Consider the following 106,602-nt stretch of genomic DNA (forward strand, 5'->3'; position numbering starts at 1 on the left):
GATAAGGAAAATGCGAATCCCGAGTTTCAAAAATGCGAATGGATTGCCTTCTACCAGACCGCAAAGGTAGATTAACTTGATATAGAAAAATCGATCTTAAATATATTAACGCTACAATGTGACAAAGAAAGCGGTTAAGTTGAAACATCAAATTATTAACATTTAGAGTTACTTATGGAAGTTGTACGGATAGGGTTGTGATACATGTACTCATTTTATTGTGAAAACCTTACGAATTGGCATGGCAACCGATATATACCATGTTATGGATAGAAAAATTATCCAAAAAAGTCATAATCGTATTATACAGATGCCCATTTAGTTTTAACATTTTGACAATTTGCCAATGTAGTCTTGCAAGCCAATTTTGATTGGAAATTCATGACGTAGACGTCGCCATTCTATGTGGCAGCTGGCGCTGACGTGGACAATTTTTATAATTTTAAAATTTTTTTTTTAAAATTACATAATTTTTTTTTATAATTTTGTAATTTTCTTTTATTTTAATTTTTTCTTTTCTTGTTAAAAATTGTAAAAGTTGTTCACGTAGGAGGCCGGCTATGCCATGTAGAATGGCCGGTGGCACACCGGCATCCACGCCATCAATTTCTGGCCAAAATTGGCCAAAAGGAGTTCACTAGCAAATCGTCAAAAGATTTACAACTCAATCAGCATAATTTTTGACAAAAAAACCGGCAAAATTGAAAAATTTTAGGACTTAATTGATATCCATACAATAGGTTTTATGATTTTTTTTTTTGTAATTATCCCTGTTATGAACTATGCGTAGAGTCTCACAAAATTTGTGACCAGGAAAAGCAAAAGGGTCAACCAAGTGAGGATTAAAGGGGGGAGGTGCTTCAATGAATTGATAGAGAGCTTGATGTTGGGAGAGGAATGAACATAGAACAGTACAACTTTTATCCAAAATGTGATTTCCACTGCATCTGCTTGATGGCATGGCCTATGCCAAGTCAATCAGTAAAAGTATCTGGACAAGATGCGAGCCCACGTGCGTGCATGGACTTCTGTCTTTGTGATTCCAGAAGGGTCGAAGGCAGTCAAATGGGTGTCATCCACGGCGAATGTTGAGCGAGGGGACTGCATCGTAACAGGCTTTGACGCGCAGTCTAAAATTAGAGGGTGGTGGCCCACTAAACAAACCACCAACCCTATTTTGGACGTATCGGTTGCAGCAAAACACAGCCACAACAGTTAAGTTAGTTGCTCATATGTTTATTAGCTGGCTCGATGTTCTGTTGCCTTGATTCTTCCTTCATTCGTCAATACCCTCGACATGTTCTCTTGCTAATGTTCTCCATTGTAACATTGATTGCTTGGGGGAGTAGATAAGGGCAGTGTGAAGAGGGAGGCTCTGGAGATATAATGTGCAACAGAGAAGCATTTGCAGAGGAGAATTTGTAGGTTCTTGGGATATGGCGAGAAGGAACAGCAACATGGGAGAACGAAAGAGAGAGGAGACTATAGCAGTGGCCATAGACAAGGACAAGGCGAGCCAGTACGCCCTCAAATGGACGATCGATCACCTCCTCTCCCGCGGCCAAGCTTTGACTCTCCTCCACATCAAAACCAGAGCTTCCTCCATCCCCAATCCAAGTAGTGCCCCCAATTCATCTCTCTCTTTTTTGATCTCCTGCTTTTCCTTTGGTACGAATATGATGGAACGCACATGCAGTGGGTAGCCATGTCGCCATCTCCGATGTGAATGACGAAGTGGCGAGAACGCACAGGCAGCAGGGCGAGAACCATGCCAAGGAAATGTTCCTCCCCTTCCGTTGCTTTTGTACTCGAAAGGAAGTAAGTCGGAAACTCCTGGACCGTAGCGCTTGCATTTGTGGTTTGAGCTTTTTGCGAGCTAAAGCAATAGTATGGTGACATTAGATACAATGCAACGAAATCATTGCGGAGGACACAGACATTGCTAAGGGCATAGTGGACTTCGCCAATGCAACTCCCCTCGACATTTTGGTGCTTGGAGCTCCCTCTAAAAGTGGCCTCTTCAGGTTTCTCTCAATACAAGACTTCCCTATGAATTTTATCTCTTCCTCACCAGCACAAGACTGCAAGTTATCATACTTTTATTGTGTATACGATAGCATTTCAAATCAAAAGACCATGTTAAATGTATACTGATGTCTTTAAAACTATTTAAAGATCATCACTTCTAAGTTTTCATAATATGATTGAGTAATGTATTTTCGTCTGTGTGAATTTCAGGAAATATATCATCTGTATTTGCTACAATTTGTTTAGTTTTCTAATATTAGGGCCGTATTAAAATGAGAACATATCAATTTTTATACCTCAACTTTACATGCATATACCTACATAGGTGAATGTTAATTAAGACTAATGCATAGGGTGTGTCTATAATGTGTCGTTGAGGGTGCATATGCCAGATATCTAACCTTTGGAAGCTTACTTGATTGAAGATTCAAGACCTCAGATGTTCCCACCAGCGTGTGTAAAGCAGTGCCAGACTTTTGTACTGTGTATGTCATCTCCAAAGGAAAGATATCGTCTGTGAAGTCCGCCTCCAGTGCCCCACCATCCAAGCCATTACAACCTGCTAACATGTCCAACAATCCGAACAAGGGTCGTCCCATGCATAACCAAATACCAAAAGGTCCTTTCCATCAACACAATAAAACCACAATTCTGATCTTACCTTCCACAGTTACTAACCAAAACCATTTCTAATTCTTCTATTTGCAGCCGCTGAGAGGACTCCCGTCATACCTCGGAATCCTCAAAATGATTTTGATATCAAGTACGTTCTCTTCTAGCCATCTGACAAATTCATTGGCCTAATCCATGCTCAAGGCACCAATGCATTTCAAAATCAGGACGTATTTTTTAACGACATACAGTCCAAGGAAACAAATTTTTATTCACAGGGACACTAATTGCTCGTGAGAACAAGAGTCCATTACCCCTCTTATGGGCAGAAAAATCAGTGCTTTAATGGGGAAGACTAACTGATTGAGAACTGAAACAGGTCACCATTCACCAGAGGAAGAGCTTTGACCAATAAATCATTTGAGTTGTCCTCACCAGATAGCGACATATCCTACGTAAGCAGTGGGAGACCAAGCACCGATTGCATGTTTTCTTCCCTCTGCGATAACATGGAACCTGGCAGGCTTTCTTCCACCGGTTCGGACTTCAACGACAATGGCTTTGCCTCATCTTTCTCTGGGAACAAGTCTTTCGATATAACTTTGCAACCACTTGACTTCTCATCCTCTTCGCCGGAGGCCGGAAGAATGTCATTATCATCACAGAGCATGGTACTCTATGACCTCATCTACCAGGGACACGGTTTACCTACAAGTCATTTTCAAAACATAGAAAACATTGACTCAGTTATGCCTTGCATTACATACACAAGTCACTGCTCAATCAAGACCACTTCAATCTTTATTTACTCATGCCTACAAAGGAAATTGCTTTCATTGAATTTTTATTCTTGATATTCTGCTAAAGCAAAGCGAAGATTTTGCTATCCCCTACCACATCTTTTTATGAGTTGGGAAATTCATGATAGTTCAATAAAGGAGTCAACATGGTAGCATCTTGCTTATATCATGTCACCCCCAATGTCATGAATCATCTGAAAAGTTAGTGATGAAAGCAGGTACGCTCTCAAATAAGAGTTCAAGTCAAGGATTAATGCTGAATATCATATAGTGGTTTTCCTTCTAACAATGAATTAGAGTGACATTCACGATCTTCAGATCCTTAAGCTGCTTATTGGAACTAAGATTTCTGATTTATGTCCTACACTTCTTTTGTTCATCACTGATCACAAACAACAAAAGCGAATTATAGCAAATGCTTTTGAAATTGTAGGATGATGTGGAAGCAGAGATGAAAAGGCTCAGGCTAGAGCTTAAGCAAACAATTGACATGTATAGTACAGCATGCAAGGAAGCGCTCACAGCAAAACAAAAGGTAACCTACCAGCTAAACCTTGTCTAATTAAAGTGACATCGTATCTCAGATTCTTGGACCCGAGAAGCTCAACATTGATGCAATGCATGTAGACACAAATACGAGTGATGAGCCTCACAACTCTGCCTTAGCCTTTTCACGGCCAGGGTGTATATAAAATCTTCCTACACATTTATGCAAAATCGTGCAAGATATCCTATGAAAAGCACATCTCAGAGAGTCTGTTATCTGGAAAGCAGACACCAAACAAGCACTTGATCTCACAAGAAATGCAATGACACACAACATCCACAGCTCCAAAATGCAAATAGCAGCAAAATACTTGCTCTACTGTATATGTATACGCCACTATATCCATAAAGCTTATGCATAGATATAAGCATGTGGCATGTGCTCGCATAACCCATATAGACAGGAGCACAATGTGGTATTTAGATTTGAGAAAATGATGCTTTGCCTGCAAAAAAGTTTTAATGGCATTTTATCAGGCTAAGGAGCTTCATCGTTGGAAAATGGAAGAGGAACAACGGTTAGAAGAGGCACGACTAGCTGAGGAAGCTGCATTGGCTCTTGCAGAAAAGGAAAAAGCAAAGTGTATGGCAGCAATTCAAGCAGCTGAACAAGCTCAGAGAATTGCAGAGCGGGAAGCGCAAAAGAGAATTTATGCTGAAAAGAAAGCTCTCAAAGAAGCCGAGGAGAGAAAGAAGATTCTAAATTCAATGGCACAGAATGATATTAGGTACAGGAAATATACAATAGAGGAGATCGAAGCAGCTACTGAGGATTTCGTGGAGTCCCGTAAGATTGGGGAAGGAGGATATGGGCCAGTTTACAAGTGTTACTTAGATCATACACCAGTGGCCATTAAAGTTTTGCGTCCAGATGCGGCACAGGGACAAGCACAGTTTCAGCAAGAGGTTTGCAGCCCCATCTTGGCTTTTCATACTCGCAGCTAGAAACTCAGTCAAGTTTGATTGCCATAAATTGATATCTACATAGCAATATAGGGAGAACAGCCAAAGCACCTTATACAAGTTGGCAATCAGGATTTTAAAACTATGCAAGCGGTCAGCAGAGGTTCAACAAAACATAACTAATTAATGTTTGTTTCATGAAATTGCAAATTAAACAATCTCCTGCATACCTAAAATAATGTCTATAAGGATGACTATGTACCTAACTGATATATCTGAAATGTCTAGACTATAGAAAAGTTTCTCGACCAAAAAAAAAAAAAAAGACTAGAGAAAAGTTTGATTTGAATTCTGGCTCATCAAAGAGGACTAAAACCATCGACCAAAAAAAAAAAAAAAGAGGACTAAAACCAGATTTGGTTTCAAGTAATATATCATGATCTATTTCTCAAGTAATATATCATGATCTATTTCTCAAAGGCAAGGACTCAAGAATTATTCCTTATATGGGGAAATTTTTAAGGGAAAAGGCAAAAAAGAAATGGAATTCAACTGTACACATCAGTCTCTGATCCAACCATATATTCATGATCTCATAAAGAGGATAAATAGACATTAAAACTTCCAAACTGTCTGGGATTCCACTGTACATGACCACAAAAGTCATGAATCTTCTAATTCACTTCCTTAATGATGATGCAGGTTGAAGTACTAAGCTGCATTCGACATCCAAACATGGTTCTCCTCCTCGGCGCCTGCCCAGAATATGGTTGCTTGGTTTATGAGTATATGGCCAATGGAAGCTTGGATGACCGTCTCTTCCGACGAGGAAACACCCCAGTACTTCCATGGCAACATAGATTCAGAATAGCCGCAGAGATTGGCACTGGCCTACTTTTTCTCCACCAAACCAAGCCAGAACCACTCGTGCATCGTGACCTAAAACCTGGCAACATTTTGCTTGACCGTAACTACGTCAGCAAGATCAGTGATGTTGGCTTAGCCAGGCTTGTCCCTCCATCAGTAGCCAATGCAGTAACTCAATATCGCATGACATCAACAGCCGGGACTTTCTGTTACATAGATCCGGAATATCAACAAACTGGCATGCTTGGAATAAAATCTGATATTTACTCACTTGGGGTCTTGCTTCTTCAAATAATAACGGCAAAGCCCCCAATGGGTTTGACTCATCTTGTGGAACGGGCTATTGAGAAAGGGAACTTTGCAGAGATGCTTGATCCAGCAATTCCTGATTGGCCAGTTGAACAGGCATTATCATTCGCAAAGTTAGCTCTTAAGTGCGCAGAATTGAGAAGAAAGGACAGACCCGATCTAGGTACCGAAGTTTTACCTGAACTTAATAGACTGAGAGCACTGGCTGAGGATGTCATGCCCAGCATTGTGCAATCAAGCGGTTCAGGAGGGTCATCAAGCAGCAGTCATATTTCAAGCACAAGTCAGGTGAGAAGATGTACATTGTATTCATTCCGCTTACAACATGAGGTTTTAATTTTTGTTCAACCACAATTTCCCGAGTACCCATTCCATTCATTTTTTATTGAATGATGACTAAAGCTTGGACATTTTTATCATCCCAAATTTCCAAAGGATGTGCTGACAGAAACCCAGCTGCCACAGTCTGTATGTGAGAGCTCAAGTACATCATCCTTCCCAGGAAGAATAAGTATGTTCTCAGCAAAGTTTTACAATAACATTCCTTAATGTCATCCAGGAAACAAATCTGAACTGGATATTGTTTTATTTCATGATAGGAGACTGAGGTTTCTTGGAGTATGTCGAAACCAATGCAAGGGGTCAATTTGAAGACCGCCTAAATCATTTGAAGCTGGCTTGTCGGTAAAGTTGTAGTTGCACCAAATTTGTAGTACTCACAGTCTGAACATACCAGACTACATTCCCTGGCCTCTTACGGTGAGTTGTATTGACTAGAAAATACGTCTTGTCAGTCCTAAGTGTTAGAAAGCTGAAAACGCTTATCTATCCAAACACATTCATACAATGTAGAAAACAACAAGTAATTTCAAACTTAACATCTATGGTCGTCAATCGGGAGGTTCTCCAAATGCTCATCACAACAAAGTGAGATTGGCAACAAGATGCTTGCTTATTGCATAATTCCTATTAGAAGTGATAATACATAAGAGACAATGCCAACAAAGAACTTAATAAAATTTGTCCAAAATAAATACCTATGAGACAACGCCAACAAAGTACTTATTGCAGATATTCCTATTAGTATTAATCCTTGGGCAGGATTAGGAATTATCAAGAAATTTTACATCTATACAAAACAACCTCTCGATAACCTCAACCAATATCTACAAATCCTACACTCTCAGCAAACAAATGCCCAAATACTTAAGAGACAATGTCAACAAAGTACACATTTAGTATCATAGAACAAGATACCAAATATAATGTCTTGAAATTCTTTAAATTTTGTGGAACCATCACTAGTTCGTCATAAAACTTAAGTTGTTACAAAAAAATGTGGTTTGCAATCTTGATGCTCAAACACTCTCATAGGTTGGGCTTGGACCTAAACAGAAACAAGGGAATTTATATTTGGGAGATGATTAAGGACCGGGAGAGGTTCGAACACGTACCATGTAAACTTGTGGAACCTACTGCCCATTGATGTAAAAGCTTAAGCTGTTACATGATAACGTGGTTTGATGATTCAATGCTCTACTAATTCTTATGGATGCATCAAATATGAATCCTCTGTTGACTGATCTGCAACCTAAGTAAATACACATACATCTACGGACGTATATTTATCAACTAGATTAATAACGGTGGAAACCAAGGTGCATGTGCGGATATTTTATTCTTTTTCAACATTGATGAACTTAGAGACAGGCTTACTGAGTTGTGGATTGGGTAGAAAAATGAACCGGGTACAAATGAGAATTGAGAAGGCTACAAGATAGTATACGCATGCAGGCAAAACCTTGGGTGTGTGTGCGAGCGCGTGCCTGCGTGCATGCATGAGAGAGAGAGAGAGAGATCAGGCTGAATGATAGAAAATAGACTACGCAAATTACCATAGAAATGTCTGCACACTTAACTTCCACTATTCTGTATGTGTCAGGACCCCAAGGCATTGCCACTTTTGGCAATTCTTCCACTCTCTCCTCCATATATAAACTTGCTCCCCTTGCCAAATTTCTGCTTTGTAAAAGCATTTTGAACCATTGAGAAACTTGTTCTCTCAAAATTGTTCGTGCTCATCAACTCCAAAGTACAACCCACTCCCACCCATGGGGAGAATATAACGATGCAGAGCAGAGGAGTTGGTAAGAAAAATATGTACACCACATGGCATGGCTGCTTATGCAAGCTGCAACTCCATTCTATGAATGCAGTAGCATTTGACATTTGACATTGTTGCAGAAAGGAAAACCATTTTTATGGCCAGTAGCAAAAAAAAATGATCTCCTCCCAGACAACACCTCTTTCCCGATCCTCCGTGTAATGTAACTCATCAAAATAATCCATGCAACTTCCTTTAGTACCTCAGGTCCCCCATACAGATCATAACCAAGCAGCTGGCATTAGGTGCAACAGACATCTTTAAAAACTTGACTTAGCACCCCATACTTCTGGTTGCTCAAAGCTTTCAAGGTGATGAGTATATCACCCTCCATTCATCTCTCAAAGCCATTTCAATGACATATTCATCAACCATAGCTTTTAACAGCTGAAGTGTGTGCTTGTACTAAAACTGACTTGTTTCGCTCCAAACAAGCTATGAATCTTGCTGGAAAGGGTCAAGTTTGAATGGGCAGCTTCTAGTCATCTTGCCATTGTAAACAGGATTTGAGAGATCCCCGACACTGATTCATCTTTCTTTAAAGTATGACTACTTGGAACAGCAACCTCATCCATGCATGTCCCACCTGAATGATGCTGCTTCGAAGCAGATTTTCATTGACTTGCTGAAGATCCAGTATTGGAGTCAATAATTTCAGTAGAGTCTGGTTCTTTCTTTTTTCCCACAGCTTCCATTGTTTTACTTGCACACATCAAGCAAACCTACAACAAAATCCAAGTGCAAACAGTTTCAAAGAAGATATCATTGTCCTCTCTTCAGCAAAAAGAGTCGAGCAATTTAACAATTTCAGACTCTAGGGCGCTGCAAACTTTTTCTAAAGCAAAATAATACTGAAACCACTTTGAGAGTCACCATGATAAAACATCAATGATCAAACAATTAAACCCCACAAAATTTCTGAAAATACTTAAATTATTCAGAAAGAATCTGAAGGCAAAGGTATTAGCTTGCAGATATTTGAACAAATTTATAATCGCTTAGTTTGAAAAATGGCTAGAGAAGAATAACAATGCCATGCTCTTGCAAGAACACAATTTCTCACAATAAAAGCTAGCGATAGTTGCTTGCTCATAACAAGCTAGTTTATTTTTAAAGTTGGTCAAAACTAACTTAAATGCTAAGCAGGCCTCAACGGGAATATCAAGATCAATAGAGCTCATGACTAAGAGAGGCCCTGCTTGCAATTTAGTTAGGGTCTACGCCAGATGGCTCATCAGAGTGCATGCCTTAAATATAGAATGCCAGGCACTTCAATTAGAGGGGAAAATAAATGGGGCGAGATACATCTCACAGATTATAACACAGTGTGCATTGAAGTCTCCATACTTGTGTACTCTTCCTGTAATTTCTATGCCATTAGCAGTAGTGACAATTATTGAGGAAAAGGCCACTGTACTACAATGATTGTCAAGTTGGCATAATTAATGATTAGATTATCCATCAAAGAGCATTCCAAGATAGTATCGAGGCAACTGGAGGAACACCATACACTGCATATGTGCAAAAGGTTCAATTTTGAATTAGTCCCCAATGACTGCTCCCCTGGAATGACTACTCAGTCACTAATAACGATCTTCTTTTTTTAATGTTTTCTTTTTTCTTGTGGATATAGGCTAGTGCAGTACGTTCTTACACGTTCAGTGAATAGTAAGTCATATCTAGCTAAAGCAATATCACAGGAAGAAGCACCCCAACGAAATTATTAAGACCAGCAAAGTAGCCCCACTGGCTTGCATCAGTCGAGGGGGATCAGTTTGCAGGAATCCACAAGGGCAGCTAGAACTCCTGGGAAATCAATCTTAGTAGTTGTCGGAGGAGGCAGAATTGAGGAGTGAGGGCCGCGATATCCGTCAAAATTTTATCATGAGAAGGGTGCACAAGCCCATACGGGAAATATAGATTACCCATCTTACCTTCGACAAACATCAAATAATCAGTTAATAGTAGCCCAACTAAATAGATAAAAATCTTACTGACAGATCTTTCCCTACCTTGGCCATGGTCAAAGACCCAAGAAGACAAGGTTTCCACTACCAGCGCCATGTTGTAAACACTAATTATGAGCTCTAGTGGTGGAACTTGAATCAGAAACTAGAATGTAGCATTCCTCAGTCATGCAAACTTGAGAAGTAGATTAAAGATAGAAAAAGGTAGAATTCTTGTACAGCTAGTTAGTAATTCCAAAAGATCTGGTTCCGATCCGTCCTGTATTGTTTTCGGAGATACGTGGTGACGACTTTCCGGTATGTCCAAGGACTTCTGTTCCTCCGAAACTCCAAAAACGCCTCCGAAGTTGAATGGAAATTGCCTTTGCCAAAAGCTTGAAATACAAATGAGTCTGTCAACACCTCAGGAGCATCGTCCAGGTTCATCTTGTCTAACACAAACCTCAGATTTCTCCCAAGCCTCCTATCCAAGTAGGAATCAACAACACAACCGTAAGTGACGAGGTCGGGAACAATGCCGGTGCGCTTCATGTGCTCGAGGCTGAGATGAAGATCCCAGAACATGGACATCCTCGAAAAGGCGAGGAGGCGGATGTTAAAGGTGGTGACATCGGGACAGAACCCGGCACGAACCATGTTCAAGAACTCCCTCTGCAAGCTCTTCATCTTAAAATTGGCAGCATAAGAGAGCAACAACAGGTTCCACAAAAGATTGCCGAGGTCTTTCCGACCGAGACCCACGTCCCTCAAGAACTGTCCTAACCTGTAGAGCTTGCGATCCCTAACGTAAGCAAGAGCCACGGCCCTGATCCCTACTTGGCTGGGGAGATGCCGAGAGCGCTTGAGCCAGGAATAAGCATTCTCCATGTCGTCCAACGAAGCGAAACTGCTGTAATATCGGAGGAAGGTATCGCCGGTGGCGGAATCAATTGGGAAGCCCCGGGACAGCATGAGGCTCAAGGTGTGCTCCATCAAGCGAAGCTGGGCATGGTCGGCGAAGCAAGAGATGGCGACGGAGTGAGCCTGCCGGAGCAAGCCAGGCGGAACCGCCGCCGAAGAGAGGCGGTCCAGAATCCGGAGGACAAGGTCGAAGCGGCGGGCGTCGCCGCAGGCAGAGATCAGGAGGGAGAGCAGGGGAAGGTCGGGGACGAAAGAAGGGTCGGACAAGAGGCGGAGCCAAAGGGGCCACGCCCGATGTAGGAGGCCGTCGCCTGCGTAGCGGAGCAACAGGGCGGAGGACGGCGAGCGATGAGCGGGGCGAGGCGGAGCTGCGAGAGCGACGAAGCGTGGCGGGATCGGTTTCGCAGCGCCAAAAGCGAGCCAAGAAGTTGAAGGAGGAGGAGGAGGAGGAGGAGGTGGGAAGCGGGAGGTGTGCTGGAGCTGAATGACGAAGTGGGAAGCAGAGCAGCGAGTGTTCATGGTATCACGGAAGAAGATGAGGATGACCCAGAAACGAAAGGAAAGAAATTGGGAGCTATACCAAAGCGAGGGAAGCTCCTCTGCATTCCTCCATCATCGCTCTGCAATGTCTCTGTATCATCATCTCTGTTTCTGTTTCTGTTTCTGTTTCCTGTGGCTCACTCTCTCTCTCTCTCTCTCCCTTACTCTCTGACTACTACTAGTAGTCTAGTAGTACTCCTACTTTAGGCTGATTTTCAAAAGTCAAGATTTTGGAATTTCAGCCTCCTTTTAATAAATTTTCTTAATTTGTCTCATCCAATCAATCATCGCCGTCATCTTATATTGATCCAATTTAAGTAATCACGAGATAGTATAAAAATCCTCTTTGACAAATAATTTTCACATCTCGTGGCATTTTTTCGAAGGGGAGATAAGTCTGTGCTTTTCCTACTAATGTAGCAAATAAATGTGTTTTTTTTTATTATTGATTATTACATAAACGTATGACTACATTCTAAACTAGAACGGTTAACCGAGACGAATAAATCACATATTTTCATTCTTTCCTCGTGCCTTCATGAGTTTGAGTGGGTAATTCGACACGTAATCTCAAGCGAAGTCGAAACCGAGTCAAATTACTCGTGGGTACCTTGGGCTCACCTTACGATGAGCCGACTTTCGGTTCAAGCTACTTGAATACCTTATTGAGTCGAGCTCATGCTCGTTTATATTCAATTCGACAGCCTCGTGAGCCTAATCAAGCATATATTATCTTTTTTATTTAATATTTGATAGTTATAAAAGTAGAAATATTCGAGCTTTCAAAGTCAAATTGTTTGTGATTAAGCCGAGTTGAATTCGAGGCGATTTTGTATACAAGTTGGGAGAGACATAGAGAGAGAGGAACTTGTCCATCATGCTTGAGTGGAGTTTCGGACATCGAATGTGCAAGTTGAATCAAGCTCGAGCTTGGCACTACATTATCATGGCTCGATGGATCCCGGATCGAAATCGATAGATGCGGCGTCAACCAGTTTGGATGATAAATATATAGAAACCACCATACTAGTCAAACCAACTATTGAGCTGGCCACTCATTTGTTCATGCCAGGCCTCCTTTGTTTCCCAGCAAAAAGCTGAATTAAAACTTTGACGTGATCCACGGAAGATTGGAGGCACCAAAAACTGCAAGTTGAGGATGTCCAAAGGAGAAGGTGAAGTGAAGGAACGAATTGCATCACCCACCAACCAACCTACCAAACCCTCCTTTGACCTATGGAAAAACCTGAGGCTTCCTACCTTGATTGCAAGCATAGCCCATGGATTGCCTGTCCAAAACCATTTGACACCATCTCAATATATACCCAATTTTCCCTCCTCTCTCCCTCCCAAGTCCAAAACTTTAAACTTTCTCTCTATCCATCTATCTCGGTGAACATGGCTCGTTTTACCCCTCTCATTTATGCAGCTCTCCTTGGATCAGCACTCGTTACTTTCGCCAACTTTCTGACATCCCTTCTGTCCATTCAACCGCCTTTCTCGTCCTCCTCCCTTTATGTCTCCCTTCCCGTCATCACTTACTTGCTCTACGCCATTTTCGACCGTGGCGCCGGCTTGCCCCCGGGCCCCCTGGCCATCCCGATTTTCGGGAACTGGCTCCAAGTGGGCAATGACCTCACTCACCGCCTTCTGGCCTCCATGTCCAAGACTTACGGCCCTGTTTTCCTGCTTAAACTCGGCGTGAAGAACCTGGTTGTGGTGTCCGACCCCGAGCTGACCACGCACGTCCTCCATACCCAAGGCGTCGAATTTGGATCCCGCCCTAGGAATGTCGTGTTCGACATTTTCACGGGCAATGGGCAAGACATGGTGTTCACAGTCTACGGCGAGCATTGGCGCAAGATGCGTCGCATCATGACGCTCCCGTTCTTTACCAACAAGGTGGTGCACACTTACAGTGATATGTGGGAACAAGAAATGGACCTGGTTGTCAGCGACCTGGCCAAAGATGAGCGAGTGAGAAGCGAAGGGATGGTTATCAGGAGGCGTTTGCAGTTGATGCTCTACAACATCATGTATCGAATGATGTTCGACTGCAAGTTTGAGTCCATACAGGACCCGTTGTTCATTGAAGCCACTAAGTTCAACTCCGAAAGGAGCCGCTTGGCTCAAAGTTTTGACTACAATTACGGGGATTTCATTCCCTTGCTCAGGCCACTCTTGACAGGTTACTTGAACAAGTGCAGGGACTTGCAGCGCAGGCGCCTCGCATTTTTTAACAACTACTATGTCGAGAGAAGAAGGTTCGTCATCAATTCTTAGTTTTCGTGTCAAATACTTCGTGTGAATTCGATCGTCTATTATTTAAATGACCTAAAAGTTAATGTTCTTTGGTCTTAATTATCAGGAAAATCATGGCTGCGAACGGGGACAAGCACCAGATAAGTTGCGCCATAGACTACATCATAGACGCGCAAATGAATGGCGAAATCAGCGAAGCCAATGTGCTCTACATCGTGGAGAACATAAATGTGGCAGCCATAGAAACAACTCTGTGGTCCATGGAATGGGCCATAGCCGAGCTGGTCAATCATCCGACCGTCCAACGCAAAATCAGGGAGGAGATCTCAGCCGTCCTGAAAGGGGAACCGGTCACAGAATCGAACCTGCAGGAGTTACCCTATCTGCAAGCAACAGTGAAGGAAACACTGAGGCTGCACACACCCATACCTCTATTGGTGCCTCACATGAACCTGGAAGAAGCCAAGCTAGGCGGCTACACCATCCCCAGAGAGTCAAAGGTGGTGGTGAATGCGTGGTGGTTGGCCAACAACCCTGAATGGTGGAAGGACCCAGAAAACTTCAGGCCGGAGAGGTTCCTGGAAGAGGAAAGTGGGACAGATGCAGTGGCGGGCGGGAAGGTGGATTTCAGGTACTTGCCATTTGGGGTGGGGAGGAGGAGCTGTCCAGGCATCATCCTCGCCCTTCCGATATTGGGGCTTGTCGTCGCAAAGTTGGTGTCCAACTTCGAGATGAAAGTCCCGCCGGGAATGGACAAGCTCGACATGAGCGAGAAAGGAGGACAATTCAGTTTGCATATCGCCAACCATTCTACTGTTGTCTTCGAGCCCGTCGCTCCAGTGAAGATTTGATTTCATCACATTAAACCAAAATGGCAGGAACTTTGAACACCTTTTTTGGAACTTTGAACTAAAATCAACCCTTTCTTTCTTCTTTGTAATATAGGTTTTTCGAGTCTCTATGCTGACACTATAAAGCGAGTGAATTTGTGATATGTTTAATTTAAGCACGTAATAATAACAATGTGTCTCGTGTTCTCCTTAATGTAGGATTCCTCTTCCGTTTCCCTTTGGTATATATAGACGGACAGAGATCATTGTGCGCCGTTTTAGGAGTCCGCGTAGAATCCAAGGGACTTGTCAATTTATGATTGACCTCGTCCACGACTAACATGTTATACTGCACATTTGTAATCTGAAGATACAATTTTCCTTCTTAGTTAGCTATTAAAACGTAAACCAGAATCAGGACCCCCCACTAAAAAACATAAACCAGCGACTATGAAATGAAAAAAGAGGACGGATTGGGAGAGGAAAAAGATATATTATATGATCAGTAGACCGTATAAATCAAGCTCATTTCAACCGTTAATTAGGGGGGCCTAGATGGTCGAGATGATATTGGTTCACATGAGAGCAAGTAAATAACTTCTCAGGAGAGAGAGCCTCTTTGCAACAGACGGGATAATGTGCGATAGTCATCACTGCTGAAGGCCGAACACCTGCCCAGCAATAGTACATTAAGGTGTGCTTGCTCGACTTAGAGAAGGGCAACACACTCCCAAGTTCAGTATCATTTACTGATCTGTCTCTGCTTCTCTAGAGAACACAATCGTGAAAGTAGCACAGTCCACTATGCCGGATGACGCACCAGATATTCCTTACTTTTCTCCAACAAAAATCCAAAAATATCTGTACAATTAGTTTTACGATCTTTCCTCAACACTACAAAACAATTTCTGTTCAATAAAATGTACAAACTAAAGGTACAAACTCAGAAGAAAATAAAAAATTCAATGTCAATTCCTAATCTGCTGACCTCTCTATAATTAATAACTATATTGGTGCATGGTTTTCAGATGCTTTAGAGGTAGAGGGAATTGGCAAACATTATACCCCGACGGAGACTTTCACTGGCTGCAGCAAATTTGTTTTCGAGATTGGTATCTCCCACCGCATTAGCAGCAGCTCGAAGCTTGACAAAAGAATAACCAAGCAATCAGTAGCACAGTTAACCATCCCACACCCAAACAAAACAAAAAAAGCAAAAAAAGAAAGAAAAGAACAGGTAAAACCACAAGCCAAGAAGAAACACAAGTACTGGAGAGCCAAACACCGCCAGTCATATGTGTAGATCAGTATGCAGACTGAAAAAGTATTATGAACCATCAAATTTTAAAGTTGTGCAGGCATAATTGAAGCAATTCCGCTTATGACACGATAATAGTTGCATTTAATCACCTACATCTCGAACTTTGATATGGGGGATGGAAAAAGGACAAGGCCTTCATTCAAGGAATTAGAGAATTGAATGCCTACAGTCTAAAAGAATTATAAAATGATTGGAAATTGATGCAAATATTCACTGATTTTCCAGATAAAATTAGTTTGACAAGTCCTCTGCAGCATTTAGTCCTCATTTTCACATGGCATATTTCGTAAAGGTTCAAATGTCATACCTGGTTCAAAAACTCGTCAAGCCTTCTGGCACTTCTAATAATGCTACCCTCAAATATATCAGTCATCTGTATAACTTCTGCAAAGCTTGCTCCCTGGAAATCCGAAAACAGGAAAAAGTACTTTCATGTCTATCAGGCATTAACCATAGGTAAAGTGTCCTATGTTTCATGGGCATCCTCTCTTGTTCCATAAAGCAACAAACTGGCTACTCATTTAATTAAAATTATGCGGCAAGCAATATGTATCACACTATGCAGAAGGAGAGCAATGATAATGCAGCATTCAGCAAGTAATGAAGGAGATAGCTTTTAGAGGACATAAATCATAGCTCATTACAAACAGTCTAATTCAGAAGCAGATGATGCGTCAAAAAGTAAAAAACAGTCAACGGAATCTGGGTATATCGGGAAGATGAAAGGCACATCAATCAATATCGACATAACTCCTGTTCCAAGTAGCAACAAACAGGAACTACTTAGATAAGCCATGATTCTAATAAATATCAAACAAGCCTCTCAAATACCCAAAATATTGGAAACACAAGACTAACTTTAGACTCATGATCAACACCATACTTGGGCAAACACTGATAACCATGAATAATCTGGGCATGACCAGCTTGTGAGATCAGATTGTATTCTCTGTCCGCCCTTTGCCATCGCAGGAACAATTCCATATATTTCTTCTCTTCTCCTAGATTTTGCTCAAACATAATACAAACAGATTCGAAGTTCACACTGGACATGAACCTCGAGAAAAGCTGATGAAACCATATATTCAGCCTATGTAACAGAATATGCAAAGCAAATCATGCACACATTACAAACTGTAAGACATGGTACAGATTTCTGTAGCAGTAATTCCACTGAACTGACCTTTGACCAGCAGTAGATCACATCCATTAAGTATGGTCTGACTGTGGATTCCACATATTCATCCACATTTACATCCAACTTGCACTCCCTTTGCACCTAAAAGGACATTGCCAAATGTTTTACACCTCTAACTTGCAAAGTCTATGGAATAAGAAACCTCAATAAAACTACCTCTGCTATTCTCCTTGCACTGTCCTGGAGTTGTTGCAATGGTCTGGCAAGCTCAGTCCTCAAATGAATCTGTTCATTTGATTTATCTCCAGGGATGAAACAACTAGCAAGAGCCGCAATTTGGTGATGATCAAGATCATTGAATGTACCTGGCCAGAAATCCAAATTTATCAACAATTCAGTGACTAAAAGAAAAGGAAAAGGAAACCTTCACACAACGGCCACTAAAGCAGACACAATATTCTTGATGTAACCCATGGACCATTAGTCAGAAAATTAGTCTCAACCTTATAATAGCCCCTTTAAAAAATCCGCCCAAAGTCTTGCCCGTTTAAGGGAAATTCTTACATGGACCTTGTCCCCATGGATCGGGTGATCGACCCCCGTGATCGATGGATGATATTCACTTGGTCCATGGTGGTCTGTGCCGCCTAGGCAAGAAACTTTCCTCATTTGAGACCTTAAGCACCTCAAAACTAACTTTCAAAATTACAAGCAATAGCATATGGAAAGAACAGAATTCAAAACAGAACAAGCCAGACAGCTTCTCCGTGCCAAAGATTAGCTCAAGACCCCACCCCAACAAATATTACCACTATTGTACTAATAGCCAGCTGAATCAGATAAGGTATGAACTGTTTTCTTTTAAAATCTCTCAAAAGTAGCCAACTTGAGTTTTGAAAATTCAACAGAATTCAGTTAAGGATACACCAATAGAACCCTCTGCAATAGTTCATGCAGAGCTCATTCATTCATTATCTCTTTGCCGAGATTGAAAACAATTTCCAACCAAACAGTATAAACAACACAGTGGATAAATATAACTCATTTAGCTGATATAAGGAGATAATTGAGCCTCAAAAATCACCATTAAACATCAGTTCAGTGACAAGTAGTTCGTCCCCTGTGTCAATCAAGCAGGCTGCCCGTCCCTTTAACTGGACAACACCATCAGCATCAATGTGACCAAGCTTTTTTAAGACCCGAGAACGGTTCTTAAGTTCATCACGAAATTTTTGAAGCTGCAAATGGAGAAATAAGAGAAGCTGACTTGCATGATAGCCAGAGAAGCGAGACACAATATACAACTGTCCGCACTGGTGCACTGACACGAGTACATAAGTATGCAAGTCATATAACTATATAAGCACCCCATGGCCCAAGTGACAAAGCATGCTGGATCAAATAAATAAACAACCCAATCCAGTGTAGATAAGTACCTGAGATTCACGCATTTTTGATTTGAGTTCTTGAATTTCATGATTCACTTCTGCTTTTCTTTGAAAACTTCTCATCTGATGTGCATCTTGAGACTGCATTGATACTCAGTAAAGCCATACCATCAACAATGAAGGATGACATGATAAAATTTCACTCAGAAGTTGACCAACCTTGTGCAATGGATGAGACAATAATTTTCGTTCAAGTTCCTCGATCTGATTGACCAACTCAACTATCTCTGGATCCTCAATGCCCATGTCCTGCGAGATGACATTTGCGTAGAAAAGTGGAAAAAAAATGATTATGTTAATTATGCGCTATTCTCTCCAAGAAGAATCATAGGGTAGAAGTCATTATCACCTCATTCTTACATAATTTGGTATAAAACCTACTTTTGTTGAATCAGAGGGAAGTACCTGGGTGAAGAGGTCTTTAAAAACAGAGACACATCACTCAGAACAAAGCAGCAGAGAAAGCGAATAACAACAAAAAGAAAGAGGCTTTTAAAATAGGGTATATTACAAAAACACCCTCAAACTTCCCCTCAAATGTACAGTAACAAATATTTCTTTTGTAAATAATAATAGGGAGTAAACTTCCCTGAGGTCACTTTACTCGATTCCATAGGAAAAGAAATCCTAATCCACGCAACAGTCATCTCGAAGTGGTGATATAAGAATAGAAGAGCAAGTTTGTTGAGCATTTGCTTTACATTGTGTCATTGGCTACAAGGTATATGCTGGTTAAAGTTACTGGCGGTTGTGTTTTCTACCTCAGGAGGAAAAGAGGGACCAATTGTTTTGAGCAAACTTGTACAGAAATTGCACCCAACAACACCATCTTAGAAGTATCTCATATAATTTAAGAACTAGCTTGTAGTGAGCATATACGTAGGTTTCAAGGGCTGGAACTGAGGTAATTAAATATTTCCTACCCAATTTTATTGACACGCACATGATCTTTACATTATATTGTAACACTGCTGATGAGGAAGTAGTCATCAAATGCAAAATTTTGATGCAAAATGTTCAATAAACAAAATTGAGTTCCTAATGCATTATTCTTTGGGATAATGACACAAATGGTCCCTGAACTTTTAATTTGTTCAATGTGGCCCTTGAACTTTAGCCTAATGTGCAATATGGTCCGTGAATTTTTAAACTTTTGATACATGTTCAACTTAGTCCCTGGAATGTATGAAAATATTCAATATTGTCCTTTCATTAATTCAAGTTCAGGGACAATATTGAACATTTTCATATAGTCGATGGACTAAATTGAACATGTACCAAAAGTCCAAGGACCACATTGAACATATTAAAAGTTTAAGGACCCCATTGCACATTGGGCTACAGTTCAAAGACTACATTGCATAAATTAAAAGTTCAGGGATCACATTGCACATTTGGCCAAAGTTCAGGGACCATTTGTGTCATTTTCCATTATTCTTTCCAAACGGATAGATCAAAATTGCTCAATTAAAAAGAATTTCTAATATCTGGTCACAAACACACTACTATTGCAAAGAGCATAGATTTAGCAGAGTCGAAGAAGACTCTCTCATTTGTAGAGTTTGAGATGGGATAGGGATGTACTAAATGGTGCACATGGAGACATCATCAGGGAAAGTGCAAGGGAAGGAGGAACTACTATTTGACCAGAAGATGGTCTTATAGTACAACAATTACTTAATTACGTTCTTATCGCCGGAAAAGAAAAAGGGTAAACAAGAATCTTGATGTCTTCCTACAGAATCGTAGGTAAAATACAATCTTCTGCTTAATTCTTCTTCCTTTAACAAACTATCAAAGAGCTTAACCTCTTCAAGAAGATTGATTGTCTTTGAGAACCTAGGAGAGGAAAGAGCTGTATTGAGAGTAAACACAGCCACTGAAGCCATTGTTAATTGCTGATTTTCCATGTCTAACAATAAGATAGTATAAGGCCAAAATTAATTGAGCATTGTGCTAGACTGCTGTATAATTCACCAATGGAACCTTCTATTAGCTGGGTAATCATTAACCTATTAGTGAGGGAAATGAGACCCAAAGAGCTTATACTTCCTCTTGTCACGTCTCTTTCCTAAGTTTGGAACTAAAGTATGAGAGAAATCCAACCTACTCATTTAAATGGGAAGAAATTATTCTTTAAAAATAAGGATCTGACTAAACAAAGGTTACTACCTAAAACTACATTAAAATTAAACTAAAGCTTAGGGGCACTCCTTATTTACTAAGCTACGTAGTTGCAAGACAACAGTCTAAATTGAATTTGCCAAATCATTTGGTTCCTCTTGCTTAGTTTGAAAACGGAAAGTGCTGCCGGTACGTGATATTTTGCCAAACTACCTTTACAGGATTAAGCTTTGGGAGACCCTGAGGAAAACGACTCCCAAGCTCTTGGACAGCAAGCAATATGCTTTGCCTTGCTTCCAGTGGTCGGAGATCAGCAGGTATTGATATCCTGAGTTTGCTAAGAGCAGAAACTAAGGACAACTGCACAGGGACCTGGAAAACATAAAAGTGGATGTCATAAATCATAACCTCCACGTTATCAACTGAAAAGCTCAATCTGCATGTTAATGGGATGCCACAAAAGATAGTGTCAATAGTTGCTCTCTGCAATGTCAACTTACCACATGCATTTCACCCTTTTCTCCAGGGCAAGGTGGACAAGGTTTGGGCCGTGAACTATTCTCACTTAAACCTGGAGAGCAATGAAGCAAAGTATCCACAATATATCCTCCACCTCGTGATGGCACTGTACCCAAACCAGTTGAGGGCTTTTTCATAACATTAACTACAACTCCCCAACCCCAATCTGTTCCGCCTTCCCTAATCCTCACCTGGGATGAGGAAAAGCACCGGTTACTTCATAAAAGAAGACACCAGATAAAAAACAATAGAAAAGAGGATTGTCAACATGACGGGGCACAAGGGATTGTGATGGCGAAAGGAAACCTGAATATATTAGAAATATTACTCGGTGATTAACTATTTATCATTACAGTGACGGCACAAGGAATTGCGGCTCATTCTTTTTCATCATGGACAGACTGTATGAACTGTCAACGCATGCAAAGTGCCATGAAAAAGATAGAAAAGGCAATGGCAATTCAAAGGCAATTAAAATTAATATGTTCACATACCAACCGCCCTGGCAAAAGAAAAAAGAGAGCTCTCTCAGGCCTGGTTATCTCTGCCATCATTTTCTTCTCCAGTTGAGCAATTTCCAACTTCAGCTTATGATACTCCGCTACTTCAACCTAGAAAGTCATATACCGTTCAAGGTTTGCACTACACATCCTAATCCATCTGGTCTTTTATCTTTTTCATTTTCAGTACCACTAGAGTAAAAAAAAAATTGCAATTACCTCCCCAGAAGCATCGAGACTTGCAGCTTCTTCTTCTAGTTCTTGAACTTTTCTTCCAATGTTGGGCAAGGCCTGGAAGATAACAGCAATCACTGAAATCAGGCATTGAACCACTATTTTGAAGATGCTAACGCAATAAAAGAATGATGGAATAGGGAGACACCTTCTCATACTGAAACTGATGAAATGAGTTCTTTATGACGTGTTCAGCAGTAAATTGTCCTTCAGCACGGCTCATCAGATTCAAAATTGAGTAGTAGCTTAGTCTGAATGTGCTAACTAAAGGAGCTGGTTTCCCCAAAACCATGTCCTTCAGTGTATTCATCTCCATCTGAAATAAAGCGAGTCAATCATAAACCAAGGAGAACATATTCCACAACTCTCCATCAACTATATCCATAAAAAAGCTCCCCAAAATTTTCAAAAGTCGCAGCATCTATGACATCTGAGACTGAAAAGTACAAGTATAAGAAAAACTGCACAGGGCCACCCATAGTGCCCTACCCTACATGCGAGCACAGAGAGAGAGAGTGAGTTAACCATGACTACCTGCTCATCAACCATTATGATACAGATACCACGCTCATCTTTTCCACGACGGCCAGCTCTTCCACTCATCTACAAATTAATTCAAAGTAGTTATTAAGTAAAGCAGATGACTTTGCAGAAGTCAGATATTCAAATAAAGTGATGATTAGAAATTTATTACTTAAGCAATGGCTCTTTTACTCACCTGAATGTACTCACCAGATCCAATGTACCGATGACTATCACCATCCCACTTCTTGACTGCTGTAAAGACCACTGTCTTTGCGGGCATGTTCAAACCCATGGCAAACTGCAGGAAATTACTTATCATACATTATTACCCTAGGTAAAAACATCTAATGAAACCTAATGCCCATGCAGGGTGAGAAACCTTCTCTTTACAAAGGAAAACTCACAGTTTCTGTGGCAAAAAGAGCCTTCACTAAGCCTTCCTGGAAAAGGAGCTCTACCAATTCCTTAAGAACAGGGAGAAGGCCAGAATGATGAACAGCAATTCCACGTTGAAGTAATGGCAGCATCAACTCAATGGCAGGTAAATTTCTATCTTCCTCATTCAAGCACAGGACTGCATTGTGAAAAACTTGCTCCACCACATCCTTTTCCTCTTGTGTGTTAAAATCAAGCTTGGACATTGACATAGCATGTTGTTCACACTCTCGCCTGCTAAAGCTGAAAACTATGACAGGTTGAAACTTACGCTCCATTATCATCTGAAATCATCAAAGATTCTAATTCAATCACTGTGGAATTTAATGCATGAAAAAATGGCTCAATCGAGATAGCTCTGATGTTCATTCATGAATCCAGGAAATAAATGTGCAATAAGAGCAGAACAATGGCCAATGAGGCACAAAGTGAATATCACTCAGCATGAAAACAACAGACCTCTGAAAGGAAGTATGAAAAGAGATGCAGATGCATGATCTGCTTAAGTAAAGTAGAGACATTATAAGAGAGGACATGCTTTCATCAAGTTGTCTCATTTTAAGTAGGTCATTATTCAAACAACATGGTGAGAATCCAACTTTTCAGAACTGTAAGTCACCATTACAGAAAATAAGCTGGCAAGCCACAACAAAAATTGAGCCCTGATGAAACAGAAAAAGAATTCAGCAAAGCGATATCTCAAAATGTCAAGCATCTTATAAGACATTAAGAAAGCAAACCGTAACAATTTAACATTTTCTTCATATTGATATATATGGTACAATATCGTCAAAGACACTTCTAAAAAACGTGCTATCAATGACTAAAGTACGACAAGAAAGGAATCAAAAAACTTACATTTAGGCAAAATAAACTCTCAAAAAACTCTTAACAATATTTACAAATCCTACAAACTCCGCAATCAACTTACCAGCAACTTAAGAGATAGTGCCAAAAAGGTACTTATTACTCTCAACATCATAAAGCATGATACCAAAAATGATGTCTTGACAATTCTTGTAATTAATCTGTACTGACGGCCTTCTAATCTAATAGCTTAAACTGCAATATATGAATGCGGTTTCTCATTCCAATACCCCAACACTCCCCTCAACAAGTAGGCTAGGATTTCACCTAAGACTGAAGCATAGAAATTTATATTGGAGCAGCGAATAAAGGGCATAGGCAGATTTGAACACAAGACCTCCCGCTCTAATAAGAATTACATTTAAAATTATGTGTAACCCACTGCAATTGATTAAAAAGCTTAAGCTAATAGATGAAGGTATGGCTTGTTATCTTAATGCTCTAAAAATTCTCATAACTTCACAAAATTAGAGGCCTCTATTGGCACATATGCACACACAAGAATATAAAGGGTTCAAAAGCTAATGTGCTCATATATATATAATACTCCTTTTGATATTGAAAAACTTACGAGACAAGTATAGTGGTAATTGGATTTAGTAGACAAAATAAAATGTTGAATACGAGAATTGAGAAAGGCTACCAAAAGTATACCCATGGCGGTCGAAACCCAAAGAGAGAGAGAGAGAGAGAGAGGACTGTGCAATAAAATATACACTAAGCAAGTGAGGGTAAAATTGTCTGCAAACTTACCTTCACAATTTTGTTTATGCTAGAACCCCCGGAGGCATTACCGCTTTTGGCAATTCTCCCACTCGCTTTTCCATTAGTAAACTTGCTCCCCTCGCCAACTTTCTGCTTGGTAAATGTATCTTGAAGCTTGAGAAAGTTGTCCTCTCTGAATTCCTCGTGCTCATCAACTACAAGATACAAACCACTCCCACCCATAGGGAAAACATAGTGCTGCAGCGGAGTTGGTCTGAAATCTGTGTATACTACATGGCATGGCTGTTTATGCAAGTTGCAAATCCACTCTGCGAACTCAGTAGCATTTGACATTGTTGCAGAAAGGAAAACCATTTTAATGGCCGGTGGCAAGAATATAATACTCTCCTCCCAAACAACACCTCTTTCTCGATCCCTCATGTAATGTATCTCATCAAAGATAACCCATGCAACTTCCTTTAATACCTCAGAACCCCTATACAGCATTCCTCTAAGAATTTCTGTTGTCATGACCAAGCAGCTAGCATTAGGTGCAATGGTAACATCACCAGTCATCAATCCGACATCTTTAAACTCTTGACTTAGCTCCCTATACTTCTGGTTGCTCAAAGCTTTCAAAGGTGATGTATATATTACCCTTTGTTTATCTCTAAAAGACATTGCAATGGCATATTCAGCAACTGCAGTTTTACCTGCTGAAGTATGTGCTGACACTAAAACTGACTCCTTTCGCTCCAAACATGCTATGGAAATTTGCTGAAAAGGGTCAAGTTTGAATGGGTAACCTTTTGCCATCTCACCACTGTAGACAGGATTTGAGAGAGTCCCAAACACTGATTCATCTTTGTTTGAATTATAACCAGTCGGAACAGCAACCTCATGCACACATGTCCGACTCGAATTATGCCGCTTCGAAGCAGATTCATCATTGCCTTGATCTGAAGATCCAGTATAGCAATCCGCGATTTCAGAAGAGGCTGGTTCTTTCCTTTTCCCCAAAGCTTCCATATTTTACTTGTACAAACGTCAAGCAAACCTAAATCAAAGCCCAAGAGAAAATAGTTTCAAGAAAGATATTGTTGTCCTATCTTCAGCAAAAGAAAAAAAAATTGGAATAATTGCACAGGAAGTCCTAAAACTTGTTGCAAAAGTGCACTTTTGCACTTTCGCGACAAGTTTTAGAACTTGATTGCACTTTTTGAAAGTTTTAGGACTCAATTGCACTTTCATGACAAGTTTTAGGACTTCCTGTGCACTTACACCAAAAAAATTCAAGCAGCTTAACAGTTTCAGGCTCTTGGGCATTGCAGACTTTCCATAAACAAAACAAGACTAAGACCCTATTAAGATTCACCATGAATAAAACATCAAAAAAGTAAAAACCCAAAAAGGGTCCAGAAAACGCTAGAACTTCCAGAAAGAATGCGAATGCAACAGGCATTAGCTTGGAGATATCTTAACTAATCTAGAATCACTTTGCTTGAAGAATGGCCCAAGAAGAAAAACATTGCCATCAGAACACAATTTCTCTTAATGAAAGATTGTGGTTTCTGAAGCTCGTCAAGCCAAATTGAATGCTGAGCATTAATGCTGATGAACAAGAAAGGCCCGTTCACTAGTCCAGATGTCAAGTCAGAGTTCACTCCTTAAACATAGAACTGCAGGTACTTGGATCAGTAGAGTAGGAAAATAAACGGGGAGGGATACATCTCGCGGTTAACACCACGGTATGCATTTGGAATTCTCTACATAAACACCCCGTAGTTTTCTACGCCGTAGGCAAAAGCGCGGCAATCATTAAGGAAAAATGCCACTGTAATCTCATCAGTAGCGACGGAGGAGGAGGCCATCGAGCTGTTAGAATGATGTCTTGTCATTTCCATTCTCTACAAGACGACCAGCTGAAGGAACTCCAATGGGTGCTTCGGTAGAGAGGGATGATGTGCAAGTAAACCAGAAAGGTAGCTACAAATTCCCAAAGAACTATTCCGAGTAGAGATTGGGGGAGGAGGCAGAATCGAGGGGCGAGGGTGCAAAGCATGCCTAGGTTCAAAAAGTTGACAGCGCGACGTCATAGGGGAATTTTGCCGAGCACCTGGCGGCTACACACACACACACACAGAGACAGAGACAGACAGAGAGAGATACCTAGGCGGAGAACTCCAAAGCTGGGGGTGGGAGGCTGCTAATGGTGCTTCGAGGTCTGAAGCGGCACGGCGGGCGGCGAGAGAAAGCGTCAAAGAGGGAGAGGGAGAACAACAAACAACACGACGACGACTGGTTGGTCCAGGGCTTGAGCTGGAGCTCCGACGCAAAGAGAGAGAGAGAGAGAGACAGATGGTGCTTCTCTTCCCCCCCCGACGAGCAACGACAGCAGCGACGGCGTCGGCTCAAGCTTGGAACACTTTTCGGCGGAACCGCAAACGTTTTCGATTTGGGGCTTCCCGTTCATTTCCCGGTATTCCAAAAATATTATTTTTTTTTTAAAGAAAATCGTTTGTATCGATTAAAAAATAATTAATCAAATAAAAATAGCTTCAACAACTCATTTTTCAATATTTTTATGAATAATTAAAATATTTCTCGTTAATTCATTTTCCTTCATTTTTCTTTCATTCGTTTTAAAAGAGAAAATAACACGAATAGTTCCTGAACTTTGGCTCAATGTATAATGTGCTACCTGAATTTTTAATTTATTCTATGTGATCCTTGAATTTTAGTTTAATGTGCAATGCAGTCCATAAAATTTGAAACTACTAAATGTGATCTCTAAATTTTTTATACATGTTCAATTTAATCCTTGGAGTATATAAAAATGTTCAATATTATCCTTCAACTTGAATTCATGGAAGGACAATATTCAACATTTTTATATAGTTTAGGAACTAAATCGAATATATACCAAAAGTCCAAAAATTATATTGAACATATTAAAAGTTCGGAAACCACATTGCATAATGGAATAAAGTGCAGAGACCACATTAGGGACGAATTGTGTCATTATTCCGTTTTAAAAAGTTTTTTCATAAACATTTGCTTCTTCTTCTTTTTTTATATTTCGAGCAAACTTTTAAACGCATCACCAATGTGGATGAGTGCGCCTTTAAAATCACCGAGAAGGTGAATCGGCTCAAAACATCCCCTCGTTCTTTATATTAAAAAAAGAAAAGGAAAAAAGTCACAAAAAACCTCAAACTATGCTTATTGTGACACATTTACCCTTAACTTTTTTTGTAATATAAAAAACTACAGATTATACCCACTCTGAAATATTTACCCAAAACATTTTCTCACGATATAAAATATCCTAAACTTATACCTACACGACATATTGCTTTCTTTACGAAGATAACGAATGGATTGCTCCTAGAGGATCTCATTCTCTTGAAGCACGAAACTGTGGAGTGATTTGCATCTTTGATGATTGTTATAAGGGAAAATACCATCAAAAACCTCAAACTATGCCACATGTGACACATTTACCCCACAATACTTTGGCATATGGACATTTTTGTTTTTTTCCTTTTTCTTTTTTTTTTTCTTTTTTTCTCTCTTCTCTCTGCCGGCCATGGCGGAGGGAAGAGAGAAAAAAAAAAAAAAAAAAAAAAAAAGGAAAAAGACGAAAATGCCGATGGTCCAAAGTATTGTGGGGTAAATGTGTCACAGGTGGCATGATTTGGAATTTTTCGTATCACAAAATAAAGTTCAGGGTAAATTTATCATAAGTGGCACAGTTTGGGGTTTTTCGTATCACAAAAAAAAGTTAAAGCTAAATTTATCACAAGTGGCATAGTTTGGAGTTTTTGGTCATATTTTTCTTTGATATAAATTGTAGGACACCAGATTCATTTACTTTTTTTTGGCTTTAATGTCACGCGCAAGCCATCGCCACGCTAGTATTGGTACGAACGAGGGCATGTTTCTATGGTACAATGACAAATGGTCATGGATCACTCCGCAAGGCAATCTTTGGCGCTAATATCCCCCATTTGTGCAATTTGCAAAGATCACCCGCATCCCACAGAAATGTAAACCCTCTGATTTATTTTATTCTTTCTGAAGAATTTCAGAAGTAGAACACCTTAAACAACAATCTAGCGCAACATTCTTATTGCGAAGATAATTTTCATCCCCATTTTTATCGAAATTTTAATTTTGCATGCCCCTAAACAAAAAAATGCAAAAACAATAAAACGAAGCCTCTAAGCCACCCGTCGCATATCCTTTTAAAAATACGTGGGAAACAATGAACAAAGGTGCAGAATCATAGCTCTAGGCAGTGAGTGATGATTGCATGTTTGGTTAAAGATTTAGGGTGTGTTTGTTCCGTGGAAAATGAATAATTTGTCCACATCATTCATTGCCTTAATGTTCCCGTCTTCCTACCATTAACTAGCATTTCACAATATGGAATCTACGTACTTATAAGGATCATCCTCAACGATCCAACTGCATTAATAGCTCGAGAGCGGCAATATCCTAATTCCTGGAAGGAAAGGAATGCAGGGAGAGCGGTGACGAACATCGTCTGTGTTCTGCTGATATCCGTCAACCAAAGAGAACAAATTGTCAAATTCACATACGGGAAGCAATCGAGATACATAATTAGGTGAATCTGAAAGCTTAAGACTAAATGTATAGGAAAGAGTAGCACCTCAATGACTAGATATCGAGAATCAGGGATATGACTTCGCAGCGCATCCTTGGCCTCCACGAGGAAAAGGAAGTTGAATGAATATCATGCTCCCAAGACAAGTGGGAAAAACAAGGAACGGGCCATGGAAGATACACAAATTGCGTTCTCTTGCTTTGCTGAGATTAATCTCAGATATGATCCCACAAAGTCCCTGGCTAACCAGCAAATGCGCCAAGCATTGTAAAGAGTCCCAGATGTACAAGTTTATCAAATATATGCATTGCCGTCGCTAATTAGGATGCACTCATGGATATCTTACTACAAACCAATACCACCCTAGAGTGCCATCGTACAATGCTCCTTCCTGCTGAGCGGATCAGAAAGACCAGCATTGGAAATATTATCTTGGGCAAAGCGTATCATCCTCAGCTCTGTCACTTCACTTCTCTGCGTAACCGAAGAGGAGCTGTGAACAACGTCCACTTCCTTATCACATTGATGATAAATCAATTGACATCCTGAAACATTCTGCACGCTGTTTACTACAGCAGACCACAAACCATAAGTTGTCTAAGCCAATTCCCGATTTATGTATTACACAACAAAGCTGAAACAAAGAGGTACCACATTGAAATCCCAAAGCGCATGCCCATGATCCTGGAGCTCCCTCTCTTGCCTTGTATCAATGGAACCAGCTCATATTCAATCAAGAAATTTACTAGAAAAGGAAAAAAAAAAAGTAAATGTATATGAGGCAGGATCTTCATGATGCGCTTGCCGTACAGTCTCAGGCATATGCCTTGCCCAAGCTCATGCAGTGTCTAGGGATGGCCTCAGAAAATTGCAATTGTTCAGGAAATCTTTGTTTCTGATATGAACTGATACAAAGGTACACTTTTCCCGATACATATATATAGGCCAATCTCCCCAGACAAAACGATACAACATCCCCTTACCCGACGATCAGGATCGTCCATCTTTCAAAAAGTTACCTGCAAAACTCACCTCTTTCCTCCTATGATTGGACAAAATACAAACATAACTAAAGAGCATCACATCTCATAATTGCTACTTCTGCATTGACTAGGATCCTCTCCACCAAAGTCATGCTGATCGTTCACCGGTTTACTGCTGTACATCTGTTTGTTCAGTGCTTTCTTTGAGCGCTTCTTCGCCGAGGGTGGAACCAGATCCAGATCAGATGTCTCCGAACGAGGAGATGGGAGACCCGGCGTTCGCAGATGCAACTCTGTTAAGTCATCGGGCCCCGCCCATGCCAGTGGTCTTGCTGTGTGGGTATCAAGATGTAACGAGTCATGTGGATATCGAAAAACAACTGTACACTTGGCTAGAAATGCCGCCGCAAGACAGCAGGTGATCACATGTTCTTGTGGATTAATGAATATCACAATCAACAGACTAAACTGGTAGTCTAATGCAATCAGTCCTAGTCTCACGACTCCCGCACACAGCCACAAGAATAAAAATGGCCAAATCAACTAGCCCGCTAAGTGAATCTAGCTGAAGAGGATAAAGTGAAGATACTTAAATTGTCTCTGTGGAAGGAAATTGAAAGATTTGAACTATCCTTAACAATGCAGCAACTATTCACAGGAAATGGTAATCACACCATTTTGCATACTGAATATTTGCCTGAACGTTGACTTTCAACAAGCTGTTTATTTAAAGATTACAGAACATCTGTAAAAGTGTTGAAACCTACTCAAGAGGACAAAGATAATGATCATTATATGAAGTTTTACCAGAAAAATACACCATGGCATGTAAACTTCTCACCAAATAAAAATGTTTACCAAAAACAAAAGGATAACAAAAGGCAAATTGATTAAAGTAAAGGGTGTAAAATCACAAGAATGAGATACAAGATGGATATAACTAGTAGGCTAGTAATCTATGACTATGCTGCCCAGCTAAAGCAAGCATGACTTTACCCAACTTTTCCCTGTACATCAAAGGTCATTTAAACAGTTATAAATTCATCACCCAAGTTAGTGTGAAGCCCATGATTTAGAGAGAAAAATTAATAACAACATAGCATGAACCAAAAGTTGAGAAAACAACTTTAGAACTCTTAAGCAGTACATTAAGAATCTCTTGTACCAACTTTGCATGTGCTCCTAAGAATGTTTTCCGTTAAAGTTTCAAATGCATTGTCAACTTAAACAACAAAGGAATATTCTAATGTGCACATGTCAGGAAGTGCACAAAAATCTCAGACTGGAAGTGACAGAACTTATCGAGTGCTAAAACACAGAAAATTTAACTGCCATTAAAGAAACTCTCTCTGCATACCTTCACGAGGATCAAGAAGCCCGCTACCATCACAAGGGGCAGGAGCACGAGCAGGACGCTTCCTGACATAATTGTCATGTAAAGGCCTAGGTATTTGAAACGAAAATTGGGAGAGAGTCACTCCATCTCTTGTAAACTCCGGGTGTTCCAGCAAGTACCTATTAGGTTGTTAAAGCTGTGAAAGTCTATAGCTTAACTCCAACTATTGTGAAAACAACTGAACTATCATTATAAATCTGGTATTGGATTCGTTACGTAAGAGAACAGGTCGAACGACAAAGGCTTGGAACATACTTTTGTACCTCGACCATTGAACGGAGCCTCTTCCCAGATGGTGCCACATAATACCTGAAAACAGTAAAAAATGCCAGATAATTTCAACAAGTAATAACTACATCCAGAAGTACAGAGGACAACAATCTTGTACCTAAAGCTATAGCGCCACAGTCAACTCCTATGCTCCCAATTGGACTCTCAAGAAACACAAGATAAAAATTGAAGACAAACCTTATGGAGAAAGATCAAGGGCAGACAGCAGTTGCTATCCCATGAGTTAAAATGGAATCAAAAGGATCTAAGTTAAACTTGTTCATTTACTGCTTGTCCCCAGAAAGAGTAAGATGACAAGGTGGAATAGTATAGACTAGATGAGATCCCCCTCACGAACCAATCAATAACACGGTTAAGTAAGAGCTGATTATAATATATGAGCTTAGAATATAACACAACTAATTGGGATTTACAACTCCCACTGGAAAGAGAGGGAAAAGGCATGAATTAGGAACCACTAAGAACAGATAGACCTGGTGGGTTAGACTAACTTGCAACGTCATTTGCTGAATCGCCTCACACAACCCCCAAGGACAAAGAACAGTCACCATCAAGATACGTGTTTCACGGTACTCGGGACAAGAGGATGGTGTCTTGGATATTTCTCTATCAACAGGAATGTCCTTTTATATGGGCCCAATGCAGTGACAGATCAATTTTACTATGAAAAAATCGCCAGGACTCCTCCTGCCCGACTACTCTCAAAACAAAGTGAGATTAAGAGAGCAACTTGAAAGAGACACATACACATCTGCAAACTTGGTGCTTCCTTCACCTCTGATTCGTAGCAACCGCTGCCACCCAGGGGGAGGTTGGGCAATGTTTGGTTTATCAATTGCCCAAAGTCGGCTACCATCTTGAGATATGTCTTCAGGATCATCACATGAAATATCCGGGCGCCACTCACGGGCAGTTTCACAATAAAAAGGATCTTCTAGGATATGTTCGCGAATTTCTTCATACTTCTCTTTAGTGGGTATCAGCCTCCATTTAAAGCAGTTAGCACACTGGACGGTAAACGCTCCCACAGATGGTAAGATTTTGGAAGGTTGATTTGGGCCGGGGGATCTCAACAACGAAGGGCTACGGGACTGAATGGGATCGGGCATAGGTACAATTTCACCTTGACCATTCGCAGCAGGGTCATAAACAACCAACTGTTTTGAAGAGTCGTCATTCGATTGGTCCGCCTCATCCTCTTTCTCCTGAGATTCAACATCCTCCTTTCGAGGCGAAGTATCTATAGTTTCTGGAACAGAGCAATCCACATGATCTGGCGAACCTGAAGATCCTAGCTCTTCCTCTTTCTTTTTTAATTTGAAAATGAACTTAAGGCTGGGTTTTCCAGGCTGCGTCTGCATCTGAATAGATCTCAACTACCTACAGGAAGCACTGTTATGAGCACGTCAAACAAAACGCAAAATTGCAATAACTCGAGAAATTGCGCTAGATGACTCCCCTACATTGCATGAAATCACTCTTCAAGAAATCAAAATGGAAAATTCATAATAATGATGGAAATTGGCAAGAAATTGTGCTATGAATCCACGTGCAAACGCCATAATTAAGGCCTGTATTAAAAAAAATTTCACTAAAATCATCAAAAAAATGTTGTGCAGACACTCCTTTTGGTAGCTCTGACTCTTGGATTGCATGGGACCGTTGCTGATTTTTCTGTAAACTTGAATGGATGGAGAGAGGCATCGTTTAAAAAATAAACACAAAAACACTCCCACAGGGATGGACCCACCGAAGCCCAAACAATGGACCTTAGTTCTAAACAAGGAGACAAATGGAGCATGATTTAACATCTAAACTCTTATAATAAGGAAACTTTCTTGCTAGAAGAAAGAGATCGATTGTAATTGGTTTGACTGCATCCTAATAATACAGTATTTTTAAAGCATCACCTAAAGAGAAGTTTGCGAACAGCATCGCGCCATTCATCGCATTAGCAGGGAACCAAGACGCAGACAATAGAAAAGCCCACTCTCTCTCTCTCTCTCTCGAGAATATTTAACCTCATGAGCTATGAGGATCTATCTTCCTATGCATTCCACCGCAGGCGGAGGAGGGCAGAAGCTCAATTCGCGCTATCCCGTGCTATCATGGCATCGAGAAAATGAACCAGAAAGCAGCAACCGACTTCCACACAAATCATCCATCAGTTGAACATGCACCGGAAAAGCTCGGATCGAGACGGCGGGCGCAACGATGCAGACATTATATCTCCCTGGCGGTAGCGACTTACACACAATTGAACTAACTAGTCGAGCAACCAAAAACCTCCCAACACTAAAGGCACAATGAAACACCCCCCCCCCCCCACCCACACACACACACACACACACGGGCCACTAGCAAACAGCATCCTCAGCCTCGTTCAGCTCGACCCATTTTTACTCTGCTTCCGAGGAGGAAGCAACGACCACGAATGAACAAACACACCTCAAAAATAGTTACCGAGACTCGAAGGCGGAGAAAACCCTCGCGATCCAGGCAGCAAAAACGGAGATCTACCGGCGAAACATCATCACGGCACGGGTATTCCCCAAAGGACGGAGCAATTGAGAGGAAGGGAAGGGAAGAGAGAGAGAGAGAGAGAGAGAGAGAGAAGGAGAGATTACGGGAGGAGTGGAATCGGAGAAGGTGATCGCATGAGGGAGGAATGCCGGAGGGATCGGGAGGCGAGCATGCGATGCGGAGGAGATTCCTAAGATCGAAACGTCGTCCGACGACCTGATCTTTCTCTTTGCTTCTTCCCACCAGCTCTCTCTCTCTCTCTCTCTCTCTCTTTCTTCCTTCCTTCACTCTGCTCCGCTTTGTTCCCCTCGGAAACCGAGAGAAGAACAAATGAGAGAGAGAGAGAAGAGATAGAACGTCATCAATATCGAAATGCCTTTCTTTCTTTCCCTTTAACTCCTCAAAAATCAAAATGATATTATTCGACCCCCCAAAAAAACAAAAAAGATCCAATGATATTATCGAAACGGAATGCGTCTCCCTCCTAATTTTATAAAAATATTGTTAATTCATTTGTTGAGCGCCCCAATAAGGAAAATCGATTATTTCTCAAGCACCCTCATTCTCGTGTTAGTATAATCGGTACATTGAAAATTCAAAGTATTTCTTTATTGGATATAATTAACAAGTGCTTTGGGAATACTCGTTGATTGTACCCTCTAAAAAATTCACCACGATTTTTATTCGCATAATATTTCACGAATTACTCCTCGTGAAAGTTTGTGATTCGCTCTAGCGAAGACTAATATAATAACTTGATAAAAGCTCGTTAGATCTGTTGCGTCTGTTATCTTTTCGAATAGGAATGGTGACATAAATAATTCATAAAACTTTGACTTAATGTGCAATATGATTCATAAATTTTTAATCTGTTCAATGTGGTTCATGAACTTTGGCTCAATATATAATGTGGTATGTGATCTCTAGACTTTTTGTACATGTTCAAGTTAGTTATTGAACTGCATGAAAATGTTCAATATCATCCTTCCATTAAGTCAAGTTCAGGGACAATATTGAAATCCATATACTAAATTGAATAGGGAAAATTGTCAAATCGATCATAACCTATACGGCGCAATTCGGTTCTAAACCTTTTAATTTTGCCAATTCGTCCTAAACCTTTTAAATTCTTGCCAATTGAGTCCTTAGGCCAATTTTGGCCGGGCACGTGCGCGTGCCGGCCAAAATTGGCCTAAGGACTCAATTGGCAAGAATTTAAAAGGTTTAGGGCAATTGGCAAAATTAAAAGGTTTAGAACCGAATTGGCCACCGTACATGATATTTAGCGATTTGACAATTTTCCCAAATTGAATATGTATCGAAAATTTAAGTGCTACATTGAACAAATTGAAAGTTTAGGGATGTCATTGCATATTGTGTTAAAGTTTAGGGAATACATTGAATAAATAAAAAGTTCAGGGATCACATTGCACATTGGGTTAAAATTCGGATACCATTTTCCCTTTCGAATAAACATGTGCACTTATCCCATTCATCTCATCTTTGTTACATTCACCAATAACATTACTCATTATGTTATTCTCACGATATATTTAAGTTGACGTTTACTTTATACATGGCATTCAATTTAAAATTTTGTGACATACGTATTCTGAATTTTTTTAAATTAAAATATTTTGTATTTTCACAAAATGCAAATATTGACATGTAGGTTCATGTAAATTTTGTAATAATTTTTTTAACGTTTAATTATATTCTAAGTCTCAATTGAGAAGTAACCCGTTTTATATTACTTGATGTACTCTTTCTTAAATTACGCATTACATCACAGATTCCGTAGAGTATGCATTTTTAGTCTAGTACAAGTGGACAACTATCATGAAAAAAGATACGGGCTCCGATATGCATATTCCTGGCTTTAAATTATTTCCCGACCGGACATCTTCTAAATAACGATTTGTCATTTTCCTTTAAAATATATACCCCAACAAAATAGGCAATTGGTATTGGTGCATCATAATCGTATTTGTAATTCGTATCAATTCATATTGATATAAAATATCATGGCTTTGATTTTACCAGTGAAATCATTGAATCACGATAAAAGTATTGTATTAATTCATGTCAATATAAAATGAAGTATGTCGTGTCATTGCATATTCGTATTTTATCTCGTGTCGTATTCAGGATGTACAAGCGGATCGTATTAGGTATTACTTATAATAACTTTGCAAACCCATGATCATAGAACCTACCTAACCAAAACTCTAACCAAACTCAAGCTCAGCCTCTCCTCAGTCAAAGCCGCCCACAGCCGCCGCCCTAAGCCAAACCACCACCATGTCGGCGACATCTACCCTGGCCACGCTTGTCTCTCCTTCCATCGCTATCGTTCTGTGTACCGGCCCGTCCTCTGTCTCTGTTTGGTGTCAAGCTCAGCCAAAAAGTCAGGCTCCGCCATGGCGTCAACCTTGCACGCAACGTGAAGCTTGATATTGACCTGGTCGAGCTCAACCTCGATTAGGCCTCAAAGGGCATTGGCTATGACTTACTTGTGGAAACAGAGGCGAGGTGGAGGGAAAGATAGAGATGCAGTGGCCAACTTGTGAAAGGCGACGGCTTCGGTACAAATGAGCGAACATGAGAGAGAGAGAGAGAGAGAGAGAGAGAGAGAGAGAGAGAGAGAGAGAGAGAGAGAGAGAGAGTAGGATTTAGATGATTTGGGAGCATTTTGGTCATTTTAGTTGGGGAACTTTGCCTAAAGATGGAATTTTTGCTTACTTCATTATACAGTAAAATAGTGGATTGCTATGACGAAACCAGTCGAGGCACCTGATACGCATCTCTGTCATTCCAGATCCTGTATAAACCTTGTCATATCTTCCCGATTATCAACCTAGAGATGCTCATACATTGACCAAAGCTTCCTAGTCCAACATCTCGTGTGTATGAACCTTGGGTTTAACTGAGATAGACGGCCGGGCTGTCCTCTGTCCTTTCTATCTTAGTAGAAAGCAAGCATTTCAACTCTTTGTTCTCTTCCACACTTCGAGGAATCGGCTCTCCATTATATCCTTCCAATAACAGATCACAATACAGAGTTTCAAAACAGTGGAAAATGAAAGAAGGGTCGCCTGTTCCCGTTCTAACCCGTTTGGCTAAAGCTGGATAAATTTCATCACTACAATCCAAGTCCCAACTCCCACCAGGGCAGGCGTCGACATCCTGAAGGATGCATTTAAGTTTGATGGGACGGAACGATGAACCGAAGCTCCGTCACCCCCAGCATATCTTTCTTATATTGTGAATCAGTTCTCAGAGGGAAGAACAAGAATAGAGGACACTTTCTGCTATTTCCTACTCTGCCAGACCAACTACTCGAGTGAGCTAACCGACATAATTTGTCAAACACTCTCCATTAAACAAACTCAAGGCAAGTATTAATCCGAGAAGGGTACTTGCAGATCAATTCGACTTCCAACAAAAAACACCGAGTCCTACGATTCCAACTCAGCACGCAGGAACAGCTCATCAATAGTCAAAAGGAAGCATATGCTAAGAAGATACTTTGCCACATCAAAGAATGGCTCTCTTTCAGTCCCATTTCACGCATTCAAAATCTCTAATGTCCCCCCTACATCAGATGCTAACAATTGCTGTCGAGGGCCTGGCTACGAGGGGACCAATCTCCCATTGCACCTTGTCAAAATCAAAGTCACACTTGGTGCGGGAATTTTAACAAAAATTGAACCATGAGGGACCATACAAAAGCTCTTGTAGTCTATTGGTTCATCAAATGCAGAAGAGAGAGAAAAAAAAAAAAATCATATCAGGTAAAATCCACAATATCCATGCCTAATATGCCCAAAGGCTGCTTAAATCAACCATTGGCACCCAATAAATAGTGAAATTGTCATACAAGAACAGAGATCCTAGACCTCAACCTGGCTAAGAGTTGCTAATAAACATATAGGCCTGAGGATATCTTGAATCGACTCCAAGTACGCCCGTCAATTTTTAGAAGTTTGTCAAGTTTATGACCAGTATACAAAGGTCAAACATCTTCCTGGTGTAAGTTTGTCAAACCAAATGACTAGAGAAACATTGATCCATCACTAGATGTGCAGGAATAGTGAGGACGGCGAGCCTAAACAGAGTCACACCGATGAGCAATGTCATCAGAACTACATTCCTGCTTCCGCCAACCAAAACATAACCCCTTCTTAAAACGGGGACACATGAACATAGAGAGAAATACAAGACATGCAAAAAGAAAGCGCACAACAAGTGCACGCCATCATTGCTGAGCATAGCATCGATCATTCCTTTCGAAACCGAGAGTATGAGAATGGCGAGGACAGTACAATAGTCAAGTTCTCATAATTCAGGAATTCGCAATCAAATAGAAGCTGGAGGCAGGAATACAAGAATTGAGCTGGTTTTGCTTGCCAAACAACGATAAACATTAAACGCCACCCACCAGTTGTTGCGCTATAAGGCAAATGGAAAGAGTAACGGCTGTATTTGTTGTATAAGGCATCTGCATAAGACGAGTACCGACAAGTGTTCCAGTCCAAAGAACAATGCTTTAGCGCAACATTCGAGAATCATAACTCTCTTCTGCTATTCTATAATCCTAAGCAGTAGAGTTTGATCTGCAGCGAATCCGTGAAGCACACACAAGACATGGAGAGATTCTCACATATAGTGAAGCCAGTGACGAAACCCGCCTCCTTTCGGAATTCGGCAGACCTAATTAACTCGCTTGTTTTCGCTTTTTCACTCTCTGCTAACACAAGCACAAAATTTCTGAACCGAAACAGCCAAGACACGACACAAGATCGACAACCCACAAGGAGACAACGATCCGATCCACCAAAGCACGGCGGCCATAACGCGAGAGCAACAAAGGAAGAATCGATAGCAGAAGCGAAACCGACAAGCAACTAAAAGATCGATTACATAAAAGCCGCGAATAGTTTGACAGTATCGAGACGTCACTAAAAAAGTAGCAGGTAAGGGGCACAGCTCCTGCTCCAAAGCTCGAACGAGCAGAAACGGAAACTCCAAAAAAAACACGAAGAGAAGGGGAAAGAGTATGAGAGAGAGAGAGAGAGAGAGAGAGAGAGAGAGAGAGAGAGACTACTTAGACGGGAGAGAGGAGCTGCGAGAAGTGGGGCTTGGGCTCGGAGTTCATGCCGATGACGATGACGAGGGGGATGAAGCCGTAGTGGGTGATCACCTTGGCCTTCTTCATCGCCCACGTGCTCCACTCCTTGATCGCCTGAGCCGCCCCCCACCCCTCCTCCTCCACCGCCCGGGCGCCGCCGCCGCCCCCTCCCTTGCCCCCCTTCCCCCTGCCGCCGCCGCCGCCGCCGCCCCCGCTCTTCAGCGAAACCCTCGACGCCATCCTAGATCGTCTCGTCCGTATTCGCTTCTCTTCCGATGCGGCCTTCCTTCTTTATAATCTTCCAAAGCTTTAAAGCAAAATGAATGCATGTTCTGGGCTCAGTACCTTCAAAGGCTTTGTGTGGGCTCAACTCGGCCCATGACAAATGGACGACGAAGAGCGAGCGTTGATTTGATTCGCCTTCTTCTGCTTAAACCCTAACTTCCGACTCCGATTCCGATTTCGCTCCTCCATTGCTTCTTCTTCTTCGAGTTTCAGTCTCGATCTCGCCTTCTTCGATCGCCTGGGGGCGCCGTTGGTGTGGAAGCAGAGAGAGAGGAAGAGGAAGAGTAAGAGGAAGAGGGAGGGAGAAGGGAGAAATGGCGCGTAACGAGGAGAAAGCGCAGTCGATGCTGAACCGGTTCATCGCCCTCAAGGCGGAGGAGAAGAAGAAGCCCAAGGAGCGCCGCCCTTACCTCGCCTCCGAGTGCCGCGACCTCTCGGAGGCCGACAAGTGGCGCCAGCAGATCATGCGCGAGATCGGCCGCAAGGTCGCCGAGATCCAGAACGAAGGCCTCGGCGAGCACCGCCTCCGCGACCTCAACGACGAGATCAACAAGCTCATCCGCGAGAAGTCCCATTGGGAGCGCCGCATCGTTGAGCTCGGCGGCCCCAATTACGCCCGCCACGCCCCTAAGATGACCGATTTGGAGGGCAATATCGTCGACGTCCCCAACCCTAGCGGCCGGGGCCCCGGCTATCGCTACTTCGGTGCTGCTAAAAAGTTGCCTGGTAATCTTCTCTTTCATCCATTTTGCTGGAGTGCCATGGATATATGACCAAGTTAAGCCAGTTCTTGTTTATGTAATCAACTGCCAACTTAGAAATACTAGCTCAGTAGTATACTTCAGTTATCGGATTCTCATTCACATGGCTGCGCTATTCGCGCTGTCGCAAGTTGACCACCGGCCAAGCCAGTTTCAAGATCTTGTGTCGACTGCCGCCACAGCACGATGTGCTTGAATGGATGATGCTTTAGTTCAGGGCAATCTTTCCGCTATTGCTGCATAGTATAGAATGTAGTGTAGAAGCAGGCAATGCGAAAGAGTTCGTAGAGTTCACCTTGTTCGATGCATGCTAAGCTACAGCTTGTTTTATGCCCTGTTCAGAATGTGCGAATGCGGGTTATGTTCAATTCGCCAGTTGTCATGTGATATGGGGATGTATCTTTGCAAGTTTGATTCTGTCGCTTCCCTTGTTTGTTTAGCGTCGAGAATGTAGCTGATCTTTCGTCGAACTGTTTCTAGGTGTGCGGGAATTGTTTGAGAAGCCACCGGAATTGAGGAAGAGGAGGACAAGGTATGACATATACAAGAGGATTGACGCTAGCTATTACGGGTACAGGGACGACGAGGATGGCGTGCTGGAGAGAGTGGAGGGACCGGCAGAAGCAAAGATGAGGGCGGAGGCGGTGGAGGAATGGAAGAGGATGGAGGAAATTAGGCTGGAGGCGAAGAAGGCTGTGAAGAGTGGGGAAGTAGTAAACGTGAAGGAGGTGCTCTTTGAGGAGGAGGAGGATGTGGTCGAGGAAGAAAGAGTGAGGGAGAGGGAGAGGGAGGAGAAGGAAAGAACAGAGAAGGAGAGGGAGTTTGTGGCTCATGTGCCACTGCCGGACGAGAAGGAGATTGAGAAGATGATTGTGGAGAAGAAGAAGATGGAACTACTCAACAAATATGCGAGCGAAGAACTGTTGGTGGAACAGACCGAGGCTAAAGAAATGCTGAACATTCAGCGGTGACTTGGTTTATGATTCTTAGCGTTGAGCCTAAAGTTTTCCTTCTGTAACAGATTGGAACATTTACCAATGTCAATTCTTGATGGTATAGTTCGTGTAAGTATCATCTCTTAGATTGCATCTACTACTTCCTCTTCCTGAGTTTGTGCCTAGGTCATTTTGTTATGGGTTTCTTTTGACACATAACATGATTCCATCATATGGCCTGAGTTGCATGCGACTTTATGTTAGAGACTTCAGATATCCATCGCCAATTTCTCTTGAAATAGTTTGTTGGATATTTACTCTGTCTTGACAAACCTATCGCAGGATACCTGCGAAAGAAGAAACTGGGGTGCTTTTGTTTTACTTTCTCTGGAGTCAATTGATTTGGCTTATATAATTGAGAACAGAAAAAGAAAGTAAAATGTCCTTGGTGTTATGATCTTTCCCCAGGTTCACATTTTCATTTGGTTTTCTATCTAAGGCATTGTGATGGTTTGGGTGGCACCTAGTGGAAGTTTTTGCATAACCTTGCTGCATCACCTCGTATACTGTCTGGTAGTTGGAAGATGCCGATGCTTAATGCTGCAGGGGCATCTCTTACCGAGGGGGACCTCTATGGTACCCGGGTGTCGTCAAACATCACGTGTTGTGTTGTGTTGCTGTCGTAATTAAGTACAAGAACAAGAACGTAGTAATACATCGTATAGTTGTTTTATGATGTTCACCGTGTGTAAAAGTGTCGTGAAAAATGAGATAATAAGGTATATTTGTGTACTTGAGAAATGTTGCTTACCATGGACGTGTAGTGCACAGTGCCATGGGTTACTTCTCGTTACCTCTCACTTTGCATGGCACTCGCGACCACTTCCAGTTTGTGGAAGGATTATATCGTTGCGCAATTGGAAGAAATGATCAATTGTGATTAACTCTGCTGTAGTTTGTTTTGTTACCCCTTCCATGCCCGTCTAGCGAAACATCCGAAAGTTTTCAAAGCCTCCCTGTTGCACGCTTTATTGACTGACGATTTATCATGTCTCTATTATAGGCTAACTATATATATATATATTAGAAATAGCTATCATACTTTGATACAGCGTTCATCGCCTTACTACCCATTACAACTTGCATGTCCCCTATCTTCACTTTTCCTCCATCGAAGGGCTGCGGAACCGACCAGGGCCAACCATCATCGGCGACCCTAATCTTGCCCCATTTTAGTGACCCATGGCGGTGGGCGGGAGTAGAGGCAGAAAAAGTTAGGCATTTGGAATGTCATGTCGCTAATACTAGATCAAGAATCAATTACTCTCCATCCTCCCTTCCAGAGTAATTCCATGGCTATTTGAACTTTAGCTTTGGCTTAGTGTAACTGAGCTTGTCTTCAAATTTTTCGTGAGTCTCACATTACACTTCCCCCTTCATTAATAAACAACTTCAAGATGATTTTTTGCAACCATTACTAACATGATCTACGAATAACCCTATCAGGACAGGACTCTCGATCTTCTGATTTAGGTAAGAGTTATAGTGATGAATTTAGCACGCAACCGAGAACTGGTCCAGTTTAAAATCACCGCCAGTTACACAACGTATATCCATCTCATGACAAGTTGGAGGAATGTCTTGCATCCTAAGTCCGCTCTGTTCTTTGATCCAGCGGATCATTGGAGCGTCATTTGCTAGTGATAAGTTGTTTGCCTAATGCACTGATCCCAGAGAACTTCCCATAATTCATTGTCATGTGCAATTGCCATCAGTAGGTGATAAATAAAACATCATCCTCTGTACATCAAACCCCAAAAGCCAGCCAGATAGAGCCCTACGACAACCCCCACCAAACAGTGCACTCAACACAGTTGGGTATCAAACTTAAGGCTTATACCCATGCTAAAGAGCTCCTGGCACAGCAACTTAGCACCGTAAGGTGCATTTACCTTCACGATGTCATCAGCTGACTCACACATCCGGCAATAAGGACCTCTTATTTTTCGGCCGCCCGGTACCGATCGCTGAATAACATTCGCCATGGTCTTGCATTTCTGGCAGATGTGCATTTGGGATGAATCGCTCAAGGTAAAGAGGCGCTCATGTAGATTGGCAGATGCGCCATGCGCGATGAGGCAATCTCTCTCCATCTCTCCAAACTTTATTCCGCCAAATCGCTTGCGATCGGCAACTGGTTGCCGAGTGAGTGGGTGGACGGGTCCTGTGTTTCTAAATTTAACCTTGTCTTCAGCCATGTGAATCAGCCGCTGGTAAAATGTCGGGCCCATAAATATTAATGATCGGACCATTTCACCAGTCCGACCGTTGTACACTCTTTCGTTCCCCCACCTCGAAAATCCAGCCCTGCAGCATGTAGACAGCATTTAACAATTTAGAAAGTCAAAATTGGAGATCATTGAGGACACGTAATCCACACATACGTCAACACATGATAAACACAACAGGATGCACATATGGTGCAGGTTTCAGTAATCACCTATGCAACTGGTTGGTAATGTCCTCCACGGACGGTGTAGAGAAAGGGGTAGCATATTTCACTGACCCTCCGAGAGCAATCCCCTTTCCTAAAGCAGCCTCCAGTAGCTGGCCAGGTGTTTGCCGTGAGGGAAAAGCGTGCGGGTTTATAACGACATCTGGGACTATGCCCTGCACGGTGAAGGGGAAATTCTCTTGTGACTCGAGAAAGCCAAGGACACCCTTTTGCCCATGCATGCTAGCAAACTTGTCTCCGAGGCATGGGGATCGGACCTACATGGCAGAATGTTATAAGCAAACAGACTATTATAAGCAAAATGATTATGGGAGCAACGTGACATCTATACTGTGGACAGCAGATTTCACCAATAACTAACAGCAAGTGCAAGCTCAAGATGCATGAGGTATGCAAATCAAATTTATCATAACTTGTGATTAAGTGGGAGAAATGCTTGATTACCTGTCTAAGAGAAACCACCGCAAAATTCTTTCCATCGTCATTTGCAGAGAGCACAACCTTCTGTACCATTCCCCTTTCTGTGTGCTTGAGCTTAATACTGTGATCCGTGCCAGATTCTGCACACCTACCAATGACTATGTCGCCACTCTGCAAGTTGGCACCAACAAATGGAAGGCCATCATCGTCGAGGCTGTCAACTCGTCCAATTTTGCTCTGTATCTTTCCAAAATTTACCAAGTCCTCTGACCTACGCTTCTTTTCTAGAGATTCTTTATTCTCAACATCAGCCTTGTAACTCCTGATGTGCTCTGATCGGAACATTCCCCGTTCCATTGAAGCACGGTTCATCACTAAGGAGTCCTCCTGGTTATAGCCGAGATGAACGTTCACTGCTACGATAGCATTCTGGCCATTATAAAACTCCGGCTTTGGTAGCATTCCCTTGTTCCCAAGAGAGTTCCCTTGTTTTCCGAGGCAATCAGATATCATTGTCCGGAAAAGTGGCCTCTGGGGATAGTACAACTGGTGGGAAAGAGTGTCTACCCTGATATTCGGATTTGTTGTGGAGAAACCAATTCCCTGCTGAGAATGTTTCTCAGACTCATAAAGCACTCTTCTTGCGTGATCATGGTTTGCGAAAGGAACGATACCACAGCTTAACCCCAACAGATATGACATGTCAAGTTCACAATGTGTATATCTTACAGAGCGGTTTTGATCATCTTCCTTGAAGAGGTTCTTGACACTCCATGCTGTGCAACAGTCTTCTTCCTCTTCGGCCCCGATAAGTTCAACAATCCCCTTGTTCAACAAAGTTGAGAAATCATATTGGTCCCCTTTCAGTGCTTTGATACGCTTTAGATTGTTGACCACTAAAAGAGGACGGAGAATTCTTCCAGAATCTGAAAATATCCGCACTTCTCCCTGATGTATATCCCTCTTGATCTCCACCTAAAATTCAAAATTAGCGGAATAACTAGAGAAGCAACAAGAAAATTACGATTTGCTGATAAACCAAGATCTGTACTCCACATATGAAGTTGTCAAATAAAAAGAGCAAACAAATCACTTCTTCAGCCCTCGTCCAATAAAGATATCAATGCAATAACTCTGCCATTTTATTTTCTATGCATATTTCAATCAATTCAGTACTACCAACAACATAAGCCCTAGAAATTTCAACTTGCATTGCAGTTGTAATTTTTCCCAGCACAGGCACTCATTCTCTCAGATGAAGACTTCGCCTGGTTAAATTATACACATGTAAAAGTGTTTGGTATGCTCTTACAACTTAATTTGGGAGTCCACAGGGCGTGCATTAAGCCGATAAACGAGGGGAGTAAGGAAACTGAATATTACTGGTTAAGCGGTTAAGATGCAATTGGACTGAGCCATAAATCAGAGATTATAAGATCCTACATAAATTGAACGCCCAACTTTCAGCATGGAGTTTCAAAAAAGAACAGAAAAATTTATTCAAACCTCGAGCATTAGATCAATCAACAACCTGAAATCAGTGCTGAACGTGCTTATACTGACAGCTCCTGTACGTTGTCTACGCTAATGTATAAGCTCCACCCGAGGAATTTATAGGTCAAGCAAGTTGCAATACTTCACAAGCATCTAGTTGAAGGCATCGCATTACTATAATAAATTTTGCAGTTCATGATTTTATCGGCCGCTCTCAACTCGAGTAAAATGAACTGACACAAAAAGGAGTATATTCAGTTTAGGGTTAATTTCAAGGAACCTGGGAAGGCAGCTCCTTCTGGCGCCGCTTGTTTCTTAGATTGCTGACAAATGAAAGAGAGTCCTCACAGATGCCAACCCAATCCCCATTCAAGAAAATCTTGATTTTGCCACGAAGTGAAGTAGAAGAGTCATCTGTGACCTTTTCCATTCCACAGTCATGCAGTATTCCGTCCAGAGGTTCCAATGTATTGGTACTCACAAGCCCTGTCGCAGCTAAATTTTTCACCAGCCCACAATTTTCACCATCAGGCGTAGACAGGAAACACACTTTGCCCCAGTGGGAAGGGTGCCTACATGATTAAGAAAGATGTGAGTGCATTTCCAATGACAAAATATCAACTATGTAAAAAAAAGTAGAATCAATGCCAAAAAAATGTCAATTGTAGCATGAAAATAACTACACAGCGCAAGTGATGATCTGGCCAAACAAAAGCATTTGACCTCAAGGCACCTGTTGGATTTTACCTTAAAAATGAATCACAGACCCTGTTGATATCACATGGCGAGTAGTCTGCTAAATGGGGCAACATCAAGCATTTAACATATGAGGAGAGATTACTATACATGTAATACTTACGGGTATCGGGCATCTCCAACTTTCCCAGTGTAATTGACCTGTTGACGCATTTTTCTCATATCAGAAACTGCTTGCAATGGATTTGTTCGCCGTAGAGTTGCCACAACACCAGATATCCTTTCTGCTTTGAAAGGATGTGACCACGCTCCAGTTGAAAATGCCCTAGAAAGACCATTGGTGATGATGGATGCATCTAGATAGTGTTCGATGTCTTGAATACTACGGTCTGGATAAAGATCTCTCTGGATAGCCCTCATCATGCGCCTTCGGGCATTCAAAATTTGCACTCTCAGCTCTCTCTCAAGAAGCTCCCCAGCCAAGTCCAACCTCTTATTTCTAAAGTCATCCTTGTTGTCGCATTTTCTGCGACCGGTATACGCTTGTAACAGGCATTTCACCATATAAGCAAGATATCTAGCCTTCCGTTTACGGCCAGTCAGACTCGGAAACAAATAGTTGTCCAAGCACTCTTCAATTGATTCTGCAGGTGGAAATTTGCAATTTTTTATGCTTTTCTCCACTTCACTAAGTGCTTTACCCCCTTTGCGGAAACCCTTATATTTCTCATCAGCTTCATGAATGGATGCAAACAGAATGTTCACAACCCTCGAATCATCATGACCAAAATCAATTAGCTCCACAACTTCTTTGTCTGATGACACACCGAGGGCAAAAAATAATATCCATATAGGAATCTCCGTCGACAAAAAGTATACCGTGAGAACCTTTTCTTCCCCTCTGATATAATCAACATCACAATTTCCTGCAAGCTTTATATACAACCTCTTCCTTTTCCACGCCGACCTGTATGCAATTGTCCAACCCTGATTATCAGAAATCCAGAGTTTCTTCAAACTGATCTGCTCTTGTGCTATAAATGTCTGTAGCAAAACAAGATAGAGCGAGCATAAATCACTATAGGCAATTTCAATGCATGGTCAGAATCTCAAATTGACAAACGCATGAACAACGGCGGAAGGGGATGCACCAACATATTTGAACTTTATCTCATTAAGCTTTAACGTGAGATGCCTAAGTTTGGATTTGTTTTTCAAAGGAACAAAAAGAAGCTGTCAAGACAAAATATCATGCACTCTGGATTAATAGAACAAACCAGAAAATCGAAAGTCAAGGACTCTTGCTGTGCACAGTGGCATCTAAAAAAGATCATCTACATTGTTGAGCAAATTTATGAATTAATTGTCAAGTAGAATCTAGAGAATTTTCAACATATGCATAACATATAATGGGATGATCGCACGAAATATAAAAAGACCTTCTTCAGAGATTAACCAAAAACAAAATCACAGTTATATTCCCTAACGTAAAACTTTAAGAGATGAAAGTAAATTAAACCAAAGGTTTGCATAAAATAAGAAGTTTATTTTAACAGGCCAGTGAAATTTCATTCATTTTGGACTAACGAAAACTATTATCATTCATGGAACAATTACCCAAAAAATGTCAAGGTGCCTACTTTTTTCACCTCGATGTTTTCAATACATGTTCAGATACTCCTAGAATGTCTTAAATACTCTGTGTAAAAGTGTCGCCAATAGTAAGGAAGAATAATTTTTTTTAATATCGTAAATAAAGAGACTTGATATTTTTTTAGACTAATGAAATTAAAAAAATAAAAATTCCCCAAGATAGTGAGCTTTTTAGATAGGTGAGACCAAGAGCAGAAAACTTGTTATGAGACAAAGATAAAGAATAAACTAGTTTTAATTTTCTAAACAGCAATAGAGTCTAAATTTGAAGGTAAACCATAGAAGGTAAATACCTGATTTAATGGAAATTGTGCAAATATGGAAACCACAAAAGCCAATTTTATCTATCTAGAGAAAAATGAGTGGATTTAGTCATATAGGAAAGGAAATAGCCCCACCCTTGGGATAATTGAAAGCACACTGTGTACTAGCCTAAGCCAACAAAATTTTGCACGCTCTAAAACCAAGAATAGCATGTGGGAAGGTAATGAAAAGCAAGCTTTGGACTCACCTTTTCTGCACCCTTGACTAGAAAATAACCTCCAAGATCAAAGTCACAATCGCCTTTCTCAGCTTCACTCATCCAGCATAAATTGGATTTCACCATAATGGGAATCCTCCCAACCACAACATCTTTACTCATATCATTTGTCACCTCCTTGTCCACAAGTTGTTCTTTCCCAGTTTTGAATTTGTCACTGCGCACCAGTTTCTGGGTATACACCTAATGAAAAAGACAATAAATAATTTAATCGATGCTAAAGAACCATATACTTGGAGTTTAGGGGTCAAACAGTTTCCAAAACCGACTTCGATGGCGCCACAGAATGCACTGATGTGACAAATTTCTCAGGCATGATCTAGGACAGATAATCTATTCTCTAGGGATGAAGCAAGTGCAAAAGGTGTCTGGTGATATATATATCGAAGCATTGGGAGGCCCAGCGCCACCACCAATGTTTAAGATCACTTTTATCCAAGGGAAAAACATACGTGAGATCACAACTGTGAAACAAGTTACCCAGGGCTGATGCAAAACTTATCTCAAGGTGCAGCAAGGACCTCAGGCTATGCCCTACAATACTGGAGGATGGCATGCTGACTAGGAGACATTACCGAGCATTGCAGAGAATCATGCATAAGCAGAAAAAAAAAACACCTGCATTCTTAGAATTTCAGCACCTGCAACAAACTGCAAATTCACCTGAAAATGTATGTTCACTTTCATCCGTGATGAATATGTCATGTTTTGGAGCCTAGCATGCCTCGGCAGTAAATTCAAATATTCCTTCCCGCATTCGGCTAGCTTATCACCGGAAAACTGCGGTCGATCGAGTGTGACCTTTCCGAACCTCACGAGTGCATAGCGCCAGTCACTTTCACCCTTTTTCGAGGGATCATAACCAGGCTCGACTACGATATCTCCAAAGGAATCAAAAACGTTCTGGATTCCATTTTCGATAAAGTCGTTGAAGGAGTTGATCTGGTGACTGATGAGACCGTACTCATGGAAGAATGCAGTGGATGCCTTTCGACAAAAGCCCATCAGAAATGGCTCTCCAAGATCATGTAAGCTCGGAGAGTCATCCAGCTCTTCATCGTCACTGGATAGGTCCATATCATCACCAGTAAGTGACACCCCGTCACTTCTTCCGCCCAACTGTTCCCTGTGAGAAGAAGATTCACCCATGGAAAGCAAAATCTGCATAGGACATGAAACATCCTAGTGAGTGAATAATCACGCGGGCAAGGGACAAAATACAACATAAGCATGAAGTGGCTCAGTTCTGCTAAAGCGATTTTTCTAGCACAATAAAAACTAAAAGGTTGATCAAGCCAAAGAGAGAGAGAGAGAGAAGGGCATGACGCTTGGCACGAGATGTCATCGCCCGACTCCGAGGATCACGAGCGACTCATTGCCATCCTCTACTGGGGGTATTCACGAGGCCAGAAAGGGCGCGCAAGTCTTTTCCTTTTCCTTTCGGTCATCAAGGCAAACAAAAGAACAACAAGCTGAAGCTATCCAACGAAGCGAATCAACTCTCGACCAAGCTGGAACGAATAACCCTGTTCTCTTTTTCCTCAACGATCACCTCGTATCTCGTCAAACTCGTCGGATTCCCCATGAAAATCTAAAACGATCCGACAATCTACCCTGTCCATTTCTCGTCCAATCGAACGAATGCAAATAGAAGGGGAACATGCACGAAGGACAGCGATCAGAAGGCACGCGAGAGCTCGTTTCAAGCGCTCAGACAACAATGCCACGCCCCATTTTCGGAATTTGAACAGAGGAAAATCATCGACAACCAAGAGATTGGAGGAGGAGGAGGAAGAGGAGAAGGTACCTTTTGGTGCGGATGAAGATGAAGATCGAAAAAACCCTAGCTCCTGCTGCTGCTGCTGCTGCGAGACAGAGAGAGAGAGAGATTGAAAGAGAGGAGAGCAGAGAGCGAGTGATTAAGAGAGTACGATTTTTGAGACTGATGAGGGAGGGTCTCTACTCTACTCTGCTGTGACGCGCCGAGAAAATTCCCATAAAAGACCCGTTTTTCCCTCCCTTTTATTCCCCTAATGTCAATTTGCGTTTGAAGGGAAAAATGTAAATGCCTATTAAGAAAATTATTTATCTACCCCCCGCTCTTCTCTATAAATTATTGTTTTCCGGAAATTGGTTTTTGACTTTTCGATGACGGAAAATTAACTGAATTACCGGAAATACGTTTTCTCGATGGATTGAAAACAACAAGTTTTAACCGGGCGAAAACGACTTCCCTTTCTGGCGAGAATAAAAACTATAAGGTATGTTTATTTCAGGGAAATCTTTACGGTGGATGAAAATATTTTCTAAGAAATCATTTTTTTTTTGAGAAATTGTTTTCCCTTTTTTTAGGTTAGAGAATTCGCTCTCTTATTCGACCAAAAAAAATACGCTCTCTTAATTTTAGGGTCTGTTTAGTAATGTTTCTGTTCCCAGAAATAATTTCTGATTGGAAATAGTTTGTCCTATTCCTATTCCCTATAACAGTTTCAGAGCAAAAAAACGCGTTTGATAATTGCACAATAAAAAAAGAACAGAAACACACTTGGCAATTGCACAATAAAAAAAGAATAGAAATGCATTTGGTAACTGCACAAAATTTCTGTTCCTTGAATACAAAATTTTTATTCTCAATTTTTTCATATGATTGTCTGTTGAAAGTTTTTGAAGAAGACAGCTTCTTTGGTAATTTTTAATTACTTCAACATTCCTAAACCCGTTCAGAGGTGAGCTATGCAGATCTGGACTAAACGAGAGGCGACAAAAGCAACGCCACATGAGAGAGCTGACCGAACGGAGGCCACGCCATAGGAGAGAGGCAACCAAACGGAGGCGGCGTCACCGGAGAGAGCTGACAAGATAGAGGCTACGCTTTGGAGGTGTGAGTTGAGATGGAGAGCACGAGCTGGAGAGGCAAAGGAGTGAGAATGGAGACATTTGGGTTTACTTTGTAAAAAAATTGTTTCTCGTTTTTGTTCCCAAAATAAAAAGTAGTAGATCTTTTTTACTTCTTGTTTCTTCAAATCTATTCCCTAGTTCTATTTTGGGGAACAAAAAAATTAACTGAATTGTTCTTTTTCTATTATGGGGAATAAAAGAACAGAAAAACAAAGAAACAAAAACGTTACTAAACAAGCCCTAAGCATGCTTTTTTTCTTTGACTATAAATGATTTTTCATTGACCGATTATTTTTAACAAATCAAAGTGTGAAAGTCAAGAAAATTAATTCGTAGAAAATCCTTTCATTCAAACAAACCCACTGAAAACTTGATAATATAGGAAAATATTTTCCATTAAAATTATTTTTAAGGAAAATAATTAGTTTTTTTTTGGGAAAAGTGTAAAAAAAGTCCTAAACCTATTGCATTTGTGCCAATTTAGTCATAAACTTTGTTTGGTACCAATTTACTTTTAAACCTTTCGATACAGTGCCAATTCAGTCATTTCAACTAATATTAGACGGATATTACTAACGTAAAGGTCAGTCGGCTTACGTGTCATCGCCGACGCTGACGTGGACAATTTTTTATGATATTTTAATATTTTTATGATATTTTAATTATTTTATCAGATTTTTTTTCTTTTTTCTTTTGTCGGTGACCGGCCATAGGCGATGGTTGGGCGGGCTAGCTTCACCTGAGTAAGGGTCACCGTCACCTGGCCAGGCAAGGGTGAACCTTGGCGAGGGCCGGCCTAGGTAGATTTGGTGAGGGTTATCCTCACCTAGGCGAGGCCCGGTGAGGCCGCCCTAACCTAGGTGAGGGTTAGCCTTGCCATATTTGGCTTGGGTGAGGCTGACGCTCGCCGGGCCTTGCTTAAGGGAGCCCTTGCCCAAGCCACGGCGGCCTCGCCAAGGCTCACTCGGCCGGGCCTTGTCCGACCATGGCCGGTGGTCGATCATTGGGAAAAGGAAGAAGAAAGAAAAAAAAGAAAAAATTAAAATATAAAAAAATCGATATTTAAAAAAATATTATTAACAATTGTCCAAGTCAACGCCAGCAGTGCCACGTAGGTCGGCCGACATTCACGTTAGCAATATCTGGCCAAAATTAGCCGGAAGGACCGAATTGTTACTATGTCAAAAGATTAGGAGAAAATTGACATAAATGCAATAGATTTATGACTTTCATGACATTTTTCTCTTTTTTATTTATTTGGTGGTATAGGGAAAATAAATTCCCTCTTGTTATAAGGGGAATTCGTTTTCCGTTAATATAAGTTTGCTGTTTTGAGTTCATGGAAAATATTTTTCATAAATCAATTAGTTTTCTATCATTCAAACACCATAGAGTTGGAAAAGAATTGCTTAGAAATAATTTTTCTTCAAACAAACGGACCCTAACAATTTTCCTCGAAAATGCTTTTTGTGAAAAATATTTTCCTCTATCATGAAATTTTCAGCGAAATAAACACATCCAAAAACATTTCTTTGAATTCTTGAATTATTTTCCTAAACTCTTTTCCACTCCTTCACTCTCCACTCCTCATTTTGCTAGTCACTTTAGTGATTACGATTTGAAGAAGATCAAAGAGAAATCTTTATCATGATCCAGCATCTCCTTCTAGGGTTGTGGTAAAGCAATCTCATAATCCTATATCACGATTTAAGCTATAAATTCTTATATTATGACATATTGTAAAAATTTGCTCGGACGATTCTAGAGCTCATTTTTTAGCATATTTCTTCATTAAACTGGGGATGAATCCCAAGTTACATCATTACCAAAATCAGCAACGGGGCATGCATATAAGGAAGTATATTAATTATGTTCCTAAATGAGAAAATCATCCCAATATCCCCGTCGATAAGAAGTATCAATTACCTGCTCATGTAAAATTTACCATATTCGACAGAATTTGTGGCTATATATGTGTGTGTGAAAGAGAGGAGGTATTCTCCACAAAAGTGTCTCAACATTGCAAGAACAATCTTTCAAAGTGCAAAAAATGGGCAGGCTAGTTGCGGTCGTGATGTGCCTAGCGCTGTCGTGCATCAGTTTCAAGAACGCGAGCGGAGCGGAGTACACGGTCGGAGACGCGGGCGGTTGGACCGTCAACATCGAAGGCTGGACGCAAGGCAAGAAGTTTAGGCCCGGCGATGTGCTGTGTGAGTAAAACTAGACTTTGTAATTGTCCCTACTGTTTTGGATTGCGTTTGTGCATGCAGGAAACTCATCACCACCTTCTTTTTCATTCTTGGCATGCAGTATTCAAGTACGATCCTGCTCTGCACAACGTGGTGTCGGTGGACTTAGATAGCTACGACACATGCACGCTGGGAGAATCTCCCAAGATATATGAATCCGGGAAAGATCGTGTGGTCTTGAAGAGGGGCAATAGTTTCTTCTTCAGCAGCAAGGGTAGGGACTGCGATAACAAGATGAAGATCGAAGTCCATGCTTGGGGTTTCCCTCCTCAACCGTGAGAAGGAAAAAAAAACATATATGTTTGTCTGACGGTCCGAGATTTACTGCCATTTATAAGAGCATGAAATAATTTCCTTTTTTCTGTGTGCGTGGCTCATGATCTATGAAAGCTCCAATTCTCAAAACTGGGTTTCGACAAAATCAACTTGAGATTAGCGCTTACTACTCTGTCGACAACAATCGTTTTGCATGCTAAACAAGCTGCATCCGGGTCACTCCCTAATAGCTCATGCTTTCATAGACATGAATGGCCTAGATATGCGAATTCACGTCATAAGATTAACCACCCACATGGTTGAATGCTGTGAAAACCAAAGTCTCCACACTATATTCCTACTGACTGTGGAAATACTGAACTGCATCCTAGGGTTTATTATGGAGCCAGAAGTGACGCAACGTCAGCGAATAATTCAAGCAAAATCTTGCTTAGAGAGAAAAATCTCGAAATTCAATATTGATGATAATAATGTTCTGTATCCCTTCAAAACAAATCCTAAACACCCTTTTATAGGGGTTAAACCTAATTACAATAGGAAACCTAATCATAATACGAAAGTTACCTAATCTGAATTGGAAACCTAATCATAATAGGAAATCTAATCACAATAGGAAAGTTAATAAGCATCAAATAGCAAAATTACAAAAACGACCCTTAAAATTAACTCATAAAAAATACTAAAATAATAAAAAAAAACCATCTAATCACATCACCGTTTCGCTTTCCGTTTGGACTTCTGTTTGTCCAATCGGTCCAGAAATGCACCACTAATAAATTCCGCATCATTCTCCTCCACTTGAAAAGAACTCGTCCTCGAGTTAAAATCAGGATCTGGATATAACGGCTCTGTGGACTCATGAAATTGTGACAAATCATCAACATTAAAAGTGTTGGATATGCCCATGCTATGTGGAAGGTCTATAACATAAGCATTATCGTTGATCTTCTTGCTGACAGCGTAAGGTCCATACTTCTTTAGCTGTAATTTACTGTAAGATCCAGCTGGTAATCGCTCTTTACGAAGAAAAATCATGACTTGATCACCTACCGCAAACATCTGCTTTCGCCTGTGTTTGTTTGCTGCAGCTTTATACTTCTGATTAGCTTTCTCCAGCTTCTGTTTGACTTCATGATGCACTTCCATAATCTGTTTAGCCATATGATCCGCTGCTACACTTTTATCCGCCTGACGTAGCGTTCATCGAATAATTCAAGCAAAACCTTGTTTAGGCAACTGTACCAAATCCAGAGTATGCTGAGGCGCCTTTGTATAAACAACAGAAAAATGCGACCTGCCAATAGAACTATGAACTGCATTATTATAAGCAAACTCTGCTTGTGATAAAGCAACATCCCATTGCTTCGGCTTATCTCCACAAATGCTTCGAATCAAGTTTCCCAGAGTTCTATTAACCACCTCTGTTTGCCCATCAGTTTGCGGGTGAGCTGTGCTACTGAAATTCAAAGATGAATCAAACAACTTCCACAAAGTCCACCAAAAATGCCCCAGAAATTTGCTATCTCTAGGGCGCATCATGCAAACGAACCACTTCCTTAAAGAATAATCTGGCCACACTTACTGCATCAGAAGTCTTCCTACAAGGAATGAAGTGCGCCATCTTGAAAAATCTGTCAACCACAACGAAAACAGAATCCACGCCTCTTTGTGTCCGTGGTAAACCAAGCACAAAATCCATGGACAGATCTTTCCATATATTGTTAGGAACAGGTAAAGGCATATACAGACCTGTATTCTTAGATTGACCCTTAGCAGGGTGCATCATGCAAACGAACCACTTCCTTAAAAAATAATCTGGCCACACTTACTGCATCAGAAGTCTTCTTACAAGGAATGAAGTGCGCCATCTTGGAAAATCTGTCAACCACAACGAAAACAGAATCCACGCCTCTTTGTGTCCGTGGTAAACCAAGCACAAAATCCATGGACAGATCTTTCCATATATTGTTAGGAACAGGTAAAGGCATATACAGACCTGTATTCTTAGATTGACCCTTAGCAGTCTGGCAAACATAACACTTTTGTACGTACCTACCGACATTTCTACGCAACTGGGGCCAGTAAAATCGCGCCCGTACTACAGCAATAGTTTTATCACGACCTAGATGTGCAACTAATCCACCATCATGTAAATCGCGAATTACCTTCTCTCGTAATGATGTCCGAGGAAGGTAAAGCTGATTGCCACGCATCATATAACCATCTTGCACATAAAATTCTTGTACAGGTTGACCAGCTGCACATGACTTCCAAATTTGCCCAAAGTCATCATCATCTGCATAACAATCTTTCAACTGCTCAAACCCCAAGATGTCTTGGCTTAATGTAATCAACAAGCCAGCTCTCCTACTCAATGCATCTGCTACGACATTATGCACACCTGACTTGTACTGTAATCTGAAAGGAAATTTTTGCAAAAATTGACACCATCGCGCATGCATATCTTTGCTAATCCTCTTTTGACTATTCAGATACTTCAAAGCTTCATGATCAGAATAAAGGATGAATTCTTTCCCAATCAGATAATGCTCCCAGGTCTTCAAAGCCCTTACGACAGAATAGAATTCTTTATCATAAGTGCTCCACTTCTACCTTGCGTCACTGAGCTTCTTACTAAAATAGCAAACTGGTCTGCGCTCTTGAGATAAAACAGCTCATATACCCACTCCACTAGCATCACAGTCCACTTCAAACATTTTATCAAAATCAAGTAAAGCAAGAACAGGTGCGGTACATAACTTCTCCTTCAAAATAGCAAAACTATTCTCAGCTTCCTCTCCCCATAGAAATTTGCCTTTCTTCATACATTCAGTAATTGGGGCTGCGATAATACTAAAATTCTTAATAAATCGCCGATAAAAAGTAGCCAACCCATGAAAACTCCTAACATCAGAAACTGTTTTAGGAGTCGGCCATTCTCTGATTGCTCTTACCTTCGCCTCATCTACCTCTATTCTTTCAGCAGTAATAATAAACCCCAAGAATAACAGCTTATTAGTTAAAAAAACTGCACTTCTTAAGATTAATATACAGCTTATTAATCTGTAAGGCTGTCAACACCTCCCTTAAATGCATCAGATGATCCTCCTCAGTCTTACTATAAATCAGGATATCATCAAAATAAACTACAACAAATTTGCCAATAAAAGATTTCAGAACCTGATTCATAAGCCTCATGAAAGTACTTGGAGCATTGGAAAGTCCGAAAGGCATCACCAACCATTCGTACAACCCCTCCTTTGTTTTGAAAGCTGTCTTCCACTCATCTCCAGGCCGAATCCGAATCTGATGGTATCCATTCTTCAAATCCAGCTTCGAAAACCACTTAGCACCGTGCAACCTATCCAGCATGTCATCCAATCTCGGAATTGGAAATTTGTAACCCACGGTTATTTTATTAATGGCCCTGCTATCTACACACATCCGCCAACTCCCGTCTTTCTTAGGAGTCAACAAGGCTGGAACAGCACATGGGCTCATGCTATTCTGAACGTGTCCCTTTCGCAACAACTCCTCCACCTTCTTTTTTAGAATCTCGCTCTCTTTTGGACTCATCATGTAGTGCGGTAAATTAGGCAGACTAGCACCAAGAATTAAGTCTATATGGTGTTGAATATCACGCATAGGCAGCAACCCATCTGGAATCTCTTCAGGCATCAGTTCGCTAAATTTCTTCAATAAAGGCCTGACTGCTACAGGCTGCTCCTGCACTTGTAATTCAGCCTCAGTCTCAATTGCTTGTTTCACGACCAGCACGTGAATCTGTCGGGTCTCCTTAACCTCAGCTTCAAATTTCCTCGTAAGGGTAAGGAAATTATTTTCAGTAGCTTGTTTTCCTTTGTTCTTCAGTGGCAGCAACGTATACTTCACTCCATCCTTCACAAGGTTATACTGATTACTTCTTCCCGAATGTTAAGCATCTACATCAAATTGCCACGGCCTCCCAAATAACACATGACATACATCCATGTCTACTACATCACAGTACAGCTCATCATGATACTTACCGATGGAGAATGGAATTTTACATCGCTCAGTTACCTGAATGCTTTCCGCTCCAGATTTAATCCATCCTAACGTATAGGATTAGGATGCTTCTCCACGGGTATCCCCAGCTTCTTCACTGCCTTCTTCCCCATGATATTCTTCATACTTCTACTATCAATAACCACAGCAAAGATCTTTCCTAGAATGGTGCACTTGGTTCGGAATAACTGATGGCGCTACGAATCATCTTTCTATTTTGGGGCCAACATCATCCTGCGCACCACACAGTTTACTTGCTCCTCTTCTTCATCTTCAAAATCATCGTCATCACCATCCGGCGCACAGCAATATCCATCTTCCTCCTCTTCTCTCGATGCTACGTTTACGGTCTTTCTCTGAGGGCATTTATTAGAACGGTGCCCAGGCTGATTACACCTGTAACACTTTATCGCGGCTGGTTTAGTATAAGGGTTAGGGTTCGCAGTTTTCTGGGCTTGCGTTCCCTTATCCCTCGGCTCGTTCATAGGGCACTTTTCTACCGCCTTATCTTCCTGATTTCGCCCTGCGTTAAAGCGATTATTGAAACTGCTCTTTTCTATCGAACTGCTCGAACTGCTACCTCGATAATTTTCGTAGCCTCTTCTTCCCCTATCTTGCTGTATCAATTCTGCCTTCATCGTCATATTCTTGGCTTCAGTTAAATTTCACAGAAACTGCACTCCAATTTTATCTCGAATGAAGGGTTTCAAACCATCAAGATATCTGGCCACCTGCTGTCCCTCCGTCTCTGATAAATTATTTCGCTCCGCCAATCTCATAAATTCGGCCGTATACTCATGCACAGTCCGATTGCCCTGCTGGCAACGTTGGTACTGCTGGAACATAATCTGCTCATAGTCGGGTGGAAGGAATTCTTGCTTCAGCAGCCTCCTCATCCTAGTCCAAGTTTGAACTCTCTCTTTCCTTTCTCGTTCCCTCCTATTCTGTAATCTTTCCCACCATGCAGACGCACCCCCCTTTAATCTACAGGCTACTAATCGCACCCTTTTCTCACCAGGGGTCTCCATATAATCGAAAAATCAATCTATATCAGCAAGTCAATCCAGAAATTCTCAATACCCAGACTACCATTAAAATAAGGGATATCGACTTTCAATTTAAAGTCGTTACCTTCACGATCGTCATAACGTCGTCGTCCATCTCTCCTATCATGCCTTCTGAAGTCCTCCCTAACGATTTTTGCCACCATAATCGGCCACGTTTCTCATCAAAATTTTCGAGTTTCTTCTTCTTCCGAACTCTATGAAAACAGAGGTTATTCGCTGCGGACGGAACGAGACCTATCAACGGGATCACCGCGAGCAAGATATGCACCCGAGCCTCTATCGTTCCGCCAATTCCGGTTCACATCAACGCCGAGACCTTCGAATCATTACATTAACTCGTCAAATCGTTCTTCGAAATGACGAAGACTTTGATCGAATCGTTGATCTAAGCGTTCCATTAAACGTTGCTCCAAACGTTGCGGCGTGTCGTCCCGAGGGTTGAGGCTCCGAGTCTCACGAGCATCGTCACGAAGACCACCGCCGATTGCCATAGGCTACGATACCACGATGCTAATTCAAGCAAAACCTTGCTTAGAGAGAAAAATCTTGAAATTCAATATTGATGATAATAATGTTCGTATCCCTTCAAAACAAACCCTAAACACCCTTTTATAGGGGTTAAACCTAATTACAATAGGAAACCTAATCATAATAGGAAAGTTACCTAATCTGAATTGGAAACCTAATCATAATAGGAAATCTAATCATAATAGGAAAGTTAATAAGCATCAAATAGCAAAATTACAAAAACGACCCTTAAAATTAACTCAAAAAATACTAAAATAATAGAAAAATCATTTAATCGCATCACCGTTTAGTTCCCTGTTCCGGCGGACCAGTTCTGGGTTGTTTCCGAGCCATCAAAAGTGATCTTTGTATATGGATTTTGGGATTGTGTTCTCATGGAAAATATTTGTGAAGGTCTTGTTTATAACATATTCGAATTTTATAATTTTTGGAGACCATTTACTATGCTTTTGAAGTTGATTTCCCAAATCATGCAAATCTGTCCAGTTTTACTAGAATTCCATAATCTGCCGGTTTTACTTGAAATCTTTGGCTTTCGACTTCCGGCCTAAAAGAGGCAATAACCGCAATTACCTAGCTTTTCAATAATGTTTATTTGGCTGTGATCCGATGTTGAATTCATGTTTTAAAATGAGGTTACAAAGATAAACTAACCCTCATTCTTGAGGCACGGCACTCTGTCAAGCTGTTCGACAACCAAAAGAAGTCCACGAGTTATCGGTGTAGGCAAGTCCTTGTTTGGGGACACAAAGCTAGTGGCGACCTGTTGTCCTAATGGACTTTTTTTAGGTCATAATGGTCTTCCAGGCAGTCTCAAGCAATCCATTTTTGGGATCAATGCACTCTTCCATCTTCTTTTTTCTTCTCCATGCCTAGTCTTTGGTTCTAATAGTTCCATTTTTGGGATCAATGCACTCCGATATTGTCCCCATTCATGTGAAAAAGAAACACTAATAGTTCCATCTCGTTCACTTGCATCAACGAGTGTACCATAATATAGGATCTTGTGGTTGTTTAATATGTTGTTGTTGATCTTTGTATTCGTTAGGGAAGTAAGTTGACTAAACGAGCTTAGGCGTTAACTTATTGAGATTTTATCTCATTTGTGGTTGTTAAACATTTTGCCCTAGCATGTTGGTCAATCAAGGTTGATACTCGACTTTTGGTGAAGTAGATTAGGACATCTTTTGTAGACTTTTGGAAATGCGAAGTGGGCTTGTAAAAATATTCCAGGGGTTAATCAAATAAATGTTAAAATGGTGTTTTGATTTCGATGTTGTAAACCGTTTCCTATCTATCCTTGTTTGATGCAGGTGAATCTTTGTTTAGGCATGCGTAACCAAAAGATAAAATGTTTGGGACGTCGCATCATAATGACCATTGCGGGATGTTTTCGGGCGTGACATCATGCCTTCTACGAAGTCCCTAACCGCCACAATAGCGAACGGACTTAATATTGTATGTGCGCCTTGATCTACTTAAGAAGTAGATTTTAATTTATTCTCCTATTTAAATTATCTATGCGATCGTGCGCGTTATGAGATAACGATTAAACGTACGATTGAAGGTGGATGGTTTGGCGGGCCCATAGCACTGGCCCACTTTTTTAATTCAAGCAAAACCTTGCTTAGAGAGAAAAATCTTGAAATTCAATATTGATGATAATAATGTTCTGTATCCCTTCAAAACAAACCCTAAACACCCTTTTATAGGGGTTAAACCTAATTACAATAGGAAACCTAATCATAATAGGAAAGTTACCTAATCTGAATTGGAAACCTAATCATAATAGGAAAGTTAATAAGCATCAAATAGCAAAATTACAAAAAGACCCTTAAAATTAACTCATAAAAAATACTAAAATAATAGAAAAAAATCATCTAATCGCATCATTGTTTCGTTTCCGTTTGGACTTCTATTTGTCAATCGGGTCTAAACGCACCACTAATAAATTCCGCATCAAGAAGCTGCTACGAAACACACACATACTTGTCCCTGCATCGCCAATTTGCGTTTAGTGCATGTTAAGCAGTAAGATAAACTAACCCTCGTTCTTGAGGCACGGCACTCTGTCAACTGTTCGACAACCAAAAGAAGTCCACAGTTATCGGTGTAGGCAAGTCCTTGTTTGGGGACACAAAGCTAGTGGCGACCTGTTGTCCTAATGGACTTTTTTTTAGGTCATAATGGTCTTCCAGGCAGTCTCAAGCAATCCATTTTTGGGATCAATGCACTCTTCCATCTTCTTTTTTCTTCTCCATGCCTAGTCTTTGGTTCTAATAGTTCCATTTTTGGGATCAATGCACTCCGATATTGTCCCCATTCATGTGAAAAAGAAACACTAATAGTTCCATCTCGTTCACTTGCCAAATTTAGCATAATATAGTCAAGGTAGGTTCTTAACATCCATTCAGAAGAACAAAGAGAGAAGGAAGTTCCTGTTTCATGTCGAAATAAAAAGGAACCTTTCAGGTTATAAAAGGAGCTCACGACCATCAAATGCCAAACCTTACAGGGTCTGTATATTAATAATAGCATCTCAGAGCTTTCTAGTCGGAGAGCCCGTTCCGCAACCTGATTCAGATTTCGTTTTCCCGAATTGGCTAGTGCTTGCATTTGAAACGGATGGAACTGCAGTCTCAGGATCTAATTCCTGAATAATCAAATCCAACGAAAATGGTGAAGCGAAAGTCAAACCAACGAGAAGTTAATATTGATAAAAGTCCCCAAACAGGTTTAGGGAATAAAAGTAGAGGCACTCCACTTACCTGAGAACTTGAACCAATACATTCACCCTTGGATGGAATTATCGCTTGTCCCTGTCCGGGAGAGTGTGCCTCATTTGGCTGCATAGGGTTTTGCTGAGGTACAGAGCCCCGCACCTGTTGTTTTAAAAACAAGATGGTGGAAAAACAAAGAAAATAAGAGACAAATAAGAGAAATATCGGCTAGAGACATGCTGTGAAGATCAAATGTACGTGAACTTGCCTGAGGTTTGAAGCGAATTGGCAGGGGGCAGTCCAAACAAACATGTCCCATTGCTTTACAACGAGTGCATTGTTTATTCTGATTTTCATCCGGTTCTCCTCTCAATGCCTGTAAAATTCCCCTTATTTCAGCTCGCCTTGAATATTGCATCCATGGACAATTTGATACCTGCAAAGGCCGGAACTACGAGGAAACAAAGATAAAAAATGGGACTGACTGAAATTACAACCGATTTAGCAGGAAATGACTGAGACATACATATTCCAGGGCATCATTGTGGTTGTTCTCCCATACCTTCGAGTAGGTGGTGCTGATAATAGTTGTGCATCAATAAGATGGGCGTAAAATTGATTCTGCAAATTCATTTGGGCATGACACCAGCTAGCACACTAATGTTCAAGTCTACAGTTTATGGATGGTAACATATTGCATATCAAAGACACCTCTATTCACTTGTATATCCAGATGGATACCCATAGTTTTGGTCATTCAAGAAATGAAACAGCTATCTATGTAACTATGCAACGCAATTAGTATGATGGACATTACAAATGTCAGATAAGAACAGTACTCTATCAGAAAAGGAAAAATTAGTGATGAACATGGAAACACGAAGTTGACAGATGGCATATAAATTGCCCAACTTTGTTCAAACGACAGTACCAGTTAACCAAGGGAAAAATCAGTAGGTTTGTTATCAAAAACCTGGAATGGATTTTCTGCTTTCGCAGCTGCAGAATTCAGTTTTGCTTCCTCTTCCTCTTCATCTTCATCTTCCTCTTCATCTTCATCTTCCTCTTCCTCTTCCTCTTCGTCTTCTTCTTCATCATCATCATCTTCTTCTTCTTCTTCTTCTTCTCCTTCTTGTTCTTTATCATGAAAGAATTCTTCTCCTGTTTCCGGATTTGGGTAATGCTAATAAAATCAACAAAAAAGATTTGTTACTTTAAATTGATTGAAGTATGAGTGTGCATCCTGACATTTCCTTTGATTCTTGCATTTATGCAACTCTTTCATATGGAAATGTAAAAGCAGTAATTATCTATTAGCATGGCCATAGCATGCATGAACGGTTGCAAATCACAAAGTTACATTTATTTGAGAAGTATAAAAGTAGGAAGCTTTCATTTAAGGAAGTTCATGATTGGGAAAGAGAATTTTCCCACCTGTGAGGCTTTCACTTGAGGATATAATGTTCCTTTAATATTATATTATCAGGTCGTATATCAAAAGTTACTGAAAAATATCAGTTGACGTGCCACATCGGCACATGATATGCCAATTAAGGAAAATAAGTATCACGGCAATTTAGATACATAGAAGGCAACATCAAAATGCGTGTGCATGCGCAATTTCAATGACACAAGAAGACAGTTTACACGCCTTATATGTGTTGGCAGTCACTTGTTATATGTGTTTGCAAATGTTATACATAGTGGGTTACTCGGAAAGAGTAAGGATGCTGTTCCCCCAGCCTCATCGCAGTACTTCACGTAATGGTGGACTGGTGGCAGGGGCATTGAAGTTGGGATTGTTCTATTAAGTTAACCAAGATACATTATCTAGTCGTCTGTAGTGCATGTATTATCCCCACTTGGAACCTCAGAGAACACATTCTCCCATCGAACTAACCTATCTCATGTTGATATCTGTTCACATCGAACAACACAAAAGTTAGTTGTTTCCTCACATATCTTGCTTTGTGACATAGGCACAATGCTCAATCTGTCCAACATTGATTAAGTTTTCTGTTTTAGATTTCTGTCTCAATTCATAAAATCAAAGTTTTTTTCTCTAGTAATGCATTGCATGGGAAAAATTGCTTTTCATAGAAGGAAACTTCTCATCAAGGCTCATTCCTTAAGACAACACAGACGGATTTTGATAAAAAAAGATGTTAATTTTCTTGAGGATATTGCCGGAAGAGATAAGCTTTCTGAATACCATGCAGCTGGTAAGCATGGAAATTTCAGATGACAAAATCAATACATGATTTAACAGAATTTTAAATAGACAGATTGGAAAGAACTACTTTAATGAGAATGCAGCCTTTGCAAAAAATTATATTCTTAAGGGAATTGACTAATAAATGAGCTTACTTTTTTTTTTTGGTCGGAAATAAATGAGCTTCCTTAGGTCAGTAGTTCATTTGAAGTTTGTGTTCTAGCATTTTCAGCAGCAAAATTAGCATTGTACTTTTTTCTAGTAGGGACAAATTATTTTATGCTATAGGAGGATGAGGCCTCCAAGGGTAAATAATAATTTAAAGGACAAGTGACACGGAGTAAATCAAATTTTCTACATCTGAAGCTCGTTTTTCCCTTCTTCGTTGAAGAGCACTGGTATGCTTGCCTTATAATCTATACGAACACTAATGGAGTACTAAGCTTGATTGAAGAAGTGGAGGAGATATTCTTTTCAAAGAAGAGTGTCTCAGCCAAATATTCAAACTTTTACTTTCTAGTCCGAAGGATTTGCTGCTTCTGTACAGCTATCAGATGCCGATTGCCATCTTACTCCACCTGAGATGGCTAATGTAAGGGGTTGTTTGACTTTTCTAAAGGTTCAGATGATAGTAGCTCTTAATTTACAGGTATGATGTCGAAAATGATCATTGCGTATCAAAAGTTATCTGTTTGTCATAGGGCTTACTTCATTTCCTTCCAGGTTTTCTGTTTCTATCAGCCTCATTATAAGTTCAATAGCTTTTACCATAATTAGGATGTTTTAGCTTTCGATCTTTCTTATCATTAACCATATGTGTAATTCCAGTTTCTCAGATGAATAATTGAAGGCGTTTGTTTGAAATAATTGTTACTGCCAGTTAGATTTAGAATCTCATTTTCTCATGCAAGCAAGCTAAGTTTGCCAATTGTTCCCACTAGCCCCAAAATCAGCACTCACATGAGCTAAATTCTTATAAAAAAAAGAAGGTTTCAGTGGCAAAATTCTGAATCTGCTCTCCAACATTCTAATAATCTAGAACTATAATTATAACGCGGATTCCAGTTTACTGGAGTTATCCTCCTTTAGCCGTACTGCCATACTTGACCATCCTCCTCTAACAGCTAGGGAGAAAAGTTGGGGTATGGTCCATACTTAGCTTCACTAGTTCGAATAGTTTAAGGTATTGGACTAGGAAGAAGTCAGAAACTGCTTAGCCTCCTGCAGCAATCAGGCATGATATTTGCAGCCACTCAGTGAGTTTGCTGCTTAAGAAGCTAGCAAATGTGACAACTTAAAATTGCACGAGTACAGAATAAAGAATGCTGCGTGGCATGTTGGAACTTACAGGTATCCTGAATGCTCATTCTATTGAACATCCTACGTGAGACAAACTGAATTGAAAGCTGCACAACTAAAACCCATATAACCCATGCATGGTTGCATTAATCATTTAATGCCGCAACCGTAGCTGCTTCAACAGCAAGAGTACGCTTTCCTTTTTAGTTAAAAAATTTAACAGCATTAAACCATAGATGGGATGAAAAAAGTTATAAATGTTGTTTCTACATAGGAAACGAGTAGTTCTGACCGTTAATATTCTGTCAGATAAAATGAATCAGTTGATTGTAGATGGAACACGTGTACGTCACGGTTACTATACTTCCTACTTCCTATTTCAACCATTTCTCTGCTCTGTAAATTTCATGCTTTATGCCATAAAAAGAAGAGAGCGCGTGCACTGTATCTCATATACTAGCAATCACAAGCCATTTTGTTTGCTCCAACAGACCAAAAACCTTCCCACGTGACCATGGTAATGTAGCAAAAGAGAAGTTAGACAAAAGCCTAAAACAGTGCGAGACCGCATGTACATGTGCGAGACAGATACTACAAGGGGAAATTTCCTGAGCTCAGAATTTTCAAGGCCTAAAAAGTTATATGATCCTGGCAGGAACCTGACCTGTCGAATGGTTTTGCTTGATGAACACACCGAAAGGTTGAAACGCAAGAGATCATGAATAAGGTGAAATTTCAAAGCTAAATGTAGTACACAGGTACAACTGTGGACAGAAACAATCACCGAGAACACCAGTCAAGAAGCTTCACTATGTTTGGCCACACACAAAGATAACAATAGATAAATAAAAGTAATGACCGACCAAAAAGCTAATAAAGAAGAAAGGAAGAAATTCAGATAAAAGGCCACACCTGGACCACAGTACCATCATCCACTGAAGAAAGAGAGTCTAATGTTGATGATGGCGATGATGAATTCCCCTGAGCATCAGCCATTTTTTCACCCCCCTCTGAGAGCAACCAGAAAACAATTCTCGTCTTCTTTTCTTTGCGTTGCTTGTATTCGTACTGAAGCAGAGTCGGACTAGTCTTAGGGGGTGTTTGGTTGGGCTTTGCCAAGGAGCTTTGAGCCTCCAAAGCCCTTTGGGGGAATTATGGAGTGTTTGGCAAATTATTTTTGGGACTCTTTGGCCAAATGTTGGCCTTCTCAAGGCTGAAAGCATTCTCGGAATGCTGATACCCAATTAATGAAAATATGTTAGTTGCCTTTTTTGCCCTTAAAATTCGTCTAAAAATCCACTTTTGCCCCTCGTGTGTACTGTTCATCTTCTTCTTCGTGAGGTGGCCGGCGAGGCGGCCGGCGCCGGATCGGGCTGGCAAGAGGCCGTCGGCCGTTGCCCGAGGCCGGGCGACCCTCGGCGAGGTCGCGGGACCAAGCGGCCGCTGAGTCGCGCGACCCAGCCGGCCGGCGCACTGGGTCGCGCGACCCAAGTGCGGCTGACGGCCGCTAGGTCGCGCGACCCGGGCGCCGGCCGCTGGGTCGCGCGACCTAGGCGCTAGCCTGGGTCGCGCGACTCGGCGGGCGCAGGTCCCGCGACCCTCGCCGAGGGTCGCCGGCCTCGGCGACGGCGGCGGCCCCAAATCGGCCCGCCGGCGGTCGCCCGACCTCAGGCGACGACCGCCAGCGCCAAATCTGGCGCGCCGGCTCCGGCGAAGGGTAAGTTAGGTTTTTTCTTCCCAAAGTCCATTTGCAAAAAAAATTCACCAAACACTATATTTTGGCCAAAGTAGCTTTACAAAATATTTTTACCAAACACCATTTGCATTTCCCCAATGGTTTTCAGCTAAAGGTATTTACATTTTTCCAAGTAGCATTTTCAAAGTTGAACCAAACAGCCCTTAGTATATTCTATTAAAGAGTAACGTAACATTCGATTACGATAAGAACGAGGGACAGGATTTGAGAGTGCAACCGGTCGTGAAAACACGTGGAGTGGAGTGCCCATTTTCAGTGAGTGCATGAAGAGAACCATTCTTTTGAGGATTATTAATTACTCGCTGATTTCTTTATGATATGAGGCCAAAAGCCATAATACCTGCTAAGCTGTGAAGTAAACCCAGTTTGGATGACACCTAATTCTGTAGTCTAGTGTTCTGAGTTGCAACGTTTCTGTTACTACTCGTTTCGACTCTTTCTGCATCTGGGCTTTGCTCGTGAACGAGAGAGAGAGAGAGAGAGAGAGAGAGAGAGAGAGAGAGAGAGAGGCGTTACTGGGTCGAGTTGGTTTTATGGGTTCCAAAACGTAGAGAGACAAGGAAGACTCTGTATCTGTGATATTGAGGACCACAATTCACGCGAACTCTGCAGTAAGGAAGGCTCTGTTTTCGTCTCCTTCCTCAATCTGCTTCGCTTTCCAGTTCCAACCCATCATATTCAACTAAAATCTGCTGCAGCTCTCGTTTCGATGGTCTACGTAAATCGTCGTTCAAGTTCAGGTAGTGCCAAAGCAGTCAAATTGGGAATATGATCCATTCTCAACATAAAGATCTAAATTCCCCGAATCATCATTCTTTATAGAAACATCAAATGTTTGACAACCATTTGACCCAGATTTCTTTCCTTTTCCAGCGTGCTCATTCTTGGCTAGTACAAATCTTATGTTGTTCGTACAAAGCTTTAGCGCTTCGAGTGGAACATCGAACTCCGTTCTAGCTTCTTGTAACATCCAAATTCATGTTGTTCATATCGTTTTAAGATTATGGGCGCTCCACATTGAGTGAATGTTCGATTCGAACTAAAAAATTTCAAGAAATAAAAGTAAAAAATAAAAATAAAAATTATCCGACGTACTGGGTAAAAACTCAAAGCTCCCAAATAGGTTCTATCAAATGGTAAAAGAAAAACAAGACGTTGTTAAAGAAGTTCTTAAAGAACGAAGCTGTGTTGATATGGTATAATATTCCGACATCATCGATCCTAGCCACGTGCTCGATCCGTTTAGAATTTGATCTCAAGAGTGCCCAAATTAGGAAAACAACCGTCCCTTTTCCTTAATCGTTTTATTAGGTAAGGGAATTATGAAACCGTCGTATTCTACTAGAACGATGCGTCACGAGATATCGAATGCCGGAGAAGGTATTTCAAATTCGGGCTTTGAATAAAGGAATCTCCTTTTTTTGCTCATTTCTTTTCCTTTTCCAATACGTGAAAAGCACTAATCAGAATGATAAAGTGCTATGTATATAGCATCATTAGACTGCCTTCAAATCGGGTTTTTCAATTGTACCTACCCTTTACGCATAGTAATTGGTGATGAAAAGAAACATGACAACAGGAAAGAGATAAAAGAGAAAAATCAATCATATGTATTTAAGTCTTCAATTATGTTCAACTCAAATCGATTGAAAAGTAATGTATTGGACAAGCAATAGATAATGTCTCCTTCATTCAAGTATTCCAGTAGAAATTACTAGAGAACGGAGGAAATTCAGCTACTTAATACCAAATTCATAGGTCAACACTGTCTTGGTCAGGTCATTGATCCTTGCTTGGAGTAGGAGTAACATTCCTTTGATACGTGCATTAATAGGTAGCATGATGTTCGATAAGGAATGATTATACGGTTGTAAGGTGCAGATTAGGAGGCTACATCTTCGGCGAAGTCGCGCAACATCCATATGTCCCCATTCATCTGAGTTCACTGATTTGAATATGGAAGAAATCTACCTGCATATTGGGTAGACATAGATCATTCCATACATATATATTTTGAATTTATTCACCCGTCTGAAGAACAAGCTACCCATAACACAGGTAGGAGTAGGATCATTACAAGTCACTATTCTACACTTCAACGTTGGATGGATAATGAACACTGACGAAGCCAAGAGAAGGACACCCATCATAGCACAGTGTTTGTCCCACCAGCTTTTTAGTTAAACACCTAGGATCACGATATTTAACCAACTACACACAGGATCAAACAAAACACCCAGTCACATCTACATATAGTAGAGATCTTCATGCATCACCACCCACAATGGGAACATCCTGATAATCAAGGAGCAGGCTGGGAAGGTGGAGAGAGGAAAGGGAAGGAAGGGAAAGTGGAGGAAGGTGGAAAAGGGAAGAAGGGATCGATGGGCGTGGTCGCGAATGTCGGGAACGTCGGGATGTCGAATGTGGGAGGAGCCAGCAGTTTACGAGCTGCTTCTGCTGGGTGTATCTGCATCGACACCAGCAGAAAAGCGCACAGGAGGATCACCATGTATTTGGAATAGTGCGATGGTGCCATGACCGCCATTATTTGCCAATTGGGACTCTCTTGGACTGCAATTTGAAACAACAGGAAGACTTTTTATAGCGAAACAAGAATATATATATGATTCACCAGGTTGGCCATGGTGGAAATGAATGGCCTCCGGGGTTGGTAAGAGCTTGTCAAGCTTTTGCTCTCTAACAAATGGAACTACCCAACCCAGGACAGTACGGTAGAGTGCGGTTACCTTCCAAGCAACCCCACAGTTCCTCAATTTCATAAATTTGCCTGTCCGTTCGATCTAGCCAGGACAACATACGGAATATGATAAGTGTGAACTAAAGTAGCTTGACATAAGTAGGAGAAAGGCTGAGAGGGTAGTTGGTCTTTGCTGATTTGCTCTAAATTTTTGCTGCCCATTTACATCTGCAAAGCAGTGGAGACTTTCAAGGCCAATGAAAAGCCCATGAAAGCCCCTTCATGTTGGCCAACATTTACAGGAAACACTTGTTCCTCGTAAAGTGCGCGTACATGGATAAATAAAATGGATAAAGACTATCCAGATGCCAAAATGAACATGGAAAAAACAAGAAGGTTCCTTGCGTATACAGGAAGAGCGAATGCATCTGGTTTGCTTTGCTACATTTCCGGTAAAAGGAGAACTGACAAGTTTGCATTTTGTTTACAAGTGGTGAAAGCTTCTCATGGTGTCGAGCTATCTAGTACCTAGGGGAGAGGTTTCCCGGTGGGCTGGGCCTATATTGCACGACGAGACAATACAAAGGAACAGGCTGGGCTTTTCCGGCGATGCGTTTCATCGTCCTATGTTCTCAAATTCGGGCAGACGATAGAAAGCCGTTGGCTTTGGCACTCGCAGCAAACCGACGGACATGCTGTGCGCCACCGCACTGTCCTGCAGTCCAAGGCCAAGCGCTCGTCCTTCCCTTGCGAAATTCCCTCTGCTTCATCACCCGGCTCTTCCCATCTCTTCTCCATCCAGCTCTTCCCCCAGGTAATGCCTCCGATTCCTTTGCTTTTACTCTCTCTCTCTCTCAATTGCTTTCCTAAGTTCTCATTAGGAAGCGCAAGTTGGAATTCAACTTGATTCCATCTGGGTGGCATTGCATTGTCTCATTTGAATCCTCGTTTGTGCTTAGGAGGAGCAATTCATGGGGTTGGACGTGGACTGGGAGATGGGTCTCTCGATTTCTTTCCCTGTACTTGTCCCTCCTCACCTCCGTTTCTGTTTCACAGGCACATGAGTATCGTCCATCTCCTTCCTTTACTCACGCCTGTGAGGATATCGACACTTATTATGCCCAGCTCCGGAATTCCAAAGGCCAAGCTCTTCAGAAAAAGCTGCATTCCCTCATCTCTCCTCATCGCTCCTTGTCCTACAAGCAGGTCACCTCCAATTCCTAATTCTTGATGTTGGTGTTGTATCGTATTGTGTACGTGTAAAGAAGCTATCTTCTTTCAATAAACAGGTGTGGGATGCCCTCAAGATCCTTGATGCTGCTGATGTTGATAACCCCGAAGCTTCGCCTGGGGTGTATGGTTTCTCATACCCATTATCAACATCCCAGTAGTATTTCATACACATGTATCCTTATGCAACTCTTAGAAAGGAACTATTTTTCTTTTTCTTGTTGCGCAGAGTTGAAATTTATACTCTTAAGATCGTACCAAAGGCTTTAGCTGGAAAACCTGAAGGATGGAATAGTGAGTCACTTCCGTTATTTTTCAGCTAATTGCACACGGTACATAATGCCTATTGTAGTGCTCAGGTGTTTAAGTACTGAAGCGGCACAGATTATGTTGGGTGCCATTTCTTTCTTTTTCCCCCCATTGAAGTCATTTTCTAAGTGAAGTGGCTCGGTTATATCCGTGGTTCCAAACAAGCTCTTCAGTGTATTTACCATTGTTGAGAAAGGGGGCTTTAAGTTATGGTGCAAATGCAATGGTCCGAGCAATCCAGTTTGACAGATTATTCACGGTGATTATTTACTTCAGAGATTAAGAAGACCCACTCTGATCAGTTGAAATTCGGTCACTAAACCCAATTTTTACCTTCTGTGGTGACATCATAATTTGGCTTTGATTATGTCCTATAGTAGTTGCAATAGATTCAGAAGTGTTCACACCAGCAAAAACTTTGCCAGGGGAGCATTTATGGCCACGTTCTTATGGGTTAATTGATCGTGTGTCACTGAGCGATTTACACAACCTTCGCCCATCTGATATAAATGGTAAGAGGTGATCCTGCTTTAGTGTAAATGGAGATGCCAATCATAACACGGAATAACTCGCCATAATTGTCCCTTGCAGTTAATTCATCTAGAGGAAACAAGTATTATGGAGAATGTGCTTTTACCTCCGCTAAATGTCTGAGACCAGCGAACAAGGAAGCTGCAATTGACACAGAATCAGATAGCAAGAGATGGGCTCCACCTAGGCAGGTCCATTCTTTTTCATAACTTTGGCATGGTTGCAATACTTTAAAATAGCTAAAACAGTGGAACATAATTTCAAAATTTGGGGGACAACCTCTAAGCATGTTGGAAGGGATTAAGTGTGGTTGTGGCAATGTCCACATTATTTTGAAACTTATCAATAGCATACATGCCACAATAGCTATTGCTTGCTAATTCACTACTGAATATTTAATGAATCGAATGATTCATGAATCTTCAGGACAACTGAATCCGCTTCTATGCTAATCTGGTATGAATTGGTCTAATATTTCCGTTTAGTTGATCAGTTGCATGTTTTGTTTTTCTGTAGCTCATATCTTCTTCTTGGCATGAAATTGGGACACTATGGTCATGTTCTTATCCTATCGTCAGGTTAGAGGGGATATTGCACGGGCATTAATGTATATGGCTGTCAGCTATGGGTTTCATCAACCAGGTGGAGGCCCTGATCTTCACCTCTCTGATTCTCCGAGCATTGGTAGGCTGAACTAATTTAGTGCATGTTTTCTCTTTCTGCATCTGCTAGTCCTTGACCTGCATATTCTCACTCTCTTGTTTTTAATGATAACTAGGACTGATATTTTGACCTTTGACATGAGAACTCTTAGATCTGTCTCCCATCATCTCGTTCAAGTTTGTACATACTGCGTCATGTTAAGCTTAATGTAAGCTTTCTAATGGAAGAAGCTCTTAAAACCCAACTAGACTTCCGTCAACATACTAGCTTCTCTGATTCCTCCCCTTAAATTTCCTCTTTCTTTCCAATTCAGTACTAAATTTGGTCTTGCGATGTAAGGAAGGATAAGACTGATATTATAGACATTTGATCTCTGCTCTTGATAATTAACGCAACAAAAATGTCAACTAGGACCTTCTAAAGATTCATTACCTAAATGCCTGCATTTGAGGTGTAGGGAATCATTGGGGAAAATTTTAGTGCAATACTGAAGCTTGGGGACCAAATTCCACCTCACTAGTGTGTTGGCTTTTAAGTGGAATCAAGTACCACAGGAGAAGGAAGTTACTTTGTTTTTTTGGGCTTGTCTTATTCCTATTCAGTAATGTTCGAGCTTTAGCATTTCTAGAGTCTAATCTTTGACGGAAAAGTCAAAGCCGGGACTTTTGGTTGTCTTTCACAATATCCTCTTCAAATGTCTCAGTGGAGTTTTCTGATGTTGACATAGGAGTGTCTGCCTTTTTTTTTGTTTCGTTTTTCTCATCTATGGTACATGAATCTAGTTATCTCATAAGCTTAAATGGTGTTAGATATAATTTACGATGATGGTATCTATTTTTGGTATATTCCTAGTTCTGTCTGATCATTGATGCTCTTCTGCTCTGTCCTTTTGCTCTTCTCCATTACAACCAGCTTGATTCACTGGCAGTTTAAACACCGCATTCCAATGACTTATTCTTCATGTTTATCTTATCGCCTTTCTTCTCTGCCGGTTCTTCATTTTCAACTGGGAAGTTTAACATTCTACTTTTCAGGTCAAATAAATTTTGCTTGTGACAGAGCATGTCCTATAATGTGTGCCACTGACTTAATGCAGAGAAAAAGGAGATGGGACTGCTTTCTACACTGCTGAGATGGAATAAATTTGATCCACCATCAAGGGAAGAGAAGCTGAGAAATGACCGGATATGCAAGTTTTATCAGTATAATAGAAATCCTTTTGTTGATCATCCAGAGTATGCTGATCTGATATGGGAGCAAAAATAGTTAAGGCAAATCAATCTTGTCATTGTCAATGGGGTTAGTCCACATTAGATGAACAGACGAACAATATGATTGTACTGTGAGGCGGCATTTCTATGTGTGCTGCCAGTCATTTCATTTGCCATCACGCCAAAAGGCCCACAGACTTGCATTCTGTCACATCGCTTCGAGTACTTTCTAGTTGACTGGGAGTGTATACCAAACTCAGTCCCACTGTTTTGGAGTCGGATTTTGTTAAGAGGAATATGGTGCGCACGGTACAGCACCTACCTAGGGCGAAGGGTTGTGGCGCTCTGTTTCTTTTGTTTTCTTAATCAAAGTATTTCTCGATAGCAGAAAAAGTGTTTTGCATGGTTTATACTTTCCGTGTTGGGAAATCCGGTGAAATTCAATGGAAATTTAGGAATTGCTTTTCTCTGTCAAATCCCTACAGAGTGCTTTCCCAAGCTGTCGTAAGTTTATCTTGCGAAATTCAGCTCCCTTCTTAGAGCACAAGGATAGGTATCTACAGTCTTAGCTGTGGAACGGTCCATTGGAGGTACAGGGCAGGAGCAAGAGTTCTGTTCAAGGGACTACTGATTATAGGATGTAAATGAATTACTGGAATAGCTTAGAATTCAAAAGCAGAATGATGGAGATTGATTGAGAGAAGGCCTGAACTGGGACCAAAGGATGACACAGAAGTAGCACTGAAGCCCCAACATCTTAACATGGGAATGATTATTAACTCTTAAAAGTAAGATGCTGATATAGATTTACACTTTGCATGTTTTGTAAGTCAGTAGAGAAGAACTAATGATCGCTGGCGACTCATTACGGTTTGAAAGGGACGGGTCGTGCAAAGTCGCCCCTTACAAGAGAATGGCAAAGGGAAGGAGGGGCAAGTCCATGTAATGTTTGCTTGTTCTCTCTATGCAAGTACTTTTCATGGCAAATACGGTGGAGTTAATACCCTTAAAGAGTCCGACAAATACTGAGCAAGACTTCTTCTCCATCCTTTAAAGACTGTCGCATGATTATAAATATGCCGGCAACCTGGTCATCTCGCCCATCAGAATCTCCCTCCCGAGTACATTCTGTTGTTCGTGTATATATATATATATAAATAATGTAGTCCTTGCTTGACGGGGGATCCCTCTCGCTCGCACTCTTCGTGCGCGTAACACCGTCGTTCCCCAGAGGAAGGTGGGGGACATGTTCACCATCTCCCTTCCCCACTTCAGCATCAGATGGCAACATCGTCTTCTCCGAAGAAGCAGAGGAAGACGTATTACGCTTGGGTCATCTCCGTCTTCCTCGCCTTGTTCCTCCTCTCCGTCTTCCTCTTCAACCAGCGCTCTCGCTCCCTCCAGCCCTCCGTCTCCTTCATCCGTCATCTCTTCCCCCAAACTCGTTCTCCTTCTCCCCTCTCCAACTCGTCCCTCCACCGAGAACTCCTACCTCCATCTTCTCCGGTCGAGCCGTCGGGCTCAGATGTCGATGGCAACCCGGATGCGGGCCGCATTTCCGATTCCGAGCAAAACCCAGTTTCCAATGTTGCGCCTGTTGGTTCAGTCGCTGATAAAGGTGGCGACTTGACGGCGGATAGCCTCAAGAAGTGTGATTTGTACATGGGGACGTGGGTGAAGGATGAAGAGTACCCGATTTACGCGCCTGGGTCGTGCCCCTACGTGGACGAAGCTTTTGATTGCCAAAACAACGGAAGGCCTGATTCGGACTATCTAAAATGGAGATGGAAGCCCGACGGTTGCGACCTACCCAGGTAATGCCTACTGTCGTTTTCCTCCTTCCGTGTTGTAATTCTAGCTGCGTCTCGCTATGTGCAATGTTTGGTAGCTGTAAAAGCTTTGGATGCGGCAGTGAACATTGTGGGTGAGGCTAGTTGGCTTTGGTTGTTTTAAGTCATGGTTTCAATATCTACTTCTGTTGTGATGGGTAGGTGGAAAATGAGGATATGAGAGAGCGCACGCTTCGGGAAGAAACAGAGGACTGGTCTGAGCATGATAGAGCGAGAAACATTCAGATAGATTGAAACTCAAAACAAGTAATTTCTGCGTGTAAGTTCATGGTCCGTGCATGAGATCTCCAACTTCGTCATTGGGTGATTTTACTCATTCAGAGTGAGGTCGGTTTATGAATCGATGGATTTTCTTGTCGAAAGAAGCTAATGACAGTGCTTAGTCAATTATCCATTCCAGAGTATCTAACTACGTCAGCCTGAGCTGTAGTCTTTACCTCATATTCAAAATCAAGATGTTGAACAAGAAGCTGGTGATTGATAAATTGGCCCAACATGCCTAGATGTAGAGTTCCAAAGCTTGAAAATTCTCCAGTTAGTTTTTGTTCTGATGATGTAATTCTATATTCCTGATATTAATCCTATATTCCTGATATCTAGACACCGAGGTAAACATGTGTAGAACACGCTTGTTGCTAAAGCAGTGGATAGTGTGGTTGGGATATTGATTACTATCACGTGAGTGGACAATTTCCATTGGATTGTCTTCACTTTTAATGTTTATGCAGAGACCTCTATTTGATTATCTAGTCAGCTTGAGATGACATTTTCCTTTATTTCTTCTTCTATTTTCTTTTTTTTTTTACGAAGACATATATCTTCATTTCTTCATAAACAAATAAGAACATAATACGTGATAAGATGTGGGAGGTGGGCTCTCATGAGGTTTTGGTCAGTTTCATCTCAGAGATTAGATGGTTTAATTGTCAATTCTTTTTGTAGGATAGATATAAATGCTTATGTTGCGGGAACTGCTGCATATCCTATTTCTCTTTCTATAATGTTACTGCTGTTCAAAAGTAAATGTGCCTTACAGAATGCCTGTTTCTACTGAAGTTTTACTGTAGCTCAAAAGTTGGGTGTACATATCTACTACTACACACACACACACAAGCACGCGTGTGCTCACACAAACACAATTGTTGTTGACAATAGATCTGTTACCATCGAATCTCTTGATGCCATTATCTTTCCACGCTCACTCTTTTCTTTTATATGGCCAATTCCACATTCACTCTTCACTCGTAGGTTTAATGCAACAGACTTCTTGGTGAGACTAAGAGGAAAAAGGTTGATGCTGGTTGGAGACTCCATGAATCGCAACCAATTTGAGTCCATCCTATGCCTCCTACGAGAAGGCCTCTTGGACAGGAGTGGAATGTTTGAAATCCATGGATATAAAATAACCAAGGGAAGAGGATACTATGTGTTCAAGTTCACGGTAATATTGATTGTTCATTTTTTATTTCGTTTTTAATAAATTTTTGGGACATGAATAGAAAGGTTTGATCCTGGCTTACTCATTTCATTGCCCAACCAAGATTTTGTGGTATGTAGTTTTTTATCACATGAACTCTGCATTACATGGTATGGCATTGGAAGAAGATGTTTTAGGGACGAAAGTCAGCCTTAGTGATCCAAATTGAAAAGTGGGCTTTCAGTGACCCAAAACCTCGAAAACTTAACCATCTAACTTTACATCAAAGATATAGAGTCTAGACCCTAAAATGCCTCAAATTTCTCTCCCTCAAAACACTACTGGAGGATAGTAGCAAGTGTCGATCTTTTGATTCTATGATTATTTCATCGCTGTGGAATGTTGTAAGGATTGAGGAGTTTCCGCTTGGTTGGCCAAGAATGGGACTTGCTAACAAGGCCTATTTTCTCTAGGCAGTTGGCTCTTTTAGTGTGCTTTCGACACCTAGTTTCTCCCTTTCTCATTAGGTGGACAGTGGATGACATTTATGTCCGATATAAAGAGCTAAAGAGAGAAATGATCCTTGTTACAGAGATTGATTCTGACTTGATGAAGTCACGAGTAACTTTGCATGTCCCATGTTTCCATTTTCTCTTGGATGGAGTCCTTCATTGATCAGAACTGCGTGAGCTGACTTAAAAAAATTAGAAGTATGTCAATTAATATTTATTTTAGGATATCAAGTGCCTTCCACATGGATGTTTGCATGCTAGAGCATCACCAGTTGATTTAGGAAAATCATGGTTTGTGGATTTAACTTGCATGCATTTAACTGCTTGAGCAGGATTATAACTGTACAGTGGAATTTGTGAGATCGCATTTTCTTGTGAGGGAAGGAGTGCGTATCAATGGACAAGGAAACTCAAATCCAACTCTGTCAATAGATAGGATCGACAAATCAGCTAGACGATGGAAGGGGGCAGATATTCTTGTATTTAATACTGGCCACTGGTGGACCCATGGAAAGACTGCTAGAGGGTACATTGCTGCAATCTATCTTGTTGATATGCGATTCAAATTCATGTTTACTCTTGTATCTGACCTGTCGTGGTTTTCTGTTTTGGTCATTTATTTTTATGCTAGTGTGCTGACTATATATTGGTAATATGATGATTATGGATGTTTTTCTTGCGGTTTTGTGTTCATTTTTCTCGAGTTCTTCTTTCCAAATGCAGTAGTAGGTTTGTGAAAATTAACTCTTGCACTTGTGTTCTGGTGTATGCTGATGATTAGATACACTTAAAGGTAACAGAATCGTTTCTTCCTGATGTTATTCCTTCAAATTTCTGGGAAACAAGTAGTTGTATGTCTTTTTCCTGCAGGAAGAACTATTATAAAGAGGGTGACTATGTCTATCCAAAATTTGATGCAGTAGAGGCTTATAGAAGGGCTTTGAGAACCTGGGCAAAGTGGATAGATGAGAATGTGAATCCTGAGAAGCAGTTGGTGTTTTATCGTGGATACTCGTCTGCTCATTTCAGGTATGTCTACAATGATCATCGAAAATTCGGTTTTTACTTTGAGCGAGTCCACATTTGTTGAACCTCTTCTTCTAGTTAACTTTACCTGAGAAAAGGAATTCTAGGGAGCTATTAATATGGAAGTTGTTGCAGAGAATGAATGTCTATTATAATTAAGACAGCCTCTAACATAAGGGTGTGATGCTTATGTATTTTACTTGTTTACGAAAACAGAGGTGGAGATTGGGATTCAGGTGGGACATGTAATGGAGAAACAGGACCGATCTCAAGTGGGGGCTTCCTCAACAACTATCCTTTGAAAATGAGGATAGTGGAGGAGGTCGTCAGGGAAATGCGAGTTCCCATGATGCTTCTCAACGTCACAAGGTTGACCAACTTCCGCAAGGACGGCCATCCGTCAGTATATGGAAAAAACACCACCGGCGGAAGGAAGGTATCAACCAGGCGTCAAGATTGCAGTCATTGGTGTCTTCCTGGGGTTCCCGATTCGTGGAATGAGCTCATATATGCCTCTCTTGTTTTCCAACAAACCATTTCCACAAGCTACACGTAAGACGTGAGTGTGTATGTTTCTTTCAAATTCAACGGTGGCGGACGAGACTGTGAGGAACATGTAAAATGGTGCGTACCCATGTGGAGAGAAAACGAGTTGACCATTAAGGTCTTCTGCTCATGATTGATTAAAAACAGAGGACAAAAACATGGACGGTCTTCATTCAAACTCCTCTGTAGATTTCCATGTTGCTTGTGCGGGAGGGCAGGGCCCTCAAATCTTGTCTCGGATGATCTAAATGGGAAAGAAGAATTCTTATATTATTACTCGAAGCAAGCCCAAGGTCTACCTCCATAATTGGACCATAACGACATTGGTCCAACAAAAAATAATCATTTCGAGGCGAAGCCCCTTTGAACGGTTTGGTAAGACTAGTCCCCAATAATATTAAACGCATTTCATGGTGACAGGAAAATCTTTGGTCTTATTAAGATATCGTATCATCACCTTCCCCTGGTTGACTGCTTTTGAAATGTGTCGTGCAATTGAACCAGTAATGCACAGGAAACATCCATTTCCAGCATTCGGTTTGTCCAACACCATTCGTCTCTCATTGTCAAACCATGATTCACACCGAGCAAGAAGAAAGACCACGCCTCTTCATTGATTCGTTTTTTTTATGGAATGGACAATGTTAGATATATTAGGATTGATCTTTCAAGCACGAACTATGCTATGATCTTAACCACTTAACCAGGAGCTCTCCTTGGATCTTTGGTATTCCGTTAAGTGGTAACCTTACTAAAGAGAGAGAGGATACAAGCTTCCTTACGAGGACCTCTGCAGGCTGTCCGTTTGCAAGCAGGGATGGCGGGTTTCTCATATGCGTTCCCGCATGACTTACAATTCCTAATTCCACCCTAATCTTTATCTTCCTATAGTGGTGGGAATACCCTCTTAGTACTTTACATTTTGAGGATACCGAGATTCGAATGAGGTCCAAGATGAAATCCTTTTAAGATCATACTTAAGACTTAATGTATCAAGTTCCTCAGCTTGTTAAATTCTAACACGTGCTGAATCCACCAATCATGCGCCCGCGAAAAGTAAACCTAGAAAACAGAGGGAATGATTTGTGGAATTGACTTGCGAGGAGAGACTTTTTTCGAGTGGCGGGTAGCGAAGAGATTCAGCGTCTCAAGTTCTAGGAAACTTGACAGACAAGAACCCCCTTTTTGAACGGCAGAGGGGGGGGATGGCAAATATTGACTTCCGCTGTGGCTCTTGATTAAGATTTTTCCGAAACAATTTGTGCGGACCATGGAGTTTGTGCTCCGTTGACTTTCTTTTATCCCTATCATTCCTTCTCGAGGACATGCTTGCCTTTCACGCCTGAAGACGCACGATGAAAAGTGGGATCGACGTCGCAAGGGAACCGAACCGAACCGAATCGCTACACACGGAATTAGCAAATCCTGGTCAAAGGAAAACGAATGTTGCCAGAAAAAAGATTGGAGGTCTTTTGTCAATCGAATTTCACACGGTGTGGCTGGCTACCCAAGGCTATATTACATGCAGCACCTCTTGATTTTTTTTTTGGGGGGGAGTGGCGCGCTCTATTGCTTGACATCTCGCAAGCCCACTTGTTTAGCCGTCGCCTTGGTTATTAGGATTAGGACGAAACTAGAAGCTAATACTCTCTACTCACAAGCCCTAAGAAGAGATCAACATAGTTCTCAATTATAAAGGGTGTTGTTGTAGTTAGATCCCTCCCCTCCCCCCCTCTCTTTTTCTTCTTTTTAAACCTTTTTTCTTTTGGGAAACCCAATTTCATTTTGTGGGGGGTTGGGTTGTGGTTGGTCATTTCCAAATTGCTCTTGATTGGCAGGCGTACTAAGACGAATTAGATTGCTAGGTGGGGGGTGGTGGTGGCGGTGGGCAAAGGGCTAGAGAGTAGCTCTCATATATTATATTCTCTTGCAGTCTTGAAGGGAGGCAGTCTTTTTTACCAAATGATTTCGAGTTCCACGTGGTAATTAAAGACGGGTGGGAGGGAGGGATTGAATTAGGGTTTTTGATTAAGAGGAGGAAGCGAAGAGATTGATTGCGGGGTGGTGGAGGGTGGACCTCGCTCCCTAATTCCATAGCCTCATCACTGTTTTCATGATTTGATAATTTTGGTGGGGGGTGGTGGAGATGCTTCTTCTAGATACGGGTGAAATTTAGATTCCACCCCCAACCCCCTCAGCCGTACTTGAAGTTAGGTTTAGACAATTTGCCATCCATTGATTGCTCCCCCCAATTTCCTTATCAATAGAAAATCAAGAGGAGCACGACCTGCTTAGGTCGTTAAAAGACTTCGTCTTGGGTGTTATCGGACGCCCGGAAATTTTGGATATTTCCTCTCTCTGGAGAAGACAAATATACATGGAGAATTGGGGTTGTGCGGGATTGGCCATGAAAGTTCTCGTAGGAGCAAAAAGTATATTGTTTTGATTTTAGAAATTTCGATTTCGCCTCGCTCGTGCACGTTCTAGAAGTAAGATATAGTCTAAGCCCAACGAGTTAGTTTTAGCATGCGGTTAGCTTTTCACCAAATTATTTTCTTTCACGTGTTGACGATTTAACGTCGAATTATTTGATTTCTTGCTCGCCCTGAGGGTTGGGTCCGAATGATGCTCGGAGTAACTTCTCGGGCCGCCTATCGCGCCTAATCAATCGGGATTTTTTCCCCCTTCCTCTTAAGATGCATTCCGAGATCGAAACAAATCTGTGGGAATGCAATGCTTGCAAACTCCATGTGAAGTAACTCGTTTTTTTCTGATAGATGTCCTAGCAACGAAGCTGCCATCCATCCTTTCATTCATTCATAACAACTAATGGACTTTGGTTATGTTATTAATTGAGCGGGCTCGCATCGCATGCACGCATGCGTCAGCAGGGATTAGGGCAACGTGGGAAAGCGTAATTAAAGAAAGTAACCGTGGAACACGTGATTTTTATCCTGGAGTTGCTCAAGAGAACCAACAGTTACTTTCATAATTTCACCCGTAGAAGACTCTTTAAACACGTTGGAGTTGAACCCATTTAATTAGCTTTGGTAAAGTTGCGCCCCATAATCACGTGGCCTCCATCAATTACTCTAATTACACTTGAATTTTAGGCACATTGAATGTCCCATTTTAAAGAAAGTACTACCCCGACTTCACTAATAACGCTGCAGCTCCACTTTGCAATTACCCCTTCACTTTTTCTCCTACTTTTTTCTAATATTTTTCATCCTCAATTCATGCATTTTGCATAAAGATATTGTTTCGGACAAAGAAAAAACGACCTGCAAAGTGCATGCTGAACTTAAAATAGTAAAGATAACGGAACATCGTCGCCACGGATGCTAATCATTGTATTATACCCGTGTGATGTATGGTGGGATGTTATTTCGTAAATATTGAGATTAGCAAATCTTATCCAATCTTAAAAGCTAGAATTGCAATACCCGTGACGCCATCTCGAGCTCACTTATATCAACCGCTTATTATGCACATTTAATCAATCAAATTGGCATTCGTGCTGCACTTCTCTAAATCCTACCGTAATGTTAAATCGAAAATTAATGTTAATTCAAGAGTAAGAATAAAAACGTAAAGCATGGATCTTGAGGAAATTGGCGTATTTTCTAGTGATTTTAGTACATGGTGGACAATAAGGATCCATAGAAATTGCGAGCTTGAAAGAAAATAAAAATTCAATCATTGCAAGTCCTCAAGAGAACACCATCCCATCTTTGCAATCTCATCCATTTACTTACAAGAAAATATTGGACACTAATACTAATCTCTAGGGTAAGGTGAAGAAGGAAGAGCATAAGTAAACATAGATTAAGAAAACTGGGTTGGAAAATTTTATTCTATTTTCCAAACAAAGTTTTCTTAATCTATCTTTACTTATGTTCTTTCTTTTTCACCTTACCTAACCACTTCAATGAATATAGAATATATATACTTGTTTCTCTGGAGGAAAATCTGTTTCCGGATATGCACAACATAGTAATGCTTTGTCAAACAAGAAGTTTCTGACAAAAAAACAGGAGAAAGTTTCCATCATTAGTCAAAATTGGAAGACGGCAAAAAGGACCTTTGGAATTATAATTTTGCTCTTTGCAAAGTATTATTTGGCTACAAAAATCTCTATCATTCATATATAAGGTATATATTTGTATATGCAAATTCATGATGATGCTGATTCGAGAAAGGAAAAAAGGCGTGTAAGAATCCGTGACACATCAAAACACATTATTATCTCCTATTCCGATCACCCAATATATAACAACAAGGGTCAACAACATATTTTCTAATCGAAAACATATCACCTCTTTTGTTCTCTTTCCTTTGGATCATAATATTATATAAATTATTTTGCCAAGTCAACATCTTCTTCCACCGTCATTATAAGCAAAATAAATTCATTGGCCCCCAGAAAGATGCTGGTCCATCTACGTATACCAGACCATCTGTTGATCAAAAGGAGACACGAAAAGCTTCATGAAATGGTGGGTAAAGCACGACACATCATTGCCAGCCGACTATATTACCAAAAGAAAAATATAAGAGAAAAAGGAGGAAGGCATTCGCAAATTATGGACATGGGAGGATCCATGCAGATGCGATCAAACGACTGCTTCGCACACCTCTCACCCCCAGCTTTCAGTTTCCACAGAGAAAATTCGCAGTCAAGCCACATAATCATTATTCTACGGTCAAACTCCCTCAAGAGAGCGAGAGAGATGGTCAAAACACGAACGGTGTGAATGCGACGAGTCTTTACAGAGAGATTTATTCACTTATTGTGCCTATCGAGACCCCAAGTATGGGCAAAGAGGAAACATTGAAAACCCAAAAAAGAAAGAAAAAGAAAACCTTGTTGCGCCATGAAGTTCTCATCAATGGAAAACAGACATGCAAAAATCTCTGCATATTCCATGCTTATTCCTATTCAAAGTAGACCCTCTCTCTGTCTCTCTCTCTCTCTGTGCTCAGGTTAGCTACAAGGGGTTTTGGGTAAATGGGCTCCTACATGATCATAAGATAAACTAGAGTGTCATTTGATTAGTTCGCTCCACCCCGCCTGAACGGATCCGCTCTGCTTTTTCTGCTACTTTGTCTTCCCTTCTTCCCCGGAACCTCAAATATCGCAATTCTCCTTCCTCATAGCTTCCGGTTGCCTCTTGCGAGTTCCTCGCAAGAAGGGCATAACATAAGTGTCTTCGGTGCTTGGACATACGGCGGAGACGGCGACGATCTCAACTCCTGCAATTCTTTCTTCAGCCTCCGGTTCTCGTCGCTCAAGGTCTCGCAGCACTTTTTCAAGAACTCGCAGTCCACTTCTGTCTGCTTCAGTTTGCTCCTGCAAATATCGGTCAGACTCAGATACAGATATATATAGTTCATAATTCAGAAGCTATAATATATTTATTAAAGTAATATAAAATAATCAAAATCCCAAAGATGAGGAAGAGAAGAATGAATTCTTGGACCTTGCTCTCCTATTCTGAAACCAAACTTCCACTTGCCGAGGCTTCAACATGAGTTGGTCAGCCAATGATTGCTTCTGTGCCTGCATGGAAGATCAATGAACTTTCCTTTTCGTTTTTTCCCTTCTCTCGGATCATATAAACTCGAAACATATACGGATCTCATAAGCAGCATGTGCAGAACGATATTGAAGAGCCCAATCCCAACTGAATCCATGGTCAATTATTATTCATGGATTCTAATTTATCCGGCATATGATCCTCTATATGTATAATAATTAGATGCAGAATAAATTACTTACAAAAAAAGAACAAGGAATGGACTCATACCGGTGTGAGAGTGGTGTGAAGTTTGAAGCTTTCTTCGAGCAAGGCAGACTGTTCTCTGGTTAATCTGAGCTTCTTCCGGCCACCGTTAAAATCTCCGGCGCTGTTGTTGCTGCTACGAGGTGGACTGTTGTGGTCATCCTGAGAGTGGTCAAAGCTGTCGTGGAAGCTTGACCTGGTCGAATATTCAGCGTTGTTAATGCTGTTTGAGGGATGATCATCAGCTTCCATCTTTGATGATGAACAGTCGATGGAGAAGGAAAGCCCCAAGCCCACCGCCGAATAAGTGTTATTCTTCTTATTCTTCCTCTTCTCTTCCTTCCGCTTGGCCGTGCACCCGCCAACACCTAAGCCCAGAAACAACCCCGTGTTGCATGCTTCTTCAACATCTCCCATGGCTGAAACCACAGAGGGAGAGAGGGAGAGGGAGAGGGAGAGGGAGGGTGTTGAAGTGGGAGAAAAATGTGCTTTAAACTTTACAATTGGCAAGTGAAAGGTGAAGGAGGGGGTAAGAGAGGGTTATATTGGGGAACGAATCAGTTATTAGTGGGAGTTTTCTGAATTGTGTGTGTGGCATTACATAAATATTAAAAACAGTAATTAAATTATTAGAATCGAGAAACTAGGGGAGTAAAACACGAACGACAATTAGTGACTGACTCCCATATGAAAAGCGAGTAAAGGCATGCGTTAGAATATTTGGGACTGACTCCTTTGAGGAAACCAAAATAACTTCCCCTTTGAATGCTTTGACTTTACACACATTCCATCCAATTCCAATCACACCTCTCTCTCTCCCTCTTGATAAGATAGCATGATGACATTGATATCTCTCTTTCAAAGTCGCTCCAAACAGGGGCATAACTATTCTACACACGCCATTATTAGTGGAGAAAATACATGGTTCTCCTCCAACCGAAGTCCATAATTGATTTTGAGGGGTGAGGGCTAATTATAAGGGTGACTCAGCGACTGTTGGTGGTCACCTCCCTTTATTCCTCCTAGTAGCATGATATCGACAATAGCCCAAAATTTATTGCCCTCTTATAATTAAGCTGCTTCCGAACCCTACTTCATAGCTAGATTAGGACACAACCCAGTTTCTTTAATCTCCTTAGCAAAAGAAGAATCAGATCACATCTCAACAACCCTTTCGTTTTTCGAAAGAAGAGAAGAGAAACGTTTATCTACGTGACTCCTCGACCTTCGAGACCTCCTTAAGAGTTTGAATAGGCTGCAAATGCAATATTGACTAGCTTGAGTGGTTCCCAAACAGAAGCAAAAGTCTTGTTGAACTAGTTTAGCTACTTCTCTTCTAGAGAGAGAGAGAGAGAGAGAGGAATCTTTGAGATAGAAATCATCAGAGCCATCGTATTGTTTCGTGATGGTAATGTCTTGGCAGGTAATTTCGTGATCTCGATCTTCAGAGCCATTGATTTGAGGGAATATAGAGTCATCCATACATTATTCTTTATACATATTTCTTGTTCTTCCTTTCTAGGCCCCAAAAGATCCTCCCTTTTTCCTGCCCCACGATTCCGCATCCTAAATTTGAAAAACAGCTGCAAACCCAGATTTACCGAATCGCTTCGTCAATTTTTCTTACCTTGAATATATGTGTGACTGTAAAGATTGGTCCACGAAGATGAAGCTTGCCGGGAAATGCTTCTCTCAATCTAAATTTCGTTGGGATATCTCATACTCTAACCATTTATCCGAAGATATCATACGATCTAGTATTGTTTATTTGAGTCCGCTAGGATATCGAGATTATTTACTTTGTTACATTCCTTTGTAGGATCAGTCTTTGCCTCTTTCAGAATATAAGTTGGAGAATTCTTCTCTGGGTCTGCCCCGACAATGAAGTTTAATCATTTAATGGGAGTTTGAAGAGTGTTTATTCCTAAGAGTGGGAATACCGCTTTTGAGTATCGATTTTGACAATTAGGAAAAAGCATGCGAGAGAATAAGTTAAGGAAACTAGGGACGGGCATGAGAAGAACGATGATAGGCCTTGCCTTTAACGTTGTCAGTGAATGTCAACTGAACCGCCCATATCCCCAGTTGGGCTTGCCCGAGTCCACAAAAAACGCATGCCTTTGGACATTTTTAGACAGATCTATCTGGTTCAAACATAAAAGTTAGACAAGCATGAAAACGGTGCTTGCCGTGAATCATGTTTCTTGTGGAAAAGAAACCAGAAAACGGTGCACGACTGCATATAATTATGCACAGCGTTTTCTGCAAACACTCTTAATCGCATGGTTAAAAGGACCCCATCCCGGCTAATATCAGGGATCGGATTGTGGGGCGGCGGTTGATGGGTGGCATTTACTGTTACTATACCGAATCGACTCAGGCAAAGAAGCTGCGATTTGCGCGGGATTAACTGAGAAGTGATTGTTTTCACCCTGCTCAGATGGAACACATGACTCGAGGTTTGAGGCCATCTCGAGCATCGAAACCAAAAGAGAAATCAAAGATTCCCAAGATCCCCATTGTTAGCGAGAGAGAGAGAGAGAGAGAGACGGTGAAGTTTTCAAAATGTGACGTAGGTCCGATAGGCTCGTCCGGAAGGACCAAGACAAAACATGGATCAATCATGCAGTCATGAGCGGTCTTGTTTGGCATGGAACACTCACGTGAACCCCAGCTTCGCTTCGTCATTTGACCGACCCAAAGACCCATCAAACCATAACGTATGAAGCTCATGTCCTCACCTCGCTCCCCTGTATCATGTGATGATATACTCTCCTCCGCAAATCCATGTGCTCTCTCATTTATCCATCTCTCTTTCTTTCTTCCCATCTCTCACCTGTGTAGCCCTCTAGATGATGAAACCTTCACTTCTCCTCTCCCTCTGTCTCCTTATTACTACTGCCTTCTATCTCTGCTCCTCTTCGAGCTCACCGGCTGATTCCTTGGTTTTACACGACACGGGACGACGAGCCACGATGACAAGAGATCTAAACATGCCCTTTGTCAACAGAAAGCTCAAAAGCCACAGCGTCAAGGTACATTTCTGTTCTACTAATCAACAAACAGATCGAGTTTAGCTTCCCTTGCTGCATCTCTTCCATATCTCTCCAGTTTGCTCAGGTTCCTTCAGTCCCTATAAGCATGACGTGGATACATAAGTGCAGGTTCTTGATGACAAAAGGGAAAGATCAAATGTTCGACAGGGTAGCACTGAACTTCAGACTTTGAGCAACGATAACAGCACGGATGACCTTGTGTATCACATCGACTACCATGGAGTAACAACTCATCCAACTCCAACTCCAAAACACCCCTAAAACACAGCAAACGCCGGCCGTTCAGCTTGTCCAACTTTTTTTATGTATCCTCTCCAATACAAAAAATCATGATGTATTAGTCACTTGTATCATTAGCAACATTCTTCATGCATCTTTTCCTTACATTTCGCTTCCATAAAGGACATAGTTGTCATGGTAATCCGCAAAGAGGAGATGAATCATGTTTAATTAATCTAAAAGAAAATTCAGCTTTGTCATCCGCTGGCTCAAAACAGTGACCAAGAAAATCATCATCTATGTGGTTGCCTACTTTCTAATCTAACAGCTCTTTGTTCCTCAAGTCTCTGAGTGATGCCTATCGTGATGATATATCTTGCAGGTATTAATATTAAGACTCCATGAATGCAGCTCGTCCCTTTACATTCTATACTAAAACGAAGAAAACAGGTTTTCCGTTCCCCATCGGAATCTATGATAATCATGTTCATAAATATTCTTCCTAGTTGAACATTCTTACAGCCTTCTAAACCACAACATCAATCTCCATACTCTCTCCAACTGTGATATTTACAATGCCTCAAGGTTTCCTTTCATCAGCCACTTTCGACTTAATTTGATCAGTTAAATGGCTACGCTTTGCTGGTTCTAGTGACAAGAAACAGCTATTCAGATCCAAAGACAGCAAAACTAGACGCAACCAGTCAACTCTTTAAAGACTTTGAATCTCCACATGGCCAATTTTAACTTGACCATAGAATGGAATGGATCCTCAGGATCGAGGAAGCAATCTGTGCAGCGAAAAAAGATGCAAATGAGTTGCTTCTGGAGCTGAAACAAACAAAAGGGGCACAATTTATGGCTATAGTTCCAAATCACCAAAGAAAAGGATATCAGTGCAATAGCTTGAGTTGAACAATCTCCTGAGGTTTCTGCTCCTTTTAAAATGAAACATGGCAAGGAGAGAGCTTGCACATCTTAGAAAACCATCATTTTTAAAAAATGAGCTCCAGAATAGTAGAATCATATTCACCATTTCTTCCTTGAAACCAGCCTTCTTCACTTACTGTTGTCAGGTTTGTGTAGAGAGAGAGAGAGAGAGAGAGAGAGAGAGAGACAGAGAGAGAGATTCTCCCTTACTAGCATAATTTGTTCAGGCATGTCCATAAAGGCAGATAAATGTGGGCCTCAATATCTGCTTATGGAAACTTGTCCTTTGGCCACGACCAGTCCACGTGCATGCCTTATTTTCTCGACTGGTCCAACAAATTAATAGATTTTCTTAACGCCTATGTTTAAAGAAATTTTCGACATTGCTGTAAGATTCTGAGATTTATTGGAGAGAAACCAATGAAATTATCTGGCCTGGCGAAACTACATGTCCAAGTATATAAGAGGACCAATATGATGTGTTGATGCACAGGGACAAAGAAGATCACAAGGCCTTCTAGGCCAATATGATGAGCGTAATCAGTAATCTTAGCAACTTGTAACACTAAAGATATGACAGTTAAATAGGCATATCAAAGGGGAGGGGAGGGGAGGGGATTTCCCCCAAACTCTCCTTATTGACAAAAGAGTTCCCAGTAGGGAGAAGTACATTATATTTGTTGAGAAAGAAACAGAAAAGGAAGAGAGATGGTCAGAGATAAACATCTGCATGCTTGTATTGCAAGGTTGAAACCAGACAGGCAGAATGATATTGGTAAATTGGATATGAGGAACAGGGTGGATTAAAACTTGAATCAAGTTAAACGGGTACTGGATATGCAGACAAAAAGACTTTGCTCAAGAATAATGAAATCAGGGTGAGGGCAGCTTTCAAGAAAGAAATGCCGGTTTGCTAGTTCAATCGATCTTGAGATAAAGAAGATTATGCAGACCACCAGGGGAAAACCTGATAGAATTCCTTTAGAAGATTGCAACCACTCTGAAGAGCCATGCCTTCTTAAGCTGCATAAAAACTATATAGAGGACTAAAATGCCTTGTGATTGGAGAAGCACCTATAATAGAGAGGACAGATTTTCTTCTTCTTTTTTTGTGTGTTTTGAAAAACGGTATCTAGCTTCAGAACATGATACTGGGAGAAGAGATTTAATATGAGGCAATCAAAGTACAAGCAACCGGAAGAAAGACGCCTCTCTCCGGTTAGGGCTCATAACTCAGAAGTCTTGAACATTTTTCTGATCAATGTTCGTAAGAATCATTCTATCCTAAGAATCAGTGTTCCTAAGAATCATTCTAAGTCTTTTTCTTCATTTCCTGCTCTTATACATCGGGGACTAGGCAAGCATATGCAAGAAGATACTCGGTGATGCATGGTATTGGTGATGTAGCATTCAGCGCTTTTGCTCTCCGTGCACTTTGCTCAAGATAGAGGATGCACCAGACGAGTCACAATTAGAAATGAATACAGAGCAACTATGCTAAACCTTTTAGCTAAGGTGGAATCACCCTCAAGGGTGGGGGGCATAGATGTGCTCAAAAGAAACGGGTGCGCAAACACAGACGGCTCACTGTCCACACTGCCAACCCTCGTGACCATGAAGGTCAGCCTATTAAAAAACTATAGTAAAAGGAAAAGAGGTAAATTATGACATGTTAAGTCTGGAGGACATAGAAACCCCCAAATTAGAGGAAGCAAACACAGGTTCAGCCAACGTACGCACGTAGTTAGAGAGAAGAGAAAGCCATGAAAGTGGTGGGAGTCCTTATGATAACTCGGAGAAGCATAAACCCAGATGCATTTATTCATAGAGCAAGGTGTCATCGTTTGTTCCTTGTATGTACATACTCATCCTCGGTATTACAACGGCATGGACAATTACACTACAACATACTCCCGAGACATCACTGAAGGCAGCATAGGTAACGAATCCGAAGAAACAAAAGCAGGGACAAGGAAAACAGAAGAGGAGAAAGATGTGTACAGGAAGAGAAGGCGAACGCTGAGTAACTCCCCCTCAAACGGCAGGTATGTTGGCAAAGGAGAAACCTTTATATCCCTTATATGCATAGTAAGCAATGCGAGTGTAATAGAACCCGGGAATGAACAAGATCGAGCCAAGAACCGCGAAGAACACCCCTGCACCGCGAGTCGTCCGAACGCAATGAATCAAGCAAGAAAAAAGGAAGAAGAGAAGCTCGGAGGAGCGGAAGCGGAGAGGGTACCGTGGGTACGGTCGCCGCCGACACGGTAGGAGGCCATGAGGGTGCCGAGGACGATGCCGAGGGTGCCGACGACGAGGAGGGAGACGGCGAGGGCGATCTCCTTGATGGGGGGCCTGCTGTTGACGGCGTAAGGGGAGTCCATCATCATGTCCTCGTCCGAGATCGAGAAGGCATGGTCCACGTACGCCATCTCCCCCGGCCGAAAGCAAAACGAGAACCCCGCGTTTTGGTCTTGAGCTGAACCAAAGGTTGGTCGAGTTCGGACGGACGAAGAAGAAGAAGAAGCACGGGAGAGTTTCTGCAAATTCGCTGGGTTTCGAGGAGAAGAAGAAGCGATTGGGTATGACTTTTTCTTCTCCTTTCGAAGCAAAAGACAAGACCAGAGAAGACTTTCTGGACAACAGCAACAGCAACAGCAACAAAAGTTGGTCTTTTCGACTCGGGCCCAGAATCAAGCCCACAGTTTCTCAAATTTACGTTACATATGTCCTGTTTTGAGATGGATAGATATGGATTAGATAATAAATGTTGCTGAACAATAATAAAATCAGAGGAAGAATTTGTTAAAGCATAGACAAAAGTAGAGTACCCTACTCTTAATAAGCATAGAACATAAATGATTGACATTATATGAAGATAAAGTTACCCACAGACTTTTGCATAAATGAAAACGAATCTGTAAAACAATTTTCGTGACGAAAAAAAGATAATCAGGAACAATTCACGCTCGCTGCACGTGCTTGACGATGTGGCTAGGCTTCACTTTGCGTGTGGCTTTCGGGCGGCCAAGCCCGTTAGCCACCGGGGCGGCTCTTATTGTCGCGTGTCGGCATGTGATTTGTCCATGTCATGCTCACTTGGTATTCCTATCTCCTGAATAGCCAAGTCAGCATTTGACGTGGTACTGGCATGTGATCTCGCCACCTAACTCTGATTAAGGCGTTGACGTCACTGTTTTTTAGATTTCGCCAAAAACTTCAAGAAAGTGATGGAATATTTTGTAAACCTCCAAAAACATGCAAATCATATGTTGTAGGAAAGCTTGTGTCGAATACTCTCTAATGGTTTAACTTTTGTTTCGCAAATGTGTTAGCCTTGGAAATTTCGGCCTTTTTAAGTACGGTGTAGTCAGGGAGTGAGGAGAGTTAGAGATAGGACAGACCAAAAATAAGTACGGTGCAATTTTTTCATAAATGGTGCACCCAAAGAAAGACCAAACTTTCAAGGTATGATAAACGGCATATTGGCTACAATTTGTATGGAACTAGTGCAGAAAGAAAATGGCTTTTAGAAAGCGCCATATTGGCACTTGATAGTTTTGAACCATGCAACTAGAGAATACAGTGCACGGAAAACAATCGACACTTTCTCTCATACTAATATTGGCTCTGGGTTGAGCGGAAAGTATAATTTTTTTTTGCTAGCCATGATCGACGGTCGTTTTACCCAATATATGTATTATCGGTGGTCGAAAATGCAATCACAAATTGGAAAAGGCCCAAGCTTCCACAGCACATTATGCCAGTTGATCAACACAGTTCAAAGTTTACTCTTACATATGATATTGCTTCAATAGAGACGTGGCATATCGTTCTTTGACTAGGAAAGTTAACCCATTTTCTTCGTCCTTTTCTTGTCTTTTCTTAGGTCGGACCAAAAATTTGTGCAAATAAAGAGATTGTTCTGTTGTCTTTCATATCCGACCACCTCTTCTTGGAACCCATGTGACTTGTTTGAAGCAGACCGGGGCTTGTCTTTGCTGTCTGTTCCCTCAAAAGAGCAACTTCAAAGAACACGGGTCGGGTTTCGGGTCGATCCATATGGGCGAACTGGACGTGATATCCAACAATTCTCCGCTGTAATTAGTGAAAGAGGGCGAGCGAATTCGCTCGCACAGATTTTGCCAAACGGAGGAATTTTAGAGGAACAGGAAATGGATCTATAGCATTGAAGGCTTCGCTTGATGCATATTTCATATTTATGCTCTTCGTCGAAAAATTTTCCGACCCTTTCATCTGTTATGTGTTAAGCTACATTTCCACGCGTGAATCGCATTCGAATATCGTTTATATACTTCGATTTGCTCAGCTATGCGGTCGTGCTAGTGCAAATACTTTCGATGGAAACGAACCGATGCTTGGTGTAGGCTAGCTCCAAGTCTAGTGGGTTTACAGATCTGTGCTTTGCATGATTTTCCTAGCACAAATTAACTGTTAACGCAATCTAATCATGTAGTGAGGACTCGCATTCAGATCTCTCTCAAAAAGTACCACCTATATTTACCGACTAGCAAGGAAACCCAGAAGAAGAAGAAGAAGAAAGAAGCCTAATACATCGGCCATTTAATTTACACTACCTAATACTGAACCATCATGACAAAACAGAAAGATGACTACAATCAAATAAAAGTGCTCATGTATATAGTTAGGTGCGTATATATGATACTACGGGAACAAGCTAGCTGGAAGAAGACATCTCTCTCAGCTTGATCTTATCTTCTTGGAAGGCTTCGCAATGACCAGGAAGATGGAGGCGAGATCGTCCGGAACCTGAAATAATCCTTGAGGAGGAGGCCCTGACGCTTTTCTCCTCGGAGGCCGAGGTTTCTTCGGCGCTGACGGACACGCCTTGGCGGCATGGCCAGTCATAGGGTCAGGACATGACTTGGGGGTGCGGCACTCGTCCTCATCATCGGGTGAGGAGCCAACCTGCCTTCCCTCGTGCGGCGGTAAGTCAGAGAGCTTAGATCCGGAGCAGACGACGATGGTTCTAATAGGGGTCGATGGCCTGAACTCTTCTGGGATTCCCATTCCCATGTTGTTTCTCCTCTTACAACCCGGGTTGCTTGCTTGTGGCACGTACGCTCTTCAGTTCGCTGAACAGTTCTGCAACTGAGAATCCCCTTGGATACCGAGGTCTTTTATGATATTTCCAGGGAGGGAGAGAGAGACAAAGGCGTGCATAAAGGCAATCGAGAGGATGATGATGAGTGGCGATGAAAGAGAGACAGATGGGAGTGATGAGGATGAGGACGAGTTGCTGCGAGGCTTGGAAGATGAGTGGCGTAACATGACAACGACCTTTTTCCCACGTTTAAAAAAAGGCAAATGACAGTTGCGTTCCGGAAGTGAGTGAGTATTTCATGCTTAACTTTTTGGTACTAGGGGCATGTTCATAAAGGCACGGATACCTGAAAGTTAATGCAATCCCCCGGGAGTCCCATGACACTTAAGTTGGAATTTTTTTTTATCTATGTTGGTGATTTTGATTCACAGCAGTTTGCATATAATTTGTACGATTTGAATAGGTGAATTTTAGTTCCTAAACTGAAAATCTTTTATGCTCCAATCAAGTCAGGAGTGACATTATTAAGTTAATGCAATGCACTACGCTACACTAATTCTAGACGATCAGGTCTATATGCGACCCAAGCAAGACTCACATGGGACTTATCATTTTTATCATTTATATTCTACTTAATGCATACATAAAAATAATTCGATAATTTCTTGTGTTTCTGTAAGCTATGCCCACCTATTTTCATCACCTAAAATATCACCACTCTTGTCTTGCATGGCTATTTAACACCTAACTAAAAAATCCTATCCCCTCCCCTATGCTCTGAAGAAATTGTTATTTGAAGCTTATACATGCAAACAAATGAATTTGACCTTTAGATATGGTAGGAATACTCTCTCTCTCCAACGATCGCGGCTGCCTCTAAGGTTAATCTAGTTAGTCCGATCTGGTTTGAAATGAAAACCGAACTAAACTGTAATACTACGATTTGGAAAATTCCAAGACCAAACTTGAATAATTAAGGATTCGAAACTAAATTGACCTATACTAGATTTTCCAGTTTGATTCGGTTCGGAACAGAATTGAATTGAATTATCGTTTTTTTTTTCATTTATCTTATATAATGTTCTTGGTTCTCATTCGGCTTTTAACTTTATTGGACCCAACCAAACTGCCAAATTCAAGTCCGGTTCGATTTATGAACCGAATTCTCGAAATCACCTCCCCAAACCGAATTGAACTAACAAACCTTTATGACCTTGCTGGTTTTTTTTTCTTGTTTTGGGTCAAAAAGCACTTTCATTCTTTAACGATTAACGAGAATTGATAGAACACAATATACGAGTTTTCAAACATAACATATATCGAAGACCTTGCTAGTTTGACTTGGTTTTTTTACCTTAAAAATTCCACGCATGATGCGGCTGGGCACCTCGTGTGTCGACCGGGAATTGTATCAATACGAAGTCAACTCCTCATACACTACGTCGCCTCCCCTTTCCACCTTTGTTTTTTCTTTACAGTAGAATTGTACTTTCGCTGTTAAACGCCCCCCAAATTACACAGCTCAAACATAGGTTGACGGATAACTTCTGCAACCTGTCGCGGCAGCGATCGATTTCTGCACCAATCATCCGATTCGATACTGCTGCGTCGCGAGGGCCGAACAATTTCTGGCGGTCTCGCTGTTTTCACAGCGAATATCGCATGAAACTTGTCTGTTTCTTTATGCATAACAACAATTAACAAGGAGGGAGAGGTTGCTTAGGATCCAATTCACATGAGGAACACTACGGCACAAGCGAGCAACAGAAGCTGCAATGATCACATGCTTCTCTGGCCATCAAGTGTGTTTTCGCAAGTGCTCTACGATCAACTACAATCATGAACTGGCGAGATCGCACCTGCGCGAACGATTCGGCAACATGTAGTTTAGACAAAGCTTTCTTATCTCTATAGTAATGCTTTGAGTATGCAAGGACACCCCATCATGCATGTGTGTTCATGCCCACTCATTCTATCTCCAAAATTTCTCTTTTTGCCAAATATGTCGAGGGTAATTGTCAAATGCTGAGATATATCGGACCCTCTTCCTTAATTTGGGGAATTAAAGTTGAGACGTTATTTTTCACGCGGTGACCGATTGTATATGTCAAGACGAAAGATCGTTCCCTTGCATTGAAATGCACGTGTATTAGAACCTTTGTGAGGACCACCACGTGGTGATGTCCATATTTCTAGTGAGAGACCAAAGTTTTGAGGGCCTAGAAAAAATTTAGCAGTCAAGCGAAGAGGTACGAGGCAGCTCAGATCACTAGATTTCCTTATCCTCTTTTTTTTTTTGTTTGGCCTAAAGCTTAGGATCCCCAGTTGATAAACAGTTATATCTATGTAAATGTTATCTTTATAAAGAAGAATGTGTAATTATGTCCACATTTTGACAACGTCCTCACTGTCCGAATCCTAGGCCACTGAGGTAATGGACCCCTTCTATGGAAGTACACAGCAATTCTTGAGGCCTCGCAGCAGAGCATATCGTCGGTAGTGCTGAAGCCATCTCATTACGGTACGGCAATCAGTACCCTTTTGGGATTTTGCTATTGTTTTCCAACAATCATTTGTGGTTCAGCATTTTAGGAGGTACGGCTCGAGTTTCTGATGTGATTATGGAAGGTGATTGGCGCAGTCCTCCGGCGAGATCGGAAGACCTTGTGGGGAATTTCAGTCAGCTTTACTGTGTTGCTCTTCAACCAGACATTAGCTCCTCTGGTAGCGCGATCCGAGGATGTGCAAATTTGCGAAGAAGATGAAGGTTTTTTTCTGAAGGAGTTGATTTGTGAGCTACTTCTTCAGTAGGAATATACAGTAAGGGGGAAAAGAGAAAGGAAGCAAAGAAGATAGCACGGTCTATTCTAACTCGTGTACCCTCGTCAATCCCAATAGCTAATTCATCCAGTTTTTAGGCTAGAGTTCCATATTGCGACACGAATCGAGTGCCCATGTATATAACCATCGAAAGAGTGTTTGCTTCATGATCTAATCAAACATAGTTTGCAAAAACTTATTGCTGAATCGAGCGTCTCTCAGTGTTGAATCCGAATGCAGCAAAATAGGGTCTGGTGTTCTCCCAGCTGGTCGATTTACAATCACCAAACTGTCAAAGCCGGTCAAAACTCGTGCGTGGCCACCTGTCTAGTACTGGGTCTAAATGTTTGGGCTGGTCAAAGCCCCCACAGATGTTGCCAGCACAGTCGAGCATCGAAGGCGACAGAGATGTTAGTTGGGCCTCGTTCGGACTGGATCGAGCATGACAGAAACACTTTGCCGCCCTTTTTCTTTTCATGCGACTTTTAGTTCCAAATGAAACAACTCAGCCCTACTGTACTGTACTGTACTGTACTCGTTCGCTTCCCATACCCTCTGAAAATCTAAGAGTTTTTCACACCTTCCCGTTTGAAATTTGAGTTTTACCTAACGTTGAAATAACAATATCGAGTACAAGGTCCACGTTTTTTCTAACCAATCCATTTCTTTGACCTTAATAAATACAGAGATCGCAGTGAGAATCTGACAGGGCCTCGGGGTGGTCATGGTCAACGAAGCAATAAGGTTGGGGGAGGGGAGGGGGTGGGGCACGGGGGGGTAATCCCAATGTTTGACCTTGGCGCACGAATCACGACATAAAGTAGGGCCCCACCACCCACCCACCCAACCACCCACCCACACCCACAGTCTCAGACTTTTCGTTCGACAGTGGGGCATCTGATGCCCACTTTCGCGATGCGAAACCCCACATTGGATCCTGTCTCTTCTCTTATTTTGCACACGAAAGTCCTAAAGAGAAAAGAAGCCATCAAAGTCAAGTCCAGAAATCACGCGATGAAAATGATTAACGGGAGGAAGACTAATATGAACTCGCCATCTTCATTTCAGTGGTTTTTTTTTTTTTTTTTGGCTTGTTTTCAGCTATAATTTACAGAAGCAACCAAAAAAAGAGACGCCCCATCCACCCCCAACTCTCTTCCCATGGACGTTTGCGTTGAATTCCGTGCACGAGTTGAGAACTCTCGCCCTGTCCCCCCCTTGTCTTTTTGCTCTCCGCCGCTGCGGTTTCCCGTGACCGCCGCCCCCCCACGGCGAGGCCCTTTGGACCAGATCTCATGAACCCTTTTCTCGGTTCTCAAGAGTCGGGCATTGGGGCGTAGGAGATGGCGTTGGGGACGGAGTGACGGTGCTCCCCCTCGTACGTCACGATCATCATCCTCGGATCGTCCTGGGCTCTCTCCACATGCTTCCTCGCCGGGCATCCTCTCACGCTACTGCACTTGTAGTACCCTCTGCAATCCGCGAATCCATCAGTCTCACCTCGATCCCATAATCAATACGATGACGTACATAGAATAGATGGTGGTGGTGGTGTCACTTACCGTGGGAATGGCGATCCTTTGATGGGCTTTTGCCCGTACTTCCTCCACGTGTACTGGTCCGCCGGCACCTCCGCCGCCACCCTTATCGTCCTCTTCACCCTGTGCTTCCTTTTCTTCGAACAGTGGCATCTCCCAGCGGAGAGGGCCTCCTCCACGCACTTCTTCCGGTGAGCCGACGCCAGAGGCGGCTTCCCGGCGGACATCGTCGGGGGCGACAGCCCCTGCTTGCCGTTGGAGACGCTGCCGTCGCCGGTGATGGTGGAGAGGAAGGACGAGGTCGCGGACGACATGGGCTGGGACATGCTGAGGAAGTCCTTCGACTGCGACTGCGACTGCGACTGCGACTGGCACAGCGAGGGGTGATGGTGGCTCTGGCTCAGGCTCAGAGGCTTGGCCATCGGCTTCGTTTCGGGTTTGGATTCAGGCGCAAGATCGAGGGGGAGCGGATTCTGCGGGGCGCGGCGGAAGCGGGCGTGGCCGGTGCGGTTCAGGAGGGAGATGACCTGCTTGAACTTGGAGACGGTGAAGTGGGTGAGGTGAGCGGCGGAGTCGGGGGGCGGGAGGCGGTGGGGATCGGGGCTGGAACTGGAATCGGAATTAGAACCGGAACCGGAACCGTGGGGAGCAGCGAAGAGGGAGATGAGATGCTGCATGCTCTTCAGCCCAGCAGCGGCCGCTTCCTGGATGGCCCTCTCGTTGTCGTCCACCGCCATCTTCACGCAGTCCACCGCCATGAAACGAGATCCGTGCGAGCAGGATGCGAAGCTCAAGCTCCAGAGGTGTGGAGAGAGGAGGAGGAGGAGGAGGAGGAGGAGGGCAGGGTTAAGAGGAGAAGAAGAAGTGGGGTGGGGAAGGAGAGCGGGGGATATAAAAGAAAGGGGGAAAGTGGGGAGGTGGAAGGAGGGAGAAGGAGAGAATCCAAAGCTGTTTATCACTCGAGGCCAGTGGGGAGGAAGACGACAAAATCACACAGACAGATAGAGAGTTAGTGGGGGAGGAGTTAACTGTATAAAAGGAAGGCTCAGTTTTGAATCCTAGTGGTGGGGGTGGGGTCCTCTTTTCGAAACCATCAAAAGGAACCCAAGAAAAATCAATAAGAATTTGTGATTGCTTACAAAATCATTGATCACGCATGGGCGAAACACTACTGACTTTATCATTGATTTACAATGCAAGATGACATGTGTATATATATATATATGTGCATATTTATATAATGTGTTTTTGGGCTAAAGTCGTACTGTGCATTTAGTGAGGGGGTTTGAATTTTCGGGAGGAGAGAGGAGTGAAGGGTCAAAAAGTTGATCAACCAACAATGGGGAGCACATCATTTCTTCTCTCACTTCTCCCACTTTTGCTTTTGCTTTCCCTTTGCACGTTGATTGGTTCCTGCTTTTGCACCAAAAGTCAACGATCCCCCCCCCCCCCCATGGTTTTCTTAATGCAGCGCCCCCCGGATCTATTCCACTTCGCATCTTTTTTCTTTATAATTAAATCAAAATATGAGGTGGATGCGTGAAATGTCAAAGGTGCTATTCCCTTAGGGGGGAAAAACAAAAACGGGAGGGTCTTCTAGAAAAAAAAACAAAAACGGGAGGGTCGTATGTGGCGTTGGATTCTCTGCTATCTCCCATTATTGCACGTTTGACTATTGCAATTGTCAATTCTTACATGCACAGAGTTCCACACATAATTGCTTTCCCCTCGAACCATCTCTCCAACATGCTGTACATTCAAGATCCACCTTCTTCTGCTTCTTCTTCTTCTTCTTTTCATCGGTTAGTCTGAACCCAAGTGCCGAATCTCGATTTATTTTCCAGTACCAAAGTCGAATTTCCGGATGATATCGGCAATGACCGAAATTGGTCCGTTCCCTTTTGATGGTGGCAAGCGAAAACGAACTTCTTCTTTTCATATCTATGGTTACCCTTTTGCCGAACCATCGCTAAGGACGGGATGAGCATAGTGTTGTTATATGTACAACATAATATATAAGCTAGGAGTAGACTAACTTGGCGCAATACTAAAGTATTGCTCTGGAGCACAAACAAATTGACTATAGTTTATGATTTCTGCGGAGGGGTCAAAGACTAGTTGCGCAGCTAGGACGAAGAGGGTGGGAAAATGCTGATTTCTTTAATTTGGGTGGGGTCTTTGCGTGGAATTGACCCTAGCGGGGAGAAGTTTCCTCCAAAATGTTTAGGGAGAGGGGATGGGTCCCCCCCACCCCCACGAGGTGTTGACATTTTCCTATCTTCGCGAGTGAAACTGTTGACTGACTTTTGAGCAACTTCCTGCAGGGGAAGGCAGCTCCCATGCGGCCGTCGGATGCTCCTCCCCCCGTCCCGTGATCGGACGGCCAGCGTGGGGTTTCCCGTAGTGGTTGACCTGAGAATAGAAAAGAATAATGATGCAGGAAACCAGATGACGTCTCCCGCTTCGGGTTTTCCCACAACCACGTGGGGTGGTGGAGAATAAGAATGTTAGTTTCCCACGTCTCTCGTCTTTTGGGGTTTAAGGATTAGGAACGTAGAGGGAAGTTTCGTCTGAAACACCACCACCTCCTCTCCCTTGTTAGTTCTCGCACTTCAGTCAATTTGCTTCGGCTTCATCTCCTTATCCATGTCCTAACTTGGATCAGATGACGGAAATATATACTGCAGTTTTGGCTTTTGTTCCTTAGAGTTCAGGGCATGTACTGATCGATCTGTTCCCGATAGTTACGTGGCTGCTTGCACTAGTGTTTTGCCGTGCAAATTTGGACCAAGTTAGGGACGGGGAATCGACGACCGTAACTTTGAGAACGAGGACGACCCGAGAGAATCATTTGATGTTGAACTTGCTAGTCAAGCTTTAGGATATATGATGCATGATCGTCGATGGGCCTTTGCACGATATCGATGATTGAGGGACTCCTGCGATTCCCCTCTTTTTGAAATGGCTGTGTGTTTGGATCTGGGCAACTCTGAATGCTTTCCAAAGGAACGGGTGACAAAAAGGAGTGCCCAAAAACTAAGTCAACTTGCGCCAAACTCTTTGTATTAGTTGCGGATTTGGACGCGCTTCGTCTCGGAAGAAAGGGGTGAGATGACGAGTGAGGAAAGTGGACCGAAACAGTTAGCGAGAGAAATGGGAATATGAGGGGCAACAGAAACTTCCTGGGCCAAAAGAAATGGGTCTGAGTTGGGTTGGGACATTTCCCAAGCTTCCACACTTGGCTATGCCTCCTACTTCAGACGTCAAGAGGCTTAATCCGGGTACTGACTGGGCTGAATTTGAATTGGGCTTGCGATGACCAAACTGGGCTGGGATTGAGGTCCACATCAGAACTTGGAGCTTGTGGTTATTTCCAAGAAACAGGAAAGATCTTTGACTTTGAGTCCAATATAGATCTTAGCAGCTCCCCACCCCTGAAGCTTTGGCGTTGACTTTCCACCTTCTCGAGTTTGGGGTCCCATCCGTATTCAACTTTACTTGTGCAAGATGCAATCGTACTTTTTTGAGTTGTGTTCTCTTTTGACACATCTCTCGAGCCAGAAGGAAGATCCCCGAAGATAATGGAAAATGGGTCCACGAGGAGACATGCATGTGAGCTGTGGAACTCCCAAAAATACTGTAAATTCGTCCTCCCACTAGGCCCTACTTCTTAGACTGCTGCACCCTAGTAATCATATAAACACCAACCAAATCATTTCGACTAGCCTAACTTCTTTGACTGCCCCACCACACCCTACTACTGAACTTCATTATATAAGCAAAAAACTTTAATATCCATAAGACGGCACCATATTCATCTATAGAGTGTTAGGTTTCTCGTTAGGTACAAGACCAATATATATATACAAGAAAGGGTATAAGTGTAAATACATACAACTCTAAGATATACAATATAACCTAATATATACAATACATCTAACACACCCCCTCAAACTCAAGGTGGGTCAACCAAAGAGAGTTTGGAAAGAAGAGCATCAAAACGTTGTGATGTGAGAGATTTGGTGAAGAAATCGGCAAGGTGAGTTGCAGAGGCTACAAAAGGGAGAGAAATGATGCTTGTCTGAAGTTGATGATGTGTGATGTGACAATTGATGTCGATGTGCTTGGTACGCTCATGAAAGATCGGATTTGTAGCAATGTGAATAGCACTCTTGTTGTCGCAATGAAGAGGAATGGGAGCAGAGGAGGCAACGCCCAGATCAACAAGGAGACGACGAAGCCAAATAATCTCAACTATAGTGTTGGCCATAGCACGATACTTAGACTCAGTAGAGCAGCGAGACATGATAGGCTGCTTCTTGGCATGCCAAGAAATCAAAGAATCACCTAGAAAAATACAAAATCCAGTGATGGACTTGCGATCAATAACATCCGCCGCCCAGTTAGCATTAGAGTAAGCACGAAAAGCAAGTGAGGAAGTCGATGAGAGAAAAACAGAGCGTGTCATAGTACCACGAAGATATCGGAGAATCCGGAGTACAACAGCATAATGAACTGTGTGAGGAGTCACTACAAACTGACTGACAAGATAAACAGCATAGGCGATATCAAGACGAGTGGTCGTAAGATAGATAAGACTGCCAACTAGAGCCCAGTAGTGAGTGACATTAGACAAAGGCTCACCATCATCCTCACGAAGCTGTAAATGAAGTTAAACAGGAGTAGCTGCGGTACGATTATAAGATAATTCAGCACAAGTGAGAATGTCAGCTATGTACTTCTGCTGGGAGAGAAGAATACCACGTCGACTACGAGCAACCTCAATATCGAGAAAATAGCGTAAGAAACCCAGATTCTTCATAGCAAACTAATGGTGAAGATGTTGCTTAGTATAAGCAATATGAGCAGAGTCATCCCCAGTAATAATCATATCATCAACATAGATTAGCATAATAGTACAACCAGTAGGAGAAGTGTGAGTAAACATAGCATGATCATTTTCACTCCGAATAAAACAAGCTGATCGAACAACATTTGCAAAACGCTCAAACCAAGCTCGAGGAGCCTGTTTGAGACCATAAAGGGCTCGATGAAGACGACAAACTTGACCAGGAGAATGAGCAAGACCAGGAGGTGGCTGCATATAAAGTTCCTCCTGAATGGCCCCATGACGAAAAGCATTCTTCACATCAAGTTCAAATAGAGGCCAATTACGAATAGAGGCTACTGCAAGAAGAGTGCGAACGGAAGTCATTTTGGCAACAAGAGCAAATGTCTCGTCATAATCAATTTCATACTCCTGAACAAAATCACGAGCGACGAGACGCGCTTTATATCGCTCAATACTATCATTAGAGCGAGTCTTTGTTTTGAAGATTCATTGACAAGATATCAAGGACTTCCCTGGTGGAAGAGGCACAAGGTCCCACGTACCAGTGCACTTAAGAGTAGACAACTCCTCAGACATAGTGCCACGCCACTCAACATGATGTACTGCCATGCGATAATGTGACGATTCCTACAAAGTGTGGACAACAGCCATAAAAGAACCAAACTCATCAGAATAACTCGTAGCCGCCAATACCTAGCTGGAGGACGACGATTCGTAACGGTGGGCGAGAATCGTCAAGAGGCGTCGGAGTGGCAGGTGAAGTAGACGAAGGAGGAGGCATAATAGGAGAATGTGGTGACACTGGGTTAGATAGCGAAGACATAAGAGGAGGATCATGAGGTGAAACAAGAGGAAAATCCATAAAAACAGATGGAGCTGACTGTGAAGAATTAGAAGAGGCGGAAAAGAATGGTAGGTGCTCAAAGAATTGAACACTATGAGAGATACGAATACACCGTGAAGAGGGATCATAACACCTGTAGCCTTTATGTTCTGTGCTGTAGCCAAAGAAAGCACACCGAATTGACTTGGCGGAGAGTTTGGTGTGCTCATGGGAAGAAAGAAGCACATAACACGTACAACCAAAAACACGAAGGTGGTGATAAGTGGGTGATTTCGAGAAGAGACGTTGGTGAGGAGTGGCTTTAGAGAGGACAAGAGAAGGAAGTCGATTTATGAGATAAACTGCAGTAGAGAGCGCTTTAGCACAAAATTCAGGGGGAACATAATTAGACAACATAAGAGCATGAGTAGTATCCAAAATTTGACAGTGTTTTCACTCAGCAAAACCATTTTAAGCATAAATACCGGGACAGGACAACTGAGGTAAGGTTCCCTGAGAAGTTAAGAAAGAACAAAAAGTTGTAGAGAGATACTCCCTATCCGAATCAGAACGAAAGACTTTAATAGTTTTAGAGAATTGAGTAAAAATCATGGTTGTAAAAATTTTATAGATAAAGAGAAATTCATCACAAGAATGCATGAAATAAACCCAGGTATAACAAGAATAATTATTGATAAACGATACATAATACTTAAAACTGCTTCTAGAAATATGGGGGGGCAGGACCCCAAACATTTGAATGTATTAAATCAAAACAGGCATTAGAAACAGAAGAGCTAACAGGAAAAGGAGGTGCACATTGTTTAGCTAAAGGGCAACTAGTACAAGGACGTATAACAAATGATGGAACAAGCCCAAGTACACCCTGCTGACGCATAAAAGACAAACGAGATGCAGATATATGACCAAGACACTGGTGCCAACGGTCAAGGTCGAGGATGGCAAGAACAAGTTGAGTTGAGGGAAGCTGAAGATGCTGCATCGTATACAATCCTCCATGTCTACTACCCCTGCCAATCGTCCGGCCACTCATACGATCTTGCACAACACAAGAATCAGAGGTAAATGTCACAATATAACCCATATCAGCAAGTTGCCGAACAGATAAAAAATTAAGAGCGAAATTCGGTATATGCAACACATTAGACACATACAAATTGCTAGGGATAGTAAAGTTGCCATGCATAGTGGCAGTAAGAGAGGATCCATCAGCTGTAAATAACTCTTCTGGATTTTTAAGTGTAGTCTATTGAGTGAGATGCTGAGCAGAGGCAATCATGTGGTGAGCAGCACCGGAGTCAAGAATCCAGGAGGAATTATCACTTGAGGATTGCATAGCAGCTGCAGTAGCAACTGAGGAAAATGCACCAGAAGAACCAAGATGAAGTTGAGCTAAACTAGAAAGCTGAGCCTCAATAGCAGCAAGACGATCATCCGAAGATGAGGATGAAGTGGCACGGTCCACGGATGGAGAAGGGAAAGGTGCAACTGAGCACGAGGATCCATTAAAAAGATCACGCAACTTCTGAAAACATTGATCCTCCGAATGTCCATTTTGCTTACAGTAGTTACAAAAAAAACGTGAACCTCACTGAGAAGAGGTACGCTGAGATGAGCGACGTTGG

At 41.7% G+C, this 106,602-nt stretch overlaps 14 protein-coding genes and 1 long non-coding RNA gene across 31 annotated transcripts; 7 read left to right on the plus strand and 8 right to left on the minus strand.

Moving 5' to 3' along the window:
- The first annotated feature begins 816 nt into the window (after nucleotides 1–816).
- Nucleotides 817–6,727, plus strand: LOC115677295 (U-box domain-containing protein 35). The gene is made up of 10 exons (XM_056321022.1): nucleotides 817–1,617; nucleotides 1,697–1,818; nucleotides 1,903–2,024; nucleotides 2,454–2,647; nucleotides 2,737–2,791; nucleotides 3,020–3,311; nucleotides 3,874–3,975; nucleotides 4,464–4,892; nucleotides 5,592–6,353; nucleotides 6,665–6,727. Exons 1-10 carry the CDS (start codon nucleotides 1,437–1,439, stop codon nucleotides 6,725–6,727), a joined length of 2,322 nt encoding a protein of 773 aa, XP_056176997.1. The 5' UTR covers nucleotides 817–1,436.
- On the minus strand, nucleotides 5,334–11,800 carry LOC115677320 (pentatricopeptide repeat-containing protein At3g42630). 9 transcript variants are annotated; one of them, XM_030600460.2, is made up of 3 exons: nucleotides 10,242–11,800; nucleotides 6,244–8,951; nucleotides 5,334–6,141 (listed from the first exon to the last, which is right to left on the minus strand). In XM_030600460.2, exon 1 carries the CDS (start codon nucleotides 11,613–11,615, stop codon nucleotides 10,422–10,424), a length of 1,194 nt encoding a protein of 397 aa, XP_030456320.2. In that variant the 5' UTR covers nucleotides 11,616–11,800; the 3' UTR covers nucleotides 5,334–6,141; nucleotides 6,244–8,951; nucleotides 10,242–10,421. The 9 variants fall into 9 exon arrangements, with proteins under 9 accessions (XP_030456320.2, XP_030456317.2, XP_030456316.2 ...); XM_030600457.2 differs by having other exon boundaries at nucleotides 6,244–10,158; XM_030600456.2 differs by having other exon boundaries at nucleotides 6,244–10,163.
- Nucleotides 11,801–12,997: 1,197 nt separating this feature from the next.
- On the plus strand, nucleotides 12,998–14,770 carry LOC115677319 (cytochrome P450 CYP73A100-like). Its single transcript, XM_030600455.2, has 2 exons — nucleotides 12,998–13,900; nucleotides 14,005–14,770. The coding sequence occupies exons 1-2, from the start codon at nucleotides 13,035–13,037 to the stop codon at nucleotides 14,747–14,749; spliced, it is 1,611 nt and encodes a 536-aa protein (XP_030456315.2). The 5' UTR covers nucleotides 12,998–13,034; the 3' UTR covers nucleotides 14,750–14,770.
- Nucleotides 14,771–15,535: 765 nt separating this feature from the next.
- On the minus strand, nucleotides 15,536–27,013 carry LOC115677317 (DExH-box ATP-dependent RNA helicase DExH10). Of its 3 annotated transcripts, XM_056320780.1 has the most exons (18): nucleotides 26,714–27,013; nucleotides 25,258–25,601; nucleotides 24,593–25,065; nucleotides 22,942–23,256; nucleotides 22,731–22,835; nucleotides 22,547–22,615; nucleotides 22,161–22,328; nucleotides 21,998–22,069; nucleotides 21,773–21,889; nucleotides 21,260–21,469; nucleotides 20,973–21,131; nucleotides 18,795–18,884; nucleotides 18,624–18,716; nucleotides 18,272–18,425; nucleotides 17,404–17,552; nucleotides 17,233–17,328; nucleotides 16,357–16,449; nucleotides 15,536–15,872 (listed from the first exon to the last, which is right to left on the minus strand). In XM_056320780.1, the coding sequence occupies exons 2-18, from the start codon at nucleotides 25,571–25,573 to the stop codon at nucleotides 15,762–15,764; spliced, it is 2,790 nt and encodes a 929-aa protein (XP_056176755.1). In that variant the 5' UTR covers nucleotides 25,574–25,601; nucleotides 26,714–27,013; the 3' UTR covers nucleotides 15,536–15,761. The 3 variants fall into 3 exon arrangements, with proteins under 3 accessions (XP_056176755.1, XP_030456313.2, XP_056176754.1); XM_030600453.2 differs by having other exon boundaries at nucleotides 24,593–25,601; XM_056320779.1 differs by lacking the exon at nucleotides 21,773–21,889 and having other exon boundaries at nucleotides 24,593–25,601.
- A 3,035-nt stretch (nucleotides 27,014–30,048) lies between these two features.
- Nucleotides 30,049–34,675, minus strand: LOC115677321 (methyl-CpG-binding domain-containing protein 2). Of its 2 annotated transcripts, none has more exons than XM_056320787.1 (5): nucleotides 34,472–34,675; nucleotides 32,592–33,224; nucleotides 31,809–31,862; nucleotides 31,515–31,672; nucleotides 30,049–30,489 (listed from the first exon to the last, which is right to left on the minus strand). In XM_056320787.1, exons 2-5 carry the CDS (start codon nucleotides 33,203–33,205, stop codon nucleotides 30,254–30,256), a joined length of 1,062 nt encoding a protein of 353 aa, XP_056176762.1. In that variant the 5' UTR covers nucleotides 33,206–33,224; nucleotides 34,472–34,675; the 3' UTR covers nucleotides 30,049–30,253. The 2 variants fall into 2 exon arrangements, with proteins under 2 accessions (XP_056176762.1, XP_056176761.1); XM_056320786.1 differs by having other exon boundaries at nucleotides 32,592–33,236.
- A 4,590-nt stretch (nucleotides 34,676–39,265) lies between these two features.
- On the minus strand, nucleotides 39,266–39,753 carry LOC115667514 (mitochondrial import receptor subunit TOM7-1-like). The gene has a single exon (XM_056320788.1). The coding sequence runs from the start codon at nucleotides 39,736–39,738 to the stop codon at nucleotides 39,475–39,477; it is 264 nt and encodes an 87-aa protein (XP_056176763.1). The 5' UTR covers nucleotides 39,739–39,753; the 3' UTR covers nucleotides 39,266–39,474.
- A 69-nt stretch (nucleotides 39,754–39,822) lies between these two features.
- Nucleotides 39,823–41,656, plus strand: LOC115677468 (uncharacterized). The gene is made up of 2 exons (XM_030600645.2): nucleotides 39,823–40,509; nucleotides 41,025–41,656. Exons 1-2 carry the CDS (start codon nucleotides 40,098–40,100, stop codon nucleotides 41,513–41,515), a joined length of 903 nt encoding a protein of 300 aa, XP_030456505.1. The 5' UTR covers nucleotides 39,823–40,097; the 3' UTR covers nucleotides 41,516–41,656.
- A 1,562-nt stretch (nucleotides 41,657–43,218) lies between these two features.
- Nucleotides 43,219–50,717, minus strand: LOC115677366 (DNA-directed RNA polymerases IV and V subunit 2-like). Its single transcript, XM_030600521.2, has 8 exons — nucleotides 50,606–50,717; nucleotides 49,462–49,959; nucleotides 48,769–48,981; nucleotides 46,768–47,648; nucleotides 46,189–46,480; nucleotides 44,439–45,389; nucleotides 43,980–44,251; nucleotides 43,219–43,846 (listed from the first exon to the last, which is right to left on the minus strand). Exons 2-8 carry the CDS (start codon nucleotides 49,945–49,947, stop codon nucleotides 43,345–43,347), a joined length of 3,597 nt encoding a protein of 1,198 aa, XP_030456381.1. The 5' UTR covers nucleotides 49,948–49,959; nucleotides 50,606–50,717; the 3' UTR covers nucleotides 43,219–43,344.
- A 3,029-nt stretch (nucleotides 50,718–53,746) lies between these two features.
- LOC115677294 (basic blue protein-like) lies at nucleotides 53,747–54,224 on the plus strand. Its single transcript, XM_030600422.2, has 2 exons — nucleotides 53,747–53,906; nucleotides 54,007–54,224. Exons 1-2 carry the CDS (start codon nucleotides 53,747–53,749, stop codon nucleotides 54,222–54,224), a joined length of 378 nt encoding a protein of 125 aa, XP_030456282.2.
- Nucleotides 54,225–70,948: 16,724 nt separating this feature from the next.
- On the plus strand, nucleotides 70,949–75,217 carry LOC115677344 (uncharacterized). Of its 6 annotated transcripts, none has more exons than XM_056320957.1 (8): nucleotides 70,949–71,365; nucleotides 71,511–71,757; nucleotides 71,841–71,905; nucleotides 72,011–72,075; nucleotides 72,468–72,602; nucleotides 72,682–72,812; nucleotides 73,200–73,305; nucleotides 74,319–74,538. In XM_056320957.1, the coding sequence occupies exons 1-8, from the start codon at nucleotides 71,244–71,246 to the stop codon at nucleotides 74,414–74,416; spliced, it is 969 nt and encodes a 322-aa protein (XP_056176932.1). In that variant the 5' UTR covers nucleotides 70,949–71,243; the 3' UTR covers nucleotides 74,417–74,538. The 6 variants fall into 6 exon arrangements, with proteins under 6 accessions (XP_056176932.1, XP_056176933.1, XP_056176931.1 ...); XM_056320958.1 differs by having other exon boundaries at nucleotides 70,951–71,365; nucleotides 73,138–73,263; nucleotides 74,381–74,538; XM_056320956.1 differs by having other exon boundaries at nucleotides 70,952–71,365; nucleotides 73,200–73,263; nucleotides 74,381–75,217.
- A 346-nt stretch (nucleotides 75,218–75,563) lies between these two features.
- Nucleotides 75,564–80,083, plus strand: LOC115677343 (protein trichome birefringence-like 5). Its single transcript, XM_030600496.2, has 5 exons — nucleotides 75,564–76,309; nucleotides 77,594–77,786; nucleotides 78,607–78,800; nucleotides 79,145–79,303; nucleotides 79,517–80,083. Exons 1-5 carry the CDS (start codon nucleotides 75,777–75,779, stop codon nucleotides 79,854–79,856), a joined length of 1,419 nt encoding a protein of 472 aa, XP_030456356.2. The 5' UTR covers nucleotides 75,564–75,776; the 3' UTR covers nucleotides 79,857–80,083.
- A 4,517-nt stretch (nucleotides 80,084–84,600) lies between these two features.
- LOC115677346 (homeobox-leucine zipper protein HAT22-like) lies at nucleotides 84,601–86,276 on the minus strand. Its single transcript, XM_030600499.2, has 3 exons — nucleotides 85,657–86,276; nucleotides 85,330–85,409; nucleotides 84,601–85,199 (listed from the first exon to the last, which is right to left on the minus strand). Exons 1-3 carry the CDS (start codon nucleotides 86,047–86,049, stop codon nucleotides 85,001–85,003), a joined length of 672 nt encoding a protein of 223 aa, XP_030456359.2. The 5' UTR covers nucleotides 86,050–86,276; the 3' UTR covers nucleotides 84,601–85,000.
- Nucleotides 86,277–88,136: 1,860 nt separating this feature from the next.
- On the plus strand, nucleotides 88,137–89,163 carry LOC115677348 (uncharacterized). Its single transcript, XR_004005266.2, has 2 exons — nucleotides 88,137–88,667; nucleotides 88,797–89,163. It is a non-coding gene; the product is annotated as an uncharacterized LOC115677348 (long non-coding RNA).
- Nucleotides 89,164–91,625: 2,462 nt separating this feature from the next.
- Nucleotides 91,626–92,433, minus strand: LOC115677347 (uncharacterized). Its single transcript, XM_030600500.2, has 2 exons — nucleotides 92,080–92,433; nucleotides 91,626–91,993 (listed from the first exon to the last, which is right to left on the minus strand). The coding sequence occupies exons 1-2, from the start codon at nucleotides 92,267–92,269 to the stop codon at nucleotides 91,872–91,874; spliced, it is 312 nt and encodes a 103-aa protein (XP_030456360.1). The 5' UTR covers nucleotides 92,270–92,433; the 3' UTR covers nucleotides 91,626–91,871.
- Nucleotides 92,434–98,845: 6,412 nt separating this feature from the next.
- Nucleotides 98,846–100,153, minus strand: LOC115677345 (WRKY transcription factor WRKY51-like). The gene is made up of 2 exons (XM_030600498.2): nucleotides 99,306–100,153; nucleotides 98,846–99,215 (listed from the first exon to the last, which is right to left on the minus strand). Exons 1-2 carry the CDS (start codon nucleotides 100,037–100,039, stop codon nucleotides 99,059–99,061), a joined length of 891 nt encoding a protein of 296 aa, XP_030456358.1. The 5' UTR covers nucleotides 100,040–100,153; the 3' UTR covers nucleotides 98,846–99,058.
- Nucleotides 100,154–106,602: the final 6,449 nt, after the last annotated feature.

The sequence above is a fragment of the Syzygium oleosum genome, unplaced genomic scaffold, assembly GCF_021117445.2.
Source record: "Syzygium oleosum isolate NSW1041296 unplaced genomic scaffold, Sole_v2.1 Sole_v2.21, whole genome shotgun sequence".
Lineage (NCBI taxonomy): Eukaryota > Viridiplantae > Streptophyta > Magnoliopsida > Myrtales > Myrtaceae > Syzygium > Syzygium oleosum.

Excerpts from the sequence above, each read along its gene's own strand:
- LOC115677321 (XM_056320787.1), bottom strand. The coding sequence starts at position 33,205 with ATGCAGACGCAGCCTGGAAAACCCAGCCTTAAGTTCATTTTCAAATTA. Across the intron at positions 31,863-32,591 it reads AGCACCAAGTTTGCAGATGT|GTATTATGTGGCACCATCTG; the intron begins GTATGTGTCTCT and ends TACTGTTTTCAG. Across the intron at positions 30,490-31,514 it reads GCTTCTTGATCCTCGTGAAG|CAAGACCACTGGCATGGGCG; the intron begins GTATGCAGAGAG and ends ATACCCACACAG.
- LOC115677317 (XM_030600453.2), bottom strand. The coding sequence starts at position 25,573 with ATGGAAGCTTTGGGGAAAAGGAAAGAACCAGCCTCTTCTGAAATCGCG. Across the intron at positions 22,836-22,941 it reads CTCTTTTTGCCACAGAAACT|TTTGCCATGGGTTTGAACAT; the intron begins GTGAGTTTTCCT and ends AATTTCCTGCAG. Across the intron at positions 17,553-18,271 it reads CACTGAACTGATGTTTAATG|GTACATTCAATGATCTTGAT; the intron begins GTGATTTTTGAG and ends ATTTCTGGCCAG.
- LOC115677320 (XM_030600460.2), bottom strand. The coding sequence starts at position 11,615 with ATGAACACTCGCTGCTCTGCTTCCCACTTCGTCATTCAGCTCCAGCAC.
- LOC115677295 (XM_056321022.1), top strand. The coding sequence starts at position 1,437 with ATGGCGAGAAGGAACAGCAACATGGGAGAACGAAAGAGAGAGGAGACT. Across the intron at positions 1,618-1,696 it reads TTCCTCCATCCCCAATCCAA|TGGGTAGCCATGTCGCCATC; the intron begins GTAGTGCCCCCA and ends ACGCACATGCAG. Across the intron at positions 1,819-1,902 it reads GCTTTTGTACTCGAAAGGAA|ATACAATGCAACGAAATCAT; the intron begins GTAAGTCGGAAA and ends TGGTGACATTAG.
- LOC115677366 (XM_030600521.2), bottom strand. The coding sequence starts at position 49,947 with ATGGGTGAATCTTCTTCTCACAGGGAACAGTTGGGCGGAAGAAGTGAC. Across the intron at positions 47,649-48,768 it reads TAGTCAAGGGTGCAGAAAAG|ACATTTATAGCACAAGAGCA; the intron begins GTGAGTCCAAAG and ends GTTTTGCTACAG. Across the intron at positions 46,481-46,767 it reads GTTGGAGATGCCCGATACCC|GCACCCTTCCCACTGGGGCA; the intron begins GTAAGTATTACA and ends TTAATCATGTAG.
- LOC115677294 (XM_030600422.2), top strand. The coding sequence starts at position 53,747 with ATGGGCAGGCTAGTTGCGGTCGTGATGTGCCTAGCGCTGTCGTGCATC. Across the intron at positions 53,907-54,006 it reads TAGGCCCGGCGATGTGCTGT|TATTCAAGTACGATCCTGCT; the intron begins GTGAGTAAAACT and ends CTTGGCATGCAG.
- LOC115677319 (XM_030600455.2), top strand. The coding sequence starts at position 13,035 with ATGGCTCGTTTTACCCCTCTCATTTATGCAGCTCTCCTTGGATCAGCA. Across the intron at positions 13,901-14,004 it reads TACTATGTCGAGAGAAGAAG|GAAAATCATGGCTGCGAACG; the intron begins GTTCGTCATCAA and ends CTTAATTATCAG.
- LOC115667514 (XM_056320788.1), bottom strand. The coding sequence starts at position 39,738 with ATGGCGTCGAGGGTTTCGCTGAAGAGCGGGGGCGGCGGCGGCGGCGGC.
- LOC115677344 (XM_056320954.1), top strand. The coding sequence starts at position 71,244 with ATGCTGTGCGCCACCGCACTGTCCTGCAGTCCAAGGCCAAGCGCTCGT. Across the intron at positions 71,906-72,010 it reads CCCGAAGCTTCGCCTGGGGT|AGTTGAAATTTATACTCTTA; the intron begins GTATGGTTTCTC and ends CTTGTTGCGCAG. Across the intron at positions 72,813-73,199 it reads GATGGGCTCCACCTAGGCAG|GTTAGAGGGGATATTGCACG; the intron begins GTCCATTCTTTT and ends TCCTATCGTCAG.
- LOC115677343 (XM_030600496.2), top strand. The coding sequence starts at position 75,777 with ATGGCAACATCGTCTTCTCCGAAGAAGCAGAGGAAGACGTATTACGCT. Across the intron at positions 76,310-77,593 it reads GACGGTTGCGACCTACCCAG|GTTTAATGCAACAGACTTCT; the intron begins GTAATGCCTACT and ends CTTCACTCGTAG. Across the intron at positions 78,801-79,144 it reads CATGGAAAGACTGCTAGAGG|GAAGAACTATTATAAAGAGG; the intron begins GTACATTGCTGC and ends TTTTTCCTGCAG.
- LOC115677468 (XM_030600645.2), top strand. The coding sequence starts at position 40,098 with ATGGCGCGTAACGAGGAGAAAGCGCAGTCGATGCTGAACCGGTTCATC. Across the intron at positions 40,510-41,024 it reads TGCTGCTAAAAAGTTGCCTG|GTGTGCGGGAATTGTTTGAG; the intron begins GTAATCTTCTCT and ends AACTGTTTCTAG.
- LOC115677345 (XM_030600498.2), bottom strand. The coding sequence starts at position 100,039 with ATGGCGGTGGACTGCGTGAAGATGGCGGTGGACGACAACGAGAGGGCC. Across the intron at positions 99,216-99,305 it reads AAAGGATCGCCATTCCCACG|AGGGTACTACAAGTGCAGTA; the intron begins GTAAGTGACACC and ends CGCGGATTGCAG.
- LOC115677347 (XM_030600500.2), bottom strand. The coding sequence starts at position 92,269 with ATGGCGTACGTGGACCATGCCTTCTCGATCTCGGACGAGGACATGATG. Across the intron at positions 91,994-92,079 it reads CGGCGGCGACCGTACCCACG|GGGTGTTCTTCGCGGTTCTT; the intron begins GTACCCTCTCCG and ends CTCGCGGTGCAG.
- LOC115677346 (XM_030600499.2), bottom strand. The coding sequence starts at position 86,049 with ATGGGAGATGTTGAAGAAGCATGCAACACGGGGTTGTTTCTGGGCTTA. Across the intron at positions 85,410-85,656 it reads TTCACACCACTCTCACACCG|GCACAGAAGCAATCATTGGC; the intron begins GTATGAGTCCAT and ends TCTTCCATGCAG. Across the intron at positions 85,200-85,329 it reads TTTCAGAATAGGAGAGCAAG|GAGCAAACTGAAGCAGACAG; the intron begins GTCCAAGAATTC and ends CGATATTTGCAG.